This window comes from Lytechinus pictus, chromosome 4, assembly GCF_037042905.1.
Source record: "Lytechinus pictus isolate F3 Inbred chromosome 4, Lp3.0, whole genome shotgun sequence".
Classification (NCBI taxonomy): domain Eukaryota; kingdom Metazoa; phylum Echinodermata; class Echinoidea; order Temnopleuroida; family Toxopneustidae; genus Lytechinus; species Lytechinus pictus.
The window spans coordinates 1,011,701-1,132,798 of NC_087248.1; the positions used below are offsets into that span (position 1 = coordinate 1,011,701).

General features: G+C 36.2%; 5 protein-coding genes and 9 non-coding genes across 16 annotated transcripts; 10 read left to right on the forward strand and 4 right to left on the reverse strand.

Moving 5' to 3' along the window:
* Nucleotides 1–312: 312 nt before the first annotated feature.
* Nucleotides 313–10,170, reverse strand: LOC129259728 (5'-nucleotidase domain-containing protein 1-like). The gene is made up of 3 exons (XM_054897990.2): nt 9,928–10,170; nt 8,410–8,501; nt 313–2,853 (listed from the first exon to the last, which is right to left on the reverse strand). The coding sequence occupies exons 1-3, from the start codon at nt 10,033–10,035 to the stop codon at nt 2,601–2,603; spliced, it is 453 nt and encodes a 150-aa protein (XP_054753965.2). The 5' UTR covers nt 10,036–10,170; the 3' UTR covers nt 313–2,600.
* Nucleotides 10,171–11,943: 1,773 nt separating this feature from the next.
* On the forward strand, nt 11,944–12,062 carry LOC135154004 (U5 spliceosomal RNA). The gene has a single exon (XR_010293463.1). It is a non-coding gene; the product is annotated as a U5 spliceosomal RNA (small nuclear RNA).
* A 4,597-nt stretch (nt 12,063–16,659) lies between these two features.
* LOC135154005 (U5 spliceosomal RNA) lies at nt 16,660–16,778 on the forward strand. Its single transcript, XR_010293464.1, has one exon. It is a non-coding gene; the product is annotated as a U5 spliceosomal RNA (small nuclear RNA).
* A 4,597-nt stretch (nt 16,779–21,375) lies between these two features.
* Nucleotides 21,376–21,494, forward strand: LOC135154006 (U5 spliceosomal RNA). The gene has a single exon (XR_010293465.1). It is a non-coding gene; the product is annotated as a U5 spliceosomal RNA (small nuclear RNA).
* A 4,597-nt stretch (nt 21,495–26,091) lies between these two features.
* LOC129259752 (U5 spliceosomal RNA) lies at nt 26,092–26,210 on the forward strand. Its single transcript, XR_008584364.1, has one exon. It is a non-coding gene; the product is annotated as a U5 spliceosomal RNA (small nuclear RNA).
* A 1,740-nt stretch (nt 26,211–27,950) lies between these two features.
* On the forward strand, nt 27,951–28,067 carry LOC129259751 (U5 spliceosomal RNA). The gene has a single exon (XR_008584363.2). It is a non-coding gene; the product is annotated as a U5 spliceosomal RNA (small nuclear RNA).
* An 884-nt stretch (nt 28,068–28,951) lies between these two features.
* On the reverse strand, nt 28,952–29,068 carry LOC129259757 (U5 spliceosomal RNA). The gene has a single exon (XR_008584368.2). It is a non-coding gene; the product is annotated as a U5 spliceosomal RNA (small nuclear RNA).
* Nucleotides 29,069–29,474: 406 nt separating this feature from the next.
* On the forward strand, nt 29,475–29,592 carry LOC129259753 (U5 spliceosomal RNA). The gene has a single exon (XR_008584365.2). It is a non-coding gene; the product is annotated as a U5 spliceosomal RNA (small nuclear RNA).
* A 305-nt stretch (nt 29,593–29,897) lies between these two features.
* Nucleotides 29,898–30,014, reverse strand: LOC129259754 (U5 spliceosomal RNA). The gene has a single exon (XR_008584366.2). It is a non-coding gene; the product is annotated as a U5 spliceosomal RNA (small nuclear RNA).
* A 482-nt stretch (nt 30,015–30,496) lies between these two features.
* On the forward strand, nt 30,497–30,614 carry LOC129259756 (U5 spliceosomal RNA). Its single transcript, XR_008584367.2, has one exon. It is a non-coding gene; the product is annotated as a U5 spliceosomal RNA (small nuclear RNA).
* A 16,570-nt stretch (nt 30,615–47,184) lies between these two features.
* LOC129259208 (centrosomal protein of 126 kDa-like) lies at nt 47,185–74,030 on the forward strand. 2 transcript variants are annotated; one of them, XM_064098043.1, is made up of 10 exons: nt 47,185–47,420; nt 54,300–54,431; nt 55,243–55,400; nt 57,530–57,604; nt 60,001–62,109; nt 63,140–63,265; nt 66,216–66,290; nt 66,659–66,729; nt 67,408–67,440; nt 68,506–74,030. In XM_064098043.1, the coding sequence occupies exons 1-10, from the start codon at nt 47,389–47,391 to the stop codon at nt 68,632–68,634; spliced, it is 2,940 nt and encodes a 979-aa protein (XP_063954113.1). In that variant the 5' UTR covers nt 47,185–47,388; the 3' UTR covers nt 68,635–74,030. The 2 variants fall into 2 exon arrangements, with proteins under 2 accessions (XP_063954113.1, XP_054753481.2); XM_054897506.2 differs by lacking the exon at nt 67,408–67,440.
* An 829-nt stretch (nt 74,031–74,859) lies between these two features.
* LOC129259201 (protein FAM228B-like) lies at nt 74,860–83,779 on the reverse strand. The gene is made up of 7 exons (XM_054897502.2): nt 83,473–83,779; nt 82,616–82,819; nt 79,809–79,886; nt 79,262–79,453; nt 77,990–78,158; nt 77,392–77,536; nt 74,860–76,807 (listed from the first exon to the last, which is right to left on the reverse strand). Exons 1-7 carry the CDS (start codon nt 83,578–83,580, stop codon nt 76,675–76,677), a joined length of 1,029 nt encoding a protein of 342 aa, XP_054753477.2. The 5' UTR covers nt 83,581–83,779; the 3' UTR covers nt 74,860–76,674.
* LOC129259202 (profilin-4-like) lies at nt 83,762–97,686 on the forward strand. Of its 2 annotated transcripts, none has more exons than XM_054897504.2 (5): nt 83,762–84,184; nt 92,225–92,353; nt 92,715–92,849; nt 93,488–93,593; nt 94,192–97,686. In XM_054897504.2, exons 2-5 carry the CDS (start codon nt 92,237–92,239, stop codon nt 94,218–94,220), a joined length of 387 nt encoding a protein of 128 aa, XP_054753479.1. In that variant the 5' UTR covers nt 83,762–84,184; nt 92,225–92,236; the 3' UTR covers nt 94,221–97,686. The 2 variants fall into 2 exon arrangements, with proteins under 2 accessions (XP_054753479.1, XP_054753478.1); XM_054897503.2 differs by lacking the exon at nt 83,762–84,184 and adding an exon at nt 90,761–91,047.
* LOC129259727 (neuronal acetylcholine receptor subunit beta-3-like) lies at nt 97,483–120,633 on the forward strand. Its single transcript, XM_064098871.1, has 9 exons — nt 97,483–97,525; nt 102,785–102,942; nt 103,828–103,872; nt 104,666–104,775; nt 111,195–111,347; nt 115,838–116,226; nt 118,367–118,627; nt 118,859–118,965; nt 119,417–120,633. The coding sequence occupies exons 1-9, from the start codon at nt 97,483–97,485 to the stop codon at nt 119,531–119,533; spliced, it is 1,383 nt and encodes a 460-aa protein (XP_063954941.1). The 3' UTR covers nt 119,534–120,633.
* The last annotated feature ends 465 nt before the right edge of the window (nt 120,634–121,098 follow it).

A 121,098-nucleotide genomic window follows, 5' to 3' on the forward strand; every position in this document is an offset into this window, starting at 1 on the left:
GAGGAAATAATTTCAAGGTTTCCTTCTTTCGTTTCACTAAAGCAATGCTTGTGATTATAAACCTTTGTTCTACTTCTTTATAGCAATGTGTTAAAATTGTATATGAGTATGAACTTTGACAGTACTGGGGTCCGTTGCAGAAAGAGTTGCATTTAAACGCAAGTCAAAAAATCAATCGCAAGTCCCAAATGCGCGCTGTTGATTGGTTGAAAATCAAGTTGCGCATGATATTTAGAGTTTCGATTGATTGCAACTCTTTCTGCAACGGGCCCCTGATTCCCCATTTATAAAGGATCATTTGCTTCTTTTTTTGAAGTTATTGCACTCAAAGTTCTGCATTATGATGATGCATACCCAACAGATGGCAGCAAACAAGAAAGATCAATGAACACATTGATAAACATCTGACATCATGAAGTCTAATTGTGAAGAAGCTGTATGTCATGAGGCAGATTTATTTTTGTGAATTTGCACCAAGCATTAAAACAAAATAAATGCTACTCCCTGATACTTATCATGAAACGGTACAATCATGAATTTCCCGATTTGAGGCGTAGGGGAAAACATTACATATACAGGGATAAAGCTGTTTTTATCCTATACAGTGCGTCACAGTAAAAAGGAAACTGGGATTCCAACATTTTTTTATTTTTTAGGCAAATTAATTATGATATTTCATTTACATCATCATACAATTCAATTATTCTTCTATATTTTGATACTTAATACGTGACGAACACTTCATGCATTAATGAGCAAGACGAGTTTGAAATTTTAATGTCAAAATCAAATTTCCCAGAAAAATTGGACAAGATTGGTTCATGATACTACAACCGTGCTTATTCGACGATTGGCTCATCAGCATTTCTTCTGTATTCTTTGCTATAAAGTTTCTCTCACTGATCCCTGAAAAGAGAGTGGATTCAGATTCACATGTGCGTTTCTTCGCAAATCGTTTATAATAGGCCTCAATATTTATTCTTTATTATCTGCCATGTGTGAATGATTTCCTAAGCTGTTGGTCTCAAATTAAAGATAAGGTTCCACTCTACCATAAGCATCAAATCCATGGTAAAATAAAGTTTAATAATTGTGAAATCTATCTCTGAATATGGGTTTCCTTATTTGTGGGATGCACTGTTTAGTAGAATCTACAGTTTGTAGGAAAAATCAAGAAGCTATTATTGTACATACAGGCACTATCATTCTAGACCAAATAGCTCTACTTGTAAAGACCTGAAAACTAGCATATCCCATGGATGACAGCTGTTAGAGCAAAAAATATCTTTATAACTGTAGTGTTGCTAAAATATGTCGCTGAATGGGTTTCCTTATTTGTGGGATGCACTGTTTAGTAGAATCTACAGTTTGTAGGAAAAATCAAGAAGCTATTATTGTACATACAGGCACTATCATTCTAGACCAAATAGCTCTACTTGTAAAGACCTAGAAAACTAGCATATCCCATGGATGACAGCTGTTAGAGCAAAACATATCTTTATAACTGTAGTGTTGCTAAAATATGTCGCTGAATGAAAACCTGCAAACAGTTCTTCAACAGGAAGACTTTCAAGTCTAAATCCTTCAAATCTTTCTTTCAAAAATAATCTTTACAGCAACAAAAGAAATACAATATTGAAAGAACGTGAATAGAATTACATAAACAAGTGGAATGCCTCTGGCAGTCTCTCTTACATTACACAATTCAATATAGCAACAGTGCTGACTTTGAAAACAACTATTGAATACTTATTTACATAAGAAAACACTCATAGATGATAAAATACTATGTCCATTGACCTAACATGACCTTTGACCATAATCATGTGACCTGAGACGCGTGCAAAACATACTTGATAACTATGTTTGATTGTGTAGATCCATAATCTTCCTATTAAAAGTTATGATGCCAATTCAACAATTTCCCCCAACACAGCCAAAATTCAATGACCTTGTGACTTTTGACCTTGATCATTTGACCTGAAACTCACACCTAGGTGGTTCAGGGATACTTTAATAATTGCTCTTATGTCTATTTATGAACTAAATCCATATAATTTCTAAGTTATGATGACATTTCAAAAACTTAACCTTGGTTAAGATTTCAATATTGATTCCCCCAACATGGTTTTTGTTGACCCTAAATAACCTTTGACCTTGATAATGTGACCTGAAACACACGCAGAATGTTCAGTAATACTTAATTACCTTACATTTATGTCCAAGTTTCATGAACTAGGTCCATATACTTTCTAAGTTATGATGACATTTCGAAAATTTATTCTTGGTTAAGATTTCATTGTTGACGACATCGACGCCATCGGAAAAGCGGCACCTTTATTCTCGCTAGCTATGCAGGCGAGACAAAAATGTATGGATATGTTGCCATCTGTTTCTAAAGCCAGGAACAAGGATCCAAGTTATTCTGTCATCTGTGTCATAAATGTGCCATGATAGTAACTACCATCATAGATGGTAACAGGTCTCAGCAGCCCATCACAATCAAGATTACCATGGTAGAATGATGTCAAAGTTAAAATAGTTGTGTATTTTTTGTATGAAATGACCCCCTGGCGACCCTATGGACAAGGGATGCTTCTTTATACAGTACAATACAGTACAAACAAAGGATGTGTGGTGATGGACAGGTTTATACTTATCCTCTTCCTACCTGTTTGTTTGAGGGTATCTTTCAAGAAGTCAAAGTGTTCCCATCTTGCTTGACTACCGTAGATCTCGCACACTTCAGCCTGGCATAGAGGTGTGGTCCCATGGCTTGCCCTCAGTATATCGCCCTCTCTAGACAGCTTCAGGAAATTTCCCTTCTTGGCATCAAAGACCAGACCCTTTGTGCTGGATTGAAATGGACAGACACATAACAAGCCAAAATTAAATATCTATTCTAGATTTAACCTCTTTAAAGGACAAGTTCACCCAAGAAAAATGTTGATTTGAATAAATAGAGAAAAATCAAACTAGCATAACACTGAAAATTTCATCAAAATTGGATGTAAAATGAGAAAGTTATGACATTTTACAGAATGGCTTATTTTTCACAAAAGAGTGAAACTCAGTGATAGTCGATGATGCCCCTAACTATTTCGTTTCTATTTTATTGTTTGAATTATACAATATTTCATTTTTTACATATTTGACAATAAGGACCAACTTAACTTGACTGAACCATATAGTATTAAACAATTCCACATGTTCAGGGAAGAAAATGTTTCACTTGGCAATGAGGAGAAAATTAGAATATTTCATATTTCATATAATGAAATACAAAAGAAACAGTAAGATGGTGACGTCATCAATCTCCTCATTTGCATACCAACCAGGATGTGCATATAACTATTTTGTTAAATTGAGCGAAACTTTAAAATGTCATAACTTTTTTATTTTACATCCGATTTTGAAGAAATTTTCAGTGTTATGCTTGTTGGGTTATTAATATTTTATTCAAATAAACTTTTTGGTAGGGTGGACTTTTTCTTTACAAGGTTACACATTTTCATTCTCTCTCTCTCTCTCTCTGTAAATTCCCCCCCCCCCCCCGGCTCACATGGTCTCAAATTCATTCATATTTATAGACAATAATTTTTAGATTGTACATGGTCCCTACAATGGTATTGAGTCTGATCAAGTTGGATACGGGCCTGGCCTCACCTCCCCTCCTCTTCCCCTTTAATCTATGAAAACAATCAACAAGATTTGATATAAATCCTTTCTACTTCAAAATCTTCTTCTCAGATAGAAAATACTTGAAATTTCTCATTAAAAAAATTCTTCATAGAAAGTACACACTGAAGTGGATGGGTATTTGTGTTTGTTATCACTTTGGTGACTCTATGCTAGTAGTAAAATACGAAGTAAAAATGATAAGACTCAATTGGAAAAGTGTGTGAATGACCTTCCAGTCAGAATGCATTGACACACATCTTCCCACGCTGGTTGTTACTGTTTTCAACTTTCTGTCAACTTCGCAACCTTCTCAAGCATGAATTTTTCATTGATATTCCAATAAGAACAACTAAGTCCAACTTTGTATGTGAGTTCATTGCAGACTAAGTCATGTAGAACTGGGTAAATATCAAACAATAAAAGATACAGTTCTTCATTACAGAAATTTTCTTTTTAATACAACAAAGCCTTGATGAAAGCCACAAAATTTGGATGAGTGAACATTGATAAAAAATAATGGACAATTACTTCAAGAGTGAACTTCTGCTTGCCCATGTATGACTGCAAAGTGCAAAGTTATTCAGAGTAAGTTTGTTTTAAATTCATTTAAAATTTGAAGTATGCACAGATCTAGAGTTCATACATGTAATTAAGCCAATTTGTCTCATTGTGAATTATAAAACATACTAGTATTCCGTGTGCATTGTAATTCTTAATACAACACACCAGATGCAAATAAGACTGAAAAGATCAAAGATTGATCTTTCTCCAGCTTTAGGAATAAGACTACTTTTAAAGTCTTTCATGCAAATTCAAAAGGCATTTTAATGACTTATAAAGTTTTTATTAACAAATTTGTTACAAATTATCTAAGATCACAAATCCAAATTAGACTGCTGCATTTCAAAATTCATTTGGTATAAAAATTGGTGTTTGAAGCGCAGTAAAAAAGTGATGGGAAGTTTATGAAAGGGAAAGAAGGCAATACATTCAGATTTTGTTTTTTTTATCTTTTCTGAGCTATTAACAAAATATCCTCTTTCCCATCATTTCATATAATGCCTTTCTTAAAGTTCCTAATCATATTGATGCACCCTTCAAAATAATAAATATCACAATCACTAATACAGATTATTTCCAAAAGTTCTGAATTACAGAGAGCGGAAAGGCAAGGACACCAAGATGGATGAGGCTTTGTCAAACATCGGTGTTTATATTTAACTTCTTGGTGATATGTTTATTGTACCTCTTTCAACATGATTACTTCTCTTGGCATAACTCCGTATTGACTCTACCAAGGAAAGACAAAACAATACATACAGGTGAACTAAGCCAAGAGAAACACAATAGCGCACCAGACGATTCAAACCAGGATAGAAATATAGGCACTTTTGATAAACAAGGAATTATTAATGGCAGCAAAGCATCACAGCAAACACCAAAACAACATTACAAGAAATAGGTATAGTTGTTGAGTTGCAAGAGCCTTGTCTCAAGCAAGTCCAAATATAGAAAGATAACTTCAACCAGACAAAAAAGGACATCAAAAAATACAAGAACAGACTTCCCATGTCCAGGTTTACCTTGCAGTCTTTGACTTATAGAGGGTACCAGCTTTGAAACCATGGCAACAGGTGATGCAGTCCTTCTTCATTATCTCTCCACTTGGAACTGGGAGGAGATGCAAAGACATAAGAGGCTCGGGCAAAAGTGGATCTTCTTTTCTGCTCAAAGCCCAGCCACCACCCAAAGGAACATCATACCAGGGACTCGGTTTTATAATTATAAGGGGAGCAATAAAAAGCTCTCCTAGATCTTTTAAGGAGAGCGGTAGAGGAGCACTTCAAAAAGCTCTTCTTCAACATACAAGGGGAGCTTTTTGCCCAATTAACAAAATGGATCGAGGAAATGTATGTACTATTAAAATTACAATCAACAACCAAAGGAAGTATTTATAATTGTTTTACAATGTATTGTAATTAGATTGTGTGTTGTAAAACTTGTTTTAGTTAGGTTTTGACTTTGGCTAAAAGTTAAGTCACTGACAATTTTTTTTTTTTCGGGGGCTCCATTTTAATTTTTTTGTCAAATTTCGGGGGCTCTTTTTAAATGCTACTTTTTTGTATTTTGAGGAATACCTGTTCACTTATTAAGGAATTATTACTTTTTGTTTAATATTGTATGATTTTTAAAGTTATTTATCATGTTTAGAATCTTGGATGTGGGTGTGTGTGGATGGGTGGGTGTGTGTGGATGGGTGGGTGTGTGTGGGTTTGTGAGTGTGTGTGTGACTGTGAGTTGGACTTGGATATAAATGAATTCAATATCTAATTTCTACTCCATTTATTCCAGTACAATACCCTAGTCAGCCATGTACATGTAATAAAGGCCCACAAACCCTAACTTTTCCTGAAGTTCTTTGAAAACGCAGATCTCCATGAAAATTTAATTTCTCTATGGGGGAGTCTAAATTTGGTGAGAATGTATTCATTAAGAACTTAAATATATATGACAATGAAGAAATCATCAAACTTTATTGGCAGTTGTTTTGAATAATATTCCTGAAATGTAAACTCTGTCTGAAACAGAAAATCACCATCATTGAGGCCTTTACTGAGCGAATTGTCCCCCAGAGCTCTGGCAGAGAGACAGAGCTCCAACTGGCTAGCTAGTAAAAGCGCCAATGCGTGAGCCTGCCGCCGTCCTTGTAAAAAAGATGGAGCTTTGTTTGATGATTTATTGTCTGATATAATACCTCATCCCCTAGAAAAAGAAAACAAATGATTTTTTAGTTATAATTGATAAATTAGATAACTTATTTTGGAAGTTAATAAGCCGTTTTGAAAAGCAAATCCGAATGACAACTCACCAATGCTAGGTTACTAGACTCTGGGATTTATTTCCTGTGTAATTCGAATTATTTTATCACAGAATTGTGATATCTGTAGGGGAAACATGTGCATTCGAAATGGCACACGGTGGTAGTCATAATGGACCCCTATACATGCAACTCTTTCCCGACCGTTGCGTTGATTTTTTTTTCCATACCTGGTATACCATGTGTATGGAAATACCGGTACGTGGTACAGAAAAAATAACGCAACTTCGGAATTTGAAACTGCGCTACTCGCTACTTTTAAGGCTTATTCGTGATTTTGAGTGTGGATTTTGGGATGGTTTTTAAATGGTAAGCGGAGCTCGAGCATATGGCACTAGTGGGCCGTTGAGTTGTTATCACTCGGCAATAATTTTGGGGGCGACATTCAGATTTTATGTCGTTCCCGAAAGCATGATTTTGGGTGATTTCGAGGGCGACTTTAGGCATTTTCGCGCAGGTCAGCTATCGCGAGGCGCGCTATTAATCGCGCTACCAAAAATGGATTAAGGCGCGCATGTAGCGCGCGATCGCTCTCGCGCGCCTTAAAATCGAGTCCCTGTCATACCACATATCAAGTACCATAGTAACACCTATGACTATATCATGTCTTACAGGAGACATGAGGGGAATCTCTTTGGAGATTTTAGGAAGGTGACAAAGATCAAGGAAAAGTCAAGGGTTGCAACGAATTGGACACAGCAGAAGGACAGGAATGCACCAACAAATCCACCAAGTGGGAACGACTGATATTTTTCCAGGAACTTGCTGAACACGTCCCTGTTGATATCTTTAATCCATGTGTAGGAATCTCAGAATGCAATACAACATTGAACTGCAAGGACAATCTTAGATGCTACAAATTCTACCTTGCTCTGGAAGATTGCAACTGCCGAAAACTACATCATGAAGGCCTGGGATGCACTCCAAAACAATCTAGTGCCAGTTGTTTATGGTCCATCAAAGAAAGACTATGATCTTGACCTACCTCCGGGCTCTTTTATTCATGTCCAACAGTTCTCTACTCTGAAGGAACTGGCAAACAATCTTCATTATCTACACAGACATGATGATCTCTACAACCATTCCTTGACTGGAAGAAGCAATAGAGGGTGGAAAGCATCCCGACGGACCATCTCCTGCATCCGTCAATGATGTGCCAGGTGATGGAACGTCTTCTTGATGATGAGAGATCAGTCAGATATGGAAAGCATGAAGAATAACACTACATGTACATGTAGCTCCAAACTGGAAAGAGTGGTGGAGAGGGTCATTTGATAACTCAGAACAATTTCCAAGTGGCATGCTTTGATGTTATATTAGAAGGTGTAAAGCAGAGGCTCAAATATTCAACTTCATTTTTAGACCAATTTAGGGCCTAAAGATTGGAGCATGTCTCTAATGATATTGAGGCTAAAAATAAAATCAAATAGTCCCAGTGCCTAGGGCACTACATGTAAGTAATTTCTAGTGAAATTCTTAAAAGGCAAGATTGACAGATTGACTTTATTATCCATATTATTAAAATGTCTGAGTACAAGTAGCATACACATATGAAATAATGGAATCTTGACTGAAACATTGAAAATTTGTATAGAAAGACCAAGTAATTACCAAAGATGATCTTTTAGAAATACCAAGTATCAAAATACTTCTTGTCGAAGGGAAAACAAATCAATTTTCTTCAGGGGGTACTTTTTTTAGCTCATCAGCCCATTTACTTTCCATCAAATGTCAATTTAATTAAACCCTAGGATTTTTTTTTTCTTTTTACATGTAGTTTTCCTAGGCTCTTTGGAGCATTTCCAGGGGTGAGCACGCCCCGGGTACATTTTTTTCCAGTCATTACTTACCAAAAGTCTTTGTCTTTATCAAAAGGCTCAAGAAGCTCTGCACTGTATCCCTTCCTGCTAACAACTGCCTCAGCTAGACTCTTATAAATCAACTGCAAAGAGAAAATCAAAGAAAGCATTTATGTCAATCATCTACAAGAAAGTCACATTCTACTTCAACTGTGGAGGATTCATAAACAGTTATACCCTGCCATTTTTACAAACATACTGTATGTAAGAGGCATATTGCATGTGCTATTAGTAATTTAGTATGTCTGTGAAGATAAAAAAATCAAACATTGCCTGTGGTGATGAAAAAATGGAACAATGTGTTGATATAAAGCAGATCCTCAGCAGATCACCAACTTTTATAATTTCAATCAGGTCAGAAACAAGTAACCTGGACTTACTTTCATTGCATGTGTACTTACTTACCTTTGCTTTGTATTGAATAAAGGTGAATTAAAAAAAAACAGTGTTGGCCTATAGAGGATCCCATTGACTACTAACTTCTGAAATTTGCAAATTAGCTAGCAAGAATTAATCGTCGCTTTTCCAATTAATTCTCACTACGGTAGCTAATTTGCCAATTTGGAAATCACAGATAAGAGTGTACATGCAAAGCTTATCATTTAAACTCATCAAATCATGTTTTGTAGTTTCAATTACGGTATTGAACAAGTTTTAATAAAATGTTTGCAAGTATTATGTGTATACATATTTAATTATTATCAATTGGTATAACAGAATCTAGGGCCTATGCTAACTTAGATATGTAGTAATGTAGTTCGCTGCTGAGTCGCAATTTTGAATAACGGTAACCCCACGAAATGGCGATCTTCATCCAGAGCCTTCAAACCTGAAGGGCACTAATGCAGTTTTGCACCTGCCGACCTTGAGCAAATTTAACTGTTTGCAAATGTCATAGCAAGTCTCTAGATCAGTTACAGTTCAACTTCAAGGTCAATATAACCAACGCTTTTCAAAATATCCTGATCTACATCAAAGCCAAGGCTGTATTTCGGCTTTGACCTCTACATCGTTCAAATTCTCAGCCAGACATAGTCATATAGACCAAAACTAGCTTGTATTTCGGTTGCTCCGCTGAACTGCGTTGGCACACTCACCAATACATATGAATGGGGATGATAGTAAAATGTCAGAAAATGTTAAATAAATTCCCACAAACGACGGTTATTCCTATCTATAACTTAAGTCAGACATACTTAGCTTCGCCGTAACTTCGAAATGAACATGCGGCAAACAAACAGGTGAGCTGCAGAAGGCAGATCTTTCATCGCTAACTTTAGCCCATATCAAAACTACGATTTGGCGAAGCCAAACAGGCCAAGTGATGATATGTCTGAATGAGAATTTGACAATTACCTCGAGATCAAGCCGAAATACAGCCGCTTCGCGGGCCGGAGCTCCCTGGGTAATTGAGACCGAGACTGAGCTGAGTCTTGTTGACTGTCAGACTGTTGAGTGTTGTTGGCACTGATAGCTGCTCAACAAAAATTAACTTCTAGTTCTACTTACCGGAAATGTGTTATCCAACTTGTATTTACACAGTGTATGATCCAAATCTACACCGACTGCATCAAAATCATTGAATGACAATTTAGCTGGTCGCGAGAAAGAAGACATTTTGACAAAAGAAAGTACTATTTATTAGAGAGCTACGTTCAAAACACTGCAGGAACGTACAGGTGCTATATGCATGGCCTATACCGTGGACACGTTTGCTTTTCGCGCTAGCTAGCCTGTACAGACACAACATACAAATACATCAAAATTGATGGCCCTCAACGTCGACAAACTGCATAAGGGAATTTCCCTAAATTACCAACGTAAACAGACACAAGAAACATTTACCAGAAATATCTAAAACTTTTTTTAAAAATTCACGATTAGGTTAACTTCGATACACTGGTATGGGGCTCAAAAGCTAAAATCATTTTAATGTTATTTGCTCTGAAATTATGATACAATAATCATAAAATATATGTGAAATGATAGTCCAGCCTGACAGATTTTGTTTACGAGAGCTCAAGAATTGTATGCTCCTGCAAGTAAATTGATACTTGGTCTACGGCCAACTTTTGTGATTTTCATTTGGTCTCATGATCCATCCCACATGGTTGAATTCTAGTTCGTCTGCAACCAGTTCGTCTGCAACCAGTTCGTCTACAACCAATTCTTCTACACACCATTTGGTCTCATTACCAAGCCCGCTTACCACCTTGTCTAAATACCAGTTAGGCTATATCAGTTTTGTTCCGTCTTATGTACACTGAGTCTGATACCATTCACTCTATGTACTGATAAGATGAGCTGTTTATGAACCAAGTAGACAAGGATGTAAATTGTTAGAATACGAAGTATATTATAGCATGGACCAGACTAAACGGACAACTTACTTAATTTTTAGACCAAGTGGGTGTTGCACGAAAATTAATAGAAATTTTACCAAATTGAGAGTAGACCATGGGCCCGTTGAAGAAAGAGTTGCAATCAAACGCAACTCAAAAAATCTTGTGCAATTTGATTTTCAGCCAATGAAGCACTTGTATTCGGGACTTGCGTTTAAACGCAACTCTTTCTGCAACAGGCCCCAAGTGGGTTAAGCCCGTATGGCCATGATCTGATAATAGCCATCTCCTTGTAGACCAAGTGGATACAAATCTTAAATGGCATGATTATAGCAATATTATAACAAGGAGAGTGAAACCGTTGGAAATAGTTGACGGGAATAAGACCCCAAAAAATGAATAACAAAATCGGTGGAAGTTTAAGAAAAAATGAATAAATGATAAGTTACTAGCATTTGAATGTTCAGATCACTAACAATATTTAACGACATCCTGTTGTTGGCAATGCGACCAATATGGTGCTCTTTATGATGATGTCACATTAAGACACCCCCGATACTTTTGTACATAGTCAGGCATATTTTACTTACATTATCACTTTTTAAGTCTGTTGTTGTTTCGTTGGATGACATGTAATAGAGGTTTCACAAAATTGAACTTTAACTCTCGTATGAGAATTGAGGTAACATGTGTGTTTTCTAAATATTTGGTCATCTGAACGGAAATTTTTAGCAAACGCAAATTAAAGATTTGTGCGTGATGCAGTGAACCCACGGATGTCGGCTCTAGAAATCTGGAAAACAAATATAAATGCAAAATGAATATTTGATAATGGTTTCTTAAAGTATGAATGAAAAAATGCATGGCCTTATCTCACCATGAAGAACATATATAAATATATATAATGAAATATATACATAAGGTCGAGATTTTTCTTAAATTTATTTTTCATAGTGTAATTTCTTTCCATTTAAATGAGGAGCATGTTCCTAATGGTTCAAATGAAACCGTAGAGGCCTGCTTGCTCTAATGTATTCACAAATCTAGCAGTGCATTGCACAGGCGCATGTTCCATTGTTATTTAAATTAGGTGAAAATCGTTGAGTCTTGGTGAAGTTTGAACATTAACCATTCATTCAGTCATCTTCACAAAAGTACATCTATTTTCTCAATCTTTAATTGTTATCCGTGGGTTCACTGCATCACGCACAAATCTTTCGCCTTTTACTAAAGATTTCCGTGCAGAGGACCAATAAGATCGGAATTTAACAATTTATTTCTGCCCTGTCTTTCGACGAGGCTCATAATATCTATGCAAAGAAAAGAAATAAGAAATGAAACAGTTCGAAGATATCAAATATCATGTTTCTTTTTGATTTACTGCTAAATTTCTCCAGTCGGCATGGTCGGGGCCTCGGAGGCAGGGGAGGGGATGGTGGGTCACTATTTTTTTTTTTTTACAATCTACAACACTATTATTCTCTGTGTTATTTTAGTCATCAATGAAATGAATACATTATGATTGCGAGAATCTATTATAACTTGTATTTACAATTTCACGAAAATCTTACCTAAAACAAAAGAAAGTAAGAGAATTTCAAACTTCCGTTTGTACTCTATATGTACAAACTAAAAACGGGCGGTGAGCGAATGAGAAACTCAATCACGTCACACATGATCTATGCTGAGTGGTAATTGTATATGAAATAATAAAAAATCATAATTTGTCCTTTGTAATAATGTATCTTGAACATTTAAACTGCCATCATCGTAATTATCTGTGATATAATTTCCAAATTTCTTTACTGTCAGACATTATCGAGATAGGCCTAATATAAGTTTCATATCATAACATTAATAACTGTGGGTGTGTGACAATATCTCATTTGCATATCTTTTTGTGAACTAAACGATACAAACTATCTTATTTTGCATCAAATTTTCAGTGAAAGAGCCAAGTTTAACAGTTTTTTTCTTTTATATTCAGATCGACTTTTAAAAAAATATTAATATCGACCTTTTGTGTTGTATTGGACTTAATCTCTCGGATATGCTAGATACGCACTGTCCTCTATCAGTGAAATGAAACTCTTTATTGGCAAATAACAAGGCTGAGATCAATTGATTCATGATATCTTTCTTTTCATGATTAAACCTCATCAAAGGACAAGGCAGAAATAAATTGTTTAATTCCAATCTTATTGGTCCTCTGCACGGAAATCTTTAGTAAAAAGCGATTCAGTGAACACACGGATGATGTCTGGAGATCTGGGCCCCGTCTTACAAAGAGTTACGATTGATCCGATCAATCGCAACTATGGACGGCCAGCAAAGTCAACATAATTATAAAATGCATGTTTATTTTAAAAAAAATCGAGATATGAATGTATATCCATAGATTCATTGATTTCTTGACAATTTGGTGTAATCTCCTTTGTTTACAAAGGACATTTTGCAAATTTCCTGTAGAAAAAATTATGACACTGATGGATTTCCATAGAGTTACGGTTGATTGGATCAATCGTAACTCTTTGTAAGACGGGGCCCTGAATATCAAAATATGAATACAAAACGAGTATTTAGTTGCCGGTTTGTAAAACTATAAATCTAAATAATATATTCTTAGCTCGCCATGAAAGGAGCATGTATAGGCCTACCATGCGTGTAATGGGAAAAAAGGGTTTTTATTTTTTTATTTATTACATATTCATCTTTATTTGTACAAGCTCCTGAAATTGTTAGGCTTTCATTTTAAACCCACAAAGGTCTACTTTCTATAATGCATTCAATCACAGCCAATCACAGCTCGCCGTCTACCGTCCATTGTCCCTTTCGGTTCTATTTTAGGCCCTATTATAGATTGTTTCGCTCAAGCGTTGTAATGTATTCGTGTAATCTGGCGAATCAGCGCATCCTGCAATACGCATTTACCATTGTTATGTAAATAAGGATAGCATCGTTGAGATTGGTGAAGTTTGAACACTAACCATTCATTTAATCATCTTCAAATATCTACATATTGATTACTCGATCTTTAGTTGTTCTCCGTGGATTCATATACATATTTAATTATTATCAATTGGTATAACAGAATCTAGGGCCTATGCTAACTTAGATATGTAGTAATGTAGTTCGCTGCTGAGTCGCAATTTTGAATAACGGTAACCCCACGAAATGGCGATCTTCATCCAGAGCCTTCAAACCTGAAGGGCACTAATGCAGTTTTGCACCTGCCGACCTTGAGCAAATTTAACTGTTTGCAAATGTCATAGCAAGTCTCTAGATCAGTTACAGTTCAACTTCAAGGTCAATATAACCAACGCTTTTCAAAATATCCTGATCTACATCAAAGCCAAGGCTGTATTTCGGCTTTGACCTCTACATCGTTCAAATTCTCAGCCAGACATAGTCATATAGACCAAAACTAGCTTGTATTTCGGTTGCTCCGCTGAACTGCGTTGGCACACTCACCAATACATATGAATGGGGATGATAGTAAAATGTCAGAAAATGTTAAATAAATTCCCACAAACGACGGTTATTCCTATCTATAACTTAAGTCAGACATACTTAGCTTCGCCGTAACTTCGAAATGAACATGCGGCAAACAAACAGGTGAGCTGCAGAAGGCAGATCTTTCATCGCTAACTTTAGCCCATATCAAAACTACGATTTGGCGAAGCCAAACAGGCCAAGTGATGATATGTCTGAATGAGAATTTGACAATTACCTCGAGATCAAGCCGAAATACAGCCGCTTCGCGGGCCGGAGCTCCCTGGGTAATTGAGACCGAGACTGAGCTGAGTCTTGTTGACTGTCAGACTGTTGAGTGTTGTTGGCACTGATAGCTGCTCAACAAAAATTAACTTCTAGTTCTACTTACCGGAAATGTGTTATCCAACTTGTATTTACACAGTGTATGATCCAAATCTACACCGACTGCATCAAAATCATTGAATGACAATTTAGCTGGTCGCGAGAAAGAAGACATTTTGACAAAAGAAAGTACTATTTATTAGAGAGCTACGTTCAAAACACTGCAGGAACGTACAGGTGCTATATGCATGGCCTATACCGTGGACACGTTTGCTTTTCGCGCTAGCTAGCCTGTACAGACACAACATACAAATACATCAAAATTGATGGCCCTCAACGTCGACAAACTGCATAAGGGAATTTCCCTAAATTACCAACGTAAACAGACACAAGAAACATTTACCAGAAATATCTAAAACTTTTTTTAAAAATTCACGATTAGGTCAACTTCGATACACTGGTATGGGGCTCAAAAGCTAAAATCATTTTAATGTTATTTGCTCTGAAATTATGATACAATAATCATAAAATATATGTGAAATGATAGTCCAGCCTGACAGATTTTGTTTACGAGAGCTCAAGAATTGTATGCTCCTGCAAGTAAATTGATACTTGGTCTACGGCCAACTTTTGTGATTTTCATTTGGTCTCATGATCCATCCCACATGGTTGAATTCTAGTTCGTCTGCAACCAGTTCGTCTGCAACCAGTTCGTCTACAACCAATTCTTCTACACACCATTTGGTCTCATTACCAAGCCCGCTTACCACCTTGTCTAAATACCAGTTAGGCTATATCAGTTTTGTTCCGTCTTATGTACACTGAGTCTGATACCATTCACTCTATGTACTGATAAGATGAGCTGTTTATGAACCAAGTAGACAAGGATGTAAATTGTTAGAATACGAAGTATATTATAGCATGGACCAGACTAAACGGACAACTTACTTAATTTTTAGACCAAGTGGGTGTTGCACGAAAATTAATAGAAATTTTACCAAATTGAGAGTAGACCATGGGCCCGTTGAAGAAAGAGTTGCAATCAAACGCAACTCAAAAAATCTTGTGCAATTTGATTTTCAGCCAATGAAGCACTTGTATTCGGGACTTGCGTTTAAACGCAACTCTTTCTGCAACAGGCCCCAAGTGGGTTAAGCCCGTATGGCCATGATCTGATAATAGCCATCTCCTTGTAGACCAAGTGGATACAAATCTTAAATGGCATGATTATAGCAATATTATAACAAGGAGAGTGAAACCGTTGGAAATAGTTGACGGGAATAAGACCCCAAAAAATGAATAACAAAATCGGTGGAAGTTTAAGAAAAAATGAATAAATGATAAGTTACTAGCATTTGAATGTTCAGATCACTAACAATATTTAACGACATCCTGTTGTTGGCAATGCGACCAATATGGTGCTCTTTATGATGATGTCACATTAAGACACCCCCGATACTTTTGTACATAGTCAGGCATATTTTACTTACATTATCACTTTTTAAGTCTGTTGTTGTTTCGTTGGATGACATGTAATAGAGGTTTCACAAAATTGAACTTTAACTCTCGTATGAGAATTGAGGTAACATGTGTGTTTTCTAAATATTTGGTCATCTGAACGGAAATTTTTAGCAAACGCAAATTAAAGATTTGTGCGTGATGCAGTGAACCCACGGATGTCGGCTCTAGAAATCTGGAAAACAAATATAAATGCAAAATGAATATTTGATAATGGTTTCTTAAAGTATGAATGAAAAAATGCATGGCCTTATCTCACCATGAAGAACATATATAAATATATATAATGAAATATATACATAAGGTCGAGATTTTTCTTAAATTTATTTTTCATAGTGTAATTTCTTTCCATTTAAATGAGGAGCATGTTCCTAATGGTTCAAATGAAACCGTAGAGGCCTGCTTGCTCTAATGTATTCACAAATCTAGCAGTGCATTGCACAGGCGCATGTTCCATTGTTATTTAAATTAGGTGAAAATCGTTGAGTCTTGGTGAAGTTTGAACATTAACCATTCATTCAGTCATCTTCACAAAAGTACATCTATTTTCTCAATCTTTAATTGTTATCCGTGGGTTCACTGCATCACGCACAAATCTTTCGCCTTTTACTAAAGATTTCCGTGCAGAGGACCAATAAGATCGGAATTTAACAATTTATTTCTGCCCTGTCTTTCGACGAGGCTCATAATATCTATGCAAAGAAAAGAAATAAGAAATGAAACAGTTCGAAGATATCAAATATCATGTTTCTTTTTGATTTACTGCTAAATTTCTCCAGTCGGCATGGTCGGGGCCTCGGAGGCAGGGGAGGGGATGGTGGGTCACTATTTTTTTTTTTTTACAATCTACAACACTATTATTCTCTGTGTTATTTTAGTCATCAATGAAATGAATACATTATGATTGCGAGAATCTATTATAACTTGTATTTACAATTTCACGAAAATCTTACCTAAAACAAAAGAAAGTAAGAGAATTTCAAACTTCCGTTTGTACTCTATATGTACAAACTAAAAACGGGCGGTGAGCGAATGAGAAACTCAATCACGTCACACATGATCTATGCTGAGTGGTAATTGTATATGAAATAATAAAAAATCATAATTTGTCCTTTGTAATAATGTATCTTGAACATTTAAACTGCCATCATCGTAATTATCTGTGATATAATTTCCAAATTTCTTTACTGTCAGACATTATCGAGATAGGCCTAATATAAGTTTCATATCATAACATTAATAACTGTGGGTGTGTGACAATATCTCATTTGCATATCTTTTTGTGAACTAAACGATACAAACTATCTTATTTTGCATCAAATTTTCAGTGAAAGAGCCAAGTTTAACAGTTTTTTTCTTTTATATTCAGATCGACTTTTAAAAAAATATTAATATCGACCTTTTGTGTTGTATTGGACTTAATCTCTCGGATATGCTAGATACGCACTGTCCTCTATCAGTGAAATGAAACTCTTTATTGGCAAATAACAAGGCTGAGATCAATTGATTCATGATATCTTTCTTTTCATGATTAAACCTCATCAAAGGACAAGGCAGAAATAAATTGTTTAATTCCAATCTTATTGGTCCTCTGCACGGAAATCTTTAGTAAAAAGCGATTCAGTGAACACACGGATGATGTCTGGAGATCTGGGCCCCGTCTTACAAAGAGTTACGATTGATCCGATCAATCGCAACTATGGACGGCCAGCAAAGTCAACATAATTATAAAATGCATGTTTATTTTAAAAAAAATCGAGATATGAATGTATATCCATAGATTCATTGATTTCTTGACAATTTGGTGTAATCTCCTTTGTTTACAAAGGACATTTTGCAAATTTCCTGTAGAAAAAATTATGACACTGATGGATTTCCATAGAGTTACGGTTGATTGGATCAATCGTAACTCTTTGTAAGACGGGGCCCTGAATATCAAAATATGAATACAAAACGAGTATTTAGTTGCCGGTTTGTAAAACTATAAATCTAAATAATATATTCTTAGCTCGCCATGAAAGGAGCATGTATAGGCCTACCATGCGTGTAATGGGAAAAAAGGGTTTTTATTTTTTTATTTATTACATATTCATCTTTATTTGTACAAGCTCCTGAAATTGTTAGGCTTTCATTTTAAACCCACAAAGGTCTACTTTCTATAATGCATTCAATCACAGCCAATCACAGCTCGCCGTCTACCGTCCATTGTCCCTTTCGGTTCTATTTTAGGCCCTATTATAGATTGTTTCGCTCAAGCGTTGTAATGTATTCGTGTAATCTGGCGAATCAGCGCATCCTGCAATACGCATTTACCATTGTTATGTAAATAAGGATAGCATCGTTGAGATTGGTGAAGTTTGAACACTAACCATTCATTTAATCATCTTCAAATATCTACATATTGATTACTCGATCTTTAGTTGTTCTCCGTGGATTCATATACATATTTAATTATTATCAATTGGTATAACAGAATCTAGGGCCTATGCTAACTTAGATATGTAGTAATGTAGTTCGCTGCTGAGTCGCAATTTTGAATAACGGTAACCCCACGAAATGGCGATCTTCATCCAGAGCCTTCAAACCTGAAGGGCACTAATGCAGTTTTGCACCTGCCGACCTTGAGCAAATTTAACTGTTTGCAAATGTCATAGCAAGTCTCTAGATCAGTTACAGTTCAACTTCAAGGTCAATATAACCAACGCTTTTCAAAATATCCTGATCTACATCAAAGCCAAGGCTGTATTTCGGCTTTGACCTCTACATCGTTCAAATTCTCAGCCAGACATAGTCATATAGACCAAAACTAGCTTGTATTTCGGTTGCTCCGCTGAACTGCGTTGGCACACTCACCAATACATATGAATGGGGATGATAGTAAAATGTCAGAAAATGTTAAATAAATTCCCACAAACGACGGTTATTCCTATCTATAACTTAAGTCAGACATACTTAGCTTCGCCGTAACTTCGAAATGAACATGCGGCAAACAAACAGGTGAGCTGCAGAAGGCAGATCTTTCATCGCTAACTTTAGCCCATATCAAAACTACGATTTGGCGAAGCCAAACAGGCCAAGTGATGATATGTCTGAATGAGAATTTGACAATTACCTCGAGATCAAGCCGAAATACAGCCGCTTCGCGGGCCGGAGCTCCCTGGGTAATTGAGACCGAGACTGAGCTGAGTCTTGTTGACTGTCAGACTGTTGAGTGTTGTTGGCACTGATAGCTGCTCAACAAAAATTAACTTCTAGTTCTACTTACCGGAAATGTGTTATCCAACTTGTATTTACACAGTGTATGATCCAAATCTACACCGACTGCATCAAAATCATTGAATGACAATTTAGCTGGTCGCGAGAAAGAAGACATTTTGACAAAAGAAAGTACTATTTATTAGAGAGCTACGTTCAAAACACTGCAGGAACGTACAGGTGCTATATGCATGGCCTATACCGTGGACACGTTTGCTTTTCGCGCTAGCTAGCCTGTACAGACACAACATACAAATACATCAAAATTGATGGCCCTCAACGTCGACAAACTGCATAAGGGAATTTCCCTAAATTACCAACGTAAACAGACACAAGAAACATTTACCAGAAATATCTAAAACTTTTTTTAAAAATTCACGATTAGGTCAACTTCGATACACTGGTATGGGGCTCAAAAGCTAAAATCATTTTAATGTTATTTGCTCTGAAATTATGATACAATAATCATAAAATATATGTGAAATGATAGTCCAGCCTGACAGATTTTGTTTACGAGAGCTCAAGAATTGTATGCTCCTGCAAGTAAATTGATACTTGGTCTACGGCCAACTTTTGTGATTTTCATTTGGTCTCATGATCCATCCCACATGGTTGAATTCTAGTTCGTCTGCAACCAGTTCGTCTGCAACCAGTTCGTCTACAACCAATTCTTCTACACACCATTTGGTCTCATTACCAAGCCCGCTTACCACCTTGTCTAAATACCAGTTAGGCTATATCAGTTTTGTTCCGTCTTATGTACACTGAGTCTGATACCATTCACTCTATGTACTGATAAGATGAGCTGTTTATGAACCAAGTAGACAAGGATGTAAATTGTTAGAATACGAAGTATATTATAGCATGGACCAGACTAAACGGACAACTTACTTAATTTTTAGACCAAGTGGGTGTTGCACGAAAATTAATAGAAATTTTACCAAATTGAGAGTAGACCATGGGCCCGTTGAAGAAAGAGTTGCAATCAAACGCAACTCAAAAAATCTTGTGCAATTTGATTTTCAGCCAATGAAGCACTTGTATTCGGGACTTGCGTTTAAACGCAACTCTTTCTGCAACAGGCCCCAAGTGGGTTAAGCCCGTATGGCCATGATCTGATAATAGCCATCTCCTTGTAGACCAAGTGGATACAAATCTTAAATGGCATGATTATAGCAATATTATAACAAGGAGAGTGAAACCGTTGGAAATAGTTGACGGGAATAAGACCCCAAAAAATGAATAACAAAATCGGTGGAAGTTTAAGAAAAAATGAATAAATGATAAGTTACTAGCATTTGAATGTTCAGATCACTAACAATATTTAACGACATCCTGTTGTTGGCAATGCGACCAATATGGTGCTCTTTATGATGATGTCACATTAAGACACCCCCGATACTTTTGTACATAGTCAGGCATATTTTACTTACATTATCACTTTTTAAGTCTGTTGTTGTTTCGTTGGATGACATGTAATAGAGGTTTCACAAAATTGAACTTTAACTCTCGTATGAGAATTGAGGTAACATGTGTGTTTTCTAAATATTTGGTCATCTGAACGGAAATTTTTAGCAAACGCAAATTAAAGATTTGTGCGTGATGCAGTGAACCCACGGATGTCGGCTCTAGAAATCTGGAAAACAAATATAAATGCAAAATGAATATTTGATAATGGTTTCTTAAAGTATGAATGAAAAAATGCATGGCCTTATCTCACCATGAAGAACATATATAAATATATATAATGAAATATATACATAAGGTCGAGATTTTTCTTAAATTTATTTTTCATAGTGTAATTTCTTTCCATTTAAATGAGGAGCATGTTCCTAATGGTTCAAATGAAACCGTAGAGGCCTGCTTGCTCTAATGTATTCACAAATCTAGCAGTGCATTGCACAGGCGCATGTTCCATTGTTATTTAAATTAGGTGAAAATCGTTGAGTCTTGGTGAAGTTTGAACATTAACCATTCATTCAGTCATCTTCACAAAAGTACATCTATTTTCTCAATCTTTAATTGTTATCCGTGGGTTCACTGCATCACGCACAAATCTTTCGCCTTTTACTAAAGATTTCCGTGCAGAGGACCAATAAGATCGGAATTTAACAATTTATTTCTGCCCTGTCTTTCGACGAGGCTCATAATATCTATGCAAAGAAAAGAAATAAGAAATGAAACAGTTCGAAGATATCAAATATCATGTTTCTTTTTGATTTACTGCTAAATTTCTCCAGTCGGCATGGTCGGGGCCTCGGAGGCAGGGGAGGGGATGGTGGGTCACTATTTTTTTTTTTTTACAATCTACAACACTATTATTCTCTGTGTTATTTTAGTCATCAATGAAATGAATACATTATGATTGCGAGAATCTATTATAACTTGTATTTACAATTTCACGAAAATCTTACCTAAAACAAAAGAAAGTAAGAGAATTTCAAACTTCCGTTTGTACTCTATATGTACAAACTAAAAACGGGCGGTGAGCGAATGAGAAACTCAATCACGTCACACATGATCTATGCTGAGTGGTAATTGTATATGAAATAATAAAAAATCATAATTTGTCCTTTGTAATAATGTATCTTGAACATTTAAACTGCCATCATCGTAATTATCTGTGATATAATTTCCAAATTTCTTTACTGTCAGACATTATCGAGATAGGCCTAATATAAGTTTCATATCATAACATTAATAACTGTGGGTGTGTGACAATATCTCATTTGCATATCTTTTTGTGAACTAAACGATACAAACTATCTTATTTTGCATCAAATTTTCAGTGAAAGAGCCAAGTTTAACAGTTTTTTTCTTTTATATTCAGATCGACTTTTAAAAAAATATTAATATCGACCTTTTGTGTTGTATTGGACTTAATCTCTCGGATATGCTAGATACGCACTGTCCTCTATCAGTGAAATGAAACTCTTTATTGGCAAATAACAAGGCTGAGATCAATTGATTCATGATATCTTTCTTTTCATGATTAAACCTCATCAAAGGACAAGGCAGAAATAAATTGTTTAATTCCAATCTTATTGGTCCTCTGCACGGAAATCTTTAGTAAAAAGCGATTCAGTGAACACACGGATGATGTCTGGAGATCTGGGCCCCGTCTTACAAAGAGTTACGATTGATCCGATCAATCGCAACTATGGACGGCCAGCAAAGTCAACATAATTATAAAATGCATGTTTATTTTAAAAAAAATCGAGATATGAATGTATATCCATAGATTCATTGATTTCTTGACAATTTGGTGTAATCTCCTTTGTTTACAAAGGACATTTTGCAAATTTCCTGTAGAAAAAATTATGACACTGATGGATTTCCATAGAGTTACGGTTGATTGGATCAATCGTAACTCTTTGTAAGACGGGGCCCTGAATATCAAAATATGAATACAAAACGAGTATTTAGTTGCCGGTTTGTAAAACTATAAATCTAAATAATATATTCTTAGCTCGCCATGAAAGGAGCATGTATAGGCCTACCATGCGTGTAATGGGAAAAAAGGGTTTTTATTTTTTTATTTATTACATATTCATCTTTATTTGTACAAGCTCCTGAAATTGTTAGGCTTTCATTTTAAACCCACAAAGGTCTACTTTCTATAATGCATTCAATCACAGCCAATCACAGCTCGCCGTCTACCGTCCATTGTCCCTTTCGGTTCTATTTTAGGCCCTATTATAGATTGTTTCGCTCAAGCGTTGTAATGTATTCGTGTAATCTGGCGAATCAGCGCATCCTGCAATACGCATTTACCATTGTTATGTAAATAAGGATAGCATCGTTGAGATTGGTGAAGTTTGAACACTAACCATTCATTTAATCATCTTCAAATATCTACATATTGATTACTCGATCTTTAGTTGTTCTCCGTGGATTCATATACATATTTAATTATTATCAATTGGTATAACAGAATCTAGGGCCTATGCTAACTTAGATATGTAGTAATGTAGTTCGCTGCTGAGTCGCAATTTTGAATAACGGTAACCCCACGAAATGGCGATCTTCATCCAGAGCCTTCAAACCTGAAGGGCACTAATGCAGTTTTGCACCTGCCGACCTTGAGCAAATTTAACTGTTTGCAAATGTCATAGCAAGTCTCTAGATCAGTTACAGTTCAACTTCAAGGTCAATATAACCAACGCTTTTCAAAATATCCTGATCTACATCAAAGCCAAGGCTGTATTTCGGCTTTGACCTCTACATCGTTCAAATTCTCAGCCAGACATAGTCATATAGACCAAAACTAGCTTGTATTTCGGTTGCTCCGCTGAACTGCGTTGGCACACTCACCAATACATATGAATGGGGATGATAGTAAAATGTCAGAAAATGTTAAATAAATTCCCACAAACGACGGTTATTCCTATCTATAACTTAAGTCAGACATACTTAGCTTCGCCGTAACTTCGAAATGAACATGCGGCAAACAAACAGGTGAGCTGCAGAAGGCAGATCTTTCATCGCTAACTTTAGCCCATATCAAAACTACGATTTGGCGAAGCCAAACAGGCCAAGTGATGATATGTCTGAATGAGAATTTGACAATTACCTCGAGATCAAGCCGAAATACAGCCGCTTCGCGGGCCGGAGCTCCCTGGGTAATTGAGACCGAGACTGAGCTGAGTCTTGTTGACTGTCAGACTGTTGAGTGTTGTTGGCACTGATAGCTGCTCAACAAAAATTAACTTCTAGTTCTACTTACCGGAAATGTGTTATCCAACTTGTATTTACACAGTGTATGATCCAAATCTACACCGACTGCATCAAAATCATTGAATGACAATTTAGCTGGTCGCGAGAAAGAAGACATTTTGACAAAAGAAAGTACTATTTATTAGAGAGCTACGTTCAAAACACTGCAGGAACGTACAGGTGCTATATGCATGGCCTATACCGTGGACACGTTTGCTTTTCGCGCTAGCTAGCCTGTACAGACACAACATACAAATACATCAAAATTGATGGCCCTCAACGTCGACAAACTGCATAAGGGAATTTCCCTAAATTACCAACGTAAACAGACACAAGAAACATTTACCAGAAATATCTAAAACTTTTTTTAAAAATTCACGATTAGGTCAACTTCGATACACTGGTATGGGGCTCAAAAGCTAAAATCATTTTAATGTTATTTGCTCTGAAATTATGATACAATAATCATAAAATATATGTGAAATGATAGTCCAGCCTGACAGATTTTGTTTACGAGAGCTCAAGAATTGTATGCTCCTGCAAGTAAATTGATACTTGGTCTACGGCCAACTTTTGTGATTTTCATTTGGTCTCATGATCCATCCCACATGGTTGAATTCTAGTTCGTCTGCAACCAGTTCGTCTGCAACCAGTTCGTCTACAACCAATTCTTCTACACACCATTTGGTCTCATTACCAAGCCCGCTTACCACCTTGTCTAAATACCAGTTAGGCTATATCAGTTTTGTTCCGTCTTATGTACACTGAGTCTGATACCATTCACTCTATGTACTGATAAGATGAGCTGTTTATGAACCAAGTAGACAAGGATGTAAATTGTTAGAATACGAAGTATATTATAGCATGGACCAGACTAAACGGACAACTTACTTAATTTTTAGACCAAGTGGGTGTTGCACGAAAATTAATAGAAATTTTACCAAATTGAGAGTAGACCATGGGCCCGTTGAAGAAAGAGTTGCAATCAAACGCAACTCAAAAAATCTTGTGCAATTTGATTTTCAGCCAATGAAGCACTTGTATTCGGGACTTGCGTTTAAACGCAACTCTTTCTGCAACAGGCCCCAAGTGGGTTAAGCCCGTATGGCCATGATCTGATAATAGCCATCTCCTTGTAGACCAAGTGGATACAAATCTTAAATGGCATGATTATAGCAATATTATAACAAGGAGAGTGAAACCGTTGGAAATAGTTGACGGGAATAAGACCCCAAAAAATGAATAACAAAATCGGTGGAAGTTTAAGAAAAAATGAATAAATGATAAGTTACTAGCATTTGAATGTTCAGATCACTAACAATATTTAACGACATCCTGTTGTTGGCAATGCGACCAATATGGTGCTCTTTATGATGATGTCACATTAAGACACCCCCGATACTTTTGTACATAGTCAGGCATATTTTACTTACATTATCACTTTTTAAGTCTGTTGTTGTTTCGTTGGATGACATGTAATAGAGGTTTCACAAAATTGAACTTTAACTCTCGTATGAGAATTGAGGTAACATGTGTGTTTTCTAAATATTTGGTCATCTGAACGGAAATTTTTAGCAAACGCAAATTAAAGATTTGTGCGTGATGCAGTGAACCCACGGATGTCGGCTCTAGAAATCTGGAAAACAAATATAAATGCAAAATGAATATTTGATAATGGTTTCTTAAAGTATGAATGAAAAAATGCATGGCCTTATCTCACCATGAAGAACATATATAAATATATATAATGAAATATATACATAAGGTCGAGATTTTTCTTAAATTTATTTTTCATAGTGTAATTTCTTTCCATTTAAATGAGGAGCATGTTCCTAATGGTTCAAATGAAACCGTAGAGGCCTGCTTGCTCTAATGTATTCACAAATCTAGCAGTGCATTGCACAGGCGCATGTTCCATTGTTATTTAAATTAGGTGAAAATCGTTGAGTCTTGGTGAAGTTTGAACATTAACCATTCATTCAGTCATCTTCACAAAAGTACATCTATTTTCTCAATCTTTAATTGTTATCCGTGGGTTCACTGCATCACGCACAAATCTTTCGCCTTTTACTAAAGATTTCCGTGCAGAGGACCAATAAGATCGGAATTTAACAATTTATTTCTGCCCTGTCTTTCGACGAGGCTCATAATATCTATGCAAAGAAAAGAAATAAGAAATGAAACAGTTCGAAGATATCAAATATCATGTTTCTTTTTGATTTACTGCTAAATTTCTCCAGTCGGCATGGTCGGGGCCTCGGAGGCAGGGGAGGGGATGGTGGGTCACTATTTTTTTTTTTTTACAATCTACAACACTATTATTCTCTGTGTTATTTTAGTCATCAATGAAATGAATACATTATGATTGCGAGAATCTATTATAACTTGTATTTACAATTTTACGAAAATCTTACCTAAAACAAAAGAAAGTAAGAGAATTTCAAACTTCCGTTTGTACTCTATATGTACAAACTAAAAACGGGCGGTGAGCGAATGAGAAACTCAATCACGTCACACATGATCTATGCTGAGTGGTAATTGTATATGAAATAATAAAAAATCATAATTTGTCCTTTGTAATAATGTATCTTGAACATTTAAACTGCCATCATCGTAATTATCTGTGATATAATTTCCAAATTTCTTTACTGTCAGACATTATCGAGATAGGCCTAATATAAGTTTCATATCATAACATTAATAACTGTGGGTGTGTGACAATATCTCATTTGCATATCTTTTTGTGAACTAAACGATACAAACTATCTTATTTTGCATCAAATTTTCAGTGAAAGAGCCAAGTTTAACAGTTTTTTTCTTTTATATTCAGATCGACTTTAAAAAAAATATTAATATCGACCTTTTGTGTTGTATTGGACTTAATCTCTCGGATATGCTAGATACGCACTGTCCTCTATCAGTGAAATGAAACTCTTTATTGGCAAATAACAAGGCTGAGATCAATTGATTCATGATATCTTTCTTTTCATGATTAAACCTCATCAAAGGACAAGGCAGAAATAAATTGTTTAATTCCAATCTTATTGGTCTTCTGCACGGAAATCTTTAGTAAAAAGCGATTCAGTGAACACACGGATGATGTCTGGAGATCTGGGCCCCGTCTTACAAAGAGTTACGATTGATCCGATCAATCGCAACTATGGACGGCCAGCAAAGTCAACATAATTATAAAATGCATGTTTATTTTAAAAAAAATCGAGATATGAATGTATATCCATAGATTCATTGATTTCTTGACAATTTGGTGTAATCTCCTTTGTTTACAAAGGACATTTTGCAAATTTCCTGTAGAAAAAATTATGACACTGATGGATTTCCATAGAGTTACGGTTGATTGGATCAATCGTAACTCTTTGTAAGACGGGGCCCTGAATATCAAAATATGAATACAAAACGAGTATTTAGTTGCCGGTTTGTAAAACTATAAATCTAAATAATATATTCTTAGCTCGCCATGAAAGGAGCATGTATAGGCCTACCATGCGTGTAATGGGAAAAAAGGGTTTTTATTTTTTTATTTATTACATATTCATCTTTATTTGTACAAGCTCCTGAAATTGTTAGGCTTTCATTTTAAACCCACAAAGGTCTACTTTCTATAATGCATTCAATCACAGCCAATCACAGCTCGCCGTCTACCGTCCATTGTCCCTTTCGGTTCTATTTTAGGCCCTATTATAGATTGTTTCGCTCAAGCGTTGTAATGTATTCGTGTAATCTGGCGAATCAGCGCATCCTGCAATACGCATTTACCATTGTTATGTAAATAAGGATAGCATCGTTGAGATTGGTGAAGTTTGAACACTAACCATTCATTTAATCATCTTCAAATATCTACATATTGATTACTCGATCTTTAGTTGTTCTCCGTGGATTCACTGCATCACGCACAAATCTTTCGCCTTTTACTAAAGATTTCCGTGCAGAGGACCAATAAAATCGGTATATATTAATTTATATCTGCCTTGTCTTTTTGATGAGGCTAATATCATTTATGCAAAGACAGATGATAGGAATTGAAACATATCCAATATATCAATAATTCATGCTTTACCTGAGTATCTGCTAATTTACCCTTTTCGGGGGATGAGGGAGGGGGTTAATATTTTCCTTTTGGTATTCTGTAGTATTGATATTATCTTAATTATTTTAGTCAATCATCAGAATATTGTGCATGATAATGATTGAGAGTATGTATCTTCGCGAAAATATGACCAAGAACAAAAGAATGTAAGAGAATTTCAAACCTTTGTTTGTAAGCCTATAGTCTATGCGCAAAAGCAAAATACTTGAGTGGCGGTAGCGCATGAAGAACCCGATTACATCACTCGTGATTTATTTTAAAGGGTAATTGTATAAAATAACGATATAACATTTCATTTTTCCTTTATATTGATTTAAAACCCGTTTCATTTAACATGTAGAATTGTGATATCATTTACAGTTTCTTTGTTCTTCTTCTTCTGGAAACAGTACAGACCACCGTCTCGTGTATTGTTGTACTTGTTATCGAATAACTTCGATGTGTTTGACGTTTTATAGTATAATAATTTTGAAGGAACTGTGGGTGTTTAAAAATATCACATTTCCATAACCCCTTTTGTGAAATTAAGCGATATAATTTTTTTATTTTGCATCCAATCTTTAGTGAAAAACGTACCTTTTAGCAGTTTTTACATTTGTCTTTATTTTTAATTTAGATCGACCTACTGTTGTGTCGGACTTGATCTCTCGGGTATGCCAGATACACACTGCCATCTATATATATAACATGTAAAATATTAGTGAATTAAAACTCTTCAAGTTGGCGCGGAAACAAGATCTGAGATTGAGATCATTTATAATATCTTTCTTTGCATGATCAAGCCCTATCAAAAGACAAGGCTAAAATAAATTATTAAATTCCGGTCTTATAAGTCCTCTGCACGGATTTTTGTAGTAAAAGGCGAAAGGTCTGTGAGTGATGCAGGAACTCACGGATACAGAGCAAAGATCGGGAAATTAAAATGTAAGTTAGACATATGAAATATGAGTATTTAGTTTATGGTTGGTATATGTTAACAGAAAAGTAGATGGTCTTATCTCGCCATTAAAAAATGTACTTAACATATAAAAAGTAGGTATTTTCTGTAATATATATTTTAGTAAAATCTATTTCCATTTGAATGAAATTATCGAATGGTTGTGCTTCAATTTTAGACCCGTATAGGAGCGCCTGTTGTAGGCCTAATGTATTCACAAATCTTATGAATCAGCGCATACCCTGGCGCATGCTCTATTCTTATTTAAATAAGGAGAGCATCGTTGAGTACTGGTGAAGTTTGAACACTAACCATTCATTTAGTCATCTTCACATAACTACATGTTGATTTTTAGATCTTCACTTGATATCCGTGGGTTCACTGCATCACGCACAAATCTTTCGCCTTTTACTAAAGATTTCCGTGCAGAGGACCAATAAGATCGGAATTTAACAATTTCTTTCTGCTTTGTCTTTTTTGATGAGGCTCGCAATATCAATGCGAAGAAAGATGATAATAGGTAATGAAACATATCGAAGATATATCAATAATTCATGTTTCTTTCTGATTATCTGCTAAATTACTCTTGTCGGGGCCTCGTCGGAGGAGGGAGGGGGGTTCGTGTTAATATTTTCTTTTGGTAATATGCAGTATCAATATTCTCTGGGTTATTTCAGTCATCAATCATGTAAATATTGAAAATGTGAGAATCTGATATAGTAACTGAGAAATCCCTGTAGTAATCATTAAAATCTGAAATCAATTATAATAACTTTCGTTTCATGATAATGCCTCGTCCAAGGACAAAGCCGAAATAAATCATTAAATTCCAATTTTATTGGTCCTCTAAACGGAATCTTTCGTAAAAGGCGAAAGATTTGTGTGTTATGAAGTCAACCCACGGAGACAGAACAAAGATCGGGAAATCAAAATAGATATCATATTAGTATAATAATAATAACGGCATATTTTACCCAGGGTAGCCACTTCAGTTTCGAAAGCTGTTCTCCCAGTGGGCCCTGCTATTATTTAGTTGATGGTTAGTAAGATTATATGTTAACACAAAAGTATGTGCTCTAATTTCGCCACGAAAAAAATGTATATATAGCATATGAAAAGTAAAGCTTTTTCTGTAATATATTTTCAATAGTAAAAACTCTTTCCATTATTTTGAATTAGTTCATCAAAATAATGGTTCTGCTTTAATTTTTAAACCCCGTAGAGGACTGCTTGCTATAGGTCTAATGTATACATACAAATCTGATGAATCAACGCATCCACAGGCGCATGTACTATAGAACATCGTTGAGTATTAGTGAAGTTTGAAAACTAACCATTCATGCAGTCATCTTCACATAACTACATCTTGATTTTCAGATCTTTATTTGATATCCGTGGGTTCACTTCATCACGCACAAATCTTCCGCCTTTTATTAAAGATTTTCGTGCAGCGGACCAATTAGATCGGAATTTATTTCTGCCTTGTGCCCTTGTCTTTCGACGAGGCTTTACATTCATGCAAAGAAAGAAAATATGAACTTTCACCTGGGTTTTTTTTTCTTCGAAGTCATCAATATTGTGATAGTCAGATGGTGAGAAGCTGTAGTCCTTATAATGACTAAACAAATTTAAAAAATGTTGTGAGCTTTAGGTCTTCCATTTTTTAGTGATTTAAACACTAAATATTGTCAATAATGTCATTTTGTTTGCAAGCCCATGCAGCTAATTTAAGTTTTTCTCAACTAAAATGCTCTAGGAAGCTGGCAAATTTATTGTTCTCCGTTTTGGTCTTGACAGAAAATCGGACACACCTTTCACGAGGCATACACTCCCAGAGTCCCAATGAGACAGAAAACCAGCTTGGGTAGTGATATCTCTGGCATGCAGATGGGGAGCTTTGGGGGTACGGGCCCCTACCCCCTAAATAATAATAATAATAATTATTATTATTATTATAATAACAATGATTTAAAAAAATCAAGACCACGAAAAAAGAGGGAAGAAATGAAAGGAATTGGGGGAAATATGATCCTATTTTACATGTAAAATCTGTCACAAAATTTTGTATTAAAAGTCAAAATGTTTGCTCGCTCGCTTCCCCCTTCTCGCAGCGTTTGAGAAATTTTGCCTCATACGCCATATCAGGCCCCTTAATTTTTTTGCTCAGTATACGCTACCGTATGACATAAATAACGCATTTTCAGATAGGCCTAATATTGTTGTTTGAGTGATCTGAAGAATGAGCAGCGATAGGGGGAGGCGGTAACGTAGGCCTATGCCCGATAAATGCATGGTTTAGTTCTGCAACCAATGGAAAGGCCTACCTCGTGCCTCTCTCTCTCTCTCTCACACACACACACTCTTTTTTTTGCCAGTGACACCCAAATTGAATATTATGTTTTTGCCGCGGATTATTCAAAGTGATAAAGTATTTTGAATGGGTATATATGAAAAGAGCATGGAACATTAGTTTGTTATTTCCGTTTATTGTATCAATGTAAATTTTGAAATAAATAAAAAAAAGTACTAGTATTTCGGCAAGGACTATTTTTTCTGTATAAGCGGTGATTTTATTTCAATAATTTGTTCACTTAAGTCGTTCATGTAGTCACTTCTTCAAACATCGAATATAAATGATTTGTTTTCAAATGGAAAATGTACAGAGAGAAAACAATCTCTATAACTATATAAATTATGTAGACATAAAACAACTTAGTTAGAGCTTTATAAGAACCTGTACGAAGTTTAGTTCCAGGCAGAAACAAACTTCCTATGCATAATTGGAATGGCATAATTACATCACACTAGGTAATCTTGGTAACGCAGTACATATACATTACGTTTATGTTCAATTCAATTCAATTAAATTCATTTATTTCCTCTTTCAATCTTTTTACATTTACAATGATAGTTCAATATACATATTTACAAAATATAACATTCAAACCACTTTTATAATACAATAATACCATGATATCGAAAGGGAAGGAGACCAACTAAAAAGCAGACCTTGTAGGGTGAAGGCCCCCTTTTATAAGTACATTTATATGAATAGATATATATGAATTTTTATGAATAAGAAATAAGATAAAATAAAATGTTGATAATGTCGATCGTTACCAAGAATAATCATTGTAATCAAAGTTCTCTTCTTTGACGCTTTCATTCCCGACAAAGCGTTTGTCTAAATGTTGATATGTAACTCCATACGATGTCTTTTGCTTCTTTCGTGGTTGCGATGTAGAGTAATGGTTGAAGCCAACCACTCAATCCACCAGTTATCTGCGCAGTTTCCAACCTTTCAAAGGTCAATGTACTCCTCACAAGCCAAGGGAACCAACAAATATGAAACGATATGGTCAATACCAATACAGTAAGAGTACCTTTCCCTGGTAAATTCCAAGGTCGAGGTCGTCCTCGTTCTCGATCGTCAGTGGGGCAATCGTTCCTCCTTGCTTCGATTCGATGTTTGTGTTGACAAGCCACGCTTAAGATAGCAAAGTTTGTTGCCGTAGTTATGACAATGGTCAGTGCAACAGGTGCTATGAATGAGATATTTAAGGCGATACCAACACCAAAGGAAATATCGTTTTGATGCGACACGAAGGCAGGGCACATGTCGCTAAAAAACTTTGAGACTTGGTTCGACCACGGAAGTAAAGGAATGCAGCATAGAATAGGCGCTAGAATAATGAAAAATATTACAACCCTCACTTTTAGCGGCGTCAAAATAAGATGGTACCGTAGAGGGCGTCTTATGAGGATGAGCTTGCAGATGCTAATGAAACTGTAGCAGAACATCTGAGCGAATAGGCTTGAAACTGTAAGGAAAGGGAAAACGGCATTCAAAATTAGACATGACTTTTCATCACTGGCATACCAGTACCAGCCAATACACCAACTACTTAATGAAATGCTTAGAATCATTTGAATATAACCGGATAATTGATAAAGTATGCGGGAAGTTTCATTTATAACTTCTTGTCGGTGTAAGACGAAAATCACAAATGCGTTGATTGGCAGCGCCAGTCCTGTGTTGATAAAACTGCAGATGGATACTGGATGAGAAAAATGGATTTCTGTTGAATTGGCCATCGTTCCTGATAGAGATAACTAAGCTTGTGATGGAGATTATTCACAGGCAATATTTGTCAAACGTCAAATATGAAAGTTCATTAGTGTCAAAAGTTCATCACATTGGACCTATGGCAGTTGGTGGTCAGAGAAGTATGTTCTATTTGGTTCCCTCGAGATGTAAATTTTTCATATCCTGTCAAATTTAGTTTAATGTCTATCTATATAGGGTCGTCTTTAGAAGATGTTTCCTCGAAAATGTTATAGTTACATGGCTTTTAACAAGATAAATCTCAAACTGATCGAGATGTATCATCAGTTGGGGACAGTGGGGTCAAGCGGTATTTGGTCAGTTCTTTTGATCTCACGGTCTCCTCCGTCTTTTAGCAAAATCCAAAGGAGGCATTTGAAGATGTCAAAAGAAACGAAGCGCTATATGTTAGTTTAAAAGTTCCGACATAGAGTTCTCACAAATCATAAAATATTCAGGTCATATTCCAAAGGGGATGATGAATCAGCGTAATCATTATAGAATACCACTTGATGACATGAAACAGAAGAGACCAAAACGTGCCTTAAACCTTTATCAGAGACTGTGAGCATATCTGTTATTATCCCTGTTAGCATGGTTAGAATGAGACCTGTCACTGCTTTCATTGTGGAAGTAAATTAGAGGACGGCGCTACGGTTGAAGCATCTACTCAGCGTCAGTAATTACTTTTATCCCTTGCCGTGATTGCACGCTTGCACCAACATCAATATAGCTGTCAATAATCTTAAGAAATGTGCCAAAATGGTTCCAAGAGCAATTAATGATGGCATGTGATTAACATCACTATGGTGATGATCATCATCCATAAGATTAATAAGGGTATATGATTGTAATTGCAATCTCTACTATACGATTTACCCTAAATAGGGTTGGACTTTACAAAACTGACTTCAACACACAAACAAATAATTATGTTCCTTTAATTCAGTAACTGTTCCAATATTTTTTTTTTCATTAACAATGATTATCATAATTAATTACTCTTATAGCAATGATAATCCCGAAATAATCTTTTAAACTAAACTAGATTTAGAGTGATGTTTACAATGACTGGGCAAGTCTAATTAAAAGTTTGATTAACGCAATGTCCTTCATTTGGCTATAAAGTGACTCTAAAATCTTAATTTCGTTAAGTAGCTTTTGACGATGTCTTTTGCTTCTTTGGTTGTGATGAGAAAGAGAAGAGGCTGAAGCCAACAACCCACTCCACCTGTTATTTGCATTATATCCCTCATATATTTATACTGTAGTATCATTCCCAAAGGCCAGAAAATCCAACAAGCATAGAACGAAACTGTGAGCGTAAAAATCGTGGCTACACCCTTTTTTGGAAACTGCCGTCGAAAAATCTTCACCCTTGGTCGCATGCCGTCGTTTCTTGGGGCTACTTGATCGCTGGCTTCAACGCGGCGTTTTTGTTTGCAAATTACTCCTAGGAGAGCAAAGTTGGTTGTGGTGTTTACAACGAGCGCTATGGCAACGGGTGTTAAGAATGAGTATCGTGTGGTATTTCGATTTGATATGTCTTCCAGTTTCAAAGATTCTAAAAATAGAATGGTCGGGTCTTTGCATCGCAAGTCGACAAAATTTGAATAAACATCAAACCATGGTAAGAGTGGAATACAACCCAAGATAGGGACCATAATGACGAAGATCAGTCCAATCTTCACTCTCAGTGATGTCAAAATAAGATGGTACCGTAGAGGGCGCCTTATCAGTATGACCTTACAGATGCTGATGAAGATATAACAGAACATCTGAGCGAATAAAAGCGACATTGTTACAAAGCTGAATATATATTGCGTTATCAGACATGCATTTCCAAGTAATCCATAAAGATGGTTAGTGAGAGACCAACCGCCCCACGCCAAGCTCAATATCAGCAGAAGATATGAAGATACCTTGTATATCAAACAAGAGTTATTGTCCATCGCTTGCTGGCGTTGTAAAATAAAGATCACGAGTAAGTTAACGGGCAAGGATAGACCCATATTGATAAAGACAATGATTGCCAATGGATCGTAACTCAAATATTTCAATGAAGTGGTCATATTCTCCATAGCAACGAATGGGGATTAGTATTTTCAAAACCAAATATTGGAGGCGAATCACTAACTGACATTGATTTAGTTGAAGCAATGAGATTAATGTTTAGAATAGTACAGTTTCAAATACAGTCGTGGTCTACATAGTCTTTATATTCGTTTATCTGAACTTATTTCTGCTTTGACTTCACGAGCCATATTAGCCCTTTGGCCATTGATGATGAATAGAAAGTACTTTTTATGGTTTAATTGAGGAAATAAAACCAAATCACCTCAATCGAATGAAATATGTGAAATGAATCACGAATTATTAAGCTATTCAGAGTAGGGATGCTCTTCAGGTTTTTCTTTTTAATCTCATTTAAATAAGGTAGACTAAAGTTGGATCAATTTTGCAGGTCGCTAGGCATCATCATTACAGATTTAGCGTTTGTGTTTTTGTCAACATCCATTTTGTCGATGCAGCATATATCCTACTGACATATCAGACACTCGGTGGCAGAAGGCTTCATTATCACATTGTCCACTTTTTTTTTTATAAATCTCGTGTGGGTGTCGACAACAGAAGTTGTAGCAAGTAGTCCATCGCAATCGCAATTAAGCAATAATAAGAATAAGCAGCCAATGGATGTCGAAGAGTATGTCGTCAGTACGGTATCTTACTTGCGAAACCGATATCCAAATGGAAATTGAGATGTGAAAATATTCTCCAGTACAAATATGAAGAAGAAAAGGTCAGCTGTCAGACCACAAGGCGCGATGTCTTTACAGTAGGAGAAGGTTCTGATCGAGGCATGCAGGCCTATACCTTGTGAGCATGTTCAACGAAGAGGGTGTAACTTAAATCAGTTCTCTGATGTTGCGTTTCTGTTATAACGAAACCAAAGACGAATTTTTAAAATTATGTTTTTGTGTGTGTCCAGAACATCAATCCGCTTGACTACAATTATTAACGAGTATCTCGCATATTGCATTAGTCTATTCCTTGGAGCGCTGTGATTGATTATGTGTGCTGTCTGGAGTGCGAACAATCAATGCTTTAGCTAATGAGATATCCCGGGTCTCCCCCCTGAAAATAAGGTTGTAACATACACGAGCCGTGAAATGATTTTGAAAGTCGGAGAGGGGGGGGGGTAAACCAAAGGTGGGGGCTGACCATGTAGGGAAATCACAATCAGATGTTAGTTTTTACGTTTTTTCTAAATAAGTGTGTACTGAACTACTGACACCCCCTTGTTCCCCTGCCCCTGACAAAAGTTACATGACTTATCGTTAACGATATTGGTCCACTTCTAGCTCAGAGACCGAAGTGCCGTAATTGTTGTGTGTGCTGAATACAATGAAAACCGTTTTCACAGCAAAGAGAAATTGTCGAGTTTTGACAAAGATAACATACATAACAAACGATACACATGACACCTTTTCTGTGGTTGTATCTGTGACCTTTTTTAATCACTGACAAAGCACATCTTTTATTTGAACATGTTGCACAATGAAAAAAAAAATAATAATTTGAGTTTTGGCATACAATCCATCCAATAGCACTCCACATCATGTTATATTTACACGATTTATTGGTAGGGTAACAGGTAATTATGTCGGATGAGAAAACTGTCATCACTTGATGTAAAAAGGGCTAATGGTTGTCATGCAATGAAATAGTAATTACCATGGCGTCATGATGCATTATCTGTCAAGGTTTAGCCATTGACTCATTATTAGCTCCCTCAATCTCTCGTCCAGCACGTGCCACCCCCTCCCCTTAATAAAGAAGGACGTTTAAACTTGATTTTCGTTCATTCTTCTTTTTCTTATATTTTCCTTGTTGAATTTGTCCAGATTTGTTGATACTGCAGCACTCCAAAGTATCAAACCCTGCATTATTAAACACTCTATTCATCAGATTATTGGGTTTGTGATTCTTTAAAATGTTTAGCAGATCGTTTTATTTCTATATCCGATTTTTTTAAAGGGGAAGTTAATAAATCAATATAAAAATAATGAGAACGGGAAACAGAAATTCCTGGCATATCAAATTAATTCCAAATGGTGATCAGATTTACATAAAATGTTAATTTAAAAAAACTCACAAAAACATTGATATTACCGAAAACTTCAACATTCAAAATTAAACAAGACATGTCAATTACAATAATTATCGAGGGCATTTATCTACAAATATCGTAAATAGCGATAATGATAAAAGTAAACCACAACGGTTTCACATTCAAAGCAATCTAAACCGGGGATTGTAGAGTGTCAATAGAATATACCAAGTTAATGTATCTAAAAACAACTGAAAATAAATATTATAGATATAAAGTGGTACTAAAAAAATTAGTGAACCCCACTAGAAAATGAACATATTTCAAGTGTTCAAGTTCTGACGCGTTTTATATATTTAATTGTGAAGTCAAGTGATAATATTAATAATATTTATCAAAGAAAATATTACATTCAATAAAGATTGTTTTTCTGGGCTCACTGAATAATGTAGTGTTGTTGTCTATAATCAACACTCGCATGATGGAGTGCATTTTCTTGTGGGGCTCACTATTTTATTGGCACCACTGTATTTCATGAGATTTCTTTTGATAATTCGACTCTTCTGGGCAATATTTGAAATTCTTAGAACTGTAGAATTAGGTATATGATTTTGAGACGGCAGTCATGCATGTCATAATTATTGTTCATGTAAATTCACTTTATGGTGAGATCAGTTTAGTTTTACAACAGGTATAATAACTTCGGTGGGAGTTATTTTTGATTAAATTTTGTTGATTCTTTTCGGGCATATCACATGATTAGAGACATGTCCGGATGATCTTTTCTCGCTGCTCATGAATTTTATCAGTTAGGGAATAAATCTTCCTCTATCAGCCTCAGTGGATAGACGGAAAATGTACAGATCCACTTATCTTACCACATAAAATTTAGTGCAGTGACATAATAGTCTGTTTTAAACTTGGATCATTCTCAGGTAGGCATATAATTGTTGGGCCTATATCAAGGATCTATACTGCGATAATTCTACGGCGTTTATTACACATCAGAGCCAATCTCAGTTTTAGGAAGTAGTTCCGGACAATCTGCTTGGCTTCTTTGGTTGTACAGATGTACAGTAACGGCTGAAGCCATCCACTTACTCCTCCTAATATCACAGCCAAGGAATATCCCCAATCAGTAAAGGCCACCAGCCAAGGGAACCAGCAGACATGGAATGAGATCGACAATGTCAGAACGGTCAAGACTCCTTTACTTGCCTGAATCCAAAGTCCAACTCGTTTACGAAGAGGAGCTTCATTGTCATCATTCGCTGTAGTCGTTACGTCCAGACGACGTCGATGCTTGTAGATTACTCTTAGGATAGTGATGTTGGTTACAGTGGTTATAAAGAGAGCAGTTATAACTGGAGCTTTGATGATGATTTCAACTAACCACACCCTATCAAATGATATCTCGCAATTCGAGACATAGGAATGGAACTTCATATTAGGCCACGGCAACAGCGGAATACAGATCACAACAGCTACAAAGACAATGATGAAAAGGATTACTTTGACCCTTTTAAGGGTTAACATGATGTGGTATTTCAATGGTCTGGTGATAAACAAGAGCTTGCAAATACTTATGAAACTGTAGCAGAATAGTTGTGCAAAGAAAGCGGACAGTGTTACATATGGGAAAATATATGAATGGAGTTTGCACGACTCTGCATCATTGACGATGTATTTGCCAAAGTCCCAACCGCCCCAAGTAACGCTTAGGATCATTTGGAGAACAGTGCAAACTCGATGCATAAGTCGGGTATCCTCTTCTATAGTTTGCTGAAGATGCAAGATGCGAAGAAGCAGTGAATTGGCGAGTAAAGACAATCCGATGTTGGTTAATGACAGAACAGCCACTGGGAAGGATGTTTCTGACAGTGTGGAGTTAAATCCCTCAATGTTGATAGAAGAAAGATTACTTCTATAGTCACCATAGTCATCGAGAAATGAAGAGAATGATGTCTCACCTAACTTGATGATTCCACCATCAGCACTATATGACATGTTGACAGGTGGTTCGGCCTTTTCGTGAATATGAATGTATTTATTTAGAATATATCATTAACGAGAAAGAACAATCTATTAAAAAGTGATACACATTTTGAAGAGTCCGAATGCTTTTACGAGAAAGAACAATCTATTAAAAAGTGACACACATTTTGAAGAGTCCGAATGCTTTTAAAGCAAGTCCTATATTATTCCAATACATGTAGTTCCTCAGCTCTTATATTCCCGATTCAGTTGGATGATGTTTACAGAACAACATGTCGAAAGTGAATGTATTATTTATAATGTTTAATCGTTTTGACTGCCTTTTTTCTGAATAAGAGTATAATTCTGATGTTCTTTCACAGTGGCCCGTTATCCCTTGTCAGCTTGCAGCAATAATCACGGGAGGCAACTCAAACTGTGGTTTAACTTTTTTTTTAAAGATGTGTCATAAAAAGACCAGCTCACGTTTTTATTCATTTTTGTTAAATTATGCCCCCTCCTTAACTGCTAATAAATAGTAAGTGGTGTGCTTCGATGATGAATAGCTGTTTAGCGATAATGGTTAACTTTACTCTCTGAGGTGTCCCGTGCTCTTTTGAAAGTCCTGATTGTACCCATTAGAAATAAAAGGGATGCTTTACGTTTAAACCTTAATTATAATAGCGACAAATTGACTCTACGACATGCGTCGTGTTGTGTATAAATTTTGTAATGGGCTCGCCCACCTGCTATCGTTTATTTGATGACTTATGCAGTTAGAATACCTTTTTTCTAAGAAATATACATATACCTGGTCACCTAGTGGCGTAAACAAATCATTAACCCAATTACATCCCAGATTGCAATCGTCTGAATGTAAGCAACCCTATCTTAATTAGTGATGCACTCGATTCACTTTCTAATATATATTTGGGCGATTCCTGTTCAAGTCATCGATCATCATAACTGCTGTCGGGGATTTTTGTGTTGAAATGCTTATAATTTATATGAAAACACAAAAACACCGAAATGTATGTCACTTGATATTTATTTCTAATATTGATGCTCGACAACATCTGTATCTGTTTCAAACATGACAAAAGACATTAACTGATGAATCCCGAAATTGCAAATTAAAGTTCATACTTGAACAACGTAAATGAAAAATAAATAAACAATTCATCTAAAACTTAATGCAAAAAAGACACACACTAGGACGTGATAGCTTATACATTTCACGCCTCACGCCTGTAATTTAAGCATTCAAACATGAGCGATTTTCGTGATTACTCTCGATTTTCTTTTCACATTATTACTATTGATGAACACATCATTAAGCCAAAAGAGACTGTTCGGGGGTATAAATCTTGTGTGGCACCAAGATCTTGATCACATTGCCAATGAGATAGGGAGTATATCCTTAGAAGTAGTGTTCTCACCATTCATATGCTCATAACTTTTTTATTTTTTTATTTTTTTTTTCTTCAAATTTTACTCAAACTTTCTTCCATCTTATTGAATAAGATCGATTTTTTTTCTGCGTTCACACATGCCAATTTATTTCAAGAAGTTTTTTCTCCCTTAACATTTTTTGTTTGCTCTAAATTTTGACATACTCAAAATATACCCCTTGAAGTCGGGTTGAACTTAAACTCAGGTTTAAAGTTGTGGTTTAAGTATGGGAAGCCAAAAGTATCAATTTTTTTTTATTAAGTTGAACGTTTCTTATGTTTACTTTGCTCTTTCCTGATTCATCGATGGTAAAGACAATAATCTATTTATACTTCCTAGACAATTATGAATGATTTGAGAGCCAAATGAGCTGAAATATGATATCTCTACCGTTAGTGATTTATGTAACATTTGGCTATCCATACTTAAACCACAACTTTAAACCTGAGTTTAAGTTAAACCTGCTATCAGAATACGGGCCGCGTTTATTAATCAGTTCCATCGGTATTTTGAAAACTTCTTGTACGGCGCTTTTTGGGAAGGTCTTATCTAGTATTGAATCGGTACTGCCCACATTAATTTTCTTGAGGTTGTTGTATATAGACACGTGTTTCCAAACTTGACCTTGGGATATCTGTCGTGATTTCATTCTAATACTTTCGACTTAGGCCTACATTAGATCTATCTTTAGTGGAAATTTTGCAATCATTTGCAATCTTATTGACTATTCAAGCTTGCCATTGATGGCAGTAAAAATTCATGTGCAAAGTGGTTCTACAATAGGCATATCATGAATGGTTTGGCAAAGATCTATAACAACATGAATACAATTTATGAATATCGTCACATTCAGCATATGGTCTCCAAGTACAGTAACATATCAAATTATTTTAGTGTTATTCATCTACAGTCTATATTGTTGGTCAAGGCGAAACAGGTTTTCCAATGCAATCGCACACACTGATTAATAGAACGGACATTATATGCCATGATACAATAATTATGCAGGTCATCTTTAAGAAACCATCAACATTCTTTCTTTGTTCTTTAGATGAGGTTTGATACTCATTCTCAAGTAAAAGTTGTTTTTCTTCTTTGTCCAAACATTTACAAGTCATACAAATTGAATAAACAGTATAAGTTTAAACTTTCCATACAGGACACATAGTTCTAGACAATTTTTAAAGAGAAAGAGAGAGACTCAAATTATACATTTTACAGTCTCAGAATATTCATTTTAATTGCAAGAAGATAATGGTGGACGATCTCCTTTGCTTCTTTGGTAGTCAGGATATAAATCAAAGGTTGAAGCCATCCATTTAGTTCAGCCATCATGTTCCCAACATTATCGCCCCAGGTAACGACCCAAGGAAACCAACAGATGTAAAATGAGATTGTTAGTATAAACACCGTGACCACACCCTTGGCTGGGAAATGCCATCTTCGATAGACCCTGATCTGAGGAAAGCCATCAGTATACTCAGTGATCCTTGCTGCTACATCCAGACGATGCTTGTGTTGGCAAATGACTCTCAAGATGATAACATGTATGAGAGTGGAAACTACCAAGACTGTGATCAGAATAACATGGATAAAAACGTCTATAAAGTAAAATAGGCTTGCGTAATCAATTGGCGGTGTTTTGTAGCAATACCAGGCGTAGTAACTAAGTTTGATATGCGGTAAGGGTAGTAAAGGAATGGAACATAAAGTTGATAATAGGACCATTAATACGACAGTGAGTTTTACTTTGAGTGGCGTCAAGAAAATGTGGTAACGTAGAGGGCGCGTTATGAGGAGAAGTTTACAACCGCTGATGAAACAGTAACAGAAGAGCTGTGAGAATAATATTGTGAACGTCATGAACGAGAAAACGTTCGAAATTGTTTCACAGAAATCCACATTGTCGGAAATGTAGAACAAAACGTCCCAAATGCACCAAGTCACACTCAAAATTATCTGAAGAACGGTTGAAACTCTGTATGTTAAACGTGTGGTGTCGTCTATCTTCTGTTGCTGATGCAAGATGAAGAGCAGAAACGCGTTTGCAAGCAATGAGAACGAGAGGTTGATGAAAGGTAGAATAACCATAGGACGATCAAAATGGAATGACGTCAAGTTCAACATCTTCAAGCATACTGTGTCAGATCTTACTCCATGAACAATTCAGTTGGTTATCAATTCGATGACAATTTGTATAATTAGGATTTAGTTGAAGAAATGCACTTCGGTAAAACGAAGATACTTCATATAGTTCGTAGATGGGATCGGTGGGGTCACAATATTTGACGTTGTTTTTAATGTTTTTCCTGTAAATATTCTGTATGTATTTCTATGCCAGAGTTGAAGACAAATAATCTAATCCACTCCTGGACACGACCAAACAGGTTTTAGTTGTGATTATATCAAATCACGTCTTTCCGTATAGATTTATCTCACCTTTTATCCATGAACAGTAATATGGTAACGGCACAAAATAAGATCACTTTGCCCCCACTACCCCGCTCTCTGTTGCTGGACTTGTCTTTTTTTTTGTCATTATTCAGTGTCATCAGTTAGAGATAAAAGTAGAGGCCAAAGATGCATAATTGTCCAAGTGATGCAGTAATGGTAATTGCCGTAATGGTTTGGATGCACTATCTGGTAATTTAGAGATTGCCGCTTTAAGTAATTAGTATCACAAACGCGTTAATGAAGATAATTGGGCACCATCATAGGCACCATAAAGCGTCGGCGGCACTATAAGGACGTTTTTACCCCCCTCCCCAATACATCCGCGAAATCATGAGAGCTATTTTAAACAAAAAGGACACGCCCATGACGTAATATCAAACAGAAGCAGTGAAGGAGTCAGTGCTTTGCAAAGAATAGGTGTTCATTTTTTTCGGGGGCGAGGGCCTTTATTGCTTGGTAGCTCAAAATTGCACTTACCATGTTTACAACAACGGCTATATCTACATTACAAAAAAAAATGTGCCGTGGGGCGAATCTCAGACAAATGTAATCTTTGTAACTCTATACTGGTACTTAACACCATGTTCTCAATAATTGCGAGAAGGTGCTCGACCGAGTACCTGGCAACATACACATCATACTCATAAACATCAAACCTACCTGAAACAATACCAATAAAGTTCATGCAGACATCGAAGGGAAAAACATTAATGGGTGCACCATACCACCACATATATACCATCCCAACAAAAACCAGATATTTGCTGCATTGACAACAATGATAAAACCACCACCATCATCAAATTTACAAATATTATCCGAAACATTTTGAAAACGCCCACCAACGTTAAAGGGGTACTCCAGGCTGAAAATAATATAATCTGAACATATTAAAAAATCAGTCAAACAAAACACTGAAAATTTGATCAAAATCGGATCACATGAAGTTATGGCATTTTAAAGATTTGCATTATTCTGGTGAAACATTTTTAGGCATGTCTTCATTAATATTCAATGAGCAAACTGATGATGTAAATATCCCCACATGTTCTTTTGTATTTTATTACATGAAATAAGGTTTATTTAAATTATTTTCTTCAAGAACCAGAAATATTGGAATAACAAGTGATTAAGTGCATTAGATATTCATTGCTGAAACTTATTTCATTATAAGGGTGACATAATATATCATTCACACATGTATAAAAAAAAACTGAAACAATTATGATTTCATGTAATAACATAAGAAAAGGGAAAGTGGGGATGTGACATCATCAGCCCATCTAATGAATATGGTTTATTTCCAATTCGTCTTATGCCAATTCGTCCAATTGCCAACTCGTCTACTACCATTTAGTCTACATCAGTTCAACTACTAACCAGATGGTCTACTTTCATTTAGTCTTATGCCATTCTGTCTCATAACCAGTTGGTCCAATAGCCATTTAGTCCACATACCATTTAGTCTAATTAAACTAAATTGTTAATTGTGCAAAATGGATGAAAAGAAAATGGGTATTAGACCAACTGGTTATTAGACGAAATGGTGATTAGACGAAGTGATCATTGTACCAAAATGGTTATTGGACCAATTGGTTGTTAGACGAAATGTTGATAGACGGAATGGTATAAATGAAGGTAGACCATGTGGTGAGTGGACGAGTTGGAAGTGGACGAATTGGCAATTTACCACGAATATATAACTGTTTTCACAATTTATTGCTTAACTGTAAAATTCAATAGCTTCGCTTTATTTGTCATCAGATTTTGATGAAATTTGCAGCATTTTGCTTTGTGAATTTTACTCTATTTAATTATATATAAAGGTTGGACGAGCAATCTCATATGCACTGTAATAGGTTCACGCGGTCTAAAAATGTTGAAAACTCTTTTTTATTACTTTTGTTTTTATTTATTTATTTTTTTGGCTTGTCAAACTTTTCGGGGTGTACGAATTTCAGCTTGAATCCCCCCTTTCAAAAATCCTGCGTACGCCACTGGGTCTAATAACCCCTGAAAATACATAACGCATGAAAGAAATATACTCAAACTCAGCAGTAATTCAGATAGATATCTAGATGTTAGGGACCAAATAGTTAAGACCGTTCTGTTTCAAGGCAGGTGTGAGCCAACATGGCAGACTAATCAATATATAATAGATATTTATAGGCATTATCATCAATATATCAATGCAGTGGAATTATATAATCAGTTAATGTTGACTAAATTTACTGTTCATTAGCAGATAGTTAACACATTTTGAATATATCAACCCATATTTAAAACTGTCATTCACTGGCATGCCACAATAAATTAATGCAATTTTAGAAAGAGATTTAGTTAATATTGTACCCAAGATCATGTTCGTATATACAAGTTACAAAAGCACTCCCCCCCCCCCCTCTCTTCGATCTCTCTATCTCACCTCTCCTCTTTCTTCTATTTTTCTCTATCTCTCTCTTCCTGTCTCCCATTCTCTTGATCATACTGCTGAATACGTCTGGTTGGATCTAATTATATCGTTTATTTTAACAATTCCATAACATTGTTGTATGTTATTGTATTGAACAATATCATGATGTATTATTCCAATTTCTACCCCCCCCTCCCCTCCCCTCCCCCTCTCCTCCCCCTCTCCTCCCCTCTCTTTCATTATTTCTCTCTCCCTCTCTGTCTCATCCCTCTTCTTTCCCTTTATTTCTCTCCATCTCTCTCTCTCACAGGCTTCCTCTCTCTGTCCTACTGCTCGGTACCACGCGTGTTTGCATTTATCAATGTTTGAACTTATTTGTACATTGTTTTGTATGTTAGATTAAATATTTAATGTAATTATCGTATATATTGCTGTATCGAACAGTCATATAATAATGCATTGTGATTGTAACGTGTAATGTACTGTGGTTTATATGCTCTTATAATGTAAATTTAACCTGCCGGTTAACATACATAGGTTGCCGGGCCTGGTTCTTGTTTGATCTCTAATAAAGACAGTACTACTATAGCTGGAAGACAATGCATGCGTCAGTGTAATTTCGCATGTGTCGTTTCAGTATTTCGTGGAAAATGAATAGGCCTCATGAGTAAAATCAATTAAAAGGCTGCACAAAGCGAACAATCAACCTTTACAGAATCGTGTCACGTTAAAAGGGATCTACTTGAAGTGCGAGCAAGGTTAACCTTTGTTTAATTTTTTTATTGATTTTTTTAGAAAGGGCAACATTCGATTCAAGGATGTGAAGGAAAGCTATTCAAGTATCATGGTAATCAATAGACCTTTACATTAACATCACTCCTTAAAGGTGAGTCTCAATCATGGAACATAATCATGCATCACTAAGAATGACCCCCCCCCCCCCTCCACCCCTAAAAAAATGATGATAGGCCTAATAATAATAAAAACAGCCCCAACTGATGAAAAGGAGCAAAATATGAAATCACCAAACTTCAATACGCAATTCATTAATAAAAAGAGTAAGCAGACACTTTACGTGCAAATAGTTATCAGGGGCTGAATGTGCTTTAATTTCAATTCAATGAAATCAAAGAATATAAATTTTAATTTAGATTTTTTACACATTTCATGAACATGCATAAAGAATTGGCAGGTGCACTTCCAGGGCGAGCGAGAATATAATTGTCCCCTCTTTTTTTTTTTTTTTTTTTTTTTTGGCGGGGGGAGGGTGGGGGCTCGGATATTTTGGGGAATAAGTCCGGCCCCGTCTGCAGGTCAGTCTCCGGCCTGATCCAAGGTATTTTTAGTATTCACGTTTAGTTCACTTTTCTTTAGTTCCTTTGAATGTACTCTACATGTTTGGAGTGATACCTGATTATATTTCCTTTCATATAAAGGGTAGGTCTGCTGTGAACCATGCTATTTTATTTTCCCTTCGGCCTCGGTCCAATCCACTGATCTCTCCATCTCGGGCACAAACTTTTCAATAAGTCAACGCAGATGGCGCTTGAAGAAAAACATACGTCATCTCATTTGCATAACATAGTTGTGGAAACAGTCAACATGGACGTCGATTGTGTCAATTTGGACAGTATTAGGTGACTTGTTTTCAATATTATTTGTGAGATATCTTCATATTGACATTTTTAATAGACTGATCCTGAAGATATTGAAATGTGCAACATGATCGTGGAGAAATATTCGCAAAACAGTGTCACTATAAGGAGTCTACAATGTTGACAGATACAGCAAGAGGATATTATTCGTATCCTTTTCGTTCGCAACCGTACTACAAGCCTATGTACCGGTACGTAGGCCGCTCCGGGCTGGGCGGCCCGGGCGCGACGGGGCCTAAACCCCTCGAGGTCCGGTAGGCGGTAGGCCCGAGGTAGTAGGATGGGGGGTCAGGTGTCCGGACACTTTATATTTTTGAAGCCTTCTTTTTTGTCTTTGGATTACACTAAGAATATGAATTCAATCTGTGCCTTCAATCTTTGTAGTCACCTTTCTATTTTGTTCTTTATAATATTTCCTAACATTTTGTAGGCCCTACTAAAAATTGCTGAAACTGTGCTTGTAGGCCTACTTGTAAATTTTTCTAAATGACTTTCTAAAATTGATTGTCCGGACACTTACTTACTTTACTTTACTTTAAGTCCACGATGCTGTAGGCTTGAGTTGAGTGCCTGTTCATCGATCGTAGTATCTCCTCTGGTGGTAGTACAGTATCCATGTTAATTGTTATTAAAACAAAATATATATACCGGTACTTAACACGAGAAAGGACTATCAGAAGTTTGTACATGTGTGCTAAAAACCTTGGGAAAACAAAGACAATACTGCCTACACTGGCTTATAGAGCAAATCATAATTCTTTGACCAGTGCCTATCTAGACAAATTTTGAAGGAGTTGACTGAAGAGGCTGAAACAACACTGTCAGGAAGACTATTCCACATATCTACGACTCTGTTACTGAAAAAGTACTTTCTAATATCAAGCCTAGAAAATTTCTTTTCCAACTTCAACCTATGACCTCTAGACCTCCTTTGCGACTTAGTGAAAAGGTTGTGTTGTGTGTAATATATTCCAGTCATGTACTTGTAGACATCAATCATGTCACCTCTCCTTCGCCTATGAGCCAGACTCGGTAATTTTAGTTTCATGAGACGTTCCATATAAGACAGATTTCTAAAACCTGGAATCATTTTTGTGGCTCGCCTCTGTACACTTTCTAACTTTCTTTGTTCACTCAATTTATATGGTGACCATGCGGCTTGTCCATACTCTAATAGGGGTCTGATAAGACCTTTAAACAAATATGACATTGTAACTGCATCCAGACAAACAAAAGATCTTCTAATGATTCCTAAGACTCTGTTTCCCTTTAATGCTGCTTGTGACACTTGGTCTTTAAAAGACAGCTTTGAATCAATTAATATCCCTAGGTCTTTTTCTGCTTGTACCTCCGTAAGAGTAATTAGATTAGACTCTCCTTTCATGTAATACTGGGTCTGCTCTTCTGTACTGTTTTTTCCTAGCTTTAAGACGGTGCATTTATCCGGATGGAATCGTAGCTGCCATTTTTTAGCCCACTCTTCTAAAAGGGAGATATCTTTTTGGAGTTGTTTGACACCAACAACACTATCAGAACGTACATACATCTTTGTATCATCTGCAAACATTACAATATTAGACTTAACAACACTTGGCAGATCATTGACAAAAACCAAAAAGAGGGTCGGACCCAACACACTACCTTGCGGTACGCCGCTCAGTACTTCTCCCCAAGATGACGATTTTCCACCAACAACTACACGCTGCCGTCTTCCCGTTAAAAAAGACATAAGCCATACGTGGAGTTTACCACAGATACCGAAGGATTCCAACTTTAGAAGGAGACGCCGATGAGGCACCGTATCAAACGCTTTCATGAGGTCCATGTATATGGCATCAATTGTACCACCCTCATCCAGTACCTGTGTCCACTCATCAAGCACCTCTAAAAGATTAGTGACAGTTGATCTTCCATCAACAAAGCCATGTTGACACATAGAAATTAAATCATTCTCTACCAAATATACACACAATTTATCACAGATTAACTTCTCCATAATTTTACAAACAATGCTTGTTAGACTCACTGGTCTATAGTTTTTACAATCAGCCTTACTGCCTTTCTTGAATATAGGTGAAATATTAGCAGACTTCCAATCCAATGGTAACAAGCCACAATTCATACTCTTGTTAAACAGTAAGGACAACGGCAGCGCCAATACATCAGCCAATTCTCTCAATGGAAAAGGATGAAGACCATCAGGTCCAGGAGATTTATTAGTCTTCAAATTTGACAACAACTTAAAAACATCGCCTGAAGTTATTTCAACATCACTAAGAGGGGAATCATAATGCATTTCCTGTGAGAGGGGAGGAATATCATGAACATTCTCCTTTGTGAAAACAGACGAAAAAAAGGCCTGCAAAATCTCTGCCTTGTCCTGGTCAGAAGAGGTAACACTTCCGTCTTCCTTTGTAAGGTTTGCTACATTTTCGCGAGTTGTTGTCTTTGATTTGACATACGACCAAAAACCTTTTGCATTTTGTTTGACACCTGAAGCAATTGAGCGCTCAAAATCACTAGCAGCTTTCCGACAATACCACCTCGCCTGATTACTTGCCCTCTTATAGCGTTCTTCCTGTTTTTTGAGCTCTGAGGGAGTATATTTTCCATAACTTTTCTGACTATGCATGTAGCGCCACTTTCTGAACTGCCTGTGTTTCTCTCGAACAAGATCAAGTGTTTTTCCTTTGACCCATGACTTATTTCGTGTATGTTCTCTATATTTTTTCTTAGGTATGTAGCGATCAAATACATCAAGCAACGTTTTCTTGAAAAAGATCCATGAGTCCTCCATTGACTTTACAGAGAATTCATCAGCCCATTCAATATCAACTAACTTATCATGCATGGCATCATAGTCTCCTTTACCATATACCAGTCGTTCTCGATCATCGAGCCTCGAACGGCCACCAACTTTCAAGTTAAAAATCAGAGTACAATGGTCACTTTTACCAAGACCTGCTGAAGTAACAATACTCGAGATAGCACTCTCATTTAGAGTAAAGACAAGATCTAAAACATTTGAACGCTGACCTTCACGGTGGCGTGTAGGCTTAACCTGGTGCTGAATCAGAAATGCATCTTTACTACAGTCCAAAAACTTATGAGCTGGGTGCTCTTCACCAGATGAACATGACTCCAGCTCCCAGTTAATTTCTGGGTAATTAAAGTCCCCAAATAACAAAACTTCCTGAAATTTGCTTTGTCCTATTTCCTGAAGTAACAAACATAATTTATCATTGATTTCATCACTTGCATTAGGGCTTCTATACACAAGACCAACTAAAAGAGAACCGCCATCTTTCAGTCCCACACAAGCAAACACTGCTTCCTTAAAAGCAAGATGAGAAAAACCTACATATACCTCTGCTTTGAGGTCTTTAGAAATATACAAACAAACACCACGACCAGCGTCATGAAGATTATGAAAAACATCAAAACCATCCAGCTTAACTTCAGCTGGGTCAACACTATAACGCGAATTTTTAGGTTTGACTTCACTTAAACCAATAACATGAGGATGATGCAATGAAATGAAAGTTTCTAACTCGTGTCTCTTATTTAACAATGAATCTACATTAGTATATACACATTTTACTTGACCTACACCTAAGGACGGGCACCTATTAGAGGAAAATCCTCGTTGCTCGCTAGATTTGGAGGAGTCGGCGTGTTTACCCTGACTTTTTCTCTGACAACTTCCTCCTTTTTTTGAAACTGACTTTGATTTTACACACAACAACTGGGTATATAAGATGGTGGTCCCAGGGCCCAAGTCTGCGCACCTAACAATTGGAGTTAAGATTTAACATGAATTTCTTTATATTTCACAAAATCTTTCAGTTAATAACGTTCCTTATATTTTTATGAGTAGGCCTAAGTGTATAAACTATAATATCTCATCAAAATTTGAAAGAAATTTTAAAAATTATTATAGGATTTTCTTGGAAAAAAACTTCAGGCTGGGGCACTCACACTGACTCTGTCACTGCGAGGAGTATGGTCAGTTCCCCCATGTCTGCGCGGTCTCCCAAGTCTGCGCACCCGCGTATCTGCGCGATTCGTAGTAAACGAAGATACGCAACGAGCACGAACTTTACACATGCAATACATAGACAGGTATTCATAAAAAAATCCGACTCAAAATGGTGGAAAAATAATGAATTCAGGGCATTTCATGTGACGGCCTCAAAATGCAGCCTTTGTCATCAAAATCCCTGAATCGTGTGCAAAGTGAATGAGTGCGCAGACATTAAAGCTCCTACTTCTGGGACAGATTTTGTGCACCGACATGGACAGGATAGAACGAAGGATGCTTCTTCATGGTATCTGTGCCAACACCAAATCCATACAAGAATGGCGTAATGCACTTCAACAACTTAGCCTTCCCCCACTTGATGAACTTGTAAGGAATCCCCCTAACTACCATCTGTGGAAGCGAATGGTTCAGTCGGCAGTGATTCAGGTGTCTGAGGCCAGGCAGCACAACGCCCTCACCAAGAAGACATCCTTGTCCTTATGGACTAGAACACCTAAACCAAAGGCGAAGGATCTGTACCCTTGGCACATTTCCAATCCAAGTCTGCGGTCAGCCATCACCATCCGTGCCCAGATCTCCTGTCAAGTCTATCTGACCCAAGTCCGGCTCGCCAAGATTGGCAAAGCACCTGATGATTGCTGTCGTCTGTGCATGTCAGCCTGCGAGGATGTGGAACATCTGGTTGCTACCTGTCCAGCCCTAGCACCTGTCCGACAGGACCTTATCCAGCGGGTTAAAGCTAATCCCAACACCAAGCAGTTCGGACCATGCTTTGAATCCACCCCTGCTCTTTTTGTAGAGTCGGTCCTTTTTTTACCTCCTGGGCGTATTAGCTGCAACACAAAAGCCCAATTACATACGCTTATTCTATACTTCTTACGCAACCTCCACACAACTCGTCAAAACTTACTCAGTACTTCATGATTGCAACTTAGAGCCTTAAATGAATTGCGGCCCTTCCAACGGCGCCGTTGATCTCCGACCTTAGCGGAGGAAGAACACAAGAGAGAGACATGGGGTACCTTTTTTTTTCAATCTGAAAATGACTGCCCGAGGTTTTTTCAAGAAAATCTTATATTTTCTTTCATTTTTTAATGTGAACTTTGGTACACTTACTCTTAATAATATAAGGAACACTATTAACCAAAAGATTTTGTGAAATAAGAAGAAATTCATGTTAAATCTTAACTCAAATTGTTAGGTGCGCAGACTTGGGGACCACCATCATACTATTAGTACTAACCTCGCACCATGAACTGCGTTTGGCAGTGGATTTCTAACTAGTGCCAGTGGGTCACACGTGCTGAGACCCACTATCTTATTTCACAAAATCTTTTATTTCACAATATCTTTCAGTTAATATAATAATGTTCCTTATATTATTATGAGTAAGTAAGTGTAAAGTCTGTGTTTGTGTTTGTGAAGACTTTGTGATTATATTATTATTTTATCTAGTCTCTAGACCCTAAACCTGTATTCTGAAGTTGGGTTTAATTTAAACTCTGGTTTTAAGTTGTGGTTTGAATACATATGGAAAGCCAGTTGTTACATAAATCTGTAACAGTAGAGGTTTAATGTATCAGCTCATTTGACTCCCAAACATTAACTGCCTGGGGAGGATAAGTATGACAGTTGTCTTCACCATTAAAGAATTAGTAAAGAGCACAGTAAACATGAGAAGCAATCACTGCAAACAAAATTTTGAAACGTTTGGCTTCCCATAATTTTAGCACTGAGTTAGACCATGATCTAAGTTAAACCCGACTTCAGAATATGGGCCTAAGTCTTTTAATCACAGAGCCTAGATCAAGACACGGACCGAATAGACCTGTGTGTCGAAGTGTGTAGTAAACAATGATGGATTTCCCTCGAAAGTTTACATTTCCCATTGCCATTTGCTAAAACGCCTCCCTGCTACATGTATTAAAGTTTGAACTGGTGACATATCTCAAGATAATGCCAAAACTATTGGCTTGGTGTTCTGGGTATTTGCAGTGGTCCTTTTATGTGTAATCTGTGTGATTGATTTGAGTCGGTTATTTCACCAAGTCTAAGAAGGCCTTAAAACACAGTCTCTATCGGAATCATGTGTAAAGTGAATTGGTGTGCAGACATAGAAATGGAACTTTTCGGGAATTGTACCAAATTTGTATGCCCCTGCAGACGAAGTCCGGACGGGGCATTAAGCGTTGCCCCTGTCCGCCCCCCCCACTCGGTTTCCGCACAATAACTCGAAAAATATTTAATGGATTTTTAAAAATGTAGGTGTGTAGGTAGATGACACTAAAATACAGGCTAAGTTCGAATTTGGAGTCCGCAGGTCAAAGGTCACAGCTCATTAAATATGCAAGTTGGTTTCCGCGCATTAACCCAAAAAATATTTAATGGATGGAAAAATAATTTGGTGTGTAGGTAGATGACACCAAAATACAGGCTAAGTTCGAATTTAGAGTCTGCAGGTCAAAGGTCACAGCTCAATAAGTATGCGAGTAGGTTTCTGCATGATAACTTATGAAATATTCAACAGATTTTAAAAAAATTGGGTGTGTAGGTAGATGACACCAAAATACAGGCTAAGTTCGAATTCGGAGTCTGCAGGCCAAAGATCAAAGGTCACAGCTCATTATAGATGCGAGTTGGTTCATATGTCTAAATTTGTTCAATACATGTATATGAATATTGGTTTCTGCATGATATTAGGTTCAATCATATTAAATTAATTTTTGATCGCGTTAAGCGGGAACATCTGTGTCCGTTGGACACGTCAAATTTCTAGTTTAATATGAAAGGGATTAGATCTATGTGCTTATACCATGATACACACAGTGCGCATGTTGGAAATACTTTAGATTTAAATTAGATTTAAATACTCTACAAAATAATGAAACTCTGTTTCTGCACAGGTAGTATTATAGGAAAATGGAACCTTTAATAATCATGAAATGATGTGCACATGTACTTTCCTTGACTTGGTTGATTCCATCAGTAATAATAAATACCAGATCCTAGAACAAGAGCAGTTAACTCGGATGAAAGATGTGGGATCTGAGCATGCCAAGCAGATTGCTGCCAGGGACAGAGCCAAAAAGCTCTCGGTCGAAACTAATAGAAGACGCAAGTAAGTGAGATCATTTGAAGTTGAAAAGCATTTTTTTTCCTTCCATATTTATGACCCTCCCCATCTGTTCACAGTTTTCAGATTATCATTTTTAGTTTCATCTTTAACTTTAACTTCCTATTTTTGTTTTTGTTTTGATAAAATAAGTAATTCCAAGGGAGATGACCATTTTCCATCTTTTTTAGCTAATAGTGTTGTGAAAGAAAAATTTGCCAATAATTTAGGCTATCCCAAATAAGAGACCATTGTCACGTTTGTTTTCTTATGACGTGACTAGCGTCATAAGAAAACAGATTGCATTTCACTGTTTTCAATCTTGTAGCCTTGTAGGAGCATCATGAAAAATATACACGACCCAAATTTGATAGAAATTGGTTCTACAGGCCAAGATCGAGATACATGTATAAACACATGAATACCTAGAATTGGTCCCATTTAAAGTTGATGTACACTGTACTATTGGCTTGGTTTGAAATATTTACATGTAGAACCAGGCTAATAATACTGTTTGTACCAAATTTGGGCTTTGGGTGTTTGTGTTTTTCATCATGCTCAAAGAAAATTACCGGTAATAAAAAAAACAATAAAAAAAAATTGCCATCAGCTCATTACTCTGTAGCCAAAATTTAAGTCATAGCGTTTTAAAAGTGTTCTGAATAGTGAGCATTCCTGAAATGACTATAAATCCATTTTGTCCAGCCATAATGGTGTCAAAGGTAAAGTCAGATATGTAACAATATAAAGCATCATACATTGTAGGTCATCTGTCATTGGATAGATAATGACAATATTGTGTTTAATTTTGCTCCAGAGCTCTTGAAACCAAAAAGAAGCTAGAGGCACAGAGAGAGGCTAAGAGACGACAAGAAGTACTTGATGAAAGGCGTCAGAGACAAAGGGAAGCTACTAATAGATATCAGAGACAAAACAAAGGCTCAGCTCGAAGGCATCATGACTTTCATCATACAGGTATTATAAAGTGAAAACAAATGTGTGACCAAATTATTATCATTATTTTCATTTTTTACTTTGCATCTCCTAAGATAGTTAAAAGTGCTCTTGATACAATAAGGTAAAAAAAATTAAATAAAAATAATCATTTAGAATTTTGATGAGGAATTTCCTATTTAGTGAAGTGACACAGTCATTGCCTGCTTAAAATTCTTGTTGCTGTTTCTCACTACCAACATAAAAAAAATAGTTTCTTGCAACTGCTTGAAAGTGATGGCCACTCAGTGATCACGTGCTACATATTTAATTGCCGGTCCTTTACTGACTCACACAGATTGTGCTGTAATATTGAAAATATATGCAATTGCTACATGAGTCTTCACAGTTCACTATGGAAGTATCCACCGATGAGTTGCTTACAATGCCTCAGCCCCTCCCCCCAAAAAAATAAAAATAAAAATAAACAAATATTTTGTTGCTGTACTATCAGTTGGTGCTCACACATTCACTACCCATGTGCATGGGGGTAAAGAGGGGTTTGTGTAGATCAATGTCTTAAGTACCAAAGGACATTTTAAGGCCACCGCACACCTTACGACCCGACTTGTCTGTGACTGAGTGAGGGGAAATGTGACGTCACAGCTTGAGAGTCGCAGACCGGTCAGAGACAAATCGCAAGGAAAATCGTAAGGATTTGACATGTCGAATCCTTACAACTGGATCGCTAGCTCAATCCATCTTCCAGCCAATCAGACAGCAGATGCGTACATGATATGCAATGCGCATATGCAGTAATAAGCGTAATTTTCTCAGTTGCTATGGCAAAGCAGACAGCTGGGTAGTCGGATCGCAAGGTGTGCGGTGTCGAGGCTTATGACTACCTTACGATTTATCTCCACTCACTCAGTCGCAGACCAGTCGTAAACCAGTCGGATCGTAAGGTGTACAGTGGCCTTATAGGGATGGTCCGGGCTGAAAGTATTTATAGCTTCATAAATAGAGTAGAATTCACTGAGCAAAATAATAAAAATAATAGCCAATTTTTATAAAGCGCTTATCCCAGAATGGCTCAGAGCGCGTTACAGCATATTATTACCCCGGTCATTGGATTTATTTTAATCCCGCACGAAAAGTGCACAATTTCCACTCCCTGGGGAGCATTCCTTGCATTCATCGCAGCCTCATTATGGCGCTGGCAAATTCAAACGTACAATATCTTTCGCATCCTACCGGGTACCCATTTAGCACCTGGGTCGAGAGTGGCAAAGTGTGGATTAACGCCTTGCCAAAAGAAGCTAGACAGCGGTGGGATTCGAACACACGACCCTCTGTTTACAAGGCGAGAGTCAGAACCACTACACCACGGCTCTTCCAAAATGCCGAGAATTTCATCAAAATCGGATAGCAAATAACAAAGTTTTTGAATTTTAAAGTTCAGCAGTATTTTGTGAAAACGGTCGTCATTAATATTCATTAGGTGGGCTGATGATGTCACATCCCCACTTGTTCTTTTATATTTTGTTATATGAAATTAAGTTTATTTAATTTTTTCCTCCAAGAACTAGAAAAATTGGATTGACAACTGATTTAGTGCATTAGATATTTATTGCTGCAACTTATTTTATTATAAGGGAGACATATTATTCACACAAGTATGAAATAATGAAAAAATTATGATTTTATGTAATAACATAAGAAAACAGAAAGTGGGGATGTGACATCATCAGCCCACCTAATGAATATTCATGACCACTGTTTTCACAAAATATTGCTAAACTTTAAACTTCAATAACTTTATTTGTTATCCGATTTTGATGAAATTTTCGGCATTTTGCTCAGTGAATTCTACTCTATGTATTAAGATATAAATATTTTCAGCCCAGACCATCCCTTTAAGAGATTAGATTGTTCATATTACCAGGACCTCCTGAGGGGAGTATTCTGCTAGCTACACAGCTATAGGATATTTAATCCCAAAATTTCTTACTCATTACTGTATATTCCGCTGACCTTATTACGTGAATGTCAAAACTAATGTAATTTTTAAGTGCCATATCTCTTCTGTAGAGTTCTTGCTTGTTGATAGGTGTACTCCTGTATCTTTAATTTTCTTTTTTTTTAATCCTTGCTTTTTTCACCCTATTCAGCCCCTGCATATCCAGGTGCTCCCCTGCATGACAATGTTCACATTGCCAGAGGTTATCGCATGGAATCGCCCCAAAGTATGTTATTGCTCTCTTCATATTGCCTTTCACGTTTAACTTTTGGATAAGTTATGCCTGCTTCTCAAATAGACCATATTCCAGCATTAAAACTAAACGAAAGTTTTAAATTACAAAGAAATAATATCTCTGTAATTTAGAACTCTTCTAGAGTGTTAATGAATAAGGTCTATTTGAGAAGGAGGCATAACTTATATGTACATGTACATACACATTTGCATGGTTGGGTAACTCCTATTGCCTGTAATAATGTAATTTTGATCATAAATATAGATCAATCTGTTATGTTACAAAACACATCAAGATCTTTTTGATTAAATTTTCACAAACTTACATACATGTATTTCCATGTACACTACTCAAAAAAAGTTAAGGACCACTTTTTAAAACGTACATAAAGATTTTATACAAGGTGTTTTATTTCTGGAAATACCTCAGTACAACTGTCCTAAATGTCCTTAAACACGCTGTAATCAATTTCACGCATGGGTGGTTTCAGTTGTTGCACAATGTTTCTCGCATCACTGCACATCCTGAAAAGTGGGCCCCGAGGGGTATCAGCTACCGACATGAAGTGGTAAAAACGAATGTCTGAGTGTCTTTCAGGCAGTTCAGTAACGAGTGTGACCACCTCCTGCAGCAATAACGGCTTCACAGCGCTGTCTCATGGAGCTGATGAGGCGATTGATGTCTCTGACGTCCAGTGCATCCCATGCAGCCTCCAGAGCCACACCCAGCTGCTGCAGTCCAAGTGGATGGGCTTCGAGCTGCTCGAGACTCCTCCCCATCATGTCCCAGACGTGCTCTATCGGGTTTAAGTCCGGGGACCTCGCTGGCCACTCCATACGCTCAATCCCCTGGCCCTCAAGGAACTCGGTCACCACCCTAGCTCGGTGGGCACGGGCATTGTCATCCATGAAAATGATGTTTTGTCCCACATTTTCTGCAAATGGCACCACTATAGGTTCAAGGACCTCATCCCTGTACCTCACTCCTGTCATTGCTCCCCCTGGGACCACGTAGAGACGAGTACGGTTGGCGTAGGTGATGCCTCCCCACACCATGACGCTGCCTCCCCCATAACGGTCATGTTCTGCAATACAGGGGTCTGCAAATCTCTCTCCTGGTCGCCTCCAGACTCTCGAACGTCCATCATTGTGGTCAAGGGAAAATCTGCTCTCATCTGTGAACAGAACTCTACGCCATTGCTGTCTGGTCCATCTGACATGCTCCCGGGCCCAGTTGAGACGAATTCTTCTGTGAGCAGGGGTGAGTGGGACACACTGAGCTGGCCGTCTGGCATGCATATTGGCTCTGTGAAGTCGGTTACGGATTGTTTGAGTGGAAACAATCACTCCAGTTGCTGCAGCGAAGTCATTGTTGAGGCGGCGTGCACTGTGAAAGCGGTTGCGGAGGCTGAGATTCGTCAAGTAGCGATCATCTCTAGGGGTTGTCGAAACTGGTCGGCCACTGCGGGGTCTCTCGGAGTATAGCCCTGTCTCTCGGTGTCTTTGATTTGCTCTGCTAATGACACTGTGTGACACGCCCATCATTCTGGCTACTCTTCGCTGACTGAGGCCAGCTTCCAGCATCCCTAGGGCTCTGGCTACATCTGTTTCACTTAGGTGGTGTCTTGGCATTGCTGTTGTAGGCAAGTTGTTGATTGTACAGACTAAAGAGGGGAAAATGCTTTGGAAGACACTTGTCTTATGGCCCACTGCAATGATGCCAGAGACATCATGAAAGAACTGCATGTGTGAAATTGATGTCATTGTGTTTGATGGCATTCTGGACAGCTGTATCTTGGCATTGCTATTGTCAGCAAGTTGTTGATTGTAGAGACTAAAGACAGAAAATGCTTTGGAAGCCACTTTTGTACGGGCACATTGCAATGATGCAAGAGACATGAAAGAACTGCATGTGTGAAATTGATTTCATTGTGTTTGATGGCATCCTGGACAGCTGTATCTTGGCATTGCTGTTGTCAGCAATTTGTTGATTGTAGAGACTAAAGACAGAAAATGCATTTGAATCCGCATTTGTACCACTTCACAATGGGCCCACTTTTCAGGATATGCAATAATGCGAGAGACATCATGCAACAACTGAAACCACCCATGTGTGAAATTGTTACAGGGTGTTTGAGGAGATTCAAGACAGCCATATTCGGGTATTTCTAGAAATACAACACCCGGTTTGAAAATTGTATACACACATTAAAAAGTGGTCCTTAACTTTTTTTGAGTAGTGTATTTGCGATTGAGATCAGCTAGTCTTTTCCTTATATTTTTCTTCTTTCATGGTATATTTTTATGAAGCAGTGTGAGATACTGAGATTATGTATTAGGGGTTCATGTTGATAAATTCATTCTGACTGCTTTCACTTCTCTTCTCAGGTCATGGGAGTGGAACGCCTTCACTAGATGATGTTCTTCAGATGGTTGGTGTGCCCACATCATTGTCCCTCAAATATGGGCAAGGTTATTCCACCTACCAACACAATGGAACAGTCCCAGCGTCCACATACCCTACGACATCCAATTACAGTGGAGCTTATGTAGACAGTAATGCCAACATTGCTTCTGGGAGTGAGGCTAGAGGGTATGCAAAACCAACACAATCTGCACTCCAATCTGTTGCAAAGCAAGGAAGGACAGATTCACGGACCAGTTTGATTGAACAAGAGATTGCAGAGCAGCAACAGAAGCTGATTGAGCAACAGCAGAGGACGTTACAGGAGTTCAGTCAAGCCATTCAACATGAAGCGAGTAAAGCGGGTAGTGAAAGTGGTCTTCACCGGAGTGAAAGCTTGTCAAGTGTTGATAGTCTTGAAGAACATCGTAGAGAAAGAGAAGATTTGACCCAGAACTATGGGACCAAACACCAGAGGGCTCATGCAACTTCAAGTTATGAAAATATCAATGGTGTGCACGTTTCCAATGGCCCTGGGGTTGGGCAGAATTCTGAAGTGAAGAAAGATCTCAGTAACTACAGTTTATATCACAATAATGTTTTGATGAGAGGTAGCAATGATAAACAGACTCAAGGTGGCCAAGAGACTAAGCAGTCAACTAGAACTACTTTGAATATCAAGAATGATTCGGTTTATGATGGCATTCAGCCTAAAGGGGTTGCTTTTAATGGAATCACACAAACAGCCACTGCTTCTGCACACAACGCCACCAATGGTACACTGAATGGTACTGCAGTTAGGTCACAGAATGGTAAAACTGAAAAGACCACTACTGGTAATGGAACTTATCAAGAGAAAAATGGTACAGCTCATGCTTGGTCGAATTCCAAAGCCAGTAAACCCCCTATTCAGCAACATGTCAGTGCACCAACAGCAAGCACTAGTCAAAGATCTAGGCCATATTCAGCAAGGACCACAGCAACCGTAGTTACTGTTGCTCCAGCTGTATCATATCCAGCAAGAACTCAAGAAGCTGAGCAGTCAAATGCTTCCGCTAGAGGAACTGATGCCTATGGAGGAATGAGTTCTGTGATGCCATATCCCCCTCAAGATAAAAGGTTTGAGGAAACTCCTCAACAAACAATTGCACGTGAGGACATCACACTAGAAGAGGAGGAAGAGCCAGAAGTTGTGTCACCTCCTAAGAGTATCTTAAAACGGCACAAGAGTGAGACCCCTACCAAAGATCGTAAAGCAAAAGGACTGGCAGCTGCAATCATGAAGGACAGCCTTGATATTGGCAAACAGAGCGGAATCAAATCCCCAAAGAAAGGTGTTCGTTGGACAGATTTGACCTACAGCGATGATGAGAGCGTAGAGACACAGGCAGCAGCTGAAAATGCGACACCTGTTCGCAAACCAAGGATCATATCAAGTGTTGATGCAAGGACTGTACAAGAGAGGTTAGGTGGTAAGACGGACAGTGTTGTTTCAGGCATTCCACCAAGACCGAAGTCTGGAAATGCTAATGGCTCAAAAGGAAAAAGCATGCAATTGAAAAATAATCGCTTCCCAACTGGTACTGAAAGTAAACAGAATGTTGTTGATAATGATAGGGCTGCTGCAGGGAAAGCACCTGTCATTCAGAATGGAGTAAGATTAGACAAGACGCCCACGGATGATGAAATCAATTGGTTATGGGATAAGGTTAGGACATGCTTGAATACACGAGAAGATGGGACAGACCAGAAGAATGGGCATGTTCCACAGACACCTAACACAAGGCAGTCATCCAGTACAAACCCACACCAAGATCAGAGGATAACAGCAAATCTTCGAGTGGCCCCACCATCCAACAATCCACGGTTCAGCCAGTACAATGATACACTCAGAAGACAGGTCATAGTCCCTCGTTACAGGACTAACAGTGATTCTGGAACCCATGTCCAGCAGACGCCTGTATCTCAGCAACGGCGCCCTCATGTGAGGAGTTCCAGTGCATCTAGGACTAATGGACAGCGTGGACCAGAGCCTAGCCAACAAGGACCAGGAAGATCTGCTACTGTGGCTCAGCAATATAGTACACCAGGCAGTAAGTTCACACTGTTTATTTCCCCACCATAATGTAGAAGTGATATTAATAATAATATTCCGCATTTATATAGCATTTATAGATATTGCATATAAGTGGATGTACAAAAGTAATACTGCACATTATATGTGATGAAATTTGAGTGTACATTTACATGGTCACATTTACAATTCTGTGGAGACTCCATCATTGATTATGAGCTATTGGTGAGAAATAGTCATGCAAATAGTGTAAACTAAGCACAAAGAATGAATATTCCTGTCGGGTACCCATTTACTTCACCTGAGTTGAGTGAGTGCAGCGTAGCGGAGACAAATTCTCTGCAAAGAAAACTAAACAGCTGTTGTACTCTCAATCATATTGGCCCGAATTCATAAAGGTACTGTAGTTTTTAAAACCAACGGTTAAACCCATGGTTTATGCAGATTTCCTGTATAAATTACGCTTATTTACTGCGTATATTAAAAATGTCCAATGCTAATGCGCGCTTTGTCACAGTGTGCCAAATTGATGCCTGTTGCCATGGTTAAGTACGCAATTTTATTAATGAGTCCACTGTTTCAAGAGTGGACTCATTAGTTCAAAACATTGGACTCATGAATAAGATAGCATGGATAACCATGGCAACATGCTTCACTTTGGCGCACTGTGACAAAAGCGCACATCAGCATTGGACATTTTTTAATATACACGGTAAATAAGCGTAATTTTTACAGGAAATCTGCATGAACTATGGGTTCAACCGATCGTTTTAAGAAACGATCTATGTGAATTTGGGCTATTTACTTTCATAAAGGATATTTCAGAATATACATTATAATTGTATATACATGTAATCCATGGTAACAGGAAATCCTTTCTTTCTAGTTGATAGTCAAATTGCAATGTACTAAATGCATTGATAGTTTACTATAACCTGTCACTACACACATGTTTTACATAAACTTTTTATTTGGGTCATTAATGTTATCAGATATTCCTTTTCCCCAATGTTTGATTTAAATACATGGTCTATTTGCCTCTCACACAGTGACGGATAGTCTTATGGCCTTCCAACAAGCTGAACAGATGGTACAGCAGAATGCTGATGAAGCTGATGTAGCAGAAGTGATAGATCAGCAGAGATTACATCACCAAGGTCATCAAGATCACAAAGGTTAGGTCAAAGACATGACAAAATTTCATTTCCACATATCACTGCTGGGTAGATCAGCAGAAGTTACATCACCATAGCCATCAAGATCACAGAGCTTAGGTCAAAGACATCACTAAATTTCATTTCCACATATCACTTCTTTGTTAGATCAGTGGAAACTACTGCATCAGAGCTATCAGGAAAGCATATGTTAGGTCAAAGACATCACTAAATTTCATCTTCTCATTTATTACTTTTGGGTAGATCAGCAGAGATTACATCACCATGGTCGTCAAGATCACATAGGTTAGGTCAAAGACATAAAATTTCATTTCCACATATTCTTTGTTAGATCAGTGGAAATTACTGCATCAGAGCCATCAGGAAAGCATATGTTAGGTCAAAGACATCACTAAATTTCATTTATCACTGCTGGGTAAGATCAGTAGAGATTACATGGACGAGGACGGCACAGGGATCCCTATCCCATCAGGTTTATCGCAATCCTACTCACACTGATCGGTACTTGAACTATCGTTCATTTCACCACCCATCAGTGCTGAGATCCATCAATAAGACGTTGGTCAAACGAGCCCATGAGGTTAGTGACCAGATCTACCTGAGAGGTGAGCTTGAGCATATCAAACGTGTTCTGAAATGTAACAACTACCCCTCACATAAGATCTGCACTGAGCTTCCCCCCTCGCGGAACCCACATGCAGCACGGCCCAAGGCGAGAGTTGTTCTTCCCTATGTGGGAGTAGCCTCTCACAAGATTCAGAGGATTTTGAGAGAAGCCGACATTGAGGTTAGCCATAGTTCCTCAAATAAGCTTCAATCTGCCCTCACTACCTATAAGGACAAGCGCAACTCCAAGGACCTCCCTGAAGTTTACCGAATTCCTTGTGAATGCGGTAAAGTTTACATCGGCAAGACGGGTCGTTCCTTTAACACTTGGATTAAGGAACACAAGGCCCATAGTAGGAGAGATTAGAGGGACAAGTCTGCAATCATCGATCATGCTCATACGCACAATCACCGGATCTTCTGGGATGAGAGTAGACTAGTCACCCGTGTCCCCTACTGGCATCAGCGGAGAGTCAGAGAAGCGTTGGAGATTGAGGAACATAACACTGTTCCTCAAGACAGCGGCCTCCAACTCAGCAATATCTGGCTTACCGTTCTAGACAAAGAGGCTAATTAAACTAATTAGCCTGCCGGGACGTTCCACACACATGTGAGCATTGCAGTGTACGGGCGGAAGTGGTGGCTTTTGTCATTCATGCTAATCTTAGCGGGAATGATAATTGACGGCATTTCCGGTCGTCGCTGGTTTTGCGCGCCCAATTTTGTGTGTTTTTACCCACGTCCGCATATGTGGATGTCATGTGACTTATCTAGCCAATCAGAGACATGTACCCTGCAAGGTACCGTGCATATGGCACTTTGAAAGAGTATGCATGTATAAGGCCTGCTTTTACAAACTTTGCTCATTGTCCTGAAGACGACAAGAACACACTTGTCGAAACGTCGAAATTGGGTGGTCCTTTTCAGGACCAACACTTTCCCAAGAAAGATGCATGGTGTACCGTGAAACCTTCTACACTATTCTTCTTCGCCATGGAAACCTTAAGAACTTACGACATCATCATAGTCGTCAAGGTCATCAAGGTTTAATAGGTAAAAGATGTTACAGAATGTATGTATATCAGCAGATATTACATTACCAAGGTCATCAGGAACACATAGGGTAGGTCAAAGACATTACAAAATTTCATTTCCACATATCACTGCTGGGTAGATCAGCAGAGATTACATAACCATGGTCATCAAGATCACATAGGTTAGGTCAAAGACATCACAAAAGTCATCACATACCATTGCTGGCTCAGATCAACAGAGATTACATCACCTCAGGATTGTGCAGATCAAAGATATCACATATTGTTGCTGGGATGATAGATTTTTTACTTAAAAACTTTTGTGTCAAGAGATTGAAATAATGATGTTGCTATAGGCCTAACACTGGTCAGATATTCCTCCCTTTAATATGGTGTAGTGGCTTCATTGAGCATTTCTTCCCTTTCATGTGGCATAGTCAATACAGTGTTTTTGGAAAATAGATGCTACTTTATTCCTTATTGCATTTTATTTATTCATTTTTAGCTCATCCGGCCCAAAGGGCAAGATGAGCTTATGCCGTGGCATGGCGTCCGTCGTCTGTCGTCCGTCCACAATTTCAAAATGCTTCTTCTTCGCCATTTTAAGTCCGATTTCAATTCTGTTTGCTTTATATGATAGCACTAGGTGGGAGATTCAAAACTTCTACACAGAATTTTGAAACTCATTAAATATGCTAATTTATGCGCATTTTTCAAAATTCACAAAAAATGCTTCTTCTTTATTTGTTGATTGATTTTAATTATTTTTGTTCCATCTGAGAGCTACATGAGGTTCTACACAGAGTTTAGAAATTTTAACTATAAAATTATTTATGCTTAATTTATATGAAATTTATTCGTAGATCACAAAAAATATTTCTATGTCATTTCTTCATCAATTTCAATTCTATATTCTCAATTTATGTCACCAATATAATTCACTACAGTGTCAACTGGGCTCAAATTAGAATTGTTTTAAATTTCGTTGCGAGATGCTGGATGAGCTCCACATCATTGATGTGCTAGTTTATGAATTGAGAGGGATGGGGGCAGGGAGGAGGTTGCATTGAACAACAGCTTACATCATGGGTTTGCTTCGGTTTTTCTTCTCATGAATGGAAGGGGGTATGGAGTCATTGCATATATGTTTACCAGTATTGTAGTATCACAATAATGCTACATTTCTTAGGAATCATCATTTTCAAATAAGGTATTGTTAAAAATGAAATATGATGTACCATTGTATAATGAGTGGGTAGCAAATTTACATCTAATCTAAATAAATTATTTTGTATCTTTGTTTATTTCAGCCAATCCAAGTGCACTCTCTATTGAGGAGGCCAAGGTGTTAGAGTCATTAGATCGACTGAATGCAAGACTCAAAAGTAAGTGTTTCAATGGCTTGATTCAAGTAAGATTATTATTTATTCTCAATCTGTGTTCAAATTATGTTATTTAATAATCAAGAATCCAAACTTATTGTAAAGATACTGTTTCAGTGGAATGCACCCATTATCATCAGATGGGAGAATGAAATTTTGTTGCATTGTAGAGGCATCTATGTGGCCCATGAAGCTGCTTTTGTGAATGTGTATGTAAATGGGCATACTGCAGAAATGGAAATAAAATCGCAAATTATTTCCTTTTCACAAGCTTCTTTTATCTTGGTGTACATTGTGTAAATTACTTTATATATTGTTGATATGATATTTGAGAAACATTTTGTTTATTTTGTTAATTTGTTTATTTCTAGCTGTGACAGCTGACATGAATGGATCTTTTAGTCCCATATATCCAGTAATGCCACCTAGACCTCCGCAACATGTAAGTAACAACTTGTGTCTGTTTCAAGTTCGATGATATTGTTCCCTAGTCTCTACTTGTTTTACCAGCTTCATAATCATCTATGAAAGAATTGAAATTAAGGAACAGTTGGCTATGGCATGGTCAAAGGGGGGAATAGAATCTCCCACCCTTGACTTTTTAAAACCACATTGCCTGTTGACTTGTTTCCCCTTTGTTTTTTGTCCATACATTGTAGAATTGTGTCTTCATATCAGAATAATTGGTTTCAATTTAGAATCTATCAAAATGAGTTTACATTACATGGATGCATTTTATATTTTCCTTTTCTTTTTATAAAGTTTTATGATACAGATCTAAAGAGTACTGTCATTTCCATGATTACATGGAAATGCGAAAACATAATGTAGCATTTTACCTTTAATTTCCAACTCCGTCTATTGAACACTACATGTAATTATAAATGGATTAAAACCCCTAAATATATGATAAAGCACAGTTGTAGTAAATGTACATTTTGTACTTCAATGTAATAGTTTATAGTTATTTCGACACATCGGAATCACCATTTCATAGTTTCACATTTGCATCATGTATAAACTCAGATTTAGTTTATCATAATCATCAGCAACCAAAGAGATGCATTGTATGTCTTCACTAGATCATTATCTTGTTTTATTTTATTGCTACCCTCATTAGAAATCCCCAAATGAAGTCGTAGATGATGAGAATGTAAGCCTTTCAATCATTGAGTAGTGTTTAGTATTGTATGTTGAGGTAGTTCATCCTAGTTGTACCACCCACTGTAGTAGCTTCATTTCATATTCAGCCATTAAAATCCATCACAGTAGTTTATTTTCCTTCTTTTTAAAGACCTTTAAAAGTGCATGTTGTTTTCAAAGAATTTTTAAAAGTGCATATTAAATAGGTGAATTGCCACTTCGTCTACTAGACCCACTTTGCCTGCTATCTGACTGGTTTTATCCCACATGGTCTCTTCCTCTTCATTTGACAAAATACTAAGTAGATAAGTGAAAGATTAGACTAGTGGAGCATCAGACAAAATGACTGATGAAACAAGAAAATATTTAACCAATCAGTAATTAGCCATGATGGTGTTAGTCGATGCATCTGCTAGTAGACTATGGTAGATACAAACCATTGAGAAATAAACCAGGATCAAAACTTTTGAATTCAGAGAAGTTTTAGGTACATGTACTTGTCTTATCATTTTTGGTAGAATGTCAGAAGTTGCTAATTTACACGATGTTGGGTAATTTGAGTGAGTCTACATGATTTGTACTGTAATCGTAATATTTATAAATTTCGGTGGTGGTGTTTTTCCCCATAGATTATTTTGTTTAAATTTTGTGATGTAGTATACATGTTTCAACAGAATCACATTATTGTCTCAATCCATCTCACCCATTCTCAGTGCATGTACTTCATTGCAACTGTGATTTTTTTTCTTTATTTCTGTCTTTTACATTTGCTCATTAACTTGAGAAATTAGATGATTTTTTTTTCATTTAAAGTGTGGTCATCCTTTTCTTTTGTTGCATACATCTATTTGTATTTAAGTGTTTGTTTTGTTGACTATTTTTCTTTTACTCTACTTGCTTATATTATGTGATGATGGTGCCCACCAACAACTTTTCTTTCTTTACCCAAACTTTTTATGGGCTCCTTTTTCAGTGAATGATTAAAATAAGTCAAAATTGCATTTTTTGTTTAATTGAAAGACTGCATTACTCTCAGTGCTCACCCTGTCTTGTTTGAATTCTTTTATCTCACCAGTCTGCAGGGTTCAGGGGTCATCGTCCTATGAGTTCACGACCGGGGGCTAACGGTGTAACGAGACCAAGTTATCGGACAAGGGCACAGTCAGCAGACAGGAGCAACGGTAGAATGGGACATCACAGATGAGTTGGGACTTCCTCAGAGGAGAGAAGTTCTGCCCAGGTGGATGTCTGAAAAAAATCATACTTCTTCTGCTTTCATAGCTGTGTAGGACATCACAGATGAGCTTGAGACACACTGAGAGAAGGGTAGTTCTGCCTATGGCAGATGTGTGAATGAGTAATTTTTACTTCTCAGACAAGGTTGAAACAAAAAGCTCTTCTCATTGTAGATGTCAGTACATGCTCCTATGTAGAGTAGCCTCCAAAAACTTCCTACAGGAACATAAGTATGGCTTGTGTTGCTCCTAAAGCTCCTTCTCCTACATCAAAGAGCTGTTGCTGCTCCTGCACCAGTGGTGCAGTGGTCCCTGATAGACTTCTCTACATTCATCTAGATCATCAACTTACCGCTTAAAATCAGGGAGATGGGGATGTTGTAGGAAAGTTGTTTGAAATCAATTTCAAATCTCATTTGAATTGTGAAATTTGTGTTATTGATGGATTGATTTGGACTGTAGAAAATCAGTTTATCCTTTCTGTTGCAAGAAACAGATTGGTAATTGCAAATGACTTCACACACTTGTGATTGATTTTGAGATTGACTTTTCATGCGACACTTCTCTCCAAGGGAAGCTTGTCAACAAAGAGAGTAAAGCCTTGTACAGTCATTGTAGCACTCTGTTTCACTCTGACCCTGACTCTCATCCATAACATTGAAATCATGTGACTAGTCATATGACTAATGAAGCCTAAAATGCACCTTGAGGAGACCCTATGTCCATTCCTTTCCTGCTTGGCTTGTAAAGCTTTTATTGTGTGTGTGATCTTTTGTAAAGATAGCCAATAGCTGCTATGCACTGTATCTTCATTTCAAAATCACAAAAAAATAGAATTAGGATGCTGGTTTCGCCATCCATTGCAAATTTGCCTTACAAAAGTTTACTGTTGCAAATCATGAAACCTTTATAATGTCTGTGGTAGTGCCTTTGTAGTGTGTGCAAATGATACTGGTCATTCCGTGTCTACTAAAATATACATACTTTTATTAAGAACATAGGAATGTTTTTTGAAGAGTTCATTCATTAAGTTGTAGGTACAAGTTGCCTTACCCACCACAGGAATATGACCTGTCATATGTTTTTTTTCTATGATGTTTAGAATGATGCAATGTTCCAATGAATGAAATCATTTACAGTCAAATTTCAGTTCACACTTACATGTACTTGTCTGAACATCTTTTGATACATAATCTTCTTGTCATTTGTAACTTTATGAAACACCTTTTAGGAGTTACATGAAGCTGTTGTTGTTCATTTGATCTCATTGTGTTATAAAATCTTGTGCCTTTTTAATGCAGAAAGGCATTTACTTTGCCTTTTTTTGTTACCTTAAACACACAATTTTAATAGGAGATACATATAGTTTTATTGATAGCTTTATGTACAGCTAAAAAGTTTTGTTGGATAGGTGTCTTGCATTAAATACTGTTGCAAGTTTTGACCAATGAGAAACTGGAAATATTTCAATAATATAGAGAGGCCTTGATAGATAAATATAGTATCGTCCATATGAGAACACACAGTCATCTCACCAACATTTGTCATTTAACAATTTTCCTTGGTTCCTAATTGGCTGAGAAGCACAATTGTATGACCGTTACTAAGGTAATTGTAGGGTAATGACAATTTTTATGAAGCAGCTCCCATATCTCCCAAAGCTAATATAGTGATATGATATGAATCAAGCCAATGTAAATGTATTAAGGTAATATTTTGGAAAGGCAAATCAATTTTATTCTTTGATATCTCAAAGCAAAGGTGTTTCTTGTTTAATAATTCGCTGGTTGATCTCATCTTCATTCAATATGCAGTGTTTATAAGCTGTAGTTACATGTAGCTACATTAATGAACTAGGATTCATTTAGCACTGTGCACACTACAATAGAAGTTTAATTTCATTGCCTTTTTGCATTGAAAAAATACCGAGTAAGCAAAGTCTTCTGACAAATAAAAAAGTTAACAAAATGGTAGACCCTTTTCGTTATCCTTAGGCAGCATATTCAAGTATGGACAATTTTGTTTGTGTGTGTTTCATTTTTGTCAACTCCTGCCAAATGAGAGTAGCTTATGCTTTAATAAGTTTTCTACATTAATATTGCTAAGAATTATGTTTGAAGTGAACTGACCAGTAGTAGTTTTATTTCCAGTTATTACTAAATCTAATTATATATTATACTTTGCATTGACAATCTAAACATAAGATTATTAGATTATTAGTAGATGACATGTACATTTAATTTAGAAAAATAAATGTTGCAGTTTGCTGAGCGACGATGCAAAGTTTTGCCAATAAGTCATAAAAGCTAAATGAATTTATGTGATGATATGATTATAGATGAAAGATTACTTCATTTCTGAAATGTTAATGTACTATTGATTTGATTTCCCAATTATTACTTTTCATTTGCTGTAAGTGAATGCACTGCTTATCTGAATGATAAAAAATGCCAGAAGTTCCTAATATGCCCTTGATTTACGAACTTATGAACATAACATATAGATTAACTTTTTCCATAATCTCATTTTGTGAACAGTAAATGTATTTTATTCCTTACACATGTATAGCTATTGATAAGAATAACATGATTATATATAATTGTATTCACCTTGCAATTCTTTTCCGTCCACTTTAAAATGAATTTTCTCATCTTTATTTTAATTAATGTTCAAAGTAATTTATAGTTTTAATTGGTGGTTATGGCTCCCTGTATTTAATGACTCTATATCTATTTGATTTGAATTGAAGGTTTTATTATCATTTCATCGCAGCCAGTGGCTGAATTGAGAAAGATTTACAAAGTAAAAACATAATATATAAACATAAACAGTGAAATACAACAGTGAAAGTTAACAAATATTTTTTGAAAGAAATGTCCAATAACCAATTAATATTCTAGTAAACTTTGGAGACATGATAAACCCATGTGTATAAACTTACTATTATAGAGTTTTACTTGAAGTTGAATTTGTTGGTATATGAATAGTGTTTTAAGAAATAAATAGCAAAAATTTGAATATCGTGTAGAAAGTTATGGAAAAATTGCAGAAATAAAGGTTTCACGGAGTGCATAATTGAGTAGCCTAGTATTATCGGAAAATTCTAGTAATTTAACAAATCTATTCCTGGGATTGAAGTTATAATAGTTGATTCAATTAGCTTTTATAATGCCAAGAATTCCATTATTGTATCCTTTATATGAATTATAATAAGAAACTTAATGTTTTTATTCTTAAGGGGTAGATGGTATTATATGATTGCTTTTGGTATCACAGTGGTCTGTGTATTATTAAGAAGTTTACACATGTATATAATGTGAATGGGTGAGACATTTAAATGAACAGCTTATCTTCTGAGCATCATGTACCCAACATATTGTATTCTATTCAATTGGTCTACTAGCAGTTGGTCTACTACTCAGATAGTCTAATACCACATCAGCTAAACCCTTTACTGATTGGGCCAACTATTGTTTGGTCTAATACCCACTAAGTCTAATCGTCATTTAGTCTAATTGCCCAGATTCCCACTTCGTCTACTATTACTCTGAGGGCGTCGTGGTCTTGTGGTTACGACTCTTGTCTTTCAATCAGAGGGTCGCGACTTCGAATTTAGAATCCCATCCATGGCATGTCTTCAGCAAGAAATTTACCCACATTGTTCTGCTCTCAACCTGGTAGGATTTATTAGCTCGGCTACAGCCGGGTTATAATATGATACCAAGTATCAAGCGCAGTAGAGTATATGCAAATATAGTAGCTGCGCTATATATATGAATGGACCATATTATTATCATAACTCTGCACTGTCAAATGACAATGTAGCTCATTAAACAGTTCATCTATTTCATTTAGACTACATGTAAGTGGTGTGAGACCAAGTGGATATTATACAAAATGGGTATAGCCTAGATAGAAATTAGACAAGATGGTAAATGGGTAAAATGATAATTAGACAAATAGTATAAAATGAAGTAAAGAATAGATGATGTGGGATGAGACCAAACAGAAAATCAAAGAGATTGTAGACTAAATGGTATTTTACTGGTACCATAATCATGTATTCCTTCTATAACAGAACACCATGAGCATTCCATAATACATTTTTTAGATGATATACGTTTAAGTACTTTACCAGTAATGTGGAATTCGTATTCAATCGATACTTCAGCCAGAATTTTAAGTATTTTACTCAGTATTTTGCGTAAGTAAAATACTTATCCATCTTTGATATTCAATTGCATTTTTGGCTAAGTATTTTGCTTAAATCTAAGTCAGCCACCTATCAGACTTTGGTCTGGCTTGCATGCAGTTTACAAACATGAAATGCGTAGCCATACATTCATGTATTGCGTGTTATTTGGCTCAAAATTTACGATGTCACAATGATTTTAAATAAGTATTTCGCTTAAATTTGGCTTGATAAAGTGAAATACTTAATGTGATCTGAATACAAGTTTTAGCTTGTTGCTTTAATAGCCAAGTAAAATGCTAAGTAAAATACTTACAAAATCAATACTTTAAATTGAATACCAGCCCTGGCCAAATGCTGTTTCTCTGGATACATCCATATTCTGTGAAGTAATATGATACTATATCATACTTCCATCTTTAACACCTATGAAGTCAACAAAACTGCTTATGTAATGTATTCAATCTAGTTTAAGGAGTTATAGAATATAATTCAAGCTATAAATGTATTCATATTTATTGTACTGTGTCACATACTAGTAGCTTGTACTGGCCCAGTTATGAATAAAATATTCAAAAAAACATTGGTACATGCAACTTGATTTGATAGTCTGCCAGGCAAAGAATTTTTTTCTGGACAGGGACATTTTTTTGATCCATTTACTGATGTCATTTATGAAAATTTGGTATTGAACTCAATAACAATTTACCTTTATGAAATTAAGGTGTGGTTGCTGTTTTTTTTTAATGTCTTGTTTCATATTTAAACCTTACATGTATGTAGCCCCTGTGCCTGAAAGGCATTATGATTTGTGAGGTAGCTTGTGCAATTTGTTACCAGTGATATTCTTGTGATTTTTAATTGTAAAAGAAGAAGAAAAAAGGGGGATAATATATTTGTAAATCTCCAAATCTGCACAAAATATCAATATGATAATTCACAACGGATTCCTGCATAAGTAATGAAGTGCATATCTTCTGTGAGATGTTGTTTGGAAATTATTGTAGGACTTGGTTTCATACAACATAAGAAGTGATAGACATGTAAATTAATATATTTTATGGAGTGTAATAAATGAATTGCCTTGTGTTATACCACTTTATTTGATATTGTAGATAGCAGACTCTATATAGAACATTAAATTATGGCTGACTGGCTCTGATGTATTAGAAACATTGACGCTTTTGTCATTTATTGAGGTTTAATAATATTGTTTTTGCCATCATCCTCATCATTATCAAACACCCAGTTCAATGAAAATATTTTCCTCTTCCCTCTCTCTTTCTCTCTATCCATGTATATCCTCCATCCTACTTAAAGTGAACTATCATTGTCAAGATATACCACCACATGGTACAGTACCTAATAATTATTGTTTTCATCTTCCTGATCATCTTCATCATCATCATCATCAGCCTTATCATTATCAGCAGCATCATCATCACAATCGCCATCATCTTCATTATCATTACCGTCGTCATGCTCATAATTATCTTCGTCATCATCACCATCATTACCACCACCACTATCATCACCACAACCATCATCATCAATATCATCATCACCACCGTTATCACCATTATCTTCATCAAAGACCCAGTTTCATGAAAATGTTCTCACTCCCTCTCTTTTCCCCTCTTATATCTTCCATCCTCTACTTTTCTTCACTTCTGAAGTCAACTTTCACTGTCACGTTCTATCACCACATGGTACATGTAAATCATAATTGTAGTTTTCCTCATCATCATCATCAACACCGATATTTAACTTTGCATTCTTTCCCTTCTGTCTTAGGAGACTGTAACTCAAACCTTAGCAATTAATTGTAGAACAAATCTTTATGATTGATCACATTACCCACCATGTACTATCAGTCATGAACATCAAACATACAATCAATTGCTATGCTTTATGTTAGGACACCCTGATGAGGATTTTGTCTCACAATTGAGATGAAAAGGTTGGGTAATAAAAAAAGAGAATACTAAAGTGACGAACAGGATTTGTTTTTCATTTTTATGTAATATATTTTATTTCAAATGGTAATTTTGTATTTTCATGATCAATATATACATCAAACTCCTTGATGTGCAACATATTCAATTACTCTACATGTACATACAACAGTGAATACGGTAAATTATAATCATTCATATGATTATTCCAATCAATCATAAAGCCCAACAAACCCAAACAACAGTTGTATATAATCAAACCCACAAAGTGGATAAACTTCAGATCATTAGAGAAAACCAGACCGTCTTTCTCTCTCTTGATGGCATAGATGCTAATTGCAAATTTCGTTGTTCATTGTTTACATTTGTAGTGCATAGCAACTGGTACAATATTTCCTGAAGGTCATATCTTGTGATCAATTACATGTAGAAGAGAAAATTATGACATTGAATGCTGACATTCTGATAGCAGGTGAACGCAATTAATATGACCATGACAGGAAATTGACTTCCATTTCACCAATACAAACATGCATTGTGTCTATATCACAATCAATATTGACCTAACAAGTATGTTATGTGGCCTATTATTTAGACGGTCTGCAATGACATCTGTCAACGGATCACAGTTGAAAGTACAAATAAAATGTCCTATGATAAAATATCTTCAGAATTATCAGCACAGGAAAAAATAATAATACATAAAGATTTAGCATTTTAATGCAGCTAATTGTAATTCAAGTAAACAATGTAAGAAGTGATCAACAACAAACATTCCCTCCCCAAATTTCTCTTTCTCTCTCTCTCTCCCTCCGTCCCTCCCTATCTCGCACTCTCTCCTTCCTCCCCCCTCCTCCATGTCTCTCTCTCTTTCTCTCTCTCACTTTCTTTGCCTGTCTCATATATATCCCTTCAAATTGCTTTTCCCACATTCTCTACATTCTACATGTATGCACAATTTTCCTTTAAAATCAAGAACTTCACAACAAATATATTAGTCTATTACTTCCTCTAGCACAATTAAAAATCAAACATAAAGGCAGATGAAATTGCATGATATAAAGGTCACTTGTGCATTATTCTTTGAATATAACGTGCAAGGCATTTCACTCAAATCAAGACACTTCATTATTTGTTCATCTGACTCAAAGGGTCTGCATTGTAAAATACAAATAACAAAATACTGGAATAAAAAAAAAACATGGTTCCAATATTGGTAATTAATTTTCTTTAAGAAGTACCTGACTTTCTGCAAGGTTAATCAACCTCCTAATGCATAAATTTGATTCAAATTTTAAATTCATTCAACAATAATCACTATTTAAAAATAGGAAGTATTTAATCAATGCAGCCTGGCCACACACCTGTCATATAACAAACTTCATCACATGTATGCTACATGTATGATTTAAGTTTTATCGGGCACAATGGCACACTAGTTTCAATTGCATAGTTGCAACCAGCATTTTATATCAAGCATGTTCCAAATATTCTGAAGCTTAGTGGATGGATGGACGGTGAAATTTGATAGTATCGAGTGTATGAATCTGATGAAATCTACACATAAAGAAATACTAATGTATGCTAGACTTAAATGAGCATGTCACTTTGTCTTAACATGATGACTTCTTTAAACTGCATTTATGTTATTAAATAATTCTTCAGAATATCATAAAAAAATATACAAAATGCAAAGCACAAATACAGCATTTGTAATCTTTTTTCACAAAACACAAAATAGACACAGATTTCACATCTGCAAATACAAAAGCAGAGCACAGCTTCACAATCTTTGCATAAATGATGTGGAGAAAAGAAAGCCATAGATCTATCAAACATTTAAAAATACATATTATCCAGCATTATGATGCGACAGCTGCTTGTGATTGAGGCGATGATTGCAGAGATTGTTGATGTAGTCTGACGTTCGCAGGATCATAAAACGGCTGAGAGAAATCATAATGGGCATCATTGAAAACACCATGCATTCTTCGTCTGCGGGGGAAACAAAATAAAGAAAACAAATGATTTAGTATGGTTTCCATGGTTTCATTCATCTTACCTTGATTGATTTGAGATTAAAAAATCAGTTTAATCTAATTACAAAATTCAACTACCATATTTTTTAAAAATTAATCTAAGAAACACAATATTACCAAATAAAATATAAAAACTCAATATAACAAAATGGTTAGGATCATAAAGAATCCATTATCTAGTAGCATGTATAAGCAAGGTCATACAATATACAAAAAAACAAAATGAAAATACAATGACAGTATTTTGCAAACAGAGATTTATGTAGTGATTGATATATGACGTCATACAGGAAAATAATAATCGAGATTCCCCTTTTATTTTTTATTCTTGACATGAAATAAATTTGAAACCTAGTGAAATTGCATGCCTTGAGTAATTCCTCCACAGATATGCGGTATAATGAATTCCTATAGATATATTTATTACCTAAACTTAGGATTATATCATAATAAATGAGACCAGAAATTAAGGGGAGTTATCACCATCCTCTACAACTGTTGCTTTCTAAGTTAGATTAATGATTTGAATGCATATCTTACCTGCTTGCTAGTCTGACAGGGCTTTCTATATCATGTAGAGGCATGGCCAACCATGTAGCACACTCGGTACCATGACGACCAAGCGGTACCAGCGGGAGCGGGGGCAAGCGGTGGCGCTCTACTGCTTTGTCCGGTAAAACTTCACCTAGATGGAGTTAAAAAGGGAAATGATCTTAGAAATCTAAACGAAGTGTGATTAATGCAAAAGGTAGTATGTCATTGAACAACATTAGAAGAAATACCAAATCACTCTCCATTAAGACTTTCTATCTATTTGACATGATCATCTATATAAGGCAATTTTTTCAGTTTCTGATTTAGCAATTAAAACAATGTTTGATGCTTCAAAAAAAAATGTACACAAATAAATAGCCATGAAATTGATAAAAGGCAACAAATAATATTGCAATATTATACAAATCTTAAAAATTTGTTGAATATGACACCCCCTTCCCCCAGTACTTGTACAAAAGCCATCCTCATAGGGTTCTCAATCTAAGGGGAGTCAACTTTTCAAATGATATACAAGGCTTCAAAATTATTACTGTGTGCATCATATTAAATTTATTCATTGAATTAAAGTCCTACTGACACTCACCTGTTTGGCAAGCTAGGGTAGTCCTGTCCTCATTATTCCTCTCTCGTTCCTGTTGCAATGTTGGGTCCTCTTGGGTGTTTCTATGGATCTTAAGAGGAGCTGGTCTAGGAACTACAAGCTTCATAGGATCATACTCCTGTGTGTCATAGGTATCTAGAAATACAAAACCCTGTCAACAGAAGAGAAACATGTAAGTCAATAGAATACCACTGTTACACAGAAATCATGGAAATATACATGTACCTTTTAACTGCACATTAAAAAAAAATTGACATTCAGAGGTCATTTAACAGAGTTTCTATTAAAAATTGTCCAAATTAATATATTGTATTCATTTCCATGACAAGAACCTTTTCATTTTTTAGAATAAAAAAATCAATATTGAGTTTCCTTCTGATAAGAAATGCCTATCTATCTTAATTTGAGGGCAGGAGAATCGGGAGGTAGGGAGAAAATGATATTATAAAATGTCATCTATATTCTTTTTGCTAATTTTCCTTGCATATCATACAAAGATTTGACTTGTAAGATTGATCCCCTACTGCTATTGCATCACACTGTATAAATTTTGGTTTGGCTTACTGTTACACATAGTATAATTCTAAAAAATAAGTGGGATCAAACACAATGGCCCAAATTCAAAATGGTACTTCTTTTAACCATCAGTTGAACCCATTTTTTATGCAGATTTCCTGTATAAATTACGCTTATTTTACCGCGTATATTAAAATCATGTCCAATGCTGATGCACACTTTTCTCACAGTGAGCCAAATTGATGCCTGTTGCCGTGGTTATCCATGCTATTTTTTATCATGAATCCACTCTTTTGAATTAACGAGTGTACTCTTTAAGCAGTGGACTCATTAATAAAATTGCGTACTTAACCATTGCAACAGGCGTCACTTTGGCGCACTGTGACAAAAGCGCGCATCAGCATTGGGCATTTTTTTAATATACGCGGTAAATAAGCGTAATTTATACAGGAAATTTTCATAAACCATGGATTCAACCGATGGTTAAAAAAAACACCTTTATGAATTTGGGCCTATATCTCCATACATTTGTAATAATTTGAAGAACTAAATGAAGGAGAGTATATCTTAATTTTTCTGTTAACAAATTGCAAATAATTAGTGTGGAATCAATCATGATGTAACAAATGACAGTTTCTTTTGAACTGTGACTCACAGCTTCTCAATCATCTTACTTCTGCATCATCAGCCTGATAATAATATTTCATGAGCAAACAATGGACATGTGATTCTTCTTACCTTTTTATTGCCATGCCTGAGGTATTCCTTATATATACTTCTTTTCCTCTTATCCACCTTAGGGTAGTTCTTCATCTCTTTATATATACTGCTATCTATTGGCTCCCAAATCTTCTCACTCCATTTCTTATAAAGCATCTCCTTCTTACGCAGGTCAAGAAAATCTTTGTTCATCAAGTAGTTGTCTACATCCTGTCAAAAAAATACATCAAAGCTTTGAAAAATGATAATCAAATACATAAATATTTCTGGTTTTAAAAGAAGAAGTAACGAGATATCCAAAATAGTAACAATATCACAAGTTTTATGATCAGTTTTTGGTTAGTGGTAAAGGCAAAGTATGCAATCTATAATACGTTATTCTAAATGATGGCACAATATGAAAATAATTCAAATAACAAGAATGATACAAATAGTCTAACTAATATTTATCTGCAAAAATAAATAATTTTATCACTTGAGGGTATATAATCAGTTTCAGGATAAGGGTTTACTAGCAATGTCTGATTAAAAAAGCAAAAAATGTTTAGTCGCTCATAATACTTACTTTGACAAATGTTTTCTCTGTATTTAAAACTCCCATATACATCTTCTTGGTTTCTTTTGATTCTGGATCTGCTTTCTCCTGTGGATGGAGAAAAAAAAATACTTTAAATAATAAACAAGAAAACAGACAATTATTTGGTCTTTTTGCAACAGAAACAACAACACATTTAAATGAATTTAATATCCCATGCAGAATGGATAATGATCACTTGACAATTTGAAACAAAAAGCAAAGTGTCTAATGTCTACATTAGAAGTATAAAACTGAAAAAATGCAATTAACATTATTGATTTATCACCATGGCAACCTCTCCGCTCTCCCACAATTCCATGTGATAGTGGGAAACAATATTTGCACAATGGAACTTCTTCTATATATTTCAATTAGGGCTTAAAGCACAATGTGTTTATCACATCTACCACACAACCAAGAATCTATAAGCAAATACCACAAGTTGAATGAGAGCTAATTAGTTATCTTGAGATACACACCAAGATTATAAGGTGTGTACAATAATTGTACTTTATACTTTATCTTCTCTACTCAGTTCTCAGTAGATGTACAGTATTCACTGCCCTTTATTTTTGTTTCTTTCATGGACATGAACATAATTTTTTTCTTTTCTATCAAACTACTCTCTGAGTTCCTCAACCATATACAGTGTAGTAGTTCCCTTTTATTCTTTTACTTTATGTTCTATTTCATTTTCTATTTCTTTCCTGTTTCTTTAAAAAAATTAAACTATTATAGCAATAATTTTCAAACATAATTGTTTTTTCTGTCTATTTTCTGTAAGTCTATCCATCAAATCACCCTTTCCCCCTCTCTATTTCTCTCCCTTACTTTCTTCCACAAACATTAAAAATGTAAGAAATCAAATTTTTCCCTTCGATATATAGGGTTCCTGTCCATGTTTTTTCCAAATAGCAATCCCTCCTGCTCATTATCTTACGTCAATGGCCATATAATGAAATATGTTCTATTTCATTTTCTATTTCTTTCCTGTTTCTTTAAAAAAATTAAACTATTATAGCAATAATTTTCAAAACATAATTGTTTTTTCTGTCTATTTTCTGTAAGTCTATCCATCAAATCACCCTTTCCCCCTCTCTATTTATAATAATAATAATACTTTTCTTATATAGCGCATAATAAACTGTACGTTTCTCTATGCGCTTTACAATAAAGGTTACAAAGTAAACATGCTACAAACAAAGAAAATAGACTTGTGAATTACAGAATTACTTAATATTTAAACTTACAATTATTATCTATAAAATAAATACCTATACTACACCTAGTTATGGGTTTCGGAAAAGATGGGTTTTGAGTAAGGATTTGAAAGTTGAATAAGTGGATGCCTGTCTGATATGTAGGGGTAAGGGGTAACAGAAATACAACAATAAGATTGTATCGATGTTGGTGCAACAAAAGAAACCACATGTGCTATGAATATTTTTGAGTATATAAAGGTTAAGTAATCAGCCTAAATACTCAAGTTTTCACTTGTTAAGACATAGATAGATAGATAGATAGATAGATAGATAGATAGATAGATAGATAGATGGATAGATAAATTATTTTTAATTAAGTAATTTATTATTCAATCAATAAAGAAAAAGGACAACAAAACAGCATATGACATTTTTTCTTTAAAGATTGAGACGTTGTTGAAATTTTTGTCTCCATATTTGGCTATGTGCTGCAACAACCATTATCAATTACCTCAATAGTCGCAAAATGGAATACATTGTTACATGTACAATAATATTCACTCTAAATTAAATTTTCTCATAAAAATAAAGCTTTTGTTCAATTAGGCCAAAAATAAATATCTAGTTTGTAGCCCATGATTATGGATGTAATATTGATTTAAGTTCAGTAATATTACAGTAATATTCCTATGGATATGGAATAATGAAAGTAATCAGTATAGCATTTTTAAACAATGTCACATTTCCTGATAATTACTGGCGACCATGAAAGCATCTCAACATTTAAATTGAAGAGATATAACCATTATGCATTATAATATAATAAAAACTCAAGATTGAACGCATCCCTAGTCACACTCTATAGAATCTCCTTTTCTTTACCTAGGCTAGAGCTAGGATTATATTCAAGAGAAAGGAAAATTGAACGCTCATCCTTTTTTTTTTGGGGGGGTGGAGTTGTTTTGTAAGTGTTCTTGAAACCATGGTGATCTCAGAAACAGTTGGCCCTTCATGTATAGAAGTTCCCTGTCCATTTTAAATCCAATAGGTACACATTGGTATCCCACATGTAATTGTATTCCCTTCTAAACAAATAAATAGCATTGTACTCTTCTTTTCAAGTGAACAAATACTCTTACTCCTGAATGACTTGAAGTGATAACAGATACATCTAGCGTGACTTAATACCATTAGAATATCCCTGTAAAATGTGTGAGTCTATTTGTTAAGAAGTGAGAAAATATACACATTCAGATAAACATGGATGAATAAATTCCCTTTTACAATCATTCCATACTCAAGATCTCATACAAGCAAAATAAATTCCGTCTTTTAGGGAGGACTTTCCCTAAAATATTATATGAATTTAATAGTATTACCAGCATTTAAAAAATTAAATACTAAAAAGCTTACTTGTTCCCTGACGACCCCCCCCCCCCCCCGACACCAGGGGACATAATATTTCTTACACACTTTTTATATTGCCTTATTTTTCATATCTTCTTTTTTCTTTTTCTGGAGAAGTTTAGAGGGGTGGAGGGTGCCACCCCTAGATATCTGCTTCTGCCTAAACAGCACCATTTTTTAACCAACCTGTACATGTCTGACAGCTTTCTGGCATAACCAGTTCTGTATCTTAGCCGTTTGATCTAGAGCTGATCCAGTGCTTCCTGCTGACATCATACTGGTTCTACTAGCTAGGGGTGTACTCCAAGGACGCTGAGGAGATGAACAGGATGGTTCCGTTTGCTCTGGTAATTCTTCTAGTTTCCTCCTCCATGTGTGTCTTTTAGTGAACTGCATAGTAAACAAAATATAGGATGTAAAATAAAGGATATGTCATTCCATTAATTGAATAGAGCATATTTCAATGCTGGTGAATCATGATGCAAAAAAAATCATGACGGTAAAAATGAACAAATATAGTGATAATAATGATGAAAAATATAATAAGAATTATCATAATTTTCATCATTATCATCATTATATCATCATCATCACAATCACCACCATCATCGCCAATATCACCACCATCGCCAATATCTTCACCATCATCATCATCATCACTATATATGTACTATCATCATCACCATCATCATCATATCGTCATCATCATTAGAATTAAAATGAAGGATATACACCGCATGTAATTGATGATGGTGATGAATATCTTTTTTTTTTAGTATGTTGATAATTAATGATTATAATAATCAAGCATTATAATGATAACAGAATAATAATAATAATGATAACAAATAATAATAATAATAATAACAAGAACAATAACAACAACAACCTATAGGCCTAGAACTTAGGCAAAACTTACAGGCACAATTTAAACTTATCAATGTATTTCCATAGTCAATGTCACTGATTAATCAATACATAGAGCGAGGCCTACGACTATTTTGTACAGCCAGGCCATTCCACGCCCACATTGTTATACATACCAATTTCTGGGTATCATTTTCGCGTGCATCGTCAAGTAATATCTCCCTCACTTCTGGAGAATGAATTCTAACATTTTCCAATCTATCTCTAGATCGTAGACCCTGCATCGCACTTTCTTGGTGTTGTGCTTCTTAATCTCTAAAATTAACAACGTTCTTATTCCTCCATTTTAATCCAATAAATAGTATAATTCCAGATATGATCGAATAGCGAATATATATGTTTGCGGTGATGTGTGTCTTTCACTCAATCAACCGCACCGATCGTATTGTTGATTCTCGTTCCCTCACAACAAACACATGCTTCCGCGGTATCAATGGAGACGTGACTCGGCCTATTGTTGCGCGGTTTGTTCCACGATTTCGTAAAGTTAAAATAACATTTTCCTGCAAATATACAATTGTAGGGATAAATACTTTCACATCATATTTTCTAACCTTTTTCTCGAAGTTTTTCACAAAATTTGAACAATTCACTCTATATATTTGCAATAATAAACGAAGTTTTAATTCGAACTATATTTCTTGCCCAATAATACCAATGAACTTTTCCCAAACTTTTCGCGTATAGTCTAGTCTCTATGGAAATGACCCAGAATGACCTCGGGTCACCAGTTGACCCTTACGTTATTATCGCATATTGTAAACACGATCAAGAAAAGAAAATCTGAAGTTCTGAATCTCCTGATTGTTGTATGATTAGCTGAAATACGTAAGTTTTTTTTCTTCATACATTTTACATGTTCCATCATAATTCGATTCAGCACCCCATCCATGCAATAGTTGCCGCTGAGAATTGGGGAATTTCGACGATCATGATAGACATGAATGCAGCTTATTGACTCCGGGTTCCAGGCGGGCTGCGCTATTGCGCTAGGCGGGTGGATCGGGGTACTTTGTTATTCCGTGCCCGCTCAGCTCAGGTGTACGTGGGTTGTACAGTGACAGTGTAGATAAGTACCAAATGTATATACTTGTATATGAATATGTTATTATATCCTTTTTCTATGTCTTTTTGTTATTCATTTGTTCAACAGTATTATCTTTTGCATTCAAGGCTTTCATCACCTTTTTTTGCCATCTTGTTATAGCTTTTTATATTTATCCATGTTTTGTTATGTAGGCCTCACTCACACGTATTGCGAGGTTAGTATTAGTATACTAACCTCGCACCACGAACCGCCTTTGGCAGTGGATTTCTAACTAGTGGGTCGCGCGTGCTGGGATCTCACTTCTTTGGTCCACAACACACGACTTCTATGGCTTGAATTTTCTGTGCGCGGCGGCATGTAATGAACCCTTGGGTGTGTAGGCCTATACGTATTTATGTATGATGGGGGGACCTAAAGCTACGCACTTTGTTTACAAACGATAAAAACTCTGCCGATTTTTATATTCTATCAAACCATCTTTCACAAATTTGTGTTAAATATTGTAAAGATTCATAACCAAAAAGAAAATATCACAAAACTCACTAATACGAAAATCCCGCCGTGTTTTCCGAACACCTCTTGATTTCGCCGCCCGATGTAGAAGGGGTCCTAAAGCTATGCACTCAATTTATCATGCAAAGAAAAAGTATTTCCTGTGCCTTAACTTCTAAATAATGTTCATATTCTTATAGGAAAATATGAAATCAAACTGAATATAACTCCAAAATTCCAAACAGTTGCTGGTTTTCTCTGTATTTAGCGATTTATTGCAGCCTCTGTAGAAGAAAATGAATAGGAATCGTTCGTCACACTGCAGTCACTAGCTCCACACAGAGTGCGCATTTTGCAATTGAAATTGCATGCGCATTGGAATGGTGCGTAGCTTTAGGACCCGCGTAGCTTTAGGGCCCCCTACCATACGTATGCATACTATGTATGAATTTGATGTACATGTATGTATAACTATGTATATTCTCATACTCCGAAAGGGGTCGACAGATTAAAGTTTCAGTTCAGTTCAGTCAGTAGTTCCTGCCTAGCTGCCGAATGTTATGACCTAATTATGTTGAATAATAATAAGATTAAGAAGGAGAGGAGGAGCTACACTAGAGCCTAGCTAGGCTCTGTCCTAAGTTACCGTACTTTAGACAGCTGCCAGTCGTCTGTTTCGAGAATAGAAGAGTTTTTTCATTTTAATATTTTAAATTTTTTCTCTCTTTGACTTTGTACAGACGGCATGCAATCGTGCAGCTGCCATTAGGGGGTTAACAATGCAAATTCCCCCCGACGGGGCTCATCTATTTTTGTCTTTATTTCATAAAAAATATATAAAAAGAACTGGACCAAAATAAAGACTAGATCTAGTATCATCTATATGTGGTCGCATTTCATAAGACGGCAAAAAGGGTGGTGGATAAACAAATTTCCATGCAGTGCTGTGGATAAATTGTAAGTTGGCTACATCACAGCCCCATGGCCAAATTTGTTGTGTAGTGTAAGGTCTCATTTTGAAGCTAGAACTATAGGCTAAATATATTACTATATAGTATAAATTAGATCAATACAATATCAGCAACAAAAACTAGAGTCTACAGCACATTAAGTTTGAAGTTACAGGGGTGGCGGAGCCGGTGGATGCGAAAAATGATAAAAATGGGGGTCCCCTCCGCGGCACATACCCACTATGCATTATATACTGAGTGCCCCCCCCCCCTCCTAGCCATGCATGTTCCAACTTACCCCGTATATGGGGTAAGTTTGAACGCTTGCGATGGTCTTGTTCGAAGTGGATTTTTTCAGTAACCATCATAGAGTTAAAAATTTTATGGGGTACATTTGAAGCCTTTAGATATATGCTTTAAGCTGATATTGATTGTTTCTTGAATAAATTCTATGTGGATTTTACAGCCATTTTTGTCGAAAATGTTCCAACTAACCCCAATCTCCCCTACAACTTAAATACTTCATCACTTAGTTCAAACTTGTACTCCATGACTCCGTCTTTCTTTGTACGTGGGCAGCGCAAGATGGCGGGCGGCCACCGGTCTTCTTGCAAAGCTGTGCCACTACATAAACAAGACTTAATAATAATAATAATGTTAATGATAATAATAATTTCATAACTTCATCTATTTATTTTGTGCTTAGTTGCTTGCTTTCTTTACTTGTAGGTAAAGTACTTTCGTTATTCAGTCATTATTCAATTATCAATTAGTGTGTGATTCCATCTCCAGCCCTTGTACAGAACACCAATCTGTATTAAGACTGAAGATGACCCTCCTTATCTCTCCTTTGATTCTCAAAGATCTGAAGAAGCCAATTTACATTGCCATCATTGACACAGTGTTGAGTCAACTTAAGATGACAATGAAATGCTTTTAGCACATGGAAGGAAGCAAACATTTAGACTTTTCATGAGAAACAAATAATGATTTTCACCAGCTACTGTTAGCAACTACAAATCTGTTGATCTCATTTAATTAATCAGTGAAAATCACTGACAATAGAAATGTTCTCAGTATAATGAATTCTGAAAAACAACACAAGATCTTAGTTTGCCTTTGTTACAAACTGCTGCACATGAAATTTTAAAGAAGAAACTTCTTAAAACAGTATCATTGCTAAAACAGAACGTGACAATAACTATCCACATGATTCTTAAACATGGTAAAAGCTGAGATGAAACAAGCAAATATTTGAATTGTGCATCCTGGGAAAAACCAATCATTATACATGTAGTTGCATCAAATGAAATATGGTGATCTAAATGTGTGTGCCATTTTTTACTTCATGTACATTATGATTTTATTGTGTCTTTGTGGGTTTTTTTAATGCTTTTTATTTTCACAAGAAGGGCTGCTTCATGTGCTGTATTTCTATTTATTTGTTTGAATTTGTTTATTAGGGGGGGGGGGGACTTGTACCAATCAGTTTTATTAGAAGTGTCAAATGCTCAGAATGCACCCTCTACTGAATATTAAGCGGAATTGCTCAGTTCTAAATTGTCAAAAATGTAGATTCACTTAATATTAGCAGAAATTAGAAATGCGAGGTACATGTAGATAACATTACAGCTATACTGTATTAGTATCTGGGACATGGGGGTAGATCCTCTATGTTTTGATACACCCAAGGGGTCTATAAATGGAGCAAATGGTATTAATTTATTATCAAAATTATCTGATTTTATTTAGTTGTATCTTCTTCTTTTTTTCAGTAGTGAACATTACATTGCAATTATTAATTTTGGATGTTCTGCTGTTTGTTTGACCTGCTAATAAAACTGCCCCAACCCATTGGATTATCTTCTTGTTATGAAGTAAGAGTTGAAATGGTTAGTGTTCCATGAAGCACACAAAGTATAGAGCAAAGCAGAATCCTTCATCTGTACATGTAAGTCCCAAACTTAAAAGTAATTTTTGTTCACAATAGATGTGAGTTATAGCCTGTGGTTATTATTAGGAGCATTACAATGGGTAGTACAAATCTGGTATGATTAAAGCCCTAGGGTTCTGTGTAGGATAAAGGTATAGAGGGGGATAGGATTAGTCAGAGATCTGTAAGGCAAAAATCCTGATTAAACTTTCTTCCAATTCTCCTTGAAATCTATTTCATTTTGTCCTCCAATTGTCTCATTTATACTTGTAGAGTAAATACATTTGTTCCCAAGGATTGAGACCTATCAGAAAGGAATACATGTATATCTCTAAATTGTATTATATCCCTAGGCAAAGACTTCATCAAGTAATATGTACTTTGAAGAATTATTGTTCGGTAGTACCGGCATAGAGAAATGTATTGTAAAGCACTCTCACTGGAGAGAAAACTTTAAGATCTCATTTGGCAAAGGGATTTTGATAAATTAGTTCTTGGAGCATTTTGTCTCCACAAACAAGAATTCAATCTGATGTCAGCATTAAGCGATGTACATGGCCTTAATATAGAGCTCTACCGTATGCCTAAATTGCTAGATGTTCATGTATGCAGGATCTTTGAAAAGGAAGCATTTTGGAAATTCATGCATTTTTTTACTGGAATGTCGTGCCATACATGCGAGTTCTAATTTGAAGAGTTGAGGTGAAAGTATTATTTTGAAACAAGGAATTATAATGTCTATGGAGCGTGATAAAGGAGAAGACGTGATACCTGAACATCCAGATCTTAAGTGGCTTGATTCTTCATTACCGGTAATATACTGTAAATATAATTGTAATATACCATGTGAGTCAACAAAAAACTTGACACTTCACAAATCCCCACTTAAAGAGTATGTTCTCCCAAATAATTTTGATACCATATTTATGTGGTATGTGGTAACGCTTAGATGACCAGGAGGTATTCTTTGCAGTGATGTAAATTTTGATTTGTACCAAATTAATTCATGACTGCAATAATGAATCTAGATGTCAATGATGACATAATTCTACAAGGATTGCATTAAATTCATTTCAAAGCCCCTTTTAAGTAACTTACATTATTTTTTGTTTTAAAAATAAACACATTTTAGTATCAATTCTCAAGTTAATTTCATTGAAATTGGATTTATATGTTTAATAACTCATGAAGGATTTTGACATCTGGATTCATTCATTGCAGTCATGCCTTACTTTAGCGCAAGTCAAAATTTACATCACTGTAAAGAATACCTACTGATTATCCAAGTGTGAAGACAAACCACATAAATATAGTATCAATTTTTTGGGAAGATCTTTAAAGCCATATAAAATAATTATGTGTTCATCACATATTTTTTCCTTAAATTGGGGATTTGTGAGGTGTCAATTTTTTTTTTTTACTCACGGTTGTTTCATTTAATTCATTCACCTACGAAAACACATTTGTTTGCAAGATTCAAGCACAAATTATATATATTTTCTTTTAAGATATGATCAATAAACACACAACAAAAAATGGGAGAGGATGCAATATAAAAGCATATTGGCTTATCCCCCAAGGAAATAAAATGTGATTTGAGCGTGAAAGATGACCGAGAGGGGGATAAAAACAATACATGTTTAGACAAAAATTGAAAGTGTTTTTAGATTCTTATGAAATTTTTAATGAATAGTAATACTGAGGTCTCACAATAGCTGTTTTGAAATATATATTAACTTGTTGTGAATTTGTGGCATTACATCTGTATATAATACCAACAGTATTGTATAAAATTCATTTTAGAATTTTGGTTCTTAAACAGTATAATATCTACCAAATGACTTTATTCTTTAGAATTTTATTTAATGTATTATTCATCACAAAATTTCTATATCCTAGATTTTCATTCTTATAATGTTCATGGAATGCTTGTACTCAAAATTAATATCTCATCTAGTATTCTACATGTACATGTAGTTTAAAAAATAGAAGAAAACAATGTGTAATTTTTGTGCATTGGCCTCCCGGAGGGGCCACTTCCATTGATGAGTGGATACCATGCGCGACCACGGGGTCTTGAAAAGCACCCTAAACACGTATTTTCCATATTCTGAAAATGCACCCCTTAACAAGTATTGGCGTGTGAAACCCTACCCTTAACAAGTATTGAAAACAAATACTATTGGCAAGTATTCACAGAATTGAGCCCCTAAACAATTAAGTACAGCGATGTATTTTCCATATTCTGAAAATGCACCCCTTAACAAGTATTGGAAACAAAACGGTACTCTTGGCAAGTATTCCCTGAAATGAACCCCTAAACAAGTACAGCGATATTTTATTGTTATTTCACGGGTCCGTTGGTCGTCGGTTTTACCTTTACACACCATTATTTCTACACCTCGCGCAAATCGGACTCTAAACACGTAGTGTTGGGGCAAAAAAGACATCCTTTATAAAACATTTTGATTTTGTTTTATCATCTCCGCATATTTGACCCTAAACACGTATATTTTTCCGAGCGAAATAGATACCCTTTTTTCAATATTTTTGTGTTTTTGACACCCTTATCACGTTACGTACGTAACGTGCCTTATCTTGAAAAAGACATCCTTTTTACGTGTTTTTTTGGTCGCGCATAGTATCCACTCGTCAATGTAAGTGGCCCCCCCGGGATTGGCCTATAAAGTCTGTTGCACATGATAACCAAACTTCAAATTAATGTTTGATCATTCAATTCTTAATATAATTTTCTTAATGGCAAATATGGATGAAGAAAAAAAGGAAACTTTCAAAGTCTTTTTAACTGGATTAAAAACATTTCCCACTCGTAGCTCTTTGGTAAATATATAAATCTTTAATTCTCTTTGATGTAGCTTCTCAAACCTTGTCAATAGAGTGTGCTCTTACACTCAATAGACCTTTAGAAATCAATCCTGCATTGATATTTCTTTGAACAGTGAGTGCTAGTAGAACCACCCACACAATGACCTATTGAACCAAGCTATCTCCATGCAACCCCAAACAATTGAACGCTCCCTTGTAATTCTATAGCTCTGTGAGAACGTTAATCACTCCATGGTTGTAGAGTGTATGTACCAAGCCTGTGGCTGATATGGATTGAATGTATTCTCTTGGCTATTTGGGGGTGATCTGAAAGAGAAAAATGGTGGATAAAAAATCTTATGATCAGTTGGATAAGATTGAAGAATTAGTGAAGCTTGTCATTAATCATGTGGACCCAGACGTACCTCATCGACCTGCGCAGGTATATATGATTGTAAAGCTGTATGTTTGTTGTATCCTCGGTATGTGTACACAGTACACTCATTGAACGTATTTGAGGTTGTGTGTGAACATTCCATTTACTGTCATGTATTGTAGGAATGTTCATGCTCATGTATATGTACAGTAATTGCCATTAAACAATGTACAATGCTTGAGAATTCAGCAACATAAAGACTTTCAAACAATACAAGCTAAATGCTAGTATTATTCATACATATGACTGGAGTTTATTTAGCCTACATTCTTCTTCCCTTAAAAATCATTTGCTTCAGCAGCGCAGAATAATTGATATCAATTATAATATTTGATGAAATACGTATGTATTATGTATCTATAACTCAAATTTGATGACAACATACCGTATATGTACTGTACATCTACATGTATATAATTTATATTTGACCTTCCTCTCTTTTTCCCATTGTCATTGCTTTATGATCATATTTTCTTTAACACTTTCTCTTATTTTTACCTTTTTAAAATTCATCCTCATACTGAAACGGTTTGATCCCCTCTTTTTCTCCAGATCTATGTTTTATTCCTTATTTGATTCATATACATGTATGTCAGGATATTTTTATGATTGTAAAATTGACTAAATTGTTTTTACTAAGAAAAGTACCCCGGGGGGGGGGGGGGGGGCCAGTCAAATATATTTCGGTACACACGCGTGACCAAGAAATTTTCAAACACCCCCTAAATGAGTTTTTCTCTGTGTGCAAAATAACCCCCTAAACAAGTTTTTTGCGGGCTTTATTTACACATTTTGGCCCCTAAACAAGATGTCGCCACAATATGACCTCGGAGAAAAAGCTTGGGAAAAAAACATACCCTAAACACGTTTGGCTAGTCTTAAAAAAAAGCTTTGGGGAAAAAAACATACCCTAAATACGTTTGACCCCGCGATTGACCATTGACCAGTCTTTCAAAACCATCCTTTTTCTTGAAAATCTGTGTTTTTGATACCCTTAACGAGTCCACGCGCGGGCCGCGTACAAAACTGAAAAAACACCCCTTTAAACACGTTTTTGGGGTCACGCATGTGTACAGAAATATATTTGACTGGCCCCCCCGTAATGAATAGGAAATCGATACTGAATTTAATTCTCTCCTCTATCTTTATCTCCCTCCTCCACCCCCCCCTGTCTCCTCTACAGGATCGTGTTAAGATGAATCAGCTTCAGAATCTCCTCCATGATGCTTTGATAGCTACAGGTCATGTAGAGAACTGTGCTATCATTAGAAGAAAAGATATCTCTCTCAGAGCAAGCTCAGCTGGATTCACAGTATGTCCTACTTTCTTTCCTTTGATCTTTTTAATTTTAATAATTCTTTATGGGTATATTGATTATCAAATATAATCATGATACATTGATAATTATATTAAATAAAATTAATGAAAGAAAAAGGTGTCCCAAAATAGCCTCAAAGGCTTGATAAAGGGGAAACCACAAATAAAGCAAACAAAAATGATTCACAAATAGAGCAGAGAACCATAATGTATTGCCAAGAAAAGCTATGGATTTAAAGTAATTTTTTATTATAAAAAAAAGGTGATTTTCGGATTTTATAAATAAGCTTCTTTTTCACCATTCTGTGTTTTGTCTTTAAGTGCTTTACTAACCACCTTATATCATATTCCTATAGCTCACAGGAGATGAGATGCAGAAGATGATAGATGCATTCAAAGACCCTCCCAGAACAAGATTAGAAGGTCTATACTTCCATAATAGACTATACAAGTGTGTCAGGGCAGACAAGAACTCCATCTATGCTAAATGTGTAAGTTTAGACAATCAAAACAGAAAACTGTTTTATAGAGATATCCAGTACATAAATAAGTAATGTAGAAATATACTCTGTATTTGAATAGGTAGTTAGACAAATATACTTTTAAAAGGGTTAGTTATTATTAATAGGTCATCCCTTTTTACATGTGTAGGTAAGGACTTGTTGTCAACACTTTCACTTCTTTTTAATCACCCCACCCCTTATTAACTTATTTTTGTCTCGCCTGCAAAGCAAAGCGAGACTATAGGCGCCGCTTTTCCGACAACATTGAAATTTTAACCATGGATAAGTTTTTGAAATGTCATCATAACTTAGAAAGTATATAGACCTAGTTCATGAAACTTGGACATAAGGGGAATCAAGTATTACTGAACATCCTGCCCGAGTTTCAGGTCACATGACCAAGATCAAAGGTCATTAACAGTTCATCTTATCATAAAGACTACTACTGTTAGACCAAGTGGATACTAGATGAAGTGGGTATTAAAGCATTGATGGAAATTAAGACAAAATTAAAAATGTTCTTAAATAGCAGTTAGACCAAACGGTTAGTAGATGACTTGTATACACACCAGGATTAGACTATGTGGCAGTTTATCGTGTTATTTAATTTAATTTTTTTTTTACAGGATAAAGATGGTATCGTGCTAGTGAAGACTGCTACTCTAGTTATCATGGGAACATACTCGGACAATATGTTTCCAAGCGTGTGCGTGGAAGCCATTGAAAAACTAGGTGAGTTCACACTGCTTCACTTATACATCAGTTAATTATGATTATCTTTAATCACCATGTATTAAGTTGTATCAACTGTTCTGATTTTGATAAACTTTTGTTTCCTAGAACATTGATTGCTAGATAAAGTCATGTAATTTCTAGTTAGAGTTTGTTTGAAGAAAAAAAATGCATTTGGAAAATATAGTATAATAGTGGAATATTAGTCTGAACATTTACCTTATTGGCTTATTGATTACATGAAGTGTGAATTTTTGGGACAATACTTACGATAGCATCTTGATCTATCACAAACATTCAGTAATATTGTGATATATTTTATTCAGCACCTTATTGAGGTACATGCAGTTGGAAAGTATTATAGAACTATTATTTATATTAATTTTGGGGGAAAGTGAGAGTAAGAGTTCTTGAAATAACTTTTAACATACTGTTTTTGGACCTGAAAAGAACCTCTCAAACTCTACATTTATTCATAATGTGAGGTGAGTGGGAATGTTCATCATGGCTGTAGCATATATTGAGTGTTGTACATTAATTTAGAATTCCTGTTTCATTGATATCTTTTTTCTTTTCCTTATTTTCCCCCATACCACAGCATCATACTTCATAGAGAAGAGCAAATGAAAGACTGCTGGTTCTGAAGATTCAATGTCTCATTCCAGACAACAGAGGGAGCACTCACTCTATCAATGAAGATAGCAATGCCTACCATCCAACATATCTTTATAGCATTCACAGGGTGCTCTCTCTATGATGCACTTTTTACGAGGATATAAGCTTTCTTAAAAATGAAAGTCAAAACAGGTGAAAAAAAGGGCAAGTGAGAATGAGAAAAGTTTGTCCTTTTCCAAAAAGGTAAAACTCTTTCTTTGCATGTATGGGTTGGCTGGGCCCAAGATATTCTAATTCCGTCCAAGATTTTTTATCACTATCCCATGCGAGAGAAATTTGAGAATAACATGTACAGATAAGTCTGCCTAAATCTCTTTTGACCACATACATGTAGATTAGTTATATGCAGGTAATTTCATACTTTGCATGTTTCTGGTCTGTTGTAGAGAGAGAGTTGTGTCTGAACACAAATCATAAATCTTTGTTTCCTGGTTCAAAACTATTGCTTTTGATGTTTAGGAGTTGTGTGTGTTTGATTACAACTCTTTCTGCAACGAACCGAGGGGGGATGTTTCACAAAAAGATTTAAGTATCACTAATGGAGCGTTGCAAGAAGCTTGCAATGAATTGCATGTCTGTTTTCTGTCCCTCAATAATCAATCATAAGCTTTGAAATTAAATGCGATTTTGAGATTGATTGCTTATCTGCTTCTTGAAACAAGCAGTTTATTAAATTGGTCTATCAATTGTATAATTGGAACAGCATATTCGTAATTGATTGCAAATATTTTATCGCAACACCCTCTTAGAGTCATGATTAAATGCCTAGTTTCGTGCACTATAAAATGCATGACTGCAGTGGTCAGATCATGCCAAGAGGACGCACAGTACTGCGTATTAATCTGTAAGAGTGCGCGTTGCTTATATCGTATACTCGTCGGCATTTAAGTACGGCTCTAGGTCATACTTGAATCTTCGTGAACCACCCCACCCCCTGGCCTGGAAAAGTTCTTCCAATTAGCTGATTACTTGATGTATACATGTAGGTCGACTTAGAGAAACTTACATGTAACTGTACATGAAATGTACTTGATGTGTTTATGTGTTTAAGAAAAACAGCAGCTGAATTGATCTAGTCATCTCCTATTTGTTCCAAAGATTTCTCACCTTGGCGGTCATTTTAATTAGGTTTTTAGAGGAATTTGATGTTATACAATGAGATTACATGCTTATGCATGGTTTTCAAATATTTAATTTCATTTTTCTTGAAAGTTTGATATGAGAAGTTCTGCAAAAAATAACTTTGAGCCTTAAAAGCTTTTAGGGAAGTTATATTGATTGTCATGCTTGTGTATTGAAATACTTGCATGTGAATTCTGTTTTCTGTTGTGAAGTTAACACTCAGATGATATGACGAAAATTGATGTTAATCAAGCATTGGAGAGAGAACAGGCCTCAAATTATGAATACAGTTTTCAAATTTGAATGTTTTTTTTTAGAGGGGTTTTGGAATGGCTTTGTACTGATTGTAGGTTTCAATTGTGTACCTCTTGCTTCAAAATTATATTAAAATGTTTTTTTTTTATTCAAAATTGAAACTGTCAAACATTCCATATCAAGAATCATAGTTCTATACTCTATATTTTGGAGCTATTTTATTTCAGCTTCACAACAATGCAGGAGAATAACGTTTTCTTGGATTTCTTGTGTCTTGTTAGTTACATGTGTAGAGGTTAACATCAAGTATCATCAGACTTATATGAGCCCCAAACAATGTACTAGAAAACTCCATAGAGACTGCTTCATGGAGAAATACAGTTCTAGGCTTTACCTTTCTAGTGTAAGAAGTGTAGGAAGTTCATCATTTTAAATGTTCTTTTGAAATTTAAAGTGCAATATTAATGTAATATGTATTGCAAAATGTCTGTGTATTCTACATGATGTAAAATTGGATACAATTTAAATTGTTTTTCTTGTAGTTTATCCTCCCTTGGTTTGTCTCTCTCTATCTCTCCCTCTTTCTCTTCCCCCTCTTCTTCTTTCCCCTCTTTTTTTTCCTTTCTCTACCAAGAACTTCAGTAGCTTATAACAACAGTCGGTAAAAATCACTGATAAAAATTGGTTTCATGAAATGCTCCTACAATGAGATGTCAGGGCCCCGTCTTACAAAGAGTTACGATTGATGCGATCAATCGCCGATTGATGCGATCAGTCGCAAGTATGGACGGCCAGCAACGTCAACATGTATTATTCATGTTTCTTCAAAATATTTTCTAACTATGATCTATATTCATGCATTCATTGTTTTCTTGAAAATTCACTGTGCTTCTCTTTGTTTACCAAGGACATTTTGCAAATTTCCTATAGAAAAAATTATGACACTGAAGGATTTCCATAGAGTTACGACTGATTAGATAAATCGTAACTCTTTGTAAGACAGGGCCCTGATCAGACTTGTGAAGTCAATTAAGCATATTAGGTTATAAATAGTTTTTTATTTTTGCTGGCAATTATTATAATATACTGAAATCATTTCATCTGATTGGCTAAAGAGCAATTTGTCAGTGACAATCACTGACAAGTTGCTTCAGTGACACAACATTTCCTCCTGCGACATTTGTTCTAGTCTTAACATCTCAGAGAGCATAGGTTTAGAGTTAGGATTGTAATAGACTCTTTGGTTCAGAATAATGTAAAGATAAGGATTAGGGTTTATTTAGTTTTGGAGGTAAGATTTTATGTTTGGCTGAATGTGCAGATTTTCTATCGGAGCAATTGTCGCCGGAGCAAATGTCATGGAACCGTTGCTTCATGACTTACTACCCTGGTGGAGTATTGAATTACCATCAGAGGAATCCTGAGAAAATTTCTTTTGTTGTATGGTCTCAAATGTCTTACCAGTACCCATACCAATTTTGTGGGTCGACATTGGGCTTCTTATTCAATAAAATCACTGGGAGGGGGGGTACTATACTGTAATATCATATTATAGCATAGAAACTTATGTCTTTATTGAATGTGATCTTGAACATACCTAATGCTACATGTATGGTGACAGCAGCAAAACTGACTTTAAAATGATCGATTATATACAATTCATAATAGCTTTGATCAATCTGGAGTTAGTTTTGTTGGTGTTATAGTAGCATTATGCCAAAACATGTTAAACTTTGAGTGACCTATTATGGAGATTCTGTCATCAACAAGTTCAACAACATTTTAATGATTTTCAGGGTTTTTTATTTACTGGTAGAGTGTGTAATGTTATTGGAAAATGACATTAGATGACTTTCCATACCTGAAGTTTGAAGGAAGGAGTATGTTTATAGTTGTTACCTTGTCTTTCTACTGATTTATTTTTCAAAATTATTTTCAAGAAGATCTTGATGTATATATTTTTCTCATGAGGTATTATTCTGTAATGTTGATGGATTATTTTATAAAGAAAATTGTAAAAGATAAAATCTGAAAGAAATTACCTTTTTTATTGTTTAAACTTGTAGTGCTTATCTTCACTGTGTTGTGATAAACAATCAAGGGCGGAAATCTCTCCCCAAAGGTAGGGGGTCCAGGGGCTAGAAATTTTGACAAGCAAAAAAAAAAAGTTATCACCCGAAAAGTAAGGTCAACTCGTCCAAAATACATGATTTATTTCGATTTTGAATGATTTATTTCTTTCCATTATAAAAGACCACAAATAGTAGGGGGGACATTTTCATTGTGTCCCCCTACTATTTTGGGTAGGGGGGACGCATCCCCCTGGGATTTCCGCCCATGTAACAATATTCCCCAAGTGTTAGGAGCTATCTCTGCCTTTTCAGTTAAATTGAGATAAACTTATGAATTTGCTGGAAGTTGGAGAGAGAAAGAAATAGGGTGTAGAGGGAGAGAGGGGGGGGGGTGAGATAAGGGGATAGTAGACTTTTGGGCAGATGTTACAAAACGTGTAATCAATTTCAAATAATTTTTTGTCACAAAATCAATTACAAGTCTTCTAATTACATTAGCTGCAATTGAGTGTGGATAAGTATCTTCCCACAGAGAAATACATAAAATATTTCTACCAAGAGTGTTTATATCGGAAATCAAACTACAACGATGGAGTAATCGTCACAATCGCTCAAGGGGGTGGGGGAAGAGCACCTACAGTATATGAAAAAAATATTCATTTAGTTTTGATGAACAGAAGTTTGGATTGAAAGTGCTTCTACAAGTGGTGGTGACTGGTTTCTGGTTTGCTTTTTATTGTCAGAAATGTTTTGCCCCTTCTAACAAGATTCGCCAGGAATTAATTGTAATGATTTTTTTTCCTCTGAAGACTTTATTTCCAATAGACATAAAATATGCCATCTTTAGAATCTTAGGCGTATTTCTATGATTGCTACTTTCTCACATCCTAATTCTCACCAATCTACGTTTTTCCTGTCATTTTGCTGTAAAAAAAAAAATGTTTGGGGTTTTATCCCCCCAATAGGAAACTAATACCATAACTTTAACCACTAACACCATCACCAAATTAATGCAGTACAATCAGCTCGCACACTTCGTGGCGCCTTTTCGGAACAATCGATGCATGGTTTCATCAATTGCTACAAGAATCATTCATCATCAGCTCGCCAAGCCTGATCATCATCACTTTCATCATTCTCATCTTCACCACTGATCAACGAGGAGCATTCATTTGAAGCTCGCCTGTGTGTGATTGATCCTCTTGTATTACATTATAACGCCAAACATGATGATGAGGCTCACAATTGGAATGTTATATTTGTCTTTGATTATATTACATGGTGGTTGTGGTAAGTAAAAAGTTGGCTTCAATATCTACGATATCTTTCATAATGATTTTTAGAGAGAAAGATACAGGGGCAGCGGAGCCACAGTGGAATCGGGGGAGTGCCCCCCCCCCTCACCACTTTTCTTCAGAAACAACGAACAAATATGTGAAAGTGACCATCAAATTATGGGTTTGTGCATGTTAATCAGCCCCCCCCCCCCTCCGAGATGAGGAGAAAGATGTGATAGAGAAAAATAGGAGGGGGTAGAGAGAGAAAGAGGAAAAAGATTTGGCCGCGTTCAATATGAACTTTCTTCAAAATGACGGAATTAAATGGCAAGGTATTAGCTTTGAGGATTGGCTAGAAACAAGAAAAATAATAGACGAGAAAGGGGAATATCTTATTTCTTCTTCTCTCTCTATGATTATTAGTTTTTATTTTATTTATATTTATTTCAAGTAAATAAATAAGTGTTTGGTACCGCAATCGTAAAAAGCTTCAATATGTCCGTTTTTAGGCTATTTTATATTTATTTATTTCCCATTCGTGGGACGTAACACGCTACCAGCAAAAAACCTGTTTTCTTCTTTAGTTTCCAATAATAAACCATGTGAGTAAAAAATTGACACCTCACAATCCCTAATTTAAGAAAGAAAATGTCATGAATGTCTAATCATTATATTTGGTCGGAAAGTGTATCATCTCCCAAATAATTTGATACCATTATTTATGTGGAATGTGTTAACGCTTGGATGATCAGTAGTTATTCTTTGCAGTGATGTAAATTTTGATTTGAGCCAAAGTAAGGCCTGACAATGATGACTGCAATATGAATTGAATAAAGATGTCATGATCCTACATGAGTTATTTAACATACAGTATTTGTAATTTTCAATGAAATAAACTTAAGAATTGATATTAAAATGTGTTTATTAAACAATTATATTGTACATTCTTTTTTAGTTTTTTTATTCTATTATAATGTACATTGCTGAAGAGGTTATTTGAAATTGATTTTGATGCAACCCTTGTAAGATTATGACATCATTGAGTTTTTGACATCTGATTAATTCATTGCAGTCATACCTTAATTTGGCGCAAATCAAAATTTACATCTCTGTAAAGAATATCTCCAGGGGCCCGTTTCATAAAGCTGTTCGTAAAGCCCCTTTCACAATTGACGTACGACCTGTTTACGACCACCTGCAACAGTTTTTTCTTGTTGTTGCGCGATCGATCCCTTGGTGTCTTGCGAGCACTCGCAGTCGTTGTAGACGATCGCACAAACTCGAGGTGGTCGGAGGTGATCGTGAGTGGTCGCATCTGAACTTTGAACATGTTCAAAATCCAAACGCGATCAAATACGATTGATTCACTCGCAACAAGTCGTACCATCGGTCGGGCGACCATCGTGTTAGTGTTGTTCAACGTTGTACGACTTGGTGCGAGAGGTGGCACAACTAAGTATAGTCGCATTTAGTCGACTGGAGGTCGTACAACACTTGCACATGTGCTGGAGACCTACAGAGACCAGTCTTGCGACTGGGTGCGATAATATAAGACTGTTGCAAGATCGATCGAAATTATGGCTTACAACATTCCACTACCGTTGCATTCGCTTGTATGCGACTGTTCAGCCCCTTTCACAATTGACGTCCGACCAGTTTACGACCGCCTGCAACAGTTTTTTCTTGTTGTTGCACGATCGATCTCTTGGTGTCTTGCGAGCACTCGCAGTCGTTGTAGACGGTCGCACGAACTCGAGGTGGTCGTGACTGGTCACATCTGAACTTTGAACATGTTCAAAATCCGAACGCGATCAAATACGATCGATTCACTCGCATCAGGCCGTACCCGGGGTCGTACCATCGCTCGGGCGATCATCGTGCGAGTGTTGTTCAACGTTGTACGACTTGGTGCGAGAGGTGGCACAACTAAGTAGTATCATTTACTTGACTGGAGGTCGTACAACACTTGCACATGTGCAAGCGACCTACATGTACATAGACCTGTCTTGCGACTGGTTGCGATAATAATATGGGCCATAAGACTGTTGCAAGACCGATCGCAACGGCTTACAACATTGCACTACCGTTTCATTCGCATGTATGCGACCGTTCCACTCGCAATCCCTCGTGCAACACTCGCATGTGATCGCACGAGCACAATAAGAGCATATGCGACTTACTCGTGCAACGGGGTTTACTGGTTGTTTTTGTTGTACGACGGCTGTTGCAACTGTGAAAGCCTCTGTGCGATCTTATGAGATGACTAGCGATTGATGCCTGTTGCAGCCTATCGCACGACCAAAAGGTCGCAAATTGTCGTACGTCAATTGTGAAAGGGGCTTTAGTTAAGAGCGACTTTAAGAACGACTGGTGATCCTTTCACGCGCTAAACCATCCCCAATGAATCTCCAATTTGCCACAAGAAATGATAACCAGTCGTTCTTAAAGTCACTCTTAACTTACGAACAGCTTTATGAAACACCCACCAGGTCATGCAGGCGTTAACACATACCATACAAATATTAAATTATTTGGGAGAACATACATGTGTTCATGACATTTTTTTCCCGTTAAATTTGGGATTTGTGAGATGTCAAGTTTTTTTTTTACTCACATCAATATGATCAATCAACAAAATTAACCGAATATTCCAATTTCAGATATATATTGCGCGTACTTTACAATATTGTCAACATTTTGTGCAATTTCATTCTCAATTATTCTTAAATGCAAGTTCAATTCAGGGGCCGTGGAACGGTTTTGAAAGAGGGGAGGTTGAGTCGAAAGTGACGGGCTGACCATGCAAAAAATCACAATCAGGGTTCCGTAACACAAAGGTTAAAGCGATTAATTGTATTCGCTTGATTTTTACGATTAATTGTACATTGTAGTCAATGGAATCAATTGTAGAAAAATGTTCGACGATCATTGCTAACCTTTGTGTTCCGGGCCCCAGATGGTAATTTTTACGTTTTTGTACACATTTTTGGGAAAAAGTGGGGGGGCTGAAGCCCCCTCCCAGCCCCTCCCCCGGTTCTGCGCCCCCTGCAATTTACAAGCAGGCCGTTTTGAAAAGGATGCAAATCTCATAAAAAGGGTGAAAATTGCAAAAATTCAGATTTTGTATGTTAAATTGGTGGGTTGATTTCGGTATTGTTTGTCTCGGTTATTATTTTTTGGCCCTATTTTATTTGTGTTTTTAATCGTACGATAATGTAATAATTAAGGGAGTCGGCTTTGACAGGTCAATGGCCTGTCCGACTTCCTACATCCGATAAATTTTCTTTTCATTTCTTTTACATACTATTGTTTATTACTTATTTTGTTATTTGAATTCTTTTACTAATTTTGTTGTTGTATAATTATCCTTGTACATGTGTTTGTATATTTTTAAGGGATGTCAAATAATTTAATTGAATTGCAATTTAATTTCACCAAATATTTGATTTGTTTCCGATCTGTTATTGAATAATAACAACATTAATAATCTGGTGGGTGTATCCATGGACCTATTACAAAGCTGTCCGTGAGTTAAGAGCGACTTTAAGAACGACTGGTGAACCTTTTTTACGCTCTAAATAATCACCAATGAACATTGATGGTGAATATCATTTACCATATGAAAGGATCACCATTCTTTCTTAAAGTCACCCTGAATTTACGAACAGCTAATGAAACGCCCCCTGGTTTTTTGTAAGAAGCTTAAGGCATGTAGTTCATTTTTAAATAGTTTAAATCGATCGCTCGATGTAATTTAAAGTTTTTGTTCTCCCTGATTTATATGTTTTAGATGCAAGGAGGAATAATAGAACTAACAGGGGTGACCAAGGGCGCCTTATACGTCATCTACTGGACACTGGATATGACGTCAGAGAAATGCCCTTTGTTGAAGATGGTGGACCTGTTCTCTTCAACTTGTCTCTATTACTTGTCGCTATATCAGATCTTGTAAATAATATTACACATTTTATTTTCAAACAATTCCATATTGACTGATAGCCAAGTGAATGAGGGAGGTGCTACCAAAATATTATATAATTTTGTGAATATGATGCCAAAATTTGCTTTTTGTATTTATCAAGGTCAAATTTTTTGCCCACTTCCATTATTTTATTTCTTAATTTTTAACAGATATTGATGCATCCACCACACCTGGTGTCTCAAATCTTCTTGTCTAATTACCCTCACTGAGCCGGGTCGGATACTGTCTTGTAATATAATTTAAGGAGGCGTATATTGTTTGTACATATAGTAGGGAACTTTAAAATACTATTTTTACTGTTTCAATCCGGCTTTACCCACGAATGTGGAAGGGGTTCACGTGGGTCTTAAAACAGCGTGCAACAATTTGATTGTCGAGCGGGCCCATGATTAAATTATTACTCAATATCAAAAGAAACTTTTGCATTCAAATTAACAAAACGTAGTGCAATTCGTTTTTCCGGCCGCGAAAACTATAAGAGCACACACCCCCTACTGGAGAATAATATTCTTTATCGCATATTGAATAAATTCACATGGACTGTATGGGATGTTTAAATTGATAAGGTTGATATTTTTATTTTTAACAATTATCGTGCTTCAGAATGGAAGGTTATGATGAGAGATGAACAATTGCATTTATTGTCTTTTGTTTTACCTAACACAATGTCAAAGATAAGGGATATTCTTATCAGCTAAAAGATACTCAAGCTTTCGAATTATGAATAAAAAAGAAAGGAATAAAATAATGATCCAAAATGTTGAAAAAAAATTAGTGCTGTCCTAGCTTCATAATTATGCATTTTTTTATCGTGATAAAGGATAAATATATATATATTTCTATTCTTATAGGATGCTAAAACCCAGATACTTCATGGAACATCATGGCTCGTGGTGGTAAGTCATATTGTCATATTCATTTTGATTTTTTATTGATTTATTTTAATTTTGTTTGATTTGTAACTTGCTTCGTAATAACTGCTTAGATAATAAATTAACTTATAAAATTTACCAATCACAATCATCCATGAACTTGATAAAGATGATGATTACTCATATGGTGACGGTGATGCTGAAGCTACTGTCGCTTATAATGATGATGATGATGATGGTGATGATGATGATGATGATGATGATGGTGATGAAGAGGAGGATAATTGTGTGATGATGATGATGATGATGGTGATGATGATGATGATGACGAAGAGGAGGATAATTATGTGATGATGATGATGGCGTTGGTGGTGATGATGGTGGTGGTAGTAGTGATGATGGTGATGATGATGATGATGATGATGATGATGATGATAATGATAATGGTTATGATAGTGGTAATGATGATGACAAGGAGGCCAGATGATGATAAGGATGATGAGGATGGTGATGATTATAAAGATGATAATCATGATGATTATGATGATGATCATGCTGATGATGAAGATGTCGATAATAGATAATGATATGCTGGTGATAGGCCTCTAATGATAGGCCCTTATTACTGACGATGGTGATTATAACGATGATGCCAAGACGACAATGCAGAACACTCCAATTCACACGTATATCCACGAAATGAGATATCTATTTGATTCCCATGCTCACTGATACAAAAATGTTTATATTCGAAGTGTTTGTACTTAATATGTTAAAGGCCTATCACTTGTTGTGATTTCTGTTTTACTATCTTTAGGATTGGTACGATGATAGGCTAATCTGGGATCCTGAGTTATATGGCGGGATTGAAGGTGTAGTTGTCAACATCGATCAAACATGGTCACCAAAATTATACCTACAAAATGCGTAAGTGTAACGCCACTGGCGTATCTGAGGGGTGGGGGTAACCCCTCCCGTGACGGAATTTTAAGGCGTTTTTTTTCAGATTGTTTTATGACGTGAAACTGCTTCTTGAATTGATGACCTTTTTTTAGTTATTAATATTTACCCCTCCTGACGAATTTTGCCAGATACACCACTAGTAACCCTAGTACAGTCTATGCTGAAAAAAAAAAAAAACCTTGAACACGTAAATTATGAATGAGATGCCTACATCTTCAGGTTGAAAATGCTAGAAATGGATTATTAAAGTCAGATATTCAAACGAGCAAACAATGAATTTAAATGATATAATGGCAAAGTTTAAGCCATGTGGAAAGTGACTTATTCATATTCAATATGAAATGCTCATTCGATATGTGTCAGGGGCAGCTCCAAGATATTTTGAGGGGGCATAACGATAATAATAATAATAATGTGACTTATAATCCAAATCCACTCTGTAGAGTGCTCAAGGCGCATAAAGAGCTAAGAGTTAAATAAAAAAGTTTTTAGAAGATTTTTGAAAGTTTCGACAGAGGTACATTTTTTTATGTCTTCAGGAAGGCTATTCCACAAGTGGGGCATGCAAAAGCAAATGATCTTTCCCCAAAGTTTTTGAAACTTTTGGAATAACAAGGAAGCCAGAAGTGGATGAGCGCAAAGACCTGCTTGGTCTGTAGTAATTGATAAATGAAATTCTATATTGTGGTGTTATTCCAAGAATACTATGAACAATATCAAGATTGGGTAATTTTCTCATTCATAAATAAAGGCCTGATCAGAGTATAAATATAGTAGTACAAAGACATTTATTTTATCAAATCATTCTTTGTTCATTTATTTTTTCTTTCTTTACCCTTTCCCCCTTTTTCACTATACTTGAAAAATTATAGGGACTGACTTCCCATGACCCCCCCCCCCCCTCCCGCCATGACGTCGTCCCAGATTTTTTTTTTCATTTTTTTTTTCTGCTCTGACTCAACTGAGTTGCGCAATTTTGCCCCTGAATCTATTCTCAAACGCTAACACAGAAAACCTCATTATATATAGTCCAACCTCTCACAAAATAAGAAAGCTAAAATTTAAACATAGGAATGCTCTGTATTTTCGTGTGTTGATTTTGTGGGCTTCCTCATTAAGATTGAAATATAATTTTCAAAAGTGCCTTATTGGCCCTGCTGAATATATTCCCCCAAAAGAGCATTGTCATCAGTTCAAATTGAAAATGATTTAAAGCATTAAATACGCCGTGGTATAAACAGTAATTAATTTATTGCTGTTGCTGCATGGCGTAGTGTGGCTAATGTTAATTTACTTTACTTTTTTTCTGATTCGGGGATCAATCAAATTAAGTGATTCAGTGTGAAGTATATAGTTATTCTGAGAAAGCATTGAATATTGGATATTTTCATTAAGCTAATACAGAATAAGCGTCTATGCCACCACCCAATCCATATTATATATTAAATATCACGCATTCTCCGCAACACCGATTGAATATCGAATGAAACCTCGACGATTGTTGTCAAATATATATGGGCCTATTGTTACGTGGGAATTTCTAATAAGCCTGCATGCTATAGCGGCTTTTAGTGGAAGCACCAAATTCATAAAGTAAATATATAGCCTATCCCTCTTTTATATGTATATAGAGCTTATCACATCACATTACATGCATTAGGAACACGTGATATAAAGCTTATATAGCCATTCATCAGGGGCTGGTTGTTTTTTTTTTTTTTTTTTTTTTTAACGATTGATCATAATCAACCCGACGGGGCCCCAGAAAGCCGTCTTTATGCGCTTTGCATTAACCCCGATCATTGGATTGTGACTCGTCCGCGTATACGCTTTGTATACACTCTCCACTCACTGGGGAATATTTCAACAATGCCCAGTATATAGGACTGTCAGTGTGGCATGAGTGGTTCAACAGATGGGGTTTTACCCTTTCTAAAGAAAAATCTGTTACTTTGCTTTTTAGTAACACTAACAAATGTGTACAGATTGAATTAGATGAGGTCCCCTTGCCACAAAAGGACGAACATCTATTTTTAGGAGTAGTACTGGATAGAAAGTTAACATGGAGACCACATATAAATATGATTGTAACAAGAGCAAAAAAGAAAATAAATATAATGAAAAGACTAGTGGGAACTAAGTGGGGAAGTAGTTGTAAAAGCCTTTTGACTTTTTATAAAGTGGTCATCAGGCCATTGTTGGATTATGCAGCAGAAGCATATGATTCAGCTCATGATCATGTGAAGAACTTCTTGTTGACTATTCAATACCAGGCTTTAAAATTGTGCACAGGGGCGTTGCCGGGTACCTCCCTGGAATCCTTACAGGTAGATACTGGTGAATTACCACTCGATCTGAGAAGATACATGCTTAGCAAGGTTTACAAAGCAAAAATAAGACAAAACGCCAAACACCCACTCCAATCTTCATTGAAGAACTGTTGGCAATTTGAATACGAAAAAAATAAGAAAGCACGAAAACCTTTTGGTTTGAGAGTTTTGGAAGATGAGATATACTACACAACTGAATCTTTTCAGTCTTATACACCCTTGCCTCCTTGGCATCTCTCTCCACCAGAAGTGTCATTGAAGCTGCATGAGCTTGTATCCAAAAGTGATAACGTTTTTTATCAATATAACACAACTGTGGATTATATTAATACAAAGTGGAGAGAGAATCTCCATATTTACACTGATGGTTCTAGAGACCCGGTGCACGGCAATGCCTCTGCTTGTTTTTACGTGCCTGCTATGCGGGTAATTGAAAGAGAATGCAAAATTTTACATCATCGTATAGATCAGAATTGGTCGCCATTGTTCTGGCATTGCAGTGGTTGGAAAATTTGAATGTTTATAATAAAGTGGTAATTTTTACCGATTCTCTGAGTGCTATCGAAGCAGTGAAGGAAAACAACGATGATAATTTCGTTAGAGAAATCATAAATACCGCTACTTGTCTAAAATATAAAGGTATATTGATTTGCTTAGAGTGGATTCCTTCTCACTGTGGGGTTAATGGAAACGAAACGGCTGACTTCCATGCAAAGGCAGCCCTAAAACAAGAAATAGAGATAAATAATGGTTTGAATATCCAAGAAACAAAAAAGATTGTAAGAGTCCTTGCAAGAAATGAATGGCAGAAGAGATGGGACAAGTCAACTTCAGAATTAAGAAAATACCAGAAAGTTGTATCAGAAAAAACACCATTTGATTATCTCTGCACAGACAAAAGTGGTGAAAAAATGATCCACAGATTACGTTTGGGAGGTTTGGGTTTGAATGACTTCCTTTTTAAGACGGGAAGACACACAACTGGAAAGTGAGATTTCTGCAATGAAAGAGAAACGATTTACCACTTCTTATATGTTTGCCCTAGATTTATAATTCAACGAGCCCTATTACTTGCTGAATTAAATGTTAACAATATCTCTGATGCGGAACGTAAAGTGGAGAATCTCGCAGTAAAGACCCAAAGTGCACTTATCAGATATTTCAAAAGGACTTATAGATTTCAATATGGTTGCCAGGATGGCAACCATTACAACAGGGTGTAGTCAAGACTTCGTAACCATAATACTTTTTCTGAGCAAGGTGTATATATAATATTATTCATCGATCTTGGGGGGTAATTGTTTATGATGTAATCGATGATGTTTTCACCTAAATAGTCTATGTGTGCACCTTTCTTGTCACTTTCACTTTATCATATGGCCCTTGAATGTCAGTATTTACTCTACTGTAAATGTTTTTTTTTTTTTTGTTAAAAAGTTTTTAAAAAAAAAATGTTGATATTGATCTGATCGATTTGACATAAATTTTCACCTGCGGAATTTTAAATGGAGTTCTACGAGGTATCGGATAGAGCGCCACCTGCTCACGTTTGAGAGACATAGGGAGTACAATTTGTTTGTACGCCTGAGACGCCCTCGAAATGTACCTCGAGCGGGCTTGTCAGGATAACGTACTAATACAGGGCAGGAGAGATGGTCTTGCACAATTTCCTAGGAACTTTTCTTTCCTATCTTTCCTTTACTTTTTTTAACTGATATAGATTGAACAAAGAAATTATTATTTTTGAAAAAAAAAAGGGAAAGCAAATTTACAAGGCAACAATAGTCAAAACTGACTAGTTTGCCTATTTAAAATAACAACAACAACAACATGGTTATGCTTGATACCTCAGTCACAATAATTTGGGAAACTGAATGAGCTATTCATGCTATCGGTCGGTTTTTTTTTAATGGTTGTGTGTGACTGTAGCCTGATTTGGGGGGGGGGGATGAATATACCGTGGGTGTATATTCCTATGAAATACAAGTTGAGCCAATGATCAGATGACAATCATTGTTATGAAAGATATCGGTCAATGTAATAAAGGGACATTATCTCTCCAGTGTTATCATTGAGTTGAGTTGAGTTTATTAACAACATTAACATATTTACATGAATAAATATAATTTTTATGTATAATACATATTTACAAGAATGTGTTTGTATAACATGAATCTATAAATGCAATTCATAACATAACATAAGCATAGTCTATATAAAAACACAATATGATACCGCATGTGATAACAGCATTCAATATATACGAAAGAGTAACATCATGTGGTTTATCTTGATGCAGTTTCACCTGACAAGAAGCAAATCACCATAAAAATTGATCGTATGCATGAACATAACTATAATAAATAAATGGTATGGGTGATTTTGTACCAAAAGAAAAACTGTTAAAGGGAGAACCAAAAGTTAGCACAAGTGCTAGTCGTGAATGGTCCCCCCGAAAGGGATCAAAGTGCAATGTATCTACTTTACTGAAACAACTTTCTTTGTTTTTTTTTTTATTATTGTAAACTCATACTAATCATCAAACTAATGTTTAATCAATGCCCACTCCAGGGGCATGTGATTGATTACAGCTAGAAAATCTTTTCCATTCATGGGATCTACTACCTAAATTGAAATACGCCTAATTCATATTGAATATATCATTATGCTTGAGTATAGTCAGTACAGGCACAATGGCAGACTGATATGCCTATTCTTGTTGAAAAAATAATGTTCGTGCTTATACGGGGGAGGAGGCACGAAAAAGGGGAAAGTCGTATGAGCAAGCGAGGCCGGGCTGTGGCTTCAGCAGGGGCCACGGGACCAGGAGCCCCCCCCCCCCCCGGGCTACAACAATTTTCCCACTTTATTAATAAATGAACAAAAAAGTGATCAAATGCCTTTTAACCCTCACCCCCCCCCCCCCCACACACACACACTCCGATTCACAGCAAAACTTTAGGCTCGGCCCCTTTCAAATTCGTTCCGCGGCTCCTGTTCAGACGTAGCGATTTCAGCACTTACCCGACGAATGCGAGTGGGGCGAGTTGTGCCCACCCCCCCCCCCCCCTGCCACCTAGACATTCTGGATTCTCTGTGAATAACATCTATGACCTTGCAGGCCTTTATACATAAAGTACTTTGACCCTATGTGTACGATCATGACTGTTTTCGAACAATATTTTAGTTTTTTTTTTACTTGGCACATTCTGTTTGTGACGATTTTAAGAATATGAATTTGCTCTCTCTAGATAGCGTGTATAATGGAAAGGGAAAATAAAAATGCACATTCATAAAGCCAATAAAGTCGGTCGATGGATGCGTATTATATTGGATCGGTTGTTATGGGCAGCTACACGACTTTCTGTCGAGTGTCAAAGAGTAATCATGCACATGTAAATTCCAACCCAGGCCCGCTATATACATGATAACATAAAGCTTTCCTGACATGGCAGTTCCCCCCCCCCCCCCGGGATCAGCTATAATAATTAGTATGATACACCCACTAAACAATACAGTACCACTCGCTCTAGATGGGGGCTTGGGAGTACTGGGACCCCCCCCCCCCCCCCAGAAAAAAAAAAAAAAAAAAAAAAAGGAAAAAGAAAGAAGTTCCTTGAAAAATAACATAAAGGGAAAAGGTGATGTACAATATGTAGTTTTCTGGATACTATGTAAAATTCTAAAACAAGAATTAATTTTAAAAAGTATAACATTCTCGCTCGCTCGCAATTCAAAAAATTATTTCCTATTACAATCCATTTGTGTCTCTCATGGGGGGGGGGGGGGCTACACCACTGATTAAACCAAATTAAATCAGGGACCTCCGTAACATTTTGAGGGGCTGATTTCCTACAAGTATGCAAGGTAAGCGGGAGGGGGGATACCACCACTTTTAATAATGAACTGATTCTTTGTAGTCAACCTCATGGTATAGCCAGTGAATTGATAATAAAAGAATAAAATGCATTGATTAACAGGAATTTAAATACACTACCAGCATACGCTAGTAAAATTTATCTGATTGATCTTTCACATTTTTACTTTTTAAAGGATACTGGACAAACCAGAGAATCCTGTAAAGGATGAAGTCAGTCAAACTTTCATCACATACAATGGATGGTTGCATCTCGAATCACCGTTAATACATCATACATCATGTGACCTAAAACTTGAGGAGTTTCCCTTTGATGAACAGGAATGCTGGTAGGTTAATTAGCATGAATATTGATAAGAAGTCATGAATATTGATAGATAATCATGACTATTAATTGGTTATCATGAATATTAATATGTTATCATGAATATTGATGAGTAGTTATGAATATTGATAGGTTGTTATGAATATTGATAGGTTGCATGAATATAATAATAATAAGAATAATACATGAGATTTGTATATAGTGCACTTTCCATCTTGATAACATGCTCAAGGCGCTTCAGAGCAGAACAACAAAAACTATTTACATAATAATACATGTCTGAACAATATAAGTCAATGTCTATCAAAAAGCACACTTAAACAGGTATGTTTTCAGGTTGAAGGTAGTCACGCACTGAAGTCTGGGTTTTCAAACTCTATGGAAGAGAATTCCACAGGTTAGGTAATCATGACTATTGATTGGTTATCATGAATATTGATATGTTATCATGAATATTGATAGTGTTATCATGAATATTGATAGGTAATCATGACTATTTATTGGTAATAATGTTTATTGATATGTTATCATGAATATTGATAGTTGTCATGAATGATTGATCAATGATAATGAAGTAGGTGAAATGCAAAGGTGAGGAGTCGATATGATCCCTGAAAAACACATTTTTTTCATAAAATGTGTCATCCCTATATTACTATAATCCGCAAGCAGTAATACCTTAAATAATAATAATAAACAGTTCTTGTATAGCGCATATCACAATTATGAACAATGTCTCTATGCGCTTCCAAAGGACTTGGATATTATTACCCCAAATGTAGCTTGGCAGCCGTAATTACTAAGATTACATCGCACGCGCATTTCAAGGAATACCTGAATCTCTTTGAATACTGTCATTTACAATCATTTACACTTGATTTACTTATACTCTACAAACTCATTGACAATTTAGTATCAAAATAAAGTGTAATGATCACGCTTCAAACTGATTTTATTTTTAAGATGAAAAATTGTTTCAGACAGCACTCAGTCAGGCGTGTCCAAATACCCCTCTCTCTCAAACTGTCAATTTAAGTCAAATGAGGATTGTTGTCCTTTTGTGTTTTTAGGGTTGAATCTGTGCGTTTGATAATATTTTATTGGTTTTTAGTGAAGAATCTTTCAATATTAGTTGATCAGTAAACAACAAACATCACCTTTGAAGCAAACTAAGATACCCTAGTGGAGAAATAATTGAGAATTTCCACATTTTCAAATCTTACAGGTCACAGGTTTAATGTATTTTCTTTTTTATTTTATTTTTTTATTTTTTTTATTTTATTTTATTTTTTTCTTCACATTTTATCTTTAATAATTTAATTATACCATTCAAAATGTTCCTGAAGTTAAGCATATCTTTTCGGTGAATACAAAACAATAAAAGAGAAAACAATTGTGATAATTGAAATCGAGATGAGACCAGACATAGTGTACAATCACAGTACCTTGTAAAAAATGTTATTGCTGTATCTGCAATATCTGACTTTCTTGAGAAGTTCCAAGGATACACCCAGTGGCGTAATGGCGGGGGGCAGGGGGGCAAGCTGCCCCCCTGGCGGATTTCACCGGGAAAGTAAAAAAAAAGCGGGAAAAAAGAGAAAAGGGAGAAAGAGAGGAAGGGGAAAAAAGAAAGAAAGAAAAAGAGGAAAGGGGAAAAGGAAAGGGAAAGGGAAAAAATGAAAAGAAAGGGAAAGAAAGAAAGAACATAATAGGGAAAATGGAAGGAAAGCGGGAAAAGGAAGGAAAGAAGAACACGTGAGGAAGTATAAATATCATGAAATACTAATAATAAATACATTAGCATGATTAGCAAAAGAGTGAGATAAAATCAAAAGATATGACTCAATGGCACGAGCAAGAATGGCGGGAAAATGGGAGAAAGAGGCAGAAAGAAACGGGAAATGAAGGAAGAACCAAATGCTTAATTGGAAAATCAAAATATATAGAGAAAAGGGATGAGAAAAATAAAAGAAAAACTTAATAACACGACCGGGTTGCCGAGGATTGTAAAATATAAAGAACGGGAAGAAAGGTGGATGGCGTCTATTATAAGGGGAAGAAAAGTGGATGGAGTCTATTATAAGCTTGCTAAATTTTATGCAATAATGGTCGCAATCAGGACAAAAAATCCCGGGAAAATTCCTTAGCCAAAGTAGGGTTAGCCAAGGGCTAGTCATATCCCCCGATATTATGTCCTAACTTAAGTAAAACTTTGCGCTGGCTAAATTTACGGTAAAAAGCCTGTTTACTTTGGCTAAATTTCCAATCACATGCTATCACATAAGTAGAATTCAATTAAAAAATCATTTTTAAAGGCCAATTTTTTCTGGCTCGCTTCGCTCGCTGGCGACTTTTATAAATTTTTCCACATTTGCTATGTTGTGCTGCCTCAAAATATTTTGTTTATTATCCGCAACTGCGTTGAAGTTACGTGTGTCGTGTATGTACCCGCGATTTGATAAAACAGTGGCCATCTGCAATGTTTAAAAATATCATGACGTTCCGGGGGCTCCGCCCCAGACCAGTGGCGTCACGAAGGGGGAGGCACCGGGGCATTTGCCCCCAGTGAGTTGGCCCCACCCCCGAAATTTTTTGAAAAAAAAGGATAGTAAATGTTGTCGTAAGCGGCCTACTAAAGCTGCAAAGTGCACCAAAACAGCTTTTTCGTTCCTTAACTGAATTTTGAGAATTTTCTCATCCATTCAATTTTAGCTTTCAATAATTTTTGTCACTAACATAAACCTTTCAGGTCATTATATAAAATTCAAAATGTCGCCCGCGCTATACACGCTCACAGTAGCTGTTGACTGAGATAAGTAAATTATCTGTTCACATGGGGCTTAGAAATCCATTGTTCAAGTCAATATGCTTCTTGCGATTATAGTTTTTATTATTCGTTTTAGCGAGATACGCATCCTGCCTATTCATAATTTTAATAAATAAAAAAATTTCAGCTCGCGCTACGCGCTCGCATCAAATGTTTAATTAGCCACCCAGTTCATGATTACAAAAATGCCTATAGAACGTCCAGTTATCATCTCAGGGTGTTAAAAATTTTCAGCTCGCGCTTTGCGCTCGCATTAGTTACTTGGTGAGATATCATCGTCATGACCCAATGCAAACATCTAGTCCTTAACAGGTCCCTTTTCAAGTCAGTAGGGTCTACATTTAAAAAAATAGCTCGCGCTTCTTGCTCGATTTTGAGAAATAGGCAAAATATTTGTGTGTTGACCCGCCCCCAAATGTTCTTTTGCCTCCCCCGAGGTTAAAAAACCTGGGGCCGCCATTGCCCCGGACCCGACCCGCATAGCACTGGCCCCCAAAAGTGCTACAACCAAGAACATAAAAAGAAAAGATGAAAGAAAAGGAAAGGAAGATGTAAGATATGATGTTATTTTCTGAATACCATGTCAAAATCAATCTCAAATTTATATTTTCATGAAAAGCTCTTTTTTTCTCGCTTGCTTCGCTCGCTCGGGACTTATATTAAGCAACTCTTTGCTGCGCGCGCCATGCTGTGCCCCTCTTTTCTTTTATTGGGGGTACTTATCACGCATGAATTCGCCCTAATGCTCGGGGCACAGTCATAAAAAAATCCTGTTCATACCATGATATGACCGGGAAATTTTTGGCTCTTGCCCCCCCCCCCCCTGGCCACCGACCCCTGTTACGCCACTGGATACACCTTCCTTAAATCCAAGTTTGGAAATCTGAGTTTGGCCATTAATTTCTCCCAGCTCCCAATTTTACACAATACATATTTGATATCATTCAAAAGATGTTTAATTCTTGTTATGATCATGCCATCACGAAAAGAGCATGATTCAAAAGTGTTGGATGAGGTCTGAATTGAAAAGCTGCAAAACGAGCAGAAATAGTCATGAAGGGTCAATGAAGAACATAATTCTTTTGTCTGTGTCAATAGAGATGAAAATCCTTTCAAATCAAGCCCCTGATTCTTCATTTTTGATGTTTTTGTTGTGGTTTATGTCGTGGTGGTTCTGTGAGATAAATGGTTTGAGTCGTGGTTTGAAATACCCATGCATGTTTGTTTGTTCGTTATGTGTTAGGGTGTGCAGAGGTGTGTTTGAATCCATGTTAATGTTGATGTTAAAGAAACCGCTGAGAAACACACTCATCACCACGGAAAAAAAGAACAGTGACTTTCAATATTGTGTCATTTTGCAACTTTTGAATTTTGACCTCGTCCCACATTTCAAGGCACTGCACCTCCATGTGAACCATTATCACATCATGTATTTAGGGTATCATTTAAAAAAAATTAAATGATCTATTCATTAGTATTAATCACAAATTAATATTCACTAAAACTGAGGAGGGACTATATATATATATATATAATCACAAAAGGTTTAGTAAATGCCGTGGAAATAAAATCGTAGTTTCATATATATATGAAGGTAAATAAATGAAATTAAAATATACATTATTACATTGATGGTTGCTCCCCCCCCCCCCTTCTCTCTATTTCAGGTTGCGATTCTCTTTACAAAACACACCAAATTATCTGGTAAGACTTGATATAACCCATTTTAATATTCAGCGACCAAACATCAGCTCTGAGTGGGATATCACGCGTCCTTATCCTGCTACAAAAACTGATTACATCACAATCGAAATGATCGCCAATGGGATAAACATCACTTATGAGGTGATGTATATCGGTTTCAAACTAAAAAGACTGCCCAGATTTTACATCCAGAATGTGATGTTACCAGTCACATTTCTCAGCTGGTTGTCGGCTGTTGTTTTCATCATTCCCGCCAAAAGTGGAGAGCGTCTTTCGGCATCCATCTCTCTTGTTCTGGGTGTGACCGTGTTTCAGATCGTTATTACAGACAACCTGCCAAAAAGCTCTCGTGGTAATTTGTATTCGACATTAATTTCAGACTGATAATCAAATCCATTATATAAAAAAATATTGTATATTATAGGGGAGCGTTTTCTGATAGGACTGAGTTGTCAGATGGATTTTTTTTCTGACAAAATATGTTTTATCCAACAGTTTCAATATTAAAAACTTGACACTTGTGCTTCTCAGTCAATCAAAAGCAATAAGTTGTCAGATCTGAGAAATTGTCAGATGGTAAAATATTTATAAGTATTGTCAGTGGGTCAGGGCATGGGGGGCCCCATGCAGCAAAAATTGTGGGTCACTTAATGGGCTAGAGAAGCGCGCTCAATAGCCAGGTATACTGACCTAATAGAGATATTTTAAGGACTGTGCCATTAAAATTTTAATTATGTATCTCACTGATCAAATAACACGAGCGCGAGCTGAATTTTTTTGGTAGGCCTATTCAGACCTTAGAAAAGGGACATAAGCAAATTTTTGCAATCATGATACGTACCTGCCTCACCAAACAATGCGAGCGCGTAGGGCGAGCTGAAATTTTTGTATATATTGACCACAAACAGGAACATGTTTGTGGTCATAGGCCTATTTTCTTTAAGGAATTCATAAAGAGCATACTTATTTTACCCTAGACATCTAATGCGAGCGCCAAACATGTGCTGATTTTTTTTTAATTACACCTTAACACTTGAAGCACTTTTTGTAGTCATTGTAATCATGAACATGATACGTATCTCAAGATGAAATGAAATATTGCGAGCGCGAAGCGCGAGCTGAAAATTTTTCATATTCAGACCCGAAGAGGGGGTATTCCAAGGCTTGTTTGTAGGAATTCTTTAAGACCATACGTATTTTGCCAAAGTAATGAGAGCGCGAAGCGCGAGCTAGAATTTTTTTATATTCAGACCAATAAAAATGAAGAGCAGACATATCTCACCAATCCACTAATGCAAACGAATGCACGGACTGGAAATGTTCTACATTTAAACCTTAAAAGGAGACTGCTCCCATTTAATCCCCTTCAACAGGATTATTTATCCAATGAAACAGACAATGCCAACACCAGAAGTGATGAACACATATGTGTTAAGCAAATTCTGTTTTGGAAAGTTATGAAAAATATTTTTTTTATGTAATATAACATAATTTAAAATATTACAATATACAATGTTATTTCTTTCCCCCATTGCGTTTGTCTTTCTTTCTCCCTCTTTTTCTCCTTTTCCCCGTTTTTTATATTTATATATTTTTGGGGCCAACCGTACTGACGCTACTGAATCTTGTGAAGTTTACTTGTTCTTATTTAAGGAAGTTTGGCGCCTTTGGTCTGACAAATTTTGAATCACCTCTTCATTGTTGATTAATCTAGAAAATGGATGCATCAAGGCAAGCTATAGGATCCAACTTTCAAAAATATCGGTACCTCAATTATCTAGAAAATAAAGATAATGATAGGAAAAAAATCAACTTGTTTTGACCGCATAGTGTTATGTAAATTGTATTGTGGTTCGAAATATTTCGTCATTCTTAGTATCTTAGTATCTAAAATGTATGATGTCAACGTGTACATACTGTACATAAGAGATGGTCTATATTTATCGGGGGCCGATTTCATGAAAGGGTCTTTCCAAGGACCGTCTTTCGTGTCGCCCATCTTTTATGATGCGCTATAAGCGGGGTGTTTCTGAAATTTATGATAAACAAATAAAATTCGTAAGCTTGCTTTTAAATCAAATTTTATACAATTTCATGAGATATCACATCATTTTATAAACAAATATTTTGTTTATTTTAACGGACAAATAAAATATATTTGCAGATAATTTATTTGAAATGCGTTTCACATGGTGTATCATAAAAGATGGGCGACACGAAAGACGGTCCTTGGAAAGACCCTTTCGTGCAATCGGCCCCGGGGTGACAAAGACCAGCTCACGGAGTTCTAATGCCCACCCCAATGTGACTGTATGACCTTCCTTTTTACTGATTTCGTGTTATTTGAAAAGGAAATCAACTTACAATAAGCCTGGGTTAATAGAGAACCTATACTCTGACAAATCTAAGCCCAAAAGAAAGAAAAGCTTTAGCTGATGCGTGCTCTAACTTTGGACATTTTCTGATTGTTTTCGTTCATCCTTTATTAATAGGTGATGTTGTGTTGCTGACTGTATACGTAACGGAATGTTTTATCATGAGTATCATGGTCACCACAATGTCCGCCATCGTCATCAAAATGAGTCACCAGGAAGGCAAGATCAAGAATAAGTTCATCAGGACTATCTTCTTTGACCGCCTTGGACCATGGTGCTTTGTGAGTGATAGTGGGTGTTGCCGGAAGAAGGCAAAGAGTTCGAATCCCACCGAGAGCTGCACTGGTGGAGTTCTGCCGGCGATGAATGGTGTCGCAGGTAAGGCGACGGGGGGGGGGGGGTTATAGCAAGACAATCTAAAGATGATGTCATTCTTTCGTTCTCTCTGCTTATGGGGGTACTAGGCACTACCAAAATCTTTGTTTTGGGGCCCCACTCTCTCTTTACTGTTCTTCTCTCAAGATTCCTTGTTCTTCCTTGTCTTTTTTTAGTTGGCGCATACTTCAGTGATTTTAATCAAGATACATTTTATTTGATTATATATAATAGGAGAGACTCGGTCATCTGGTGCTCAAGCTTTGCATCCTCGTGGTCAAGCTTGGGTCCAAAAAGAGTCATCGAGTCAACCCGTGAGTCAAGAATTTGAAGAATCTCAGGTAAGTCATAAAGTCAATTACCAACGCGAGAGGTATATTACCATGATCATAGATTGCGATCTTGTTCATTTCTAAATAGAAAACTAAGAATGCAATTTCGGTGGGATTTTCGGGGGGGGGGGGCCATGGGGGCAATCTTTAGTCAGTAAATTAACTTCCATAAGTTATATGTTAAAAGTAATAGCGGAAATGGAGGGAGGGTGGGATAGCGTTTCCGTTTCCGGTCAGACGGGGCTCCTGGTGAACCCACTGAACTAGAAATACGTATTTCTAGTTCAGTGGGTGAACCTGCACAAAACGATTGATTTACGCGAAAACTAAAATGCAGTTAATTACCTCAATGATTCATAGGAAAATTAGAATATTCTAGAAATGAAATATTCAATAATGTGAACAGTCTGAATTAGGCTATTATGCCTTCTTTTCTCTTATTTCTTATATTTTATAACAGGCACCTAAGATGATGAATGATTTTGAGCTCCTTGCCTGTGTTATTGACCGTCTATTCATGATTGCTACTCTTGCTTCGCTCACTGCCATCACTGCTAAATTCTGGGGGGAAATGTAAAGTATCAACAGACAACAGTGTCATCAAGATTGAAGATGAAGAGCGTCACCAGCGACAACAATAGCTATAGAAGTGAGGAATACATATCTCTACGGAAATACGTTGAAAGAGATCATGGATTCGTAATAGGTCCATGAAGAGATCAAAGGCAAAGTTTCCCGAGTGTATTTTACCAATAAAATTGAAAGAATAAGCAGGACACGACCAGTTGTCTACACTGAAATGATTCACATGCCTGTTTATATGTAAAGGTATCATGATCATTCTAGGCCTATAAACATATTTGTTCTTTGAATTCACTGGTAGGCCTGCCATGATAACTAGGCTCCTATGTATGAAGTTATTAGTTATTTCACGCTATAAAGATTTTTTTAAAATAACAAATGCAAGAATCTTATGCATGTAGCATCATGTACTCCGATTATTATATTTGAGTAGACGACCATGAAATACAGACAATGTATTGTCAACCAGGGAATGCAGAACTGTTACACCTGTAGTATGTATATGTTACAATGCTAAACATTCTATTTTGTTGTTGTTGTTTGTTTGGTTATGTTTTTTTAATTCTGCCGGTCTTCAAATATTACACCAGTTATTTAGTACAGCTAGAAGACGGCTGTCAACTATACCTTGCTTTAAATTGAGTTTATAAGTCTAATCTTTATAAATGTTATAGACCTAATGAAACATTATTTCACATTTGTTAATTGATTGCTTGATTGTACTCACACTGTAAAAAGGAATATTTATCCTTTTCTGGTTGAAATTACTCACTTAGATTGAGAGGAACATTACATCTTTTTAAAACAGAAACATGTTTTCACAAATATTTCGGTAACAATTACTGATTCAACCTATGGAGTAATTTGAATCATTATATAAATAAATGAGTGATTGCTGAAATGTAAAACTGCCTAGGGTATGTGATGAATACTTTCTTATTCATAGAACGACATTCTCCAACACCATGCAGTTAACTGATTTGTATTGTTACTACCTTGTTTTGGTTAAAACTGATGATTCCTATAATCACCGGTAATAAACGTTATTACATGCAATATTATAGGCCTAATAAATAGTGTCTATGTATCCATGTCATTCTGCCTTTGATTCTGCTTTGATTATTATTGTTAAAAAGAAAATCAAGCCTGAACATGAATACAGGGTTGACATTTCATCTGTGATCAATCCGTGAGATCTACCGTGGTTACATTTCCCCTATGGTGGTCGTACGGCGAGTCGAAAACAGCCGTTTTTACATTTTTGTACCAGCTAAATATGGTTTGAATAAATATTAATAAAACGACTTCGACGCGCCGTACGGCCGCCGTAGGGGAAATGTGACTGAGTCGTAACTGGTCCATCAGCAAAGCCAGGCAATTAAAGGGAGTGGTCAATCCCCCCCCCCGGGTCTCTAATACCCTTTTTACACAGGATTTTCTTAACCCCGGACTATCGCTAACCCCGTACTATCCTTAACCCCGTACTATTTTTTTTTCCTTTTTACACATGCCAAATTGTTATTGCTAACCCCGGATAAGGAATGCTTGCTTTTCACACAC

Coding starts and splice junctions, on each gene's coding strand:
- LOC129259201 (XM_054897502.2), bottom strand. CDS start 83,580: ATGCAGGGTCTACGATCTAGAGATAGATTGGAAAATGTTAGAATTCAT. Junction 79,887..82,615: donor AAGCTGTCAGACATGTACAG/GTTGGTTAAAAA, acceptor CTCCATCCACAG/GAGAAAGCAGATCCAGAATC. Junction 77,537..77,989: donor TACCCTAGCTTGCCAAACAG/GTGAGTGTCAGT, acceptor AACTCCATCTAG/GTGAAGTTTTACCGGACAAA.
- LOC129259208 (XM_064098043.1), top strand. CDS start 47,389: ATGTTGACAGATACAGCAAGAGGATATTATTC. Junction 57,605..60,000: donor TCGCATGGAATCGCCCCAAA/GTATGTTATTGC, acceptor TTCTCTTCTCAG/GTCATGGGAGTGGAACGCCT. Junction 63,266..66,215: donor AGGTCATCAAGATCACAAAG/GTTAGGTCAAAG, acceptor TGTTTATTTCAG/CCAATCCAAGTGCACTCTCT.
- LOC129259728 (XM_054897990.2), bottom strand. CDS start 10,035: ATGTCTTCTTTCTCGCGACCAGCTAAATTGTCATTCAATGATTTTGAT. Junction 8,502..9,927: donor AGTTGGATAACACATTTCCG/GTAAGTAGAACT, acceptor TTCTCTTTGCAG/TTGATTTATAAGAGTCTAGC. Junction 2,854..8,409: donor GATAAAGACAAAGACTTTTG/GTAAGTAATGAC, acceptor ATTTCAATCCAG/CACAAAGGGTCTGGTCTTTG.
- LOC129259727 (XM_064098871.1), top strand. CDS start 97,483: ATGACATTAGATGACTTTCCATACCTGAAGTTTGAAGGAAGGA. Junction 103,873..104,665: donor GAACATCATGGCTCGTGGTG/GTAAGTCATATT, acceptor TACTATCTTTAG/GATTGGTACGATGATAGGCT. Junction 111,348..115,837: donor TTTGATGAACAGGAATGCTG/GTAGGTTAATTA, acceptor TCTCTATTTCAG/GTTGCGATTCTCTTTACAAA.
- LOC129259202 (XM_054897503.2), top strand. CDS start 90,946: ATGGTGGATAAAAAATCTTATGATCAGTTGGATAAGATTGAAGAATTA. Junction 92,850..93,487: donor ACTCCATCTATGCTAAATGT/GTAAGTTTAGAC, acceptor TTTTTTTTACAG/GATAAAGATGGTATCGTGCT. Junction 93,594..94,191: donor GGAAGCCATTGAAAAACTAG/GTGAGTTCACAC, acceptor CCCATACCACAG/CATCATACTTCATAGAGAAG.